The 138,377-nt window shown below is 36.6% G+C and overlaps 3 protein-coding genes and 1 long non-coding RNA gene across 10 annotated transcripts; 1 reads left to right on the plus strand and 3 right to left on the minus strand.

Moving 5' to 3' along the window:
• Positions 1-6,134: 6,134 nt before the first annotated feature.
• On the minus strand, positions 6,135-9,310 carry LOC131699038 (transmembrane protein 267-like). The gene is made up of 3 exons (XM_058994461.1): positions 9,216-9,310; positions 7,593-7,982; positions 6,135-7,164 (listed from the first exon to the last, which is right to left on the minus strand). The coding sequence occupies exons 2-3, from the start codon at positions 7,917-7,919 to the stop codon at positions 6,829-6,831; spliced, it is 663 nt and encodes a 220-aa protein (XP_058850444.1). The 5' UTR covers positions 7,920-7,982; positions 9,216-9,310; the 3' UTR covers positions 6,135-6,828.
• A 3,533-nt stretch (positions 9,311-12,843) lies between these two features.
• Positions 12,844-74,582, minus strand: LOC131696784 (ankycorbin-like). Of its 6 annotated transcripts, none has more exons than XM_058994484.1 (18): positions 74,359-74,582; positions 73,261-73,331; positions 41,345-41,475; positions 35,456-35,544; positions 34,742-34,806; positions 32,705-32,762; positions 30,521-30,588; positions 26,488-26,594; positions 24,830-25,017; positions 22,723-22,748; positions 21,807-21,893; positions 20,024-20,113; positions 19,533-19,646; positions 19,048-19,149; positions 17,233-18,846; positions 16,650-16,799; positions 15,629-15,694; positions 12,844-15,059 (listed from the first exon to the last, which is right to left on the minus strand). In XM_058994484.1, the coding sequence occupies exons 2-18, from the start codon at positions 73,294-73,296 to the stop codon at positions 14,982-14,984; spliced, it is 3,069 nt and encodes a 1,022-aa protein (XP_058850467.1). In that variant the 5' UTR covers positions 73,297-73,331; positions 74,359-74,582; the 3' UTR covers positions 12,844-14,981. The 6 variants fall into 6 exon arrangements, with proteins under 6 accessions (XP_058850467.1, XP_058850458.1, XP_058850453.1 ...); XM_058994475.1 differs by having other exon boundaries at positions 19,533-19,643; positions 30,521-30,591; XM_058994470.1 differs by having other exon boundaries at positions 30,521-30,591; positions 74,359-74,581.
• A 3,398-nt stretch (positions 74,583-77,980) lies between these two features.
• LOC131705098 (uncharacterized) lies at positions 77,981-79,802 on the minus strand. Its single transcript, XR_009310186.1, has 3 exons — positions 79,754-79,802; positions 79,564-79,614; positions 77,981-78,285 (listed from the first exon to the last, which is right to left on the minus strand). It is a non-coding gene; the product is annotated as an uncharacterized LOC131705098 (long non-coding RNA).
• Positions 79,803-105,953: 26,151 nt separating this feature from the next.
• LOC117972852 (complement C1q tumor necrosis factor-related protein 3-like) lies at positions 105,954-130,032 on the plus strand. 2 transcript variants are annotated; one of them, XM_058994517.1, is made up of 6 exons: positions 105,954-106,308; positions 107,805-107,916; positions 112,326-112,480; positions 121,380-121,509; positions 126,702-126,801; positions 129,104-130,032. In XM_058994517.1, the coding sequence occupies exons 1-6, from the start codon at positions 106,018-106,020 to the stop codon at positions 129,258-129,260; spliced, it is 945 nt and encodes a 314-aa protein (XP_058850500.1). In that variant the 5' UTR covers positions 105,954-106,017; the 3' UTR covers positions 129,261-130,032. The 2 variants fall into 2 exon arrangements, with proteins under 2 accessions (XP_058850500.1, XP_058850507.1); XM_058994524.1 differs by having other exon boundaries at positions 105,954-106,101.
• The last annotated feature ends 8,345 nt before the right edge of the window (positions 130,033-138,377 follow it).

The following is a 138,377-nucleotide window of genomic DNA, read 5'->3' on the forward strand; positions in this document are numbered from 1 at the left end:
TACTACCCAGGAACCAAAAAAAAAAAAAAAATCTGTTACACGGTGTTATTTACAATGTCTGACTGCTTACCTCAATTATTTTGACAGAGGCTGCCAAAAAGACTCTGGTTCTAGGAGTCGGGTGCCTGTACCTTTTAATGGTGTCAGAATAAGTGCCAAAGAAGGTATAGGAAGAAGGAGGAAAACACAACAATGGAAGCTCGTCTGAATCGCACCATTTTATTATGTATCTCTTTATAAATTCAGGAGCACGGGGCAGGCAGCTGCCCTTCAACAGTAGGTAACTTTGAAAACGAACAGCTAGCTCTGTGTTTTGTTCTCCAAGTCTGTGTCACAATCTTGCTAACCCGCCTTTACTTTCTATCTGAGTTGTGTCAACCCTAAGCAGCTACTTGGCTGGGATGAAGCAGCAGGTGGCAGTGCGTTGCGTCGACCTTTCAATTATTTCTCCTGATTCACATTCCCACAAATATTCAATGTGCCCTTCATTATCTCTCCCGTCTCCAATATAGACCTTGAATATGTTCTGGCCTATCTTGACTTGGCATGAAGTCAGTAACTCCTTCATTTTATAAAGAACAGATGCTGCCTCTCTTAAAAGTTCACAGATATTACCTGTATAAAAAGTTCAGTTCTCAGCAAGAAAGAGTTAAGCAATTAACATGATTATTATAAGTATATTATAATAGTAATTATTTGAGGGAAAGAATAGTGCAGAGATAGCCTTGTAACATCAAAGTAAATGATCAGAATCATTGTCTGCAAAGCTTAATAAAAGGCTAGTTTCCATTACCAAATGCAGTTGCAAAAAAAAAAAAAAGCAGCTTTCAGATTATTATTTTAAGAAGTTACATTGCTGAATGTAAAAAAAAAAAAACAACAACAGTACTCTTTAACTTTTACGCCACCAACTGGACAGATATTTATATAACACATTGTCTAGTTAACTACATTATGGATCTTGCTTGACATTGTTTTTTTCATTGCACTTTTATTTTCTGTTGTGTCCAAGAGATTTATCATTTAACACGTTAGTCCAAGGCACATTCTATCTGTAACAAGCTTTTTCTACAAAAATAAACTGCACAGTGAAAAACCCATTTTGGAAAACATGTTTTGGAATAAACACCTGAAAGGCATATATGTGCAACATAATTGCTTTAGGATCTTTATGGCTGAACTTTGCATTCCAAATTGTAAAGGTTTGATTTAACAAGAACACAGCAAGCCATTTTATGAACACAATAAGAAGCAGACACATTGATGCAGTCTGGGTAGTTATCTCAATGCTGAGCTCTTTTGAGAATGTCTGCATTTTCTCTGAGACAATGGAGCACTGCAGTGCATGAATGGACTTCCATTCACACTGCTGGTTTCAGATGAAAAAGCACCCATGCAAAATCGTGTGTATTATCAGTTTAATCATGATTTATTGGACTCCACTCCTGTTAATATTTTTGAGGAAATATACATTAGCATAGGGGGTGGAACATTTTTCAGAATACAGTTTGTGTAACTACAGAATAGGCAACATGGAAACTTCAGAAATAACCCATGGATACCCTACCAACCTTTGTTTATTTTAATGAGCTGATTCAGGGATTTTAAATTTACAATGCTGACAATTTTTTTTCTTCAAGAAATATTACAGTGAATGGCGGGATTAAACTTCCTATAAATGCCTAAATGTGTTCCCATCTCTCTTGGGCATGTTGGATGAAATGAGAGTTTACTGCAATTCTTTATTAGCAGCTGAATTAATTACAGTGCCTGCATTATGTGGAAACAGTTTCCAAAATAATTCAGAACTAAAATATATATATATATTTCCAGAGACACTATTAGACTTCAATTACGTGAAAATGAAGTTGCTTAATGTACCTGTACTGTATATATCTTAATTAAAGCAAACACACAGTATACTGTAGGTGTTTTAGCGATCTAATGCAGAGACACCATGGAGTGACAGTTTGGAAATATTTAATCAAAACGAAATTTAAACAGTCTGAAATCAGCCATTGAAGTCTGAACCTTATTATGATTGTAAAACAAAACTTTTTAGTAAACTGAGACTTAACATTATGTAGCTATTATTGTTAACTGTACATCTGATCATAAACCCTAATTTTATTGATAGAGATTATTAATTGATGATTGTTTGTATTCATTGGCGGTCTCTAGAGACAGCTTAGTTTGTAACTTTCTTTTTGTTCTACTGTTAGTAACAGAACTCTTGGATTCCCTGAATTAGTTTTACAAGCTATTTGAGAGCAGCTGATTATAGTGCTCTGAGGGCACTGTAGTGCAATAATGATTAAACCACTTGATGTATGTGGTTTAAGATGACAGAAGGAGTTTTAAGCAATTCATGCCAAGACTAGCATTCCAAAAATGACACACAGTTGGCAGTGACAGTTAGATAAATTAAATGATATGGCTATTTTTAAGTGTGGGATTTACATTGTTCAGTTATTTTACCATGGTACTGAGGAGAAACACACCAAAGCTGAAGAGTGTGCATAACATTTATAATTTAAACCTGAAAGAAAAAAAAAGATTGACCTCAATATAAAATAGAGTATAAAAAAAGGTGCGCTACCCGGCATCACAGCACTTGTGTGTGTGGTTGTATTGAGTCTGTTGTTTTTACAGGCTTTTAAAGGTTCCAATGCATAACAATCATTAACATACTCGTTCAGCTACACTGACAGTACCTTGGTTTATCGTTGCTGTACTTCAACTGATGCTGCGTCTCACTGGGTTTTAAAAGCAAGCAAAATTATTTAAAATAAATTATCAAGTGTGTCCCAACAGCACTGCATTTGTATATGTTTGAAGTGTTTGTGTTTTATGAAAGTGCCAGCATGTAGTTCTGGGGGCGAGGCTCAGTTTGCTATGCTGATCCTGTTGGCTCCTTAAAGTGTATTGTCCAGGCTCACCTTCCAATACTTGTTCTGCAAGTCTTTCTCCTCTACACCAACTCCTTTGCAACTGTATCTCCCTTCTGGGGGTCGGTGGTCCTCCATCACCCAGCCTTGGTGACCTCTGACTGACGTCAGAGATCGCACCTCAAAAGAGGGCGGTTCCTATTGATCCAGAAGGCGAGATCCTGGGCCACACAGTCAATCTTTATTTTTTTTAATTTAGTTGTTGCCAATTATTTTTATTATTTTCTCCCAATTTGGAATGGCCAATTATTATTATGCTGAGCTCACCGCTACCACCCCTGCGATGACTCGGGAGGGGCAAAGACGAACACACACTATCCTCCGAAGTGTGTGCCGTCAGCCGACCGCTTTTTTTCACACTGCGGACTCACCATGCAGCCACCCAAGAGCTACAGCGTCAGAGGACAACACAGCTCCCGGGCAGCTTACACTAAATTAATGCATCTGCTTGCAAGCCATGCTTTTAGGTATTCAAATATTTCCAAAATTAAATTGTCCCCCCCCCCCCCCCCTTGACACCTTCTTTCCTGTCACTAATCAACTACTGTAGCTACTTCCTATATTGACTAACATACTTTACAGCCAGAAACCTGTGTTGATCCTGTGTTGTTCCTTATGTATTTATAATTCTTGGGTTCATGAATAACTCCATGAGGAATGAAAGGAAAGTACTTATATTAACTTCTTAACACATACTAACATAAACTCTGGAAGCCACCTTTGAGTTCCCCCTATTCCAATCTAGGCCTGCTCTATAAACTCTCAGATACATTCAACATGTCAACAAGGTATTTCTACAAATGATCACATCATTAGAGATCCCAGAGACACTGCTCAGGTGAAATGACCTAGGAAGTGAAATAGTAACAGACTTCCTGAAAATAAGGCAATTACATTTATTTAACTTAGTAACAGATGTAATTCTCTAAAATTAAAATACAAATGCTATAACATTTCTTTCAAAACTGCATATTGTACCACCAATACAGGAAACAGGAACACTGAAAACAAATTAAGAATTGCAAAAAGCTAATACTTAACCGAATACTACTGTACATACAGACACCAGCTATGTAAACTTGAAGCCCTGGATTCTGTCCGAGGGTTTGAGAGATCCACTGTCAAACTAATGTCAGCAGGAGCATGAGGTGAATGCCAATACATATGATTTTCTTCATGCACCTTGTTTAGCAGGCTGGGCTTCAGGCCCTGAATGTGATCATGTTACTCTACATGGGTTTTCTCTGCATATGCAAAATAAATAAATAAATAAATAAATTGTAAAATTGTGTCTATAGGCTGCAACAAGGTTGCTAATGGGATCATTGAGCTGTTTCTTGTGTTCGAGGAACACTCCTAAACGTGGATTTTTACCTTGTTTAACTTTACTGCTGTGAGATGATGCTAACTAATTGGTTTTCAGTTGAGGTTTGAACCTTTTCGTTTCGTCGTAGCCTGTATGGTCTGCGGATTTTGTTGTTATCTGTAGAAATGTTCTTGTTCTCAGATGGCAATGCAAAGAAACGACAATATAATTGAAGCTCATCCGGGGTTTTAAAAGGTGCAATACCCCAAACCAATTCTAACACTGAAGCGCTTAAAAGGGCAAATTTGATATGGGTGTGAAATGTGTTTCTGTTATTGCATTCTGTTGACTTTTTTAAACATTGTAGTTTAACGCAGCCCTGTGGCCTCAATACAGCTCTCAAAATCATTTCTAATCTGCAGAACACTGCCTCTACTCCAGGGGTCTCCAACCCTGGTCCTGGAGAGCCCCTATCCTGCAGGTTTTCTAGGTGTCTTTACATCATCCGTGGCTAAAGATCTGGAACACCTGTTAATCGACTAATTAAGCCAATAATTGGTGCAATTAAGTAACTGAGAACTCAATTGAAATGAAAATCAGCAGACCCAGTAACTCTCCAGGAACGGGGTTGGAGACCCCTGCTCTAGTCTTATAAGTACATTTTGTTCTATGTAGTATGTCTTACTAATGTATTTCCTACAGTGTTGCGGGGGGATAGGTTAATGGTCACACTGCTGCACCAGATGTACTTGGAGACAACCTTTTATTTCACATATTGTTTCACAACCCTTTGTATAAGCAAGTGTATACTTGTATACACACGGTAAGGGTTTATTACAATTTAGTTTTGATCAGAATAAAACATAGTGTTGTATATCAATGCTTCGTTTAAATGGTGATCTGTATATTGTAGTATGGAACATTTGTGCCTTTCTATTATTTCACATTGTTTACATGACAGCTGAGGAATTTGAAAGGTGTCATTTTGTAATGTTCAGTGTTGTTTACTTACTGCCTTTTGTGCTCTTTTATACAGCGGCTCGTTGAGGTCATCAGAAAAATAAATAAAACATTATGTTGAGATCACAAGATCATTTATCCCAGGATCTCGAGAAAATGGAAGTCATTACTTCCGTCTTCCTGAGATAATTACATTTATCTCAGTCATGACCTCGACAAAATCACTTGTACTGTCAAAACCGTTTTCTCAAGATCTTGGGATGAATTATCTTGTGATCACGGGATGAAGGAATGGTAATATCAAGATCCTGAGATAAATGATCTCGTGATCACGGGATGAAGGAATGGTAATATCGAGATCCTGAGATAAATGATCTCATGATCACGGGATGAAGGAATGGTAATATCGAGATCCTGAGATAAATGATCTTGTGACCACGGGATGAAGGAATGGTAATACCGAGATCCTGAGATAAATGATCTCGTGATCACGGGATGAAGGAATGGTAATATCGACATCCTGAGATAAATGATCTTGTGATCACGGGGTGAAGGAATGGTAATATTGAGATCCTAAGATAAATGATCAAGTGATCTTGACAATGAAGATTGGTTCGTTTTTTAATGGCCTCAATGAGTCGCCGTACTGTTCTGCTAGTTTTTCTTTCCTAGATTTTTCTGCAAGAGGCTTAGATAATGCTATCTGATGCATTTCTGTTATTCACAACACAGTATTTGGTATTTTATATACGTTTAGAATATAATAAGCATATTCCTCCGTAATTAAATCAACTGTACAATGATAAACAGTGAATATCATTGAAAACATGGAACATCGGAATAGGTTTTTTACATACACCTAATATTCTAGAATAACTATAAAGAATAGTTCAGAATACAATCAGAATATTAAATACACATTTGCAAATTATTTTTGTATTCATGTTTTTATTACTCTGGTTGAATAAAAATCACATCAACATACTGTATAAATTAATAAGGAGGAACAGATTTACCCAAATAACTTCCTTTAGGTAGTTTATTCCTTCATTTTGACCTGTGTTATTATAGTTCTAATTACAGTGTTTGTGTCCATTGTGAACCTTGATGCAATCTATCTTCTAAACCCAGTGAAAAGAACTGTGCTTCACTTAGAATGTAATGAAATAACACACAAGGAGTCACAACACCAACAACTTGCTATATGATGACATTATGAAGATACTGAATTAATAGTGTTTGTTACACGGAATGTTTGTCTCAATCAAGAGGGGCTATTGCCGGAGTAGTGCACTGGTTTATGAAATTTAGACTACCCACTCTTGGGGTCACGACAAGGGAGGAGATAGGGGGGTAGTGGGCTGCAAAAGGAAAGGACAATAAAATGGGTTATATTTCTAAGTTACTGGTTAACTGGGAGCCTCCCAAACCTACATTTTAAAACATCTTTTTAAAAAAAAATCCCTCCAGTGAAACAATCTATTGTACAGTGCTGTAGCAATACACTCACAAACCAACCTTTACACACCAGCAATTGCAACACGACAGCTTACCAACACATTACTTTTTGACGGACAGGGAATAAACACTCAGAAAGTTCATAACCCAGAACATTCACACATCTATGGCAATGCCGTGCTTTGTGGAAATCATTTCCCTGGTGCCTGTCAGGTACATGAGTACTGAACAGAGGTGAGGTAATGATGCAGTGATTGCTACGTACAGCCAGTAGGGCACAGGAGCTGTACTTCCAAATGGACAGAACCAAAGTCCATGGCGGATACCGTCTCGCACGTGGTGAGAGGCCAAGGAAATAAAGAGCATCCAAGGAAGGAAACACCAGGAGTCCTTTAGCTTGCAAATCCACATGAGGAATTTTAGAGAGATGCATGCAGCTGGGATAAGCGTGGAGCAGTGAAGAGGGGGTCTTTGAGGAAGATGCAGAGCAGCCTAGGAAGAAAAAAAAAGATGCTTTATAAAAATTTAAAAAATAGAACTCACACACACATATTTGTATTTAATTTTTTGATTAATTTACTGTTATAGGTACATTTTCATTTGGCAACAGATTTTATGGCACTGCAGTATTGCATACAAAGAACTGCGCACTGAATCTGGTGCAAACAGATGTATTCCAATGTTATGGTCTTGTTCTTGCTAAACTTTGCTTTAATTGAAATATTCCCCACAAAGCAAACCACTGCTATTGTAATCCTCACATGGTACAGTAGTGTTGCCAGTCAATTTCCAATTGTTACACGGTAGTCATAACTCTCCTCAGTCTCTGTATCCATTTCAGTGTTGGCATAACACATTGTAACAGATACCCAATTTTAAAACATAATATAATAAAAGCAAATAAGGTGTTTATTACTTACTTTAAGTGAAAGAGAGCCAGCTAAATAGAAGTGGTCAAGATCGATGACAGAGGCAAGAAAACCGGCAAAAATTACTTCACAGAAGTCACTCTTCTTCCGTATTCCAATGACGATGGCCCAAGACCACAGGCCCACCACACCGTGAACCGCATTGTCCGAAAGAGCCCTGAGCCAATCATTGTGCTGGATGAAAGAAAACTCCAGAAACCTATCCGCAAAAAAACAGAACATCCCCAGTCCTGTGCTGGCTATGATGGAGGCAGTGCTGAAGGTCTGCAGGAGGGCACGGGCCTTTTCTGTCTCTGTAGCCATTGTAAGCGCAGCCATTTCCAACTTGTTGAATTTTCTATTAAATAGGCGTCATCCATGGCAATTTAGTATCGAATCATTCTGTAACACAAAAAGTGAAAGCTAGCCCAAATGTAATGGGAAACATGATGGCTGCTTCTGTGCTGCCAATCAAAAACTAGCAGCTAGGTTTTTCAGAGTAAAAAGATGTCAGCATTCTACTCCACCCAGTAAAAGAAACTGAAAACTCATTGTTGCCTAATTATAGTACTGTTTGCAGTTCCTGGCATTATTCTTTTTTAATAAAAACAAAAACAAAGACATGCACTATTCATTTTAATTCTGCGCTTTATTTATTTACTTATTTTTACTGAAGATGTCGCATGCATTTTATCATAACGTATTGTACTGTACTGTACTTCATCATTTATCAAAACGCCAAGTGTTGCTTTTTCTTGTGATGATATTGACGTTTGTGTCCGAAGCGCATTCAAAGTGTTCTGCTCACTGGCACTCAGCGGTACTACACCTCCCAGACTCCATTGGGTGGACACTGCAGGGGGTTCTAAGGGCACAGTGAAAGCTAGCGTGTCTATTATATCATGTTTCTGAGGTTCCAAGTAAACTTTGGGCTTCAGCTCTGTTATTTGTTATTATTAATAATACTTTTTCAGATAGTGAAAATAATCCCAACCGAATGTGACATAAGTGCGAACTAAAACACATTTGGTGTATCGAGTTTGAATTGAATGTATGGGATTCTTTATCCAACGCCGACTGAGATGATTAGACTAGAGACAAATCCAAATTATGTAACGTAGCTATTCCGTCTATTAAATATACTGTCATTCACAGAACTTCAATAAGTCAAAGACTGGCCTGGCTTTATTTATGCAGTCCAATGAATATTATTATTTTAAAAAATAACAGTTTTTTGACTGACCATTGACTGGTTGCTGCAGTCTGTCAGAAACGTGACATTTTTTATTATTCACCTATATTTATGATTATTATTATTATTATTATTATTATTATTATTTATTTATTTATTTATTTATTTATTTATTTATTAGCAGACGCCCTTATCCAGGGCGACTTACAATTGTCACAAGATATCACATTATACAGATATCACATTATTTTTACATACAATTACCCATTTATACAGTTGGGTCTGTGATCATTGGGAAAAAAAACGTATACCAATTGGCTGTTTGTTAACGAATGGTTGAAATATCTAACGACAATAAAGAATCAACAGGTTTCACGGTGGTCGGCAGTTTACAAACGCAAATTCTCGAATACAAAATAATATTAACAAAAGCCAATACCCACCTTACACGCTGCAGCTCAGCCAGTCTTCCTCTTCCACAAGACAAACAAAAAAGGGCAACCTCCTGTCGACAATTATTGGGCAGAAACATCTTAGTCTCACCTGATTGGTTACTGTTGTTGTCAATCAGAAATTTAGGCATCAAAGCAGGGAAGTGAAATTAGCAGTTGCTATGCGATGTAGTTTCTACTGCTGTATGGAATGCCCCATCTAGTGGTTGGTTGTGAGAACGCCTTAAAAACACAATTAAATTTAAGAGGTCGTCATAATATCAGCTCATGCTCATATGAAGTAATTAGGCCCTGTCGGTCGTTTTTTCTTAATTATAATGATATTCAAACTAATTCAGAAATTGAATGCATGACGTTTCTCTGAAAATGTGTAATATTTCATTCAATATACCTAAAGAGAAGCTGTGAAACATAGGATGTAAGTGGAACAGTGTGGTGCTGTTAGCTTTAGTCTGATGGGTCTATGGAAGAAACCTCATAGCCACCACATTACAACTGCATCTCCAGGAACTATCCATTACAACATGGATATACAGAAACATACTCTTGCTTCCTACTTTTCAATGGGAGTGGTGATGACGGGCTGGAAATATTATTATTATTATTATTATTATTTATTTCTTTCTTTCTTAGCAGACGCCCTTATCCAGGGCGACTTACAATCGTAAGCAAATACATTTCAAGTGTTACAATACAAGTAAGGAGGAGGGAAAAGAAAAGGAGGTCAGATTTAGAGAGGTTGAGTTTGAGGTGATGCGAGTGCATCCAGGAGGAAATAGCAGACAGACAGGTAGAGATACGGGAGGAGATGGTGGAGTACATTTAGCAGAGGAGAGAGTAGAGGAGAAGGAGGAGAGGAGAGTGCGGAAAGGTCTAGGGCAGCAGGGAGTTTGGTTCTCTTCCATTTCTTTTCAGCAGATCGCAGGGTGATTCTTGCCGAGCGGAGCGCAGAGGAGAGCCAGGGATGGGGAGGGGAGGGGCGAGCAGGTCGGGAGGTGAGGGGACAGAGGGAGTCGAGGGAGGAGGTGAGGGAGGAGAAGAGGGTGGAGGTAGCAGAGTCTACGGAGAGTTGTGAGAAGGAGTCGATAGGAGGGAAGTCAGAGAGAGCAGTGGAGGCAAGGACAGAGGGGGAGAGAGATCGGAGGTTCCGGCGAGAGGTGACAGTGGGGGTAGGAGGAGCAGGGAGAGGGGGGAGAGACAGAGAAAAAGAGATGAAATAGTGATCAGAGAGGTCCAGGGGGGTGACAGAGAGGGTGGAGGGGCAGCAGGCCCTGGAGAAGGTGAGGTCCAGTTGACGGCCAGCTTTGTGGGTAGGAGGGGATGGAGAGAGACAGAAGTCGAAGAAGTGAAGGAGAGGGAGGAATCCAGCAGAGTGGCTGGGGTTGGAGAGATGGATGTTGAAGTCACCCAGCAGGACAGTTGGGGTAGACAGAGAGGGGAGGGAGGAGAGTAGATAGTCGAGTTCATCCAGAAAGCGAGTGAGAGGCCCAGGGGGGCGGTACAGAACAATGAGCAGGAGTTGACAGGGAGAGGTTAGTTGGACTGCATGAAATTCAAAGGTATTAACAGAGTGAGGAGAGATCGGAGGGGACAGAAAAGAGTAAGGAGGGAGAGAGGAGAAGACCAGTCCCACCTCCCCGTCCAGTGAGACGCGGGGTATGGGACAGGACGTAGAGAGAGGACAGGGCAGCAGGAGTAACAGTGTTATCAGGGGACAGCCAGGTTTCAGTGAGAGCAAGGAAATTGAGAGAGAGGTGGGAGGCAAAGGCAGAGATGAAATCAGCTTTGTTAGCAGAAGAGTGACAGTTCCAGAGTGCACCAGAGAGTGTGCGGGAGGGGGGGAGAGGCAGAGAAATGAGGTTAGAGGGGTTGGAGGAGCAGCAGCAGAGGGAAGGCAGAGGATGAGGACGGGAGGACAGAACAGGGATGTGAGACAGGCACAGCAGGACAGGCAAGACGACAGGCACAGTAGGAGCAGTGGGGTGGCGGCTACAGACCTGACTCGTAGATGGCTTCTTCCAGAGCGCCGTTAGGTTCGGATATATGCGAACAGTGTCTCAGTGCAGGCCTCCCCTTGCTGGACTCCCACAGCTAGACTCCCGGCTCTTTTGTTGAGGCTCTTCGGTTTGCTGGCGCCGAAATAAGCTGCTTGATTAAATGTTACAACTGCTTGGCAAAAGAACCAACTAAACTGTGTGGAAACCAATCAAATAGCAAAATCAACTGCTAATCAATTTAGCCACTCACCTGGTAAATAAATCTTATACTTAAGCAAACAGAGTGAAGTTTATACTTAACAGAGGGACGTTTAATCTTATACTTAAACAAACAGAGTGAAGTTTACGCAGCTAATGATATGATGTTTATGTACCATCTGAAAAAAAGACGAGTTAGTGCAGCCTTTCATGCTGTTCATTCTAGAGGCCTCCAATTGTGTGGAGAAGCTTTTATGAAAAAAAAAAAGTGTATTGATAATCAGCTATAGCACAACCATATTTTAATGTTGCACGTTATGACATTCATGTCTAATTTTGATTAACAATTTTATTCTATTTTCTTTCGTACAGTTACTGTTTAAAACACATTGTTGCACAAAATGCTGCAGAGAACTGTTTTTCCATTTAGGGGTAGATTCAATCAAGAAGTGCTGCACTCAGTGCAATGGTGTTCCAGTCATAGGAGGTGTCAAATACCACCACATATGTTACATGTATAATGCACCTCTAGAACGTTTGACTGTAAGCTGGTGTATATAACAGCACACACATTATTAACTTGCAAAAAAAAATATAGCCACCACTCTGCCAGCAGGGAGCCATCATTTCAACACCCGAATTATGTTGACAGCTTTTGGAGCAGTCTTGTATGGTTCATCAACTGTAGGAGAAGCCCATTTCTTTCTTTCCTCTTCAAAACTGGTTATGTTTGCGTATAGGAGGCTGTATGGTCTGGTGGTTAAAGAAAAGGGATTGTAACCCGGTTCAAATCCCAGCTCACTGACTCACTGTGTGACCTTGAGCAAGTCACTTAACCTCCTTGTGCTCGGTCTTTTGGGTTGTAAGAGACATTGTTGTAAGTGACTCTGCAGCGGATGCATAGTTCGCACACCCTAGTCTCCTTGGATAAAGGCATCTGCTAAATAAACAAATGTTGTTAAATTGTTCTTTATGGATTAGGCTATAGTAACTAATCCAGAAATGGTATTTAGCATAAACAGAACTTGCCAATATATTTGTATTATAGGTACAAGTAAACTCTGTGATTTGTAGTTATTACCTATTGAAATTATTAACAAATTGTTTGCAATTCAGTAGAAAATACCTCTAAAAGGAAAGTCAGTTTAACTATAAAAAAGACAAAGCACAAAGCTACATTACCATTTTTTATTTAGATGATATTCATTTGTTTTAAATAGCATCTGTCAACAAAAAATCCTTTGTAAATTTCCGTGAAAAATACAAAACTGAAAACTTGATTTAGTTTGGATTTACTAGCCCTTTTTTTTTTTTTTTTTTTTTAAACATACAAGTGAAAAGTATTTGTACTTTCTAACCAAAACATAGGCTTTTTACCCATGGTACATGCATGTAAACAAAATGACTTTAAAAACAAACAAAAAAACAGTTTTTCTGTTTATTTGCAGCACAGCCTTCATTATTTCATAAACCATAAAATTTTGAGAAAGTGATGCATACAAATATTTTAAGGCAAAACATAATTGCAATTATAATATTATTGTTAAGGGGAGATTTACAACAAAAAAAAGTGTTAGTGTGTAATCTAAATGGACAGGACCCAATCAACTGTGCAAAGATATACTGTTAATAGTAATCCGTCACGTATCAGACTGCTGTGGGACCAGTCAGGGCGGATATGTAAAAAGGCAGATAAATAAATACTGTTTTAAATACCATTATACACAGCTGTAACAATTACTAGTCACACAATTATTGTTTTGAGATTCCGCTTTTATTAGGGAGCTCCCCTAAATCCCTTGTTTAGAAAGATACAGGGTATTAATGCTTGTGACGAGTAGCTGTCTGCCGTGTGGATGCATGCATTTGCTGCTGAGTGACAGACAGGAGATCAAAGAAGAGGCTGAAGTTGATCTGGCCGCAGGCGAACAGGCTTTATTTACATATCAACACACTGAACAGCTCATGTAACACTACCAGCAATGGCTGTGCACGGAGCACATATAACACAGTGTACAAAAACTTTGGTAGGATCTACAATCTCTGAACTAATCTTCTTTGTTCAATAATAAACTAAGGTAGCTGAAAAGATTGATCATGGCGGATAAACGGTTAGGACGGATACGCGACGGATTACTGTACTTGCATCAAGTGACTGATACTTGAGAAACAGTTCAGAATCTTGCTTGTATTCTTTAACCTAGGCACATGCAATACCCAGAAGTGTCCTTATTTAAACAGTTAATCTGAGAGTTTTTACAATTATTCTCATTATAGTTCTAACTATTATAACTCCCAAATAGTTAAGTCAGTACATGGTGTATTGTAAAAATTAACTAAACCTAGTGTTTTTATATCCTGCACTGTCAAATTAAATTCCACAATCGTAATTTCTTAAATGCGGAAATAATTAACAGCTACTGGTAATTCTTCAGCAAAGGGGTTGAATAACATTATAAAGTACGTACATACCCTTGACCATCATTGTCAAATACATTTACAGAGAGTTTGCTTTGCAGCTTGTTTTTTTTTTTTTTTTTTTTTCAATTCCCTCTCCTACAACAAAGACATTTAGAAATGTGGTTTCCTTGTATGAAAGACTGCATGTGCCTAAACCGTCCCACCCAAAACAGATCAAAGTACACTAGACATGTAGCGCAAGAAAAATGTATCCAATGCCCAGTCCTAAAATGTTTGCATCTATTAACTAAGTGTAGTGTATTAAAGTCAGAATAATCTGTAAAAATAGCACTCAAATGGACATATTCATCTATAATGTAACAATATGTTTAAGATGCAACACATTTCATCTACAAAGTCTGCAGTGTGCTTTGTAATTACCGTAGGTAGTTATTCAAGTACATGATATTTAATAAATATCTTTAGCTATATAGTTTTGTCCACTTCAAAGAGAGCCTTGTAAAATATCAATATGCCAATATCAAAACTGGCCTTGAAAGGTTTTATCAAAAGTGTAAAGCAATGCCATACACATACTTACAAAAACCTGTCAGTACTTCATGCATTTTCACAGCATGCCATAGCTACATAACTTTTTTTATTGACAAAGAAAGGCAAATGTCAACAATACATTTATTATTATTATTATTTACGAAAGGCTGAATATATAAACATGCATACTGCTAGAAAACATGCTTTGAAGAAAATACCAATAAACCTAAAGAAAATGGTCTAGCTTTTTCAACGCACAATATCTAAAAGTTGTTTTTTCTTTACAACCCAATGGGATGATAACTTATTTTAGCATTAAATACTGATTTTAGAGTTACTGCACATGCATTTATGTTTAAAACAACAACTTCTATTTTCTGAACTATCTTGTATCAGATAACACTCCCTGGAACATTAATACCATTGGGTCAAGAAGAAAAGTTATGTTTTGCAAGTATTAGAGACTTACAGCGCATGTACATTTTGGCAGACGGATTGAGAAATGTATATTTAATATGACAGGGCAATGAGACCACACTGCCACAGTTAATGAAATGAAAGTTTGTTCTTGAAATCCCGTTTTCGGTGTCCTTGCAGTGCTTCATGTTGTTCACTTTGCTTGTGTTGACATCTTGCACATCATTAATATCTGTTTGAGTGCATTCTGAACATCTTCATCCATTTGTCCCTGTAAAAGTTACAAAATAAAACAGAATTAGGTAGATCACTGGAGAGAATGCACAAGGAATTACCTCGGATATAATGGTTGTAATGTACTAAATATATGGCAGGAGGTTAAAAGAAATGGGTGTTTAAAAAGAAAAAATACAACTTTATTTGTCTGATATTAAATTCCCATGATGCCCAATTAACTGTATTGATAGCCTTTATAAAAATTTGCAAGAGGATCATAATACTGAACATAGGAAGTCTGTATTTTAAACAGTTAATGAGGTAGGAGATACTTAAAGTGGTGCCAAATATACAGTAAGAAGCAAGTCAGTCACATACACTCTGGTTGTAAATTCAGAATTACAGCTGAGGAGCGATGGCATATATCAACAGTATGTATAAAATAGTTTACAATAAGAAATGGCAATGGAATGTTTAATCACAATAATATTTTCTCTCGATATATGCAAACATGCAAGTGTGAGAGAGACAGACCCGGCCTATATTCCCAGAATCTGATAGTCTCAATAACTTTAGGGATTGTTAATTAATCAACTCCAGAAGAGAACTGGACAGTTTTCTTACCTGAACTGCATAAAGAAGGTGCATCCTATAAACAGACACTATCTCCTGGTGCTGCTTTTTCATCTCCTGTAGATCGAAAACAGAACAAAAAAAAAACAAACAATTTTAGGTTTCAAAGGCGACTGGCTCCAGGAAAATGACACAGTAATTTCTAACAATACAAAATAGTTTTAAAAAGTGTTAAAAGATGATACATGTGAAATCCAAATCAACTGCATCCACTTTTTATATTTGTAACATGTGTTTATAACCCCGCTTTATAAATATCCATTAGTTACAAAAAATCCAATTTGAAAAACATGTTTTTCGTAAATCTTCCCAATGTCTTGAAGAATTGATAATTCCAATCTTTGTGTTTTTATATCTTGAACGCTTTGTATAAATAGTGTTTGTGGGAATGTAAAGTTGGCAGGGATGGAGTTAATACTGTCCCTGCCAACAATCAACTGCCAACTTAATAGTTATTAAAAGAGGACAGAAACCATATCATAAAACACTGGGTGTAAACTTTGATTTGTACAACAGGTATGATTTCTATCTCCCCAACCCGCGCCCATCAATGAGAAACCTTGGCAGTTGCTAGGTTACAGTTAATCAAACTGTCTTTCAACAAAATAAACCAAATTAAACAGATGTTATATACAACACACTTGTGGTACAAATAGGAGCGGATCCAAGGCTACCAGGTACAGTATTTATCAAATTCTTTTTACCACCACTGGCATTCGCTTGCCATAAATATTTGCCCCACTGTCACTTATTTAATAATTATCGTACCTAATATCCTGGAATCAGCTACCCTTTACAGGTCTAGTTCATAAGAGCTTCCTATTGGCCCCAGCAGAGTTATGTGGTGTTGTGGTACACACAAAAATGACTACATTAGAAACCCATAATCAGTAATGTGGTTGACACCTCTTTTCTAGAGGGATACCACTGTTTGACACTATGGGGACCCCCTTTATGTAAATAAATATGCCACTGGCATGCTGGAATAGATTACACAATAATAAAAACTTACAGAAAGTTGGAACTGTAATTGTTTGACCTGTTGCTGAAGAGTATCGACCTGCTGGTTCTGTCTCTTTGGTGGGCCTGTAGTGTAGGACAGCTGAGAAAGGCTGTTAAGTGCAACTTTCAGCTTGCTCACTTCTTTAGTCAAATCCTCAATCTGATAAAAAAAAAACAAAAAAAAAACAAAACTGTGCTTCATTGGTTACGTGAATGAATTGCCAACCTATGCTCAGTTACAGTTTATTTATTTTATTTTTATAGTAGTTAGTAGTGTTTGGTTGACCGTTGAGTTCCTAACTGTTTTACTGTAGATCTACTTTATACTTTTCAGTGCCTTTATCAGTATACAGATACCATCATTACATACAGTTTTATTCAGTAAACTTATTAACACACTAGTGGAAAATTTTATCAACAAACACATTTCTTATAAAATTTTATTTTTCATTATTATATGTGGTTGTTTGTTGGATCCCCAATAAAATCTCTAAAATTGTTCCAACTGGTGGAACTCTAATCACTAAATACAAAGCAAAAAAATCAAATTTCAGTCTTTCTACTATGTAAGAACAACAAATCAAAGTGTGTACCTTTTTGTCCTTATCGTCTTCAAGTTTTGAGAAGTTTCTGAGTTGTTTTTTTAGGTCACTAATAAGGTCTTCAGATTCCTGGGATCTTTTTTTCAGCTTGCCATTTTCTTGATCTTTCGATGCAACTAGACTCTCAATCGTTTCTTTTTCATTTTTGACTTGCAACACTTCATGCCTTGCTTTGAAAATGTCCTGGGACATCTCATCTTGATTTTTCATGGCTTCTTTTAGTTCAGCGGTAAGCAAGCTGACTTCAGTCTCGAAGGATGCCTTGAGTTGTTCATGTGTAGTTCTGGTTATAGTATCTTCATGAATGCTGGCTTTTTCTGCAGACAAGCTTTCTTGTAACATGTTAACCTCCAGTTCCTTTTGATTAAGCTCTTCTTTCAGATCCACCACTTGGATTTCCAGGTCCTTGACAGCATTCCCCAGAGCAGACACCACTTGTGCGTGATCACAAACTAAAATAGAGTTTTGCTTCTGAATGTCAGATTCTGCCTGGAGTAAAGCTACTTGCTTTATTGCTTCATGATACTTCGCCTCCGTTTCTAAAAGTTTTTCTTTCATTTCTTCTATATTATGAGCAAAATCAAGGACAATTCTTTCATGGTGCTCTATAGTGACATAATCTTTATCTCTCTGTTCACTTGACACTGTTTCTTTCTCATATGTCGACAGTTTGTTTTTAACTATGGTCAGCTCGCTTTTTGCATCGCTATATGAATGCGACAGCTCTAACAAATGTTTTTGTAGCCCATCTATTGTTTGGTTCATTTCTGCCTTCATCTCTTCAAAGTCTGTTGCAGCAGCTTCTACAGGCACTGTTCCTTTCAGGGCTTCTTGCAACAACTTAATTTCTTCTTGTGCCTCCCTATATTTGTCTATTAGCAGGGCCTTTTCTTTGTTAATGTTCTCTACAAGCATGCTGCAAGAATTCTTAACATCTTCATATTCTTCGACAGGCACTCTGGTATCAAGTGAGTCAAGCTTTTGTTCAAGCTCCTTAATGATGTTCTTGTCTCTCTCCTGCTCTTCCAAAGACTTTGAAAGTTCACCTTTTAGTTCATTTATCTGTTCTTCGTATAAACATTTCAGCTCTTGAACATTGGATATTGAATTTTTTTCTGCTGAAGTGATTGATTCCAGCTTCATTTGGGCCCGAAGTGACAGAACTTCCTCTGTAGCTTCTTCATATTTCCTCTGGGTCTCTTTAAGCTTCTGCTCAAGGATATCAGAACAATTTTCAGACACCTCCTGGGAACATTGCTGCACATTTTCTGAAGTCATGGATAGAAGCTTATCTTGCAGGTTTTGTTTCTCTACCTCTGACTGCTGCAGTTGTATCTGGATGTTTTGCACGGCCACTTGTAACTGCTTAATCTCTTCTTCGCTTCCGACCACCATCTTCTCATCATCGTCTTGTTTTACTGAGGCGCTGTCATTCTTCAAGGAAGACTTTCTTGAGTTTCCTTTAGCTTCTGTCTCAGAGGCTTCATGTACTTCCAAGGACTGTTGAAAATCAGCCTTCGTGGAATGATAAGAAGCATTGGAGTCAAAGCTGCTGTGGCAAGAAGAATCATTGTTTTCCTCATCACTGTGGCGGGCCTGTGTTCTCTAGGAGAGCCAAACATTTAGATTGTTAATAATGATATTTTTTTCTTGCACTGTATACCACATAAGTTTGCACGTCCATTGTTTTAGACAATGCAACTGAAATGTAGCCACAAAAATTTTTAAAAAATAAATAAATAAATACAGGCCTATTTCTATTGCATTAGCTCACTTAGCATACAGTATTTTCACTAAAATATGTACCTTTAATTTATGTGTCAACTTCTTATTTTCCAAAGAAAGAGAAGTGATTTGTGCTTGCAATGTAGCAATTACATTTTGCTCTTCAGGTCCATTCTGCTCAGCCTAATAAAAATGTAGGTATAATAATATTTAGTTAATTAACCATATGGATGTCATCTCCCTCTCTTCTCACATTTTCAACATTCAACAGATTAAATATTCCCCTAAAAATGTCTGCAATGTCTCTTTATCCCTACTGCTTTTGGAATGGGCAGAAAGTAAGCAGTATTAGGTTAGAACTCTGACAAAATCTAAAAACATATACAGGTATTATACTTAAATATGGAATCTCATTTTATCAGTGTTTTTTGTTTCCTCTTCTATAATGCTTTTATTATTTCATGCAAACTCTCATTCTGAAATGAGGCAAAACTGATCAACTTTTTTTTATTTTTTTACTGTGCTTCCTTATTTAATATGGAATCAAATATTCTGGAAATACGTGCCTGCTGTTGGTTAAGAATTGTGTTTAAATCTTGTATAGTCTCCAATAGCAGAACCTTCTCTTTATGCAACTCCCCAATTTGTTCTTTAAGTGCAATACTTTTCTGCTCCTCCTCCTGTAATAAAATTAACACATACATACAATTAAATAAAAATAGAAAGCACATGACATATTGCCCACAAAGTATAAAAATAACTCCTAATAGGTGTCTGTTGACATACATTCACAGCTTGTGGAACAGAATCTCATAACAAATGCCTGTGCACACGCTCCTCAAACAGAGGGGAACACGCAAGACATATTTAAGGGCTTACTCAAACGTAGGAATTAATAAGAACTAAAACGGCCACTGCATTAAAACTATTTTACTGATTTTTTTCCTTGATGAGACTTATATCTATATTGCTAGAAAATAGCAGCCTTTGTCAGAGTCTTATTAGCAAATGCAGTTCAGACGATTAAAAAACAAAATATTACTGTAAATAAAATTACCTTAATATGAAATTCTGTGAATGACAGATCTCCCCCAGATGGTGGAGTTTGGGTTGGTGTCATAAAAGGCGGAGAAGAATAATCACAACTCTGTGTAATAATAATACAAATCAATATTGCATTATTTCCTATACAGGGATTATGCATCTATTTGTTACAATTTCATTAAAAAACTGCTTGCATCATGATACCCAGGTAGTCAATCCAGCCCTCTCTTTTGCAAAACTGTATAAAACATTAAATACATTGAGTATAACAGCACAGCAATCTCACATACATTTATCAGTTAATTTTACAACAAACAAAAAACAAATGTACTTGTTATATCCCTGCTAGGCCTCAACATTTATTGCTAAAACATTTTACATCTACAGAGACACATGCCTCCACTTTTGACTGTCTGGCCAATTTTCATCAACTGGCTTGAAGGCAGTTCTAAGGGAAACCTTCTGTTAAGGTCATTACTGCATCTTGATTATCTGCGTCAGACTATATAGACTCATCGTGACACTGAAGTTTTATTTTATGTCAGCCCTATGTTTCTAGAAAACAGTATACAGCTATGGCAAAGAGTTTTGCATCAGCCTATAAAATTAATTTTGCTTCATGAAGTTGAATGAAACCTGCTGAATAATGTTACGTTAACATATTGAATTACAAACCGCTTTGTAGTTTTCCATATACTTATAGAAAAACTGTCAACAATGTGATATTTCTAACATGAAACACTACTACTACTATGGCCTCCGATAGACTTTTGCAATATAATTTTGTAGTTTTTTTGATTACATGATGTTAAATAAAAGCTCTGAATATTATATATATATATATATATATATATATATATATATATATATATATATATATATATATATATATATATATATATATATATATATATACACACACACATATACACACACACACTGTATTTACTCAAATCTAAGTCGCACTTTTGTGGCCAAAATAAAAGTTCAAATTTGGGGGGAGTGACTTGGATTCGAGGTTTTTAGTTAGGGTACCAATTTACATTGGCGCATGTCCATTATTCTGGTGCTCTTGAACATGACCAACTGTACACAGTACTGCCCACTACAGATATTACTCTTGGTACAGTACCAGTATATTAAAATGGCTGCACAGCGAACTTCATGAACATTTTTTGATGCAGCTTTTAAAAGAAAAGTTATTTTTTTGCTGAAGAAAAGAGAAAGTGAGAGGTGTCATAAGATGGAGATCAACGCGGGTCCAGCTTCAAAATGAACAATCATTTATTTATATATCTTTCTCAACTCAAACCTAAAATAAACATTTCTGTCTTGCACTAAGTTTGCTTGCGAACGTGAGTTTGTAATATAGTAGGTGACGTACTCTGATGCTTTAATGCACAGTAATACAGTGTTCCCTGATGGCACTTAAATTAAAAAGTAATTTAACCGTTATTTATTTATTTATTTTTCCCCCAATAAGAGTTAAATGTAAGTTGCATTCAGGGTCTTTTTTTTTGGTGTCTGTACTTGGGGGTGCGACTTGAATTCAGGGGCGACTTAAATTCGAGTAAACACGGTATTTATATTTATATATATATATATATATATATATATATATATATATATATATATATATATATATATATATATATATATATATGAATTATGTCTAAATCCTAAAATTCTAGGTGATGCAAAACTTTTGGGCATATCTGTACACTAACAGGTCCGCACAGGTTTCCGAAACACAGACATGGTTAGATACAGAAAGTGACGGTTCAACATGCATTTACCTGGGGAGGGCTAATAGGTGGAGGTGGAGCTTTTCTTTTTTTAGGAGTTGTGCTTCTTTCCGCATTTAACCTAGAGACTTGGTCATGCTAAAAATTAATGAAAGCCAGAGAAATAAAAAAAGACCAAGGTTTGTTAGTTTTGTTAATGTAGATGAAACTTCAAAAGTTAGGAAAGGGTTCATGCACAACGTATATTAACCCCATATTTTGTAAAGTGTTTTTCTTTTTCATACCATATTATAGACATATATATTTTTAAACCATGCTCATGGAGTAAGTCTCCCTTTTATTGAAAATACCAGCATAGAAAGAATACTTGAGAATTGTAAATATGTCCATGCACAAAGAAAGTTTTAATAAACCATGTGGCCAGATGTGTTGGTTAGTTACAAGGTTCCTTTGTTGGTATGTGTACCTGTGATGAGAAGCAGTACCTACCTACCTTTTAAAAGGATTTACTCCAGTCTTTAATTAACTCATGCAACAGAGTACATAAGAGACCTCAAATTACATCACTTACGTGTTTGATACAAGTTTTATGAAGTCAATAGGTGTTTTTCTCTTTTAAAAAAAAAATAAAAATGATTTAATTAAAAGCTGGAGTAAACTCTTAGAAACATAGGTAGAAACATAGGACCATATTTCAAACTGACTACAAATGCTAGCATATGTTACTGGGGGATATTTTAAAAAAAAAACCAAAAAAACGTTTTACTAAATATTGTTATTTAAGTAACAAAAACTATAATACCCTATAAAAAGTATTCAAGACCCAATATAAATACTTTACATCTAGGGTGGAAATGAATTTATTTTTTATATTTTAAATGGACAGTAACTTAATTTAGTAGAGTAAGACATTTTATATCTGAGTGAATATCCCAATATAATAAGTACAATGTATGTATAAAATTACCTGATTTAGTTGTGTCGTCTTCGTATCTGTTTCATGAACAACATGAAAAAAAAATGGTTGAGAAATGAAAATTGGACTTCTTCAAAGCACATGCAGCAAATGTAACTTCCCGCACAGACACAAGCTGTATAGTGTCCTAGTGGGAAGACAATTGGGCAGCTACAGTACTCTAACTCTATACAATATGCTTATCCCTCATGTCTGCTATTACACTTGGTGCCATAGGGGGGCAGCAGAACTGTTTGAATTGATCTTAAAGCAGCACGACTCCCCATAAAATAATTGGAAGAATATGTTTTTACAGTCAGTCTTCTCCTTGGTGTGGGTATTTTGACTTTAAACTAAAAAAAAACACAGAATTTTTTTTTTTTTAACCTATGCACATTAAATAGAAAGCAAATTTGCTTCCATACGGCTTACTTGTAACACATTTAACAAAAATGTAACAGATAATCTATTTTAGAAGTATAATCACAGTTAACACACTCATTTAACACCACAGCGGTTGAATGTGTTGTACAAACGGGTGGTAAAATGTCAAGCCCATTGATTTGGTAGACACAGTACTTGGATAAAACATTTCCTTATCATTAAATTGCGTTACACACAAACTATAAATGAGCTTTAATTTATTATTTAAATGCTTTTCCTCCCTGGAGGTTCAATCATAATCCACAGGATGCAGATATTTGTTTAGTTAGTACTTAACAGAAATGCTGATTTCAAACTGTTTTCTGGAAAATGTCTTGCTGCACACTCAATCCTTTAATGAGAGGTGGAGGTCAGCTAATGTAAACAAATGACTGCAACAGCTTACCCCAATACTAGCAGAGCCTGCAGCAATTACTAGAATGCTGTCTACAGGGCACAGACTAACTTTGTGTAGATACAGATAGTTATTTAATAATGTATCATTATCAGGGCCACATATATACACACAGACACATACATACTATTGTGTAGCATAATAATATTCAATAAAACAAAATAAAATTAATTTAAGAAAAAAATTACAATTTAACCTAAACCCTAGAGTCAACATTCCTATATTAACAGCAATTCTGGAGCCCAGAGAGGTTTTTATGCTCAGACGAGACAAGTCTCGGTTATAAACTCCTATCTGTACAGTACAATACTAGCAATGGCAGATGACGTGGTCTGATTCCTGGTTTTAATTGGAGGAGCAACTCAAACCCTCCAGCCCCCTGCTGAAGCACTGCTAGAGTGTGCTTGATTATGAGTGACGTGTTGAATAATGGAAATTTGGTTTCGCATTAAATTTTCTGAAGATTTTTAAAAGTGACCAGAAAAAAACTTGACAAAGTTAAATACGAAGCCAGCATGTTGTTGACATGTGTAGATGACGGGAGTTGTAGTTTTTTGCTGCATTTCTTCTGATTGGAAACACCTTTCAGCATGTACCAGATAAACTACTATTCCCAGAAGACACTGCGCGACCGTATGCCTTTTGCATTGCGACACCGGTAGCATCAGTAAAGAAAGTTATATTTAAAAAGTTTCATATTATGATACTACTTCCTTTCTCTGGGAACAAGAACACTAGTTGTTGGTGTTGTTTTTTTCTCTCTTCGAGTTTGTTGGATGTTGTATTTATATTATTTTAGCCCTTCCCCAGCAGTGTTCAAATTAAGTCTATAGTATAAGATTTGTGTCTGCCTTTCTCCTGCCAGAACAACTTTGTTTAGATTTTTTTTTTTTTTGCAAAGTATGTTAGTGACGTGGTCTTGAAATTGAAATGGTATATCAATGTTGTACACAGTGCATTTTTAAACACACACTGGCATAGTAGTATTATTTGCACTTAATGTAAACTATACTGTATTTAAATGTTAATTTTGCATTGTGACCTTGACTGCCCTGTAACACTTGTAAGTCACCTTGCATGAAGAAGAACAAGAACAAGAACAAGAACAACATGTTGTCAGTCCGAAACTGAATGCAATATTTTTGTTTGGATAATTTGCCTAAACACAGGAAATGCAGTTATAAAAAGAACACAGGAGAAAGGGGAGGGTGATTGATGTTAATCTTGAGAAGGTTTATAAATTAAACATATTCTGCACACGAAAGATGGCTGGGCACGCACCAGATTCTAGTGAGAACTTGCCAAGTGCCGCCTGAAGGAGGTTTTTGATCTCTGCATTTCCGGATAGCTTTGAGTAGTGAAGCGCATCATGGCCCAATGTATCCACCAGCCTTAGGTCAGCCCCCTTCTGAATCAGGATCTCTGCTGTCTTCAAACTGCTGCTCTCACAGGCCATCATTACGGCAGTTCTGTGCATTGGGCGTTAACAGGAAGAAGGAAATTTAAACTACTGCAAGGCAGAATACAAGAGTTTAAGCAAATAAAATCTGTTTTCCTCTGAAGTTTGGACTAAAATCAGACTAGAAGTAAAAACCAGTACATAATACAGACAACACACTTTAAATGGGTTCATGGTTTTCTTTAAATATAGAAATTCCAATACAAACATGGTAAAAGAATTTTTAGGCTTTATTGTGTAAAACAAGATAAGGTAATTGGTGTAAATTCTGGACATGTCACCAGCCCAGCATTAATTAGATGTCTTGACTGATTATGATTTAATGCAGGCTTTAGTGTTTGACATCACTGCTTAAAAGAAGACTACTAGAATGGCAGTTTGCCTAAATCTTACTCATACATTATGGTGTCAGCAAGTGATAACTAAATCTGTACTCGTTGGAGAATTCATGGAGGCAATTGAATTTGTAATGAAAACATTTTTAAATACTATATATATATAAATAAATACTATATATATATATATATATATATATATATATATATATATAAATACTATATGTATATATATATATATATATATATATATATATATATATATATATATATATATATATATATATATATATATATATAAATAAATACTATATATATATATATATATATATATATATATATATAAATAGATAGATTGGGTTAAGAAAGCAGTCATTTCAAGAATTAAATGCTTTCGTAGTAAAAAGAAATCAGCACTAACCATATTGACTAGATGTCTATATGTTTTTTTTTTTATTATTATTATTTTGTTTTTTTGTATGACTTTGATTGAGTGTTCAAAGTTTTTTGAAGAATGAAATGTTACAACAATGATCAGTCCAGAATCTTACAGCAGAAGACTTGTAGGAAAAAACAGAAACATAAAACATAAAAATGCAACAAAATCACGTGTTAGAAAGGATCATAATTCCCCCATGCAATATATCTGAAATGAAAGCACGGATTAACAGTGTCCCCTAAATCTTTTCTACAGTACAGGGAATGCATTTGGCACAGGTTCTTTTGTGCATCATAAATAAGCCTAAATCCCTGATGATTCTGTTTGTATATTGTTTTCTGTTTTTGCCATCTGTTTCAGGGTCATACAATACTGCAGGTCATTTAAAATGCTGTAGAGTTTATAAAATTATGATGTCATCCACTGCCAATCAATATACACCATGTGCTGGCCAGACTCCCTCCTTAGCCAACTGGAAATCAAACATCTGTATTCCTGACAAGCTTGGAAACTGGATATAGCAATTGCAGAAGAAATGGCAGTAATTCCCCTCCCCCTCACATTAATAAAATATCAGAAAATATCTAATTCTCTCATATTCAGTAGTCGGTTCAGTACACTGTACATGTTTAAATACAATTACAAAACAGCAGTAAATCAAGTAATATCTGAATTATACCTCAATCAGATAATATCTGGATTATACCTTCCATTTTTGTCACATGCGTTGATGTCGGCTCCATGGTCTATCAGGCATCTACACACCTCCTCGTGGGTATTCTGGGAGCAAAGGAGAAGTGGGGTGCATCCTTCCTGTAACAAAAAAGGAAAAGAAAAATAAATAAATAAATAAATAAAATTAAAAACGCATAAGATTAAGATTCAGGCATCCTTTTCCCCCTATGCAAGTAAAGTGGAATATATTTTTCTGACTATTACTGACTAGTGTGCTATACAGTTCTACCAAGTAGCAAGTTAATCAAACCAGAATTGTTGAATTTCAATGGTCTCTCATGTTTTCTGAATTTCTGTATATTTACTGTATACACTGTAGAACCTCATATAAATGAAGCATTCAAAGCCATTTAGAAACATCTTGGAACAGATGCACATTTTAAAACTTGACAAAGCATATCCATTCTGCCTTGGAATCTAGTGATGGTGTGGTGAAGTGGAAAAGGTAACGGAGTACTCATAAAAAAATTCTGCCACACTTAATAAAAGTTTTATTAATGGTCCAAATCAGCATACATATTTTTGCTGTGGTAATTTCACAGCAAGGCCACATGTATTCGAGCACTGCTGCCTATTGCAACATTTGGAAACTGTTCAGCAGGTCGCTCGTCCCGGGGTAGGGGGGTGGGGGTCATACGCATCATACACATGGGAGGAGTCATACACAAAAAGCACTCATTATCATATAACAGATGTATCCCTCCCAACTCAACATGACACGACCATCATGACAGTAAAAATAGACATAATGAAACGTTCTTACTTTTGTATAAGTTAGTGATCAGCAGATGTGTCAGCCGCACAAAGAGCACAGCGTGTGGTTTTCACCAACTCTACTGTGCAGAATAAATGATTTTCTATGGGTAAATATCAGGACTTTCTTCCTGTGCATCGAGACACGGGACATTTGCTACGAAATCGGGACTGTTGGCATATATGCTATTGTGCGTTTGGACTTAAACATTTATAGATGCCTACTGCAAAAAGCAACTGTCTCTTTAAAAAAAAACACACACACACACACACACACACACACACACAATGTGTACCGGTACAGTGGTATTTAAACTGTTCGGTACTGTAGGTTGGGTGAAATAAACTTACCACTGCTAACTGGAATTGGAATGAGATAAGCAGGTATTAAAAGAAGAAAACAATAGTTTCTTTAATTTTTTAGTATTCTCCACTGACTATTACATATGCTGAGAGACATGTACTGTAGTATTCAATCATGGTATCATTCCACTATCACTCTTAGTGCCAACTAGATCTACCTCACCCTAGATGGTTGATTATTGCAAATTCTGAAGAACCTTGTGCCACACTAATTTGAAAACCTTCAAAATAAACACAGATAGTCCACTTCATAGCACTTTTTTTTTTTTTTTTTGATCAACGCTTTAGATTGATTAATGTGCAGAACTTGGCTCAAAGCTGCAGTGCTGCAACACTGGCACATCACAAAGCCACTTGAGTTGTGGTTTTGAAATGGTATAAACAGACATGAAACACTTTTAACTACTTTTTTTTTCAATGCACAAAATGTAGATGCTTTATTTATTTATTTATTGTAAATTCCCCACCACCACAGGATTGCAGTCTTAAATCTACTGTAGAAGCATTTCCAAATATAGCACACATTTTAACAGACAAAAATAATAAAAATAAAATAGCTCTTGGCAATCTGGATTTACCAAGTATTGCTGTGTATTTTTTCCAGGTTTCTCTGTGGCAAGAAGGGGCCATCAAGTATCAAACTTTTTTTTTCTTTTAAACATCATCTTAAAGCTTAAGATTAATTGATTTTTTTTATTTTATTATAAAAAATATACTTCTTGGTTTCTTTTAGTAGACTTCAAAAAATGATTATAAGCCAATGGTATGTCAACTTCTGGCAGATGGTACATGTTTCTTTCAACCCACTGTTCAATGCAGTCCAGATGTGCCTTTTGTTCTGTCATTACTAACTGATAGAATTGTTTAAATGCTGTACAGTGTATTAGTGAACTATTCAATATGTTCCACAAGACCTGGATTACAAACTAAACACAAAATGAGTCAATAAAACTAATAGCTATGTGAATACTGACAGCCTAATAGCTGAAAGTAATACATTAGACTACTCATTGGCTTTTAAGCCCCAAGAGCTATGCAACAAATTCAAAATTGACACCCATTCATTTTGAGATGGCGCCACTGCCAGCTAACTAGAACAAGTTAATCGTAATTAACAAAAAAAATGCAGTCTGTTTGGACAGGAAGTTTGAATAAACGTAATTTTAACCATCAGCACGACTATCTTGGGACTAGATTTATTATGTTATTGCATTTCCTTTGGTAAGAAGCAAAAATGAAGAAAGACTCCAACCAGCCCCATAACCACTTAAACGTTAAACTCCACTCAGCTTCATTTACTTGTCTTCAGCAAGGACACCAAGGTCTTAATTTCATTCACGACTTAAACCCAACATGATTCATATTCTGAAGTCACAGGAAAATGTTCATAGTTCTACTGGAGGAGTTCTGGGTCTGTTTTTAAACAACTGGATTTGGAGATCTAGTGAACATTTCTTTGGAAAAATTACAAAGAATCAGTACTATAATATTCTGGTCCAACATGCTTGTTCCAGTATTTTAGCACTACTTAGAATCTATTGATGTATGGTACTTGAAGTCTCAGGTGGACAAGGCAAAGCCAACAAATCAAACCATGCATGCTTAATCCATCAAGTTTGCTCAAGGAGTGAATTAGACTGCTTGTTACATCCTTTTTTGTACATAACAGTACTTCTAGTGCATATCCTAATTCGTTTGAAGCTATGCCACATTTCCAAATCCAAACAGTGAACTATGGATACCTCAAACTTTGAAAAGTTTCTATATGCTACCTACCCATGAGCAACCCTAATAGCACTGGCAGCTGGATATTTTCATTTGGAAGTGTATATGCAGTTGCCACTTTGAATTTAATACATTGTGCATGGAATTACTGTAAGTTTAAGGGGGGGGGGGGGGGGGGGATAGCTTTGATATTGAACGGCTGAAATGGCCAATAACCAATCATTATATAAATCAAAATATATACATGTATGTACCTTATATGAGGTAAGTGCTGAGGTTGACAATTGAAGTGTAATGTAGGGAGCTTTTGTCTTTGAACCGACATGTTTCAAGCAAGTCTGAGGTCTTAAGGGTAGTTTTATGGGAAAGTGTTTACTAGAGACACACAATTTAAAGTGTTGGTACCCATATGCAGCGATTGGTGTGGCAGAGTTAAGTGTTTTTACATTATTAACTCTGTTTTGCATATTTTTGTTCCAATTTGTGAGGGTCAGCTTGTATATGTAGAATTTCTGAGTCACAGCTTTAAATCACAGCATGATTTTTTCAAAGCATGTGAAGCCTCTTCTATAAATTATCTGCACTGTTCTTTTTTTCCTGCCAATGGTAACCAAACATTGGTTTTAAATTCCTGCCTCATACAGTACCTGTCAGAAGAATTGAAGTGAGACGGGTAGCCAGCCAAATGTAGCGGATCAATACACCTGACTTTGATGACATTCCAAATAGTTCCTGCATAGTTGGGAGGCATGTTTCAAATTGCTGAATCCATGACCATACATCAACTTAAGTGACAAGGAATTTAAATAATAATCCTCTTTGAGCCCAGTTGCATTAATCTTGCAGAGATTTGCAACACTTACAATAAAACCCACATCAAGACATTAACTCTACCACGGCTGTGGGAACGATGCACTGCTTCAGCTTCCTTTCACCAGCCAGGATGCAAAGAAGATTACCAGCACATGCATCACAGGAACTCCCTGACATCTGGACAGTAGCTGATTGGTTCGGGAATCAACCTATAGCAGCCAACAATCTAAAGCATACCACCTCTCTCTAAAGGAACAGATTGGAAAAGCATGTTGCATTAAAAACCATGCTTAACCAGTTAAACAAAGTGTGACAATGTGTAAAAGAAACCCAAATAAGGAACTACATACCGCATCTTTGACATTCACAGGACAGTTTTGCTCACACAGCAGCTGAACAATTGGAGCACTGCTACATGCTGCTGAAAGTTAAAATAAAATCAATTAATGCACCACAGAAAAACATTACTGCTCAATTATTAATCATTTTCTTTATTAAAGTCATCAGTGCTGGTACATCTCAAAATCTTCCAAATACAGTAAGTGGCTTTAACACCAGACAAACTCAGGTTTAATATCTAGAAACATGCATCAGAGCAGTACTCATAGCACCTTGACTGACCAAGAACTTATTCACTTATAATTACAAATCACAGACTGTCAGACCCTTCAAATAATCAGGATTCCCAAGATTGCTTTCCGAAAGTTTCTCAGTTAAACTCTGGAGGGATTACCCTTTAAGACTGACTAAATATTAGAAACCATACCATTTACAGTAAGCCATGGGTGACAATATTATCAGTTATTTGTGTTGGTGTTTTAAGAAACAGGAACTTTTTTCCTCCCTTTCACCCTGAATAGTTATCAAACAAACATTATTTTTGCTTACTTGCTGAATGGTGGAAACAAATTACAGGTAGCATGGAAATATAAAGCTCAGTTTACCTTTGATAATCACGGAGATCATGGTATATTTTATATTTAAGATTTTGTCTTCTTTTTCTACTGTTGTAACCTGAACAATTTGGCAGGGCTGTGGGACTATTGGGTCTTGTACCAGATGATAAACCAGTTGAAGATTTGGCAGTTATTACTATTATTATTATTATTATTATTATTATTATCATTATTATTATTATTATTATTAGTTTATTTAGCAAATGCCTTTATCCAAGGCGACTTACGGAGACTAGGGTGTGTGAACTATGCATCAGCCGCAGAGTCACTTACAACTACGTCTCACCCGAAAGACTGAGCACAAGGAGGTTAAGTGACTTGCTCAGGGTCACACAATGAGTCAGTGGCTGAGGTGGGATTTGAACCGGGGACCTCCTGGTTACAAGCCCTTTTCTTTAACCACTGGACCACACAGCCTCATATACCTCAAGGCCCTCATCCATTTTACAGCTGTGTAGTTTTTTTGGACAGATGCTTGCTGTGGGTGGTTTAGAAACATGAAAACCACCAAACAAACTGGTTTTCATTTCAATTAAGCCCGTTCAAACATAATCAAAAAGCAAAGATCTAAGCCAGCTATTGTTGCTAGGGAAGTTAGCACCATAAATCATGTGTTCTTTGCTTGTTATGTCTACTTTCTTGAATTAAAAGGCTGCAACGAATGTAACTGAAGACTTTTCTGTGTTTTAATGTGGTTTCACTTAATTATAATGTAAACCATGTGTTTGAAACTGTAAAGAGACAATTTAGGGCTAAAATTATCTAAAATTGGAACTTGCAATAGGTGCTTATCCATCACAAAAATTGGTGCCATGCAATCAAAATAAATGTGGTGTGACTGCTATAGATGTTATTTACATTTTAGTGTATCTTCCAATAATGATACCTACTTAAATTAAATAGTGTGTATTCTTCCAGCTGGCTTTACCATATACCCCCCAGCTTATTTTCCTCTAAACAAGCTGTCAAAGTCACTTACGAGCACAGGCTGCACATGCCCCACACAGATATACATATTATGCCAAACACATGATTTTGTGGCCAAATTCAGTAATTATTAATTTAAAAAAAGATCTGCCAAAATTTGAAGATTTCCTGATTAAAATCCAAATATTCTGTATGTCTTATTTTCTCATTTGAACAATTTACACTCAATTAAGACCCATTTTTTCCCTTTGAGATTAATACAAATTCCATAAGTCAGTGATTTTCTGTTTTTCACACAGTATATGAAGGTTGACTGAGTTCCAACAAAATCTGTTTTTCCATTCTGGGCACTTTTATTATCTACACACAAAATGTAATGTTTAAGCTGTGTCTTGTAAGAGCCATTAACTTAAGCAAACATAGATAATGTTAATCGCAAACAGTAAAGTTTTATTGGTCATTTAATGAAGTGTAAACTAAAATGTACACAGTGAGGGGATTTAGTTGGCCTACTTTGCTATTCAAAAAACACTGTGCACTGTACTCCAAACTATGACCTTAAAGAATGTATGATTGTTTCGTCTACATGAGAATTAAATAAGAATTTATTATTTTCAGTTATGAAATTTCCTCCATCTACATTCAAATTACCTGCATAGTGTAATGCTGTTTTTCCTGAGCTGTCACCGCCTTCAATTGTGCATTTGCTCTGTTGGGGGGAAAAAATAAATAAATAAATAAATATACTGTGTGTATGTGTACGTGTGTGTATATATATATATATATATATATATATATATATATATATATATATATATATATATTTCATTTCTGTTACTCATTAGTTTTGAATTAAAATTTTAAAACAAAAACATGCTAAACATATAGCTTAATATACAGGTAGTGGACAAAAAAATGGAAACACCTGGGTAAATGAGGGACTCCAAGTATACTGAAAGCAAGGGCTTCCATACAGGTGTGGCTTAGGTGTGAGCAGCCAGTTTCATCAAAAACGGTCCGCCGAGAACTCCACAGAGCGGGATACCATAGTGGCCCAACGCCATATTAAGTGACTTTACATTGGTGTTCCCATTTTTTGTCCACTACCTGTACATCCTGAGATTTACTCTGTGTGTGCATTCAGTCAACCTCGGTTAACTCGACACCCAACAAGGACATCCAAGGTGTCGAGTTAACCACGGGTGCAATGAGCCATGGCATTAATGTGCATAGAAGTAATAGAACTCCCACGTTTACAGTATTACAGTATTTACAAGTTTATTTTTTAGTGAAATGTCCTTATGAAAACAGTTGAAAGAACTGCAGTGAATGAATCAATTACAGTATACAGTACAAACCTGGTACAACTCGTATAGTTCGATTGAAATAACAATTAATAAAATAACTACAACGTTACTTTTACAAAAATAATCCAACCACAAACTGTTGACTATACTTTTAGGTATTAGCTTGTACTGTCTAAATTGACAGTTTAAATAGGAAAAGTTAACAAATGTACATTATACAGAATTAACTCGGTGAACAAAGACAATAATAAACAACTTACAGTTTCACACAGAAATCAAACATTGGGGATTGTTTCGCATGCAAACGTGCGCTTTGAAAGTTCTGCTGACAAGCTTGTTATCACAAATAACCTGAGCTTTAAAGCCAATTGAACGAGAACGCATTTTTCGCTTCTCACTCATTATGAACTGACACTAACCAGCTGCACTTGGTTATTGCGAATGAATGAACAATCCGTTTCCAGTCAGAGGTCAGTCACGTGAAATGATAGCGTCAAGTTATCCACTAGTCTTTTTAATAGTTTTTATGCCTTCAGTACCAGGAATAAGTGTCGAGTTACAAGTAAAGTGTGGGTGTCAAATAAAAAAAAATTAAAAAGAGGCAGGGTGTATACATTTTACATGGAGAAAATTCAAGACCAAGACTGTCTGTCAAATTAAGCGAAGGTGTCGAGTTATCCACCAGTCGAGTTAACCGAGGTTGACTGTATGTACGTATGTACGTACGTATAGTCTGAGTCCTTGAAACAAACTCAAATCAAATTTTCATTCAACTAGTGGTAGTAGTGGGGGAACAGTTTACCTAACGAACATTGTCTGATATCCCTCAGGAAAAATACACAAATCATTTTAAAAAATAAATAAAAATAAAAAGATTTTCAATTTATTTTTTCTAGCTAGATTATTCTATTATTTGCATGCCTTTTTCAACTTGTCTGTCACTACCTTCTTTTCTTTTGGTCTTTGGATTTGGAGGTGCGATTTGAATTCAGGGACGACTTCAATTTGAGTAAACACGATATTTGTTATATAAACTCATACCTTACACATCTGATAACTAAAAGATATAAAGTAATTTTGAATTTTGACCTTGTGTTCCCACTTTTGGTACTAAGTATTGGAGACTGACCCATATGCAGTATCCTATACACACATAGAAAATTAAGTCACTCTATTCAATTAAAAAAATTAAATCCTGTTGCTTTTAACTTACAGGCCAAATTGTGACATGCTGTATCTAGGGAAACATTATGGAATAATTACACAATTTCTGAAAGTGGCCGCCACTCTTGCTCCACTTGAGCAGGAATGAACCAAATACAAATTCCCATAGCTTGATATACAATTATTCATATTACTGCCATACTGTATGTACATTTACCTGAATAAGCTTTTTGGCACATTCTTGGTGGTTGTTTTTCGCCGCAAGGTGTAAAGCAGTACAACCTATATAAAAAGATAAGACGTCATTAGGTTTCAGAACACAAACAGCATTAGTCATGCAGTACATGCGGCAGAAAGCATACATCAGATTACAACTATGAATGCCAGCAAGAATCATGCCAACTCTAGTCTCTGCAACATGCCCAAGCTTGACACATCAAAAAGATTAGGAATTACAAAGTGATTAATTTATAGAATTCATAGAATAAGCAAATGTTTACCTATTCAAAATGTAGAATGGCTAGGTAATAAAAAATAAGAGTATGATAATAAACATCTGAAAACCTGTAAACAACTATGCTGTATCACATGGCTCTAAACCCAGTTCCTAGGATGTGGACAGAATTCAGTTCATGTTAACTTAATTCAGTATTAAATGTAAACTTGCTGAGCCCAAACTACAGATGTATCGTGCTATTACTATAGATATAGTGATATACAGTAGATGTGCACTTAAAACCTAAATTAAAGTATTGCGAGTTAAATATTGGTTGGGAAAAAAGTCAAGATGATCAGAATTTGCAGCTTGGTCTTGCAGAAAGTATCCTTCTATTTAATTTACATATTCAAATGTAAGGGACATGTAATATGAACAACAAAAACAAAATGTATAAAATACACTTTGCAGTATCCAGGAAACAAGAAAATGTACCTGATACATCCAGTACAGTCACATCGACTCCATGTGAAAGAATCACTCCCAGGCACTCGGCTTGCCCTTTTGCTGCAGCCAAGTGAAGGCTGAAAGAACAGTAGAAAATACAATGTTATTTTAATTGTTACAGTCAGAATATGAAATAAAGTTTAACACTGTTAAAGTACACAGGTGAAGCTTTTAAAGGGCAATAAGAACCTTGAATGTATTGACCAACTGCCTCATCTAGTGTCATTGTGTTTGCCATGGTTTGTTTAGTACAAGAATCTTCATGCACACAACACTGCAAGCACTGACAACTATAAAATAGATTAATTACCACATATGTCTTCTAAAACCAATAGTGCAATGAAAAAATACCATCAAGCTTGCTGTACATCAAACATATGAAATCTAGGAGACTCAGAAGTATGAAGATCATTTGCCTGAAATAACAATCCTGCCCCCTAATATACATTGTGGTTAATTTACTGTATATGCTACCGTAGGATGTCCACAGGATTCCTGATTAGCTCTGTCTTCAAATGTTAAGATGATCAAATCTAAAATTGCCAGGATTCAAGTACAACTATAGTCAATTGGAAAATCATCACCACAGTTGTTGGCACAACTGGCACAACTTGTTTTATTTGCCATACTACAATAACATACTGTATAACAGCATATAATAGCAGTACAAGTAAATAAGAAATGCTGTTGTGGTTTTACTTTATTTAAACATTAAAATATACAAATCAAGGAAGAATTCAAAACCTGTGTCGCAGATTATTTTATTAATATATCCCTGACTTTATACTGATTACAGATTAGTATGTTTAAAAAAACAAGGTCTCGGGGCTACCGAGTGGTGCATCCGGTAAAGGCGCTCCGCATGGAGTGCAGGATGCACCCTATAGACTGCCGGTCCGGGTTCGGGGGGTGGGCAGGGTGTCCTCTGTTCACCATGCACCAACAATCCCTGTAGACTGTCTGGGTACCTACGGGCTTGCCTTTAAGCTGCCCAGAGCTACGTTGTCCTCCGACGCTGAAGCTCTGGGTTGGCTGCATGGCGGGCCTGCAGAGTGAAAAAAAGCTGTCGGCTGACAGCACACGCTTCGGAGGACAGCGTGTGTTCGTCTTCGCCGCTCCCAAGTCAGCGCAGGGGTGGTAGCGGTGAGCTGAGCTTAAAATACAATTGGATATGTCAAACGGGAGAAAAGCAGGGTAAAATTAATTTGCGACATGTGAATAACCAAAGGACTCTTAGCACAATAAAATGGGATTAGTAAAATTGTTAATAAAGTCACTAAGAGTTTAGAAAACAGATTTGAAATTGTATTGGTTAGCAGTCTTTTAAAGGTTTGTCTCATTAACAAAGAATTTCATTCCTTTTTACTCGGATCCTATGAACATGCTTATGCATCTTCCTTCCAAACCTCTTTCTAAAACACCTATTCATTGGAGTCTAGCAATTTTTTTTGTACAGCATCAGGGACCATGAACAGCAAACTGGACTTCTGATCATTAAATATAGAATGAACATCAAACAAAGAAATGTGCAAGTGCACTAGCAACGCCTAACAATCCTGTAATACAAAATTAACAGCCGTTTCTTTCTTTTTTTATTTTTCTTTTACTTAAAAAGGTATCTGGTCGTCCATTAATCACCTGCCACTTCTGTTCCACTGTTAACGCTGCTTAAAAACATATTGCAAAAAACAAAATTATACCACAACTTTTGTGGTCAATGTGCAGACCAATAGTAGCTATGCAGGAAGAAACAACCACAGTTAAGAGCGTTGTAAGCCTTGCTGGATATTAACGCAGTATTGCAGAAGAATATGCCCCATATCAATTCGGGTCAAGTGCTTTAGAAAAACTACACTTCTGATTTTTATCACTGAATGCATGCAAGGATGTGTCACAAAGTACATTGCTGCCATTACTTGGAAGTTGGACATTTTACAATGGTTGCCTTTACTGCAGGCTACCAATGCAAGTTGAATGTGAACATATTGTTCACATGATAAAGGCCCAATAGTGATTCAAACAATACCAATATTTATCTTACCAGAATATTTAGTTAGAGACAGCTATGGTTTCATTCTTAGGTTTACATAGGCCACCTCTAAATCCTCTTTTGGTCATTCACTTTTTTGTAATGCATGTTTAATGATTTACATTTTAATGTAAATATCTGAAATATTTGTATCCCATCAGTCCTTTGTACATCAAAGTAAAAAGGAAATAAAACCAGCTGGCAGCCTTCATCAGGAATTTTCAACATGTTGCAGATACATTCTAAGGCTTAAAGTTATTACAAATTGCTAGCATGAGAGCTACAGTTTCTTATAGCCATTATTTAAGGCACTTTTCACATTACAAATCAAAACTTAGGCAGCAAAAATAGTTTCAAATGTTTCATTTATCAAATGCATCCATCAAAAGGTCAAATACAAAATGTTAATGGTCAAAGTCTCTCTAGACCAGGGGTGGGCAATTCTGGTCCTGGAGGGGATTCTTGGTGATACATCTCCCTTCTGACCTGCGAGGGCGCTGTGTAAAGGGAACAGAGTACCCTGGATGGGATGGCCAGACATTCATTCCCAGGGTTAGGTGGAAGTTGGTCATCTAGAAAGGGGGTGGAGCTCCGGTACACTAAATCATCGACCCGGAAGGGAAACTATGTGGCAACCGTGGATTGGAGGAGCTGTTGCACTTGTTAACCAAGGAGTCATGATAGATGGTACAAAAGGGGACAGAGCGATGTGATCTGTTCTTTTTGTAACAGTTAATGCTGTTGCCAAAGGCCAGCACTAAACCCGGACAACATTGCACTATATCATGGAGAACTGTAAATACACCACGAGCACTTTATCACTCACTGTGGACTTGTATTTGTGTTTTGTGTTACGTGTGGGTGTTTAAGAACGGGACTGTTTATTTTGGGGCCAAACCTGAGGATTACAATAAAGCAATACACGCCACTGTATTGCTTCTCATTATCATTGTTTATTCTTTACTGTTGTACTTGGGTCATCAGACCAATTGGATTGTAAAAATAAAACATCATTACACCTGGATTATCATTTCTGTCTGTTCATTAATCACTGCAGCATTACATGCACACAGTTAACCACTTTGCCACACTGATTAGAAGGCCTTCTTTGTTGTTCTCCAGGTTGCTGCAGTGACATTGTCGATGCTATAACGAGTTACTGTAAATGAGATACTGTGTTAGCAGACAGATTTCATTAAGTAAACATTTATTTGAATGTTTTTGGAATTAAAAGTATAAATGCAAAACCGTGTCACATTTTTTTTTTGTGAATGTGCTAAGTCAGCGGTTCTCAATCTTCGTGGCACTGCGACCCCCTTCTACCAATAAAAATTACTTCATGACCCCACTGCCCTGTATTACTGCAGAATAGTTAGTATTGTTAAGTAAAATATGCATTACAAGGCAATATCATCAAAACTAAAATACAGCCATTGCTTATTTTTACAGCCAACAGTATAAAAAATAATAATACTTTTTTAAAAAATTACATTGCTTACCTAATGGGAGGGGTGAGCTTGCATGGATGAACACTAAAGCTCTGTGTGGCTGAGGTAAAGGCAAAGGTCATCTTCAACAGTGAGACAGGGCATGTACTTGTTTTTTAGTAAAGTGAGTGCAGAAAAACCTGATTCACAAAGGTAGGTAGACAGGAAAGGCATGAGCACTTTCAAAGCTGCAGATGATAGCTCTGGATATTCTTGTCGCACAGAAATCCAAAAGTTAGCAAGAGGCTGCTGAGAAAATCTGAGCTGCAGTGTCTCGTCACAAGAAAGGTCCATCAATGTTTCTTCTGCTGTAAGTGGTAAATTAGCACTTGCAGTCACTTCAGTAATAAAGGGGTTTCTAATCCGCCCCTCTGCTTTCCGATCCTTTTCAGGGAAGTACTCTCGAAAGTGTAGCTGAAGGCTTTCCAGGTGGCTGGTGAGAATGGATTGTAAGTCACTGAAAAGGGGCTCTCATCAAAAAAGTTATCTAATAAAATAAAATGCTGCCAGACTGCCACGACTTACACGATCATACTGCAAGGCCAGCTTCTTGATCCAGCTTTCATCATCTTCAAATTTAATGTAGGTCAGCATCTGACACATCAGTTGTTTTATCCAATTGAATAGCAAATAAATAAATAGATAAATAAATAAATAAATAAATACTTTGCTTTACCTTGACGATTGCTTGGCACCAGTGTCATTAGACAGGGGAAGCGAATCAAGCTGGCTGGCAGCACTTTGTCCCATCATAATCAAAACCACCTGTTTGGCACATGGTATAAAAAAAAGCTTCTCCAATATTGTGGGGTTTACGGGTTTTGGCTATCCAGTGTGACACAGCAAAAGATGCACAGAGAGCCTTCTCGTTAGTTGTAGCCACCAACCTGAGTACTTTTGTCTGGCCACTTAGCTCTGTTAACTTTCGATGAAAGAAATCGCTAGGTTTCCCTTGAAGAGAACCGTGCTTTGTCTGCAAGTGTCGCAACATTTTCAATGGTTTTAAACTCTCCTTAGCCAGCACTTCACCACCCACCACGCACTGTGGCCATGGCTCCTCTTCAGAACCAAACCAGGTAAAACCGTATTACAAATATTGATCATACTTTCGGGTTTTTGGTTTTTTGCTGTGGATCGGATCCTTGTTGTCAGCACTTCTTTTGCCTGTAGTGCCGCTTGACTCCCTTTCATTACTAACGTTTATAATACTCTTCAGAAAACGCTCCATTTTAAAATACTGTAGCAAAATATTACTGCTGGAAAAGAAGGAACACGGACAGATACTGGGTAGGGAGGGATAGAAAATAAAAGGAGGTGTGCACCAAAACCATAAAACAAAATAAAAAGGGTAAAACAAAACAAAAAGTCTCGTACACTACACTTTCTTTATCGTTTTCCAGTCGGACAAAAGCTCCCACCAATCTCTAAACTAGCTCGTGGAGCACAGATTTCACCCAATATTTATACCCCAAGTCCCATGTGCACCTTTCCCGTACTGGCGAGGTGTCAGTCCCAGTGCAGAACATGCAGAACATGCAAACATGCAAACTATAGGGAACTATAGGCTGTCAGCCCGTGTGTCATGCATCCAGCAATGTACTGCTAGTTCTTTGTAACAGGGTGATGTGTTACGTGTGTGGGTAGTACTGACACACTGACAGACACAGAGCACTGGTGTTGATACGCCGCTCTGGCAAGCAGATTTAATTTTCAACACAGAACTGACACTAGGGTACCAGCAATGATTTGCCTTTGTTCCTAAGCAGTTCCTAATTGTGCTGGATATTGTAACGGCTTGGAACACTGAAGGACCAGTCAGCATGCAGCACTCTAACACTCCTTCCCAAGGTATTCGTAACTCCGACGGTCTACTCTACCTTACTAGCTGGTAGCCTGTATTTAAATCCATTTTCATGTATTATTGACAAGCAGAAAAATTAAGGAGGCTTTCTTTATGGCGCTGATGTGAAAAAAATAAAAACAAAAACAAAGCAATAATTATACCTGGCCGATGGAACCACAAAAATAGGCAATAGGATTCCTGGACTGCTTTTAAGCAAAAAGCTGTAGCAGGCACCTATAATTGCTTTTGCATTTACGGCTCTAAATTAATCTCACAGTGGGCTTCCAACCTTCTTACTCAGTGAATTGTTTTTTCTACAGTAGAGAAGCTTTTTAGTTGCTTTTTATTAGGAAACACATGCACAGCACAATGCCTAGGATTTTCTATGAATTTTACACATTAACACAGTCATTTTCATCTGCGAATTTTACATTAATACAATCATTCTCATTGTTATGGAATATCAGCAAACAGCTGCATTCTTAACTACATAGAATTTTAGCATGTAAAAGACTTACGCTGATTTGCCCTCGCTGTCCAGTTTGACTGCATTGACTCCCTTTTTGGCCAGGAGCGAGGTCACTTTATCCACTTCGCCATGCTCCACAGCCTGCAGCAGTCGGTCATCATTCTTACTCCACTCGTGGGCCTGAAGAGAAGAACAAGAAACGAGCATTAAGAATGCAATTTGAAATTTTTAGAGCATTCCAAGGCAATTCTTAGAAGACTTTTGTTCACAAGGACATTCTTTCTAAATGCAGTATTACAAAGTCTCACTGTCTGTCATTTTGGACTACGAGTATTCTTGTATATATTAACAGTTTCCAAAGCACAAAAGAAAAATCCTCTTGTTTAAAGATTTGGTTTGTTATTTTCTTGCAAAATAATTAAAGAAAACATAGATGTTTAATGTTTCTCCTTGAGCAGACAGTGTTAAGATTTTATCTGCGTAGGTTTGCAGCACAAATCCTAAAGCATGCTCAAAACCAGACATGTTGTTGCAGCTACTGCTGCTGTGCAATGAATCCTGCACCATGTAGGAAAAAAAAGGAATGCATCATTACTGCAGCATTCTCCATTATTACATAACCTTCATAACTAAATATAAGCAAGCATTATGTTGCTGCTGCTGCTGCTGATGATAATAATAATAATAATAATAATAATAGTAGTAATAATAATAATAGCAGTAATAATACTAATAATAATAATAATGCAAAAAGACCTTACAACTGATACACAGTTCTATGAGCAGTTTCAGTTCCTGCAGCACCAGATCCATTGTATAATTTTTCAGCAGTGATGGTCAGTCTCATATGTTTTTGTTGGCTGAGCTGCTGGATAAAACCACTGAAAACAGCTGACTGCAGCATCTAGTAACACAACTGTACAGGTTGTCTAAAAGACTCCATTGAGAATGCTAGTCTCTGCATTAATGTGGCAAGTTGTGGCTTGAGCAGTCCATAATCTTTTTTGTGAAAAAAGAAATAAATATAAAAGGCACTTTTTCATATTAAAAGCAGCTATGTTTTAACACTGTTTCCATATGAGAGTTTCAGAACAGTCAATTCCCATTTAAGCTTATTATTATTATTATTTATTTGTTTATTTAGCAGATGTCTTTATCCAAGGCGACTTACAGAGACTAGGGTGTGTGGACTATGCATCAGCTGCAGAGTCACTTACAATTACATCTCACCCGAAAGACGGAGCACAAGGAGCTTAAGTGACTTGCTCAGGGTCATACAATGAGTCAGTGGCTGTGGACCTCCTGGTTACAAGCCCTTTTCTTTAACCACTGGACCACACAGCCTCCTATAGATAAGCATTATTAGATAAGCATTATTATCCTCCTGTGGATACGAATGTATTGTTGTATGTTTATGTTTTGAAAAAGAATGGGTTATTATTATTATTAATGTATTATTTTAGGTTAAAGCCCCATCCCTTTAAACGCGTCAAGAATGTGGTCATCTCCAGATTTATTAATTTATCACAGATCTGGAGATGGCCACCTGTAGCTCTGGCGGAACAGAGTGGAAAACATGAGAGAGACACAGGCGGTAAAGATTTTAAATAAAACAATTGCTACTCGTGCTGGAAGGACTAGCATGATGCTTGTTTTGGCATCAATGTTTTTGTGTTCAAACTTTTATTTTGCTCTGTGAGCTGTGTTGTTTTTTTGTTTGTCCATTTTATTTATTTTTGAATAAATATGTGCACCAGCACTTCAACTCGCAGTACCTGTGTGTGTGTGTGAACTTCCTGGTCTGGTGACATCACCACAAAGCTGTCCTGCCACACGATGGAAGCAGTGGGATACAGCGCCTCAACGCACCCAGGCCAAAACAGGTACTGTGGGTAATATTGTTTTTGAAGAAGTGTTTTTTTTTTTGGAATGAAGAGTGGGGCTCTGGTGAAGGTCCTTTCCAGAAGGGAAATGAAGGGCCACCTGCCCAAGCATCCATCACCCAAAAGGGGGAGCCTGTGTCTCTAGCACCCAAGAGGAGGAGGCCGAGCGTCCGAAGCCCAAGAGGGGGGAGGGCAAGTCTCCACCGCAGGAGGAAGACTACCTACTGCCCCACCTCCACCGCCAGAGGAGGACTACCCGCTGCTTCCACCACCACCACCATAGGAAGACTACCCACTGCTCCCGCCTCCACTGCCAGAGGGAGATTACCCGCATTGCCCGGATATGCCTGTTCGTCACTGCCCCGGGATTTGTTATTGCCACTGGAAGCATTGTCGCTGCCAGCGTTGCCCCTGCCAGTGGAGCCAGCCTGTTCGTTGTCATTAGAGAAGGGCCTCACACCGTGGCCGCCACCCGTAGACCCATAGTTGCCTCTGTTCCTGGGCAAGGACTTTTGGGACTTTAAAGGTGGAGGTGGCCATTGGGGCCATGTGAGCTGCGTACGGGGGGGGTATGTGGCACGTAAATAGGAGGCAGGGCAAAGCCCTGCTTATAAATGTATTGTTGTATGTTTATGATTTGAAAAATAATGGGTTATTGTTACTATTAATGTATTATTTTGGGTTTATTTAAATGAATGGTTTGTGTGTTGTATTGGTTGATTTAAATGTATTGGTTTGTGTTAATTTAAAATAGTGTTTTGTTTGTTGTTTGGCAGCGTGGATGGGGTTAAAGCCCCATCCCACTAAAATGCATGCAGAATGTGGTCGTCTCCAGGTTGATTAATTTATTACTAAACTGGAGTTGGCCACCACCTGTATAAAAACTTGCAGCTTTGGCTGAACATGGTGGGTGTTCAGAGTGGAGAATGTGAGTGAGAGAGACAGACAGGAGGGAAAGATTTAAAATAAAAAACAATTGGTACTCGTGCTGGAAGGACCAGCACGGTACTTGGTTTTGTGTCAGTGTTTTCGAGATTTGTTTTTGTTCAAACTTATTTTGCTCTGTGAGCTGTGTTGTTGTTTTGTCCTTTTTATTTATTTTTTAATAAATATGCGCACCAGCACTTCAACTCACAGTACCTGTGTGTGTGTGTGTGTGTGTGTGTGTGTGTGTGTGTGTGTCAACTTCCTGATCTGGGGACGTCACCACAAAGCCATCCTGCCACACCTCCCCTTTAAGAAACCTGTAGGACTGTTATGCACTTATACCTAGACGTGATCACACAGAATAGCTCAGTGAAGTGCATCTGCTATGTGTGGTACAAAGACAACAGTTGATTTACAAGATAATGCTGATTTATAAAAATCAATAAAATTATTAGTTTGTTCAAAAATCATTCATTTTACATTTTCAACCAAATGTGGGGAATGAAAAAAAGTAACTTAATTGAACTGTTCTTATTGATGCTATTTTTATTTCCAGATAAATACATTTTCTTAAAACGATTAGTTTAGCACATGAATACATTTAACATTGCAGTGTCATCTGCATGCCTACTGATCAAATCATCCTTGTACCCATACCTTATGGGGTCCTATTCTGTTGTTTTGAAATATATGGATATTTATTCATTCTAGTACATTTAAATATAAAGTGTTAGCATGCATTCCACAGGGTGGAAAAACACACACACACACAACTAAAACAATGTTTATTCACAGCGGTCAGGCTTCACAGACACTTGGAGCCATTAATAATCCTGTAATATTGCTGTCAAGATAAAGAATTACCTCACTGGGAGGTTAGGCCTATATAAAGTAGTCTATCACATTTGTACATTCCTCTGCTTCATTTACAAACTCCCAACTATACAAAAAAAACCACACTGGGGTCATAATAGACAAAGTTTGGAGATTAAGAGCAATGGAGAAAAGATAGGATTTACAAATTGTTTATGAAATAGGTTTACAATGTGAACAGAGAGGGTTCACTAGCAACACTGACTGTGGCACGGTATCTACCAACAACGCATGTACAATATGCTGTCCCGTAAAATCCACCCTCTACAGGGATAACAGACTAATGAAGTACCACAAAATACCAGATCACACACATCATCACTCTTTGGAAAATAAAGTGAAACACTACAGGATGATAAGAACTCCAGTTGTATGAAGGCCATAGAGTCAACCAGTTTCTCATAAGTTGCTGATACAATAACTTTAAAATGCAGCATGAATCAAAGTCGTTTTTACAAAACAGACCAACCCTTTCACCAGAGATGCATGCGTGTGGCACTCAGACTTGCTGGTCTCTAAACTGACCAAATGTTGTTTCAGTCAACTGGCTAAATTTTACATTATGCCTTAAAATGCATCAACTTGCCATGGATTCATGATATCATTGTATTCATATGCAGCTTAATGGATATGACAAGGGATTGGATGTTCTGACAAAATGTGAGAATGCCAAGAAGGGTGGGTAAATTGCCTTTTGCCATATTCAACAGTATGCGAAATATCCTTGACATGATTTGCACAATAATGATGCAGAAGGGTTCTGACTTTTAATCCCTTTCATCATGCACTGAGCACAAGGTAAATTGGTGGAGTTCACACAGAGGGCAGAGCAAATTAAGAATACCACAGGTGTCCAACAGTTCTATGCTATTCTTGGAATGGAACTGGAAAAAGATATGTACTGGCCTTTAACCAAAACTATTTTTGTATCAAGGCACTCTTGTCTTCTTTCTTTAGTAATCTGCTGGTATAGAGTAACTGAAGAAAAAACAAACTCTCTTACTGGTCAGCTTTACAGGACACACTTCTGTGTCTCATGTGTTATTTGGTCATCTTCAGTCATGTACTCAATAAATGTATGAGAATCGCTGCTAGAAATGTATTTTAATATTTAATATCTACAGTTCACGTAACATTCCACAAGCAAGCTTCCATGTTATTACTAATGACTATTATACATATGGAGTTTGTACAAAAAAAGATTTCTTCACTTACCTAAAAAAAGTTATATACTGTAAATTACGAGAATAAGTAGGCTATCCCACTGCAGTCGCTTGTCCCTGCTATTGAGGCATTTAAAACTTTTATTCTGTATTGAATAAAAAGCTGTTCATATGAAAATGGAATTTCCCTTCAAATTGTTCATACGGTAGGTATTTTGAAGAAAACCCTTTCTCTTGCTTTGTACTGTAATTGACCTCATATTGAATTAGTTTCCTGTATGCTAGACAGCCTTGCTTATAGGGTTTGGCACATCACCTAAGATTTTGTTTGACAAAATATCTCATGCAAAGCATATGGATGCAATTTTCAAAATGTATTGGACATAGTTGCAGTTCTATTATATATTGTAACTTGGCAATTTTCACATTCGTTTGCCTGGATAAGAGGTTGTGAAATATATAATTATGTATAAATACATTAAGATGCAATCAATGTAATAATTTTAAAAATACATTGCTCCCATTTACTCAATCCAATGTGTCAAACAAAAGAAAAAATGAAAATCAAAAACATGCCTAAGCAGATTAATTCAGACATTGAAATGACAACAGATGAGGTAAGAACCTGATCTACTCAGGATTTAAGACATTGGTACATATGTTGATTGCACTAAATAAAATAAAACCACATGCAGTAAATCCTCAGCTTAAACATTCAATAAAACATACAAATCAAGTTCGTCAGACTGATAAGAACCCTTAGCCAAGACAATATTATAATATAAAGTAAACACACATTACTTTCATATCCCCCAAAATCCAATGTATGGTGCCTAGATAAGGGATGCTGATAGAGAGTTATGGAAAGTCTGGTTATATCGGCATGCCCTGAATTGCACAGCGGAGTTATTTATAGTTAGGGTCCTGCATTTTATGCAACCTGCTTTCTTAGGCTACTTCATTCCTCCCACCGAAAGGTGGTCATGTAGTCTGCTTAATTAAACCACTTGATGATTAATAATCTCCCAGTTCCTTTATTCATCTCAATTAGTCATTCTATTAACGCGCATTGGCGCGTTGATTAGGCGGCAGCAGCAGCTACAGATATTTATTTAGTCATGCATCCCTTTTATTACGAATACATCTTATTCAATATTATTTCTTAGAATGTGTAAATAAATAATTTAAATGTTTCAGTTTATTAGTAGGAATTTGTCAACAAAATATTTAAAAAAACAGCACGGATTCCCGGAACAATTGATATAAAATACTGAAACCATAACATCAATGCTGTAATATATTTTACAAATATAACATCATAATCATAATGCAAGGTTGTTTGCAAGCAGCACATAAAGTGTCACTTACAGTTTCATGAAAGAAAATGTCCAATGCATTAAATGTTGCTAATAAACTTAAGCACAGTCAGTTGGTTAACCCTGCCTTCTTTCACTGATTGATGTTGTTCTGTAAAAACTTGGCCATAAGAAGAAACACTTCTTTCAGCATCTACAGAATTGGTAACAACTGACAAATATATTTTAGCCTTTCATGTTAAATTGGGAAATAATTCTTCAGCTTTAATCCAAAATGTATTCAAAGTCATTCTCCTGCCGTTTTCTTTTGCATATGGGAGGTATTTGTCCATTTCTGATTTACAGTCAGCATCAAGTCCTGGAATAGAATGTAATGGGAGGGCTTCCAGATCCAAACTACACACTTCTTGTGGGTCGAATATCCTTACTGCCATCAGAAAGTTATGAAATGATTTAAAAAAAAAAAAAAAAAAAAAGTGGTTTCTTTTTGCATTGATCCGGGTTGTAATAATTAGTCAGTTTTTCAGAAACATCATGGAAGGTTTTTACACATAATTTGTTTATTGTGGTGTCTGTGTTGTGTACCTCTTGTGCCATTGCTCAGTATGTATTTATTAATTCTGCAACTTTATTATATGTTTGATGGACTCTCACTTCACGGCTTTCAAACCACTGAATCAGATCCACCAGTCCCTTGGCATGCTTCGCAATTAGGGAGAGTTGAGATTTTAAACTTTGCACATCTCTAAGCAATTTCAGGAGGTGCTTTAACACTGCAGTGTTTGGTGAAATTTCCTTTTCCACGAAGCCTGCGTAAAAAGGGATGCATTTGGAATGATATTCAGCAGCAGAATACCAAGTGCCCCATCGTGTTATGCATGGCTCAGGTGGAAACTGTATGGGTACAGTACAACCTTCTTGTTAGATGGCTTCTGTCAGGTGGTCTTTAAAACATAGTTTTCTGCTTGGGCAATGTTTAAACAATTTTTTTTAACGGTTGCAAACAGCTTGTCCGCTTTCAGAAAATTATTTGCCCAGATATTGCTGGCAAGGGCTATTATGTGTGCATTACAAGTCAAATGTACTGAATTTGGCAGTAAACCTCAAAGAATGTCATTGTATGCCTTGATAATGTAACTGGCATTACACTATGTAAGACAATTTTTGTTCCTGGGTAGTAAGTGTTATTTCCTAATTGCTTATGCCTCAAAAGTATAGAAAATGGCTATTATTCCCCACAAACTTTGCTTTTGTGACCAGGACAGTGATATTTTGAAATTTACCTATTTCCAATGAGAAAACGGGCGAATTTTTGTCTTTTCGTTCATATAAAGTCAGAAAAAAACAACATATGAATCCAAATTATCATGTATTTATACTAAAGTAATACAAAAATGACTACAAAAGATTTAGAAGTGAGTAGTTTTTCGAGATTTACGATTATACTGTAAATCACTTTCATGAATCAGCCCCCAAATGTAGTCTCCCATCATGTTCTCGTTATACTGTCCTTGGTAGCGGCGTTCAAAGTCCAGTATATCCTGGTGGAAGCGCTCGGCTTGCTCCTCTGAGTACGCTCCCATGTTCTCCTTGAATTTATCAAGATGAGCATCAAGGATATGGACTTTGAGGGACATCCTACAGCCCATTGTGCCGTAGTTCTTCACCAGAGTCTCAACCAGCTCCACATAGTTTTCGGCCTTGTGATTGCCCAGGAAGCCCCGAACCACTGCGACAAAGCTGTTCCAAGCCGCTTTCTCCTTACTAGTGAGCTTCTTGGGGAATTCATTGCACTCCAGGATCTTCTTTATCTGTGGTCCGACGAAGACACCGGCTTTGACTTTTGCCTCAGACAGCTTAGGGAAGAAGTCTTGAAGGTACTCGAAGGCTGCCGACTCCTTATCTAGAGCTCTGACAAATTGTTTCATAAGGCCCAATTTGATGTGCAGTGGTGGCATCAGCACCTTCCGGGGGTCCACCAGTGGCTCCCACTTGACGTTGTTCCTGCCCACAGAGAACTTGGTCCGCTTGGAAGGGTCCACCATGCAGAAGTAGCAGTTGCTTGAGTGGTCAGTGGGTCCCCGCCAAATTCTTGGGATAGCGAACTTCATGGCTCTCTTTTCCCCTCTGTACCATCCTACAAAAATACATTTATTTCACCCATGACTAATGTGTAAGAGAATCTCGCAACATTTTTCATATATATTTTTTCAATAACATTGAAAATTGTAAAACATTTTAAAATTAAAAACTTTTACAATTTTAAAAATGTTAACAAATTTTATAACATATAATTGTCCATCTTACCTTCCAGATTTTTTTTGCAGTGCTCGCAGGTGAAATGAGGTGCCCAGGGTTTGTCTTGATCCCCGACAGGCATGCCGAAATATGCCTTGTAGGCCTCACTCATCTTAGCAAATGCTTCCACGGAGTACTTTTTCGCTCTTGTCTTGATAAATTGGCCGCAGACATAGCAAAATGCGTCTGCCGGATGCTTGCAGCCTCTTGATGCCATCTCAGAAAAATGCAGATATGTATCCACTTAGGCAGCTGGAACTAAACTGAACTGGTGGGCTTAAGGCCCCTGTATTTATACTACTATTTATATTACTGGAAAGTTCTAGAAGTTACTCCAAGTTTACTCAGCACTGAATCTATCTGGAATGTTCTGGAAAATAGGTAAATTTCAAAATATCACTGTCCTGGTCACAAAAGCAAAGTTTGTGGGGAATAATAGCCATTTTCTATACTTTTGAGGCATAAGCAATTAGGAAATAACACTTACTACCCAGGAACCAAAAAAAAAAAAAAAAAATTGTTACACGGTGTTATCGGAGACAAATCCAGTCACATTATTAAAATTAACTTCAAAAACTATGTTTGGTGTCTATTTAAGCTTGTGTGTCTTAGACAGAGTTAAAATCAATCCTGTTAGTTTCCATCGGCAGCAGATCATTATCGATTCAAACAACTCAGTGAGATTGAAAACAAAACAAAACAAAAATAGCAGGAGTACAGTGTACGTGGTTTTATTTTCAAAATGTAATAGAACTGCACACTGTCTTCGTTTGACACAGTACATGTCTTTGCTTTTGGGCAATCCAAGTTCATATCAGAGATAGTTGGTCATGGGAGCTTTGCTGTACATTGACATTGAGGCCTGGATGTCTGCCAATTTTCTTAAGTTCAACACCAACAAACCTGAACTACTTCTAGTAGGATCGAAAACTCAACTCAAGAATCTTAATATTGCTGCCTTGAACCTAAGAAACTGTCTGCTGTTGCCTTCCCCCACTGTACAAAGCCTTGGTGTACTTCTGGATAGTAACCTCTCCTTTGATGCCCAAATCTCCTCTGTAGTCAAATCCTCCTTCTACCACCTTCAATACATCTCAAAGGTCTGTCCCTACCTTTCCCTCCCAGATGCAGAGATACTCTGTCATGCATTCATCTCCTCTCGAATAGACTACTGCAGCTCTCTCTATAGTGGTCTTCCGTCACGCGCCATAAACCGACTGCAGCTGGTTCAAAAAGCCGCTGCTAGGATCCTTACCAGATGTAAAAAAACAATCACATTACCCCATCTTGCACAGCTGCACTGGCTACCTGTTAAGTTCAGGATTACTTTCAAAATTCTCCTGCTTGCCTACAAGTCCCTCCAAGAGTGCTCTTTTAGCTTCATGGCCTGACTCTCTGGAACTCTCTCCCAGCTTGCGTGCAGCTCCAACAATCGCTTTCTTCAAATCAACTCTCAAGACTCACTTGTTCTCTCTTGCTTTTAATACACTAAGTCTGGTATCTTATTAGATGCTGTCTACATTGCTATTTCAGTTTTTTTACTCCATCTTATCTGTATGATTCTGCTTGGCAATATTATGCCTATATTTAATGTGTTTGCATTGCTTTTAATGTTGTATTTAACGTACTATGTCCTGTATTTCACTGTATTTAATGTATTCTGCATTGTTCCTCACTATCTTGTAAAGCGCTTTGTGATGGTGGTCCACTATGAAAGGCGCTATATAAAATAAATATTGATTGCTTGTCATTAAGGACTGTAGGGTTTCCTAACCAGAGAAACATGATCAGTGTGGGAGGAAAGCTAAAGCAAACATTTAATTCATATTAATGGTCATTTTGTCTACTCCTAAACTGCCAAAATGAATTCCCACAGGGTACGTAGAACAGCAGAAAAGAAAGTTATTCGAAGTACGTTTTCCTGTTGTCTTTGGGGAGGCTCCATGTTGTTCTTTTACAATACTCTCCTTGACTGAAAAATGTGGTTCTGCTAACATTTGCTTATTTTAAAAATCAGACAACTGCCTTATCAGTTTCCTGCAATTGAAAGCCATGTGCTCCTTGGTGGTACATTTGATCAATTTGCCTCAGCCTTGCAGTAACTGCCAAAAATACTTAAACATTAAGCACCAACCCTCAAAATTGCTGTCAGCCACTGATAAAATCAGCAATTAAGAAAATATATGAGGTGAAAGTGAATTACAATGCATAGGAAATGTCTGGACTTCAGATTTGATGCTGTTATGGCGAGACTAAGGCATAGAATAGCCACATTTCATTATTTTCTTTAAAAACAATGGAGACATATTTAATAGGTATTTACGTGAGTGGTATTTAAATAATTGTTTTCCCCTTCAAAAAATAAATAAGTTACTGTGACAGAAATAAATCTCCCTCCCGATCTGTGAGGGCGCTAAGCAGCGAGGACAGAGTTCTTTTGACGGGCTGGACTGACAGTTCTTTCCCGGGTCGGGGAGTCGGCCAGTCTGGAAGAAGGCAAGACTCTGTTGCAAGAACGTATTGACCTGGAAGGTAAACAATGTAGCAGCAGCTGATTGTTAAGGGAGCTGCATTCGTTTACCAAGTGGTCATGCGTGACAGCATAAAAAGGGGACAGAGATTTGTAATCAGTTCCTTCGTTTGGTTTTTATTGAGCGACTGGACGGACCGTGTGAGACGCAGAGAAAGCGTACGGGAAAATGTTCGTGAGTGTTTTGTTTGTTTGTTCGTGTCTGTTTAAACTGTCCGTGTTTTTGTTATATAGCACAAGACAGCTAACACGTTCCGGAGCTGTCGCCAGAGGCCAGCACAAACCCGGAACAGCACTGCACTCGTATCACTATAAACTGTATTTTACACCACTAGCACTAATTCACGCACTAACAGACTTGTGTATGTGTTTTGTGTTTTGTGTGGGTGTATAATAAAAACAGCACTATTATTTGCGGGGCAAACCCGGGGATTATAAATTAAGTAATACACGCCGCTGTATTACTTACCTTCATTATTGTTTACTGTTTGTTTTGCCATCAGGCACTGGACAAAAACAAATAAAACAAACCTTTTCACCTGGATTACAATTGTCTGTCTGTTCTTCAATCACCTGCACCTGCACACTATTAACCATTTTGCAACAGTTACAAATAAAATAAAAAAAAGTGTACATATATGTCTTGAATTAACATGAATGACCAATTTATAGTTTGGCAACACTGCAATATTTTTATTCCACCTAAAACAGTCAGTGACAAACATCCCCCAGAACCAAATGCAAACACAAAATTAGACCAATCACGAACATGAAAAAGTAGATCACCATGACCTACATCCACTGTACGCACACACAGACATAAATGCTTTAAATTATATAACCAGAGGTTCACATAACGTTTATCATTAGGTTATCATGATTACCAGCACAAATGGTTTGGTACTCACCAGATTATTGGTCATTATCCAAGTCGCTGTCTAGCTCCACCTCCTTCCAACAATTCAAACAATTGGGATATCAAGGATCAGAGGTGCAAATTTGGAGCTAGATTCCTTGCGTCACGGTACCTCGTATAGTGTGAGCGACATTAAATTCTGGCGCCAGTAGACATGTTTAATTTATTGCTATTATTTTGTATTTGTTAGCAACCATAGATGATAGTTTCTCATTGGGTCTGGACTACTCAAATGACCCACCCACACTCATCCACATACACAGGAGAGAAGGTTTGTGTCGTGTGAGAAGTTGTGGGGGGGGGGGGCTTGATTAGGGCAGTATTTAATAATTTAGCACCAGTAGGCTCTGGTGCTAAATTTTCAAAACAGTTTAGCACCAATTTTCAAAACAATTTGCACCCCTGTCAAGGATGCTTGGTTCAGGATCAAAGGTTTCAGTGGTCATTTTACACACATGAATATGCATCAGGGCAGAAATGCGTGGGGCTGATTAAAATGTTGACATGTGTAAACCCACGCTCACAAGCAGCACTGCTTAATGGCAGTGTCAGAGACAACAACAATAGTTTATGAATGTTTAAGTAGGAGTCCGGATTGCTGGTTATTACAATGTTTAACAAATCATCAGACATTCGCTGTTTATTTCAATAGCCTACCACCAAATTCCAGGCCTGGGGATTCAAAAGCAAAAAACAAAACACTTCTTCACTTTATTAGTATTGATGAACACGTTAGCTTGACCGCACAATGGTATTTATAGAAGGATATACGTAAAATATTATTTTAAAGTAAAATGCTTAAGAAATTAATATATTTAAGCTCATGTTTAAACATAATGGCTCTCAAACAGACACCTCCTCTCATCCGTGCTTGGGAAGCGAAGAGTCAGCGAGCTTCCACAAAGCCAATCCCCGTAACTACATCCCTCTTCTCTGAATGGACAGCTAAATTGAGATCCTGCTATCATTGGTTGTTTCAAGTGTCCATTGAAAGGAAAATGACTGATGTTATGGATTATGAACTGGAGTAATTTCACCTATTGCTCTCCTTTTTTAAATTTATTTTTTTAAAACCTTGAAGCAGCCAATGACAGCGCTAGCAGGGATGGACTTTTTATTGAATTGGAACCTTCCCGCCTTGAAATATGGGGACTAGTATTTAATTATATAATAAACTCAGTTACTTCGAGATCCTTGACAGATCCCAGAGATCTTGAGACAGTAGAAAATCTGGAGGTTAGGCAGGTATGGGTCACAGCCAGATAATATGCTTGACCTTGTAAGCGTGAACACCCTTGCTGCCTACATTAAAAAAAAGCTTTCCTGTTAATGTTCTGACGGTACGCATTTGCGTGTAAAAACAATATGGAAGTCTGCATTAGTTTTTTTATTGGTGCGCATGCATACCAGTTATGTGAACCCCTGTATATAACGTACCCCTAGATTCTAATACACAACATACTTTGTGCAAAAAATTAGCCACTTTGATCACAATTGGATAAGTGGTTCTCCAGACACATGCAGCACTTGAGTAAATATTTATTTCTGACGGAGTGTGTGGCCACAGTCTTATATAATGGTAATACAGGCTGACTGTGGTAGTGCCAAGTCTGTGCTAGTGCCATGTACTGCATATAACAAACATATTATTTACAAGTTGAAATGTATAATTATTGTATACGGTTTCATTAAAGAAGCACGCCCACGAATGTCTGGAGCCATTCAAATATGCATGTGGGCATTTCAAAACCCAAATGCATCAACTGGGGGGTAATTGGTTATTTGACCCTCAATTGTGTTTTAGTGACAGCCTCAGACACGAGAGGTTCTGGGACACGCACACAGCAGAGACTAAGAAAGCAGGAGTGCTGCAGGAAGGTCATGCTTTCACAGCAATCTCTTTTTTGTTTTTTGTTTTACTACTTTTCCATTCTACTTTTAGTATCTAGTTCCTTTCCATCAGCAGATATGATAAAGAAGCGATATGATAAAACGTCCATAAGAAAACCATGTACAGCGAGACATTTTGAAATATATGTTAACAATTATTGTTTGCTTGTATTTGTGAAGCAAGCTGATGAACCATTCCATGAAAATGTAAAAGGATTGAATTATCTGCTTAAAAAATCTTGGGCATTTCTTGGAATGGGCCGATGGTAAAAAAAAACACAGAAAGACACTAGCTGTATCACTATGATAACACAGAAATAAAACTGACATATCATCTTTAACTTCGATCGATCCTGTGACAAACTTTTTGTAAGACGCAAGTTTCAGTTGTTTCAATTGGCAAATTGAGTCAAAGCATTACACTGCAACATCAAGTGTACTTTGAGTAACCACTGGAGTTTAAACATCAAGGCTTGGTTTTGAAAATACAGATACTGTGTAGCAATTGAAAACATTTTTTTTACTAATTTGGGAAAAAAAGGATTACTTTTTTGCTCAAAATCGGTATGAACAATGGCATAATGTGTTTTTTTTTTAACCTTCAAAAAAGATTCTGAAAGATTGCAACTTATTTCTAAGAAAAAGCACAAAAATACTATCATTTATTGCTAGCGTGACCCTAAAGGTTAATGAATATATGAATTGAAAATGCAGATGAAGGACGTACATATTATAGCACTTGAGTCTAAGTTCTGAAAAGTCAGTCATAAACTCATTAATTGGGTAAAACAAGATAACAATGGCACCAGCAGAAACAGAACACTTTCAAATTTGAAGACTAACCCAGATCTGCTGTGCACTTCAGTGACATCAAAATGAGAAACAATACCTAAAACTGTTTATGTATATACAACTATATAAAAATATAAACATTTACTTACAGAAGGCTTTGTACACTTGTAGCAACACCTGCTTCACAAATGATGTTTAGTGCCCCAAGCGGAAGGATAAATACTGGGAACTTTGTATTGATAAATCTGCTCATGTTATATTAGACTGTTTTGAAAAAGAGGTGGGGGGGGGGGGGGGAGAAAATGTCAGCTCAGACACTAATCCTATAAGTCAATTAATAGATTTTCACATCAGTAATACAACAAGCAAATACATTTTTTAAAGTTAAATTACTTTATTCGTCTTGCTTTTATTTATTTTTTAATACATTTATAACTTAAATCTCTCACTTTTCCATGTATTTTTAAATTATCATCATATAAATTAGCATTGCTCTTTTGCTCCAGGTTTGAGGCCCAGCACACTTCATCCCAGATTTGAGATAAAGTCTGCAACAGGAGGAGGAATTGGCAAAGACAAACGAGCTGGGTTGATTGGAAGCATTCACATAAAGCTTCAGTTGATCTGAACCACTCCCGATCGTGGATCGTTTGCTGTAATTGCTCAGGGGTATAAAAGGTGATTGATGCAAGGCATGGCAGGACAAGGTTATTATAATGTAAGCTTTTATCCAACTTTAAAACGTGAATATTCTACCTGCAACAATTTAATGCAGCACTTGAACTTAATGAAAAATTCACATACTACAGACCTTTATGTAATCAGTTAAATCGAAGGATTCAGGAGATGACCCTTGAAAGTAACAAATACAAAATTATAAATTGTATTTTATTACTTCCCTACCAGTGCCTAATTGCTTTAAAGAATCCTAACCTACAGTATTGAAATATTTTGCTTGGAAGTGTAACATAATTGAAAGTGAGACTCTCAAATTCCACACAGACAGCTGGGGTAATGAAGCAGACGTTAATAGACCTTTATAAAAAACAGTATTCCTGACATTTATCAGGCAAGTGCTTATTACTGTTCATCTTTGTGTTGTTGTTAAAAGCGATTGGTACAGTTTAAGCAAGAATAAGAATTCGTAATTTAAAATGGGCTTTTTAGACTTAGTAATGGCTCCTTATTGTCATTCCAGAAATATCTGACCTCAATATGCAATACTTAGTTTTCTTCATAAGGCTTTCTTTTTTAAACCTGTTTCAGCTAATCCCGGTCATACTTCACACTTACTTAAATAGCTTTTTTTATGCACTGGCACTAGTTTCCTCAGAGAACTTCATGTTTAGTAAATTTGTAACAAATGTTGAAAGTATGTATTGGCAAAGAAACAACATAACTATTTTTAAAAATACCATAGTTTATTTTTCATGCTGTATAAATCTAATTAAGTCACCAGCTTATATCTTGTGGTAAAACATAGCAGCAGCGTAGCACTTCTGAAACTCTGTCACTGTTTTCTATCATTCTCACTCCCGTTGCTTAGCAAAATGTCACCCAATATAACCTGGTGGCTTTGAATCAGTTGACACCAAGCGGTCCACGAAAAACACATCAAGACCTCAGAAGTCATTACATCTGCAAAATTAAAGATATGACATGTATAGATTTGACTTGACACTATAGCCTGAATTGAAATGTTGGTCACTCAAACTTTCAAAAGATAATATAATGCACCCATTATAACTCTGATATTTTTTTTCATTTTTGTAGGTTCTCTCCATTTCTCTGACTAGTACACATTCACTCTCTGTAACCCTTTTTTTCCAAAAAAGCTCTATACAGTATATTGTTTGTTTTCAATACAATTTGAGTTGTGGCTCTATAACATTATATACTAGTATGAGAGAACTTTTATCTATATGAAATCGTATTTAAACATGTTATATGACTGGTCTGTGCATGCATAGGCCTACAAATGAATGAATGCAATTGACGGCACCTTGTATCACAAAGGCATGCTATGAATAAGGCTGGGACGATGCCATGCCGCACCCCACCCCCACCCCCCTTTTTTTTTTTTTTACCATCCATGTATTGTTTTCCAAAAACAGATGATGCATCAATGTCCTTAAAAAAAGTCATCAAAACTAACAGAAGTAATACGTATACATAATGTACTGAATAGCTTATGCTACTAAATTATTGAAAACGATTACATCAGCTTATGCACAGCTCCTCTAAAAAAATGTCTTACCTTACTTTTTGTCTTGATTAGTGCCAAGTGGTGGTAGAAGCACAAATATAACCTATTGAATAATTAAACAAGTAAATCTAAGTAATGGATGGTTAATCTTTGGCAACAATAACAACTTATTTACAAAAAAAATTGTTCTGTAAAGTGTCAATTTCTTATATACTTAAAAGAGGAAAGCCACTTGTTTACCATCTGCCCAATCTTGCTGAAAACCCAGTCGCTGAGGATGCTTCTGGCCAAGCAGGCTACTTTTGGAAATCGATCATTATTTTTTCCACCATTCATCTATCTGGTTGCTTTTGAGAGGCTGATGGCCTCTGGGATGGTGGGCTACCCAACTGGGCCCCAACTTAAAATCAGAGAAGCTCAGGTAGGCTATCAAACAATGACACACGAGGCCGCCTTAGACTATGACCTGGTTAAGCAGGCTATCCTCCAGCAGCTAGATATTACGGAGGAGACGCATTGTCGCTGGTTCAGGGAATACCAGCGATCCCCAAGAGTCAGGACCTGCGTGGTGGCGCAACAACTGGTGGATTAGATGGCCCGGTGGCTCTGCCCCAGCACCCGAACGCCCGAGCAGATGCTGGAGCCAATTGCCATTGAGCAATTTGGGCAAGTGTTGGGAACAGAGATCCAAGTTTGGGTCAGCCGACACCTGCCCACCACGCTGGAGGAAGCAGTCCGCTTGGCTGAAGCCTTCGAGGACTCCCTGCATGCCTCCCCTCATCTCTCTCTCCATCCAACCCAGGACTTTGGCTCACTTGCAGCTTCACCCAGAGTAGAGTGCTATTGGTTTCACATTGCACTTTCCAAACACACTCGGCTCTGTTGCTGATTACTACTAGAGCAGAAGTTCTCCCTGGAAAAACCATTTTCCACCATGCTCAACATGGAGAATACATTACATGCTGTGGCTGTGTCAAGTAATTGTTGGAAAAACACTGTTCTTTTGGAGGAAATACTAGAGACAATCATGATTGTGAAAAAGATGTACTTGTACATTCAACCAACTGCAATTTAGATATTATTATTATTATTATTATTATTATTATTATTATTATTATTATTATTATTATTATTATTATTATTATTATTATTAATAATAATAATAATAATAATAATAATAATAGCTTGTTGTAAATGTTGTACGCATGACAGTGTGGTGAGATACAGACGCAACAAAAGTTGGTTTACTAAAATCAGACTGAGCAGTGCAAATGCATCAGACTAATGTCTGTACAGACTATACCACTTTGTCTTGGCACAATTTTTCCCTGCGAGTGTATATTGCACAATTATAATAAACCCAGATGTAATACATGTGCTAAATCATTATTCAATTGTCATTTGATGCTTTACTTTGTTTGTGACAGTTTTGCTATTATACTTAAAGAACACGCTTGCTGCAATAGTAATTAAATCTCAAACACTATTGCGCCAGTTAGTAAATCAGCCCCATAGTATTATTTTTTGTGCTGTTGTGTACATGACATTATGGTGTTACTGTCTGCCGTGTATGTGTGTTTTTTGACAATCCTTGCATTGCCTATGTGCGACAAGGAGAGACACTTTCCTTGGTGCTGCTGAAATACAACACTTCCACGATTTGCTTTGCTGTTTGGAGCGATTTGTTTCCAAGTGAACGGGAATACGTTTTGTTTCACATTGCAAAATGTTGAAATGGAGCAGTGGCAATCGTACCGAGTCTCGTTCCAAGCGAACCGCGACCACTATTTCAAGTGATCTTGGTTCAATGCGCATCCCACACTTCAATCCACATCAATCAATCAATCAGTGAAAGTGCTCCAAGTACAGTACAAAATAACATCACCTTATGAATTACTACAAAGGCAAGTTGCTGAACGTTAACATTTATTCAAGAAGTTCTGGCAGGTCTCACCATCAAATGAACTGCTTACACATCTCGAACAATTAAAAGTTAAAATACATGAACATGACATACAGAGTTCTTATTTTAAATACAGGCTCCTTTAGCAGCACAGGCGCTGCAGAAAGGCCTTATGTGACGGAAGGGCTGTTCCACAGTGGGTCTGATTGGGGTCAGCAAAACATTACGCCAGACTAAGAAACATTGCACAGCCATGTTTGATGGAGATATTTTGTTTACATTTTTTTGAGGAGAGACGCTTAAAATAAATTGTCATGGTAAAATTGCACACAGTAATGGGAATATTAAACAAAACAAAGATAAGCTCTGTTTTGTTAAACTTCCACACTTGTAATTATTCACTTTAAACTGATCTGGAAAATCCAGGAAAGACGTGTCGGGACTGAACAGCCTTGTTCCATTAAAATCATGTGACAATGTGACCTTTCAACTCTCCAGCCCCACCTAATCTAATACAAATTACTGATACCTCCATCCCTTACTGTTTTCTCTTTGTACCAGGATCTTGGCTTCCTCTGCTGTTTCATAACCTGTGATTCTGGAAAGCAATCAATCTTCACAGTCAATTTCACATGAGCAGAAAGGAGATCAAAATCAAAACCAAAATGAATAAGGCATGGAATTCCAAACATAAGGTTAATTGGGGTAAAGGTAGAAAAGTAGACTATTCTCTTTACACACGGTCGTAAAAACTATTGTTTGTATGAAAGAGAACACTAAACAGTGGTGCTTACAGAAATTGCTTGTAACACTACCTAACTAGACCAAAAGAATGTGGAATCTGTCAAATTTAATAAATGCATTTATCAAAGAAACAAAAATCCCTACTCATAACAGGATTCTTGTCAAGATGGGTGTCTATACTATGCAAACTGTATTGATACATACATACATACATTGGTGCATTACATTATTAATTATGGCCATCTGAAATTGGCTTTTAACAGTAGTTTTAAAACAGTTTTTTATTTGGAATGAGCAATATCACAGAAAAGGAAGCCCACATATTGCCATATATCCCAAAGCATTTTTTAGGTGAAAGATAAGCATTGAGTTTAGCTACAGTACTTATTGTTAGCAATCTGTCAACTTTTTTCAGTTTCCTGTTTAGTCTTTAGCAGCAGGGAGGAATGAAGACCCACACAGTGAATGGGGAGCAATATACATAGCTAGAAATTTAGTTAGGGACTGAATATCAGAAGTTTTGCAATTTTTTTTTTAATTAAGTGGGAAGTCTGGCAGTATAATGGGTGCACATAAATTTAACTAGGGCAGCAAGCCCAGTGAAAACACTGGTATCAATTTTTTTTTTAGCAAGAATGCTTTAAATTATCCAGATTCTGTTACCAAAAGACATTTGATGTTTATCATTTTTGCCTCTTAATGGAAAACAGCAATGTGTTTAATGCACAAACAAACAGAAGATGTCCATGATCTTCACTGTTTTCTGTATTAGTTTTAACACAAGCGGGAGAGAAGTATGCTCTGCTTTATAAGGAATCACACAGGAACAATCATCCACTGTCATTCCAAGAACTATAATAATGGAAACCTTTGGAAAGAATTGTATTAATTCTGAAACTTTCAAGTTATTGATTCAAGATTCAGGGTATGTAAAACAGGCTAATTGCACTGACTGATTTACTGCCGCACTAGTACCTGGAGTGATGGTTTTCAGTTTGTTATTACAAAAGGCTATCAGTTTCAAAAAGTACATCCTGGTTCTTTGTCCTTTTGTTCCCTTTCTGACAGTTTAAGAAAAGCAAGACCTGACACTATCCAGTACTAACCGGACCATTCCATGTCAAACACCCAAATGAGTGTGGTGGACATGTTCCAAAAAAAATAAAATAAATAAAATAAAACCAATGGTTAATGTCTCTAGGTCAATTAAAATCACAAAATATGACGTTATGAAAATGTAGGTCCACCCAGCTGGGTTTATATAATGGTAGTGGCAAGTCTGCCACAGTTAAGAATTTAAAAGAGACAAACAATGCACACTGGAAACCTCCACATGTGAAGAATATACCATTTATGTGCCGTTTCTTTATATTCATTAGTATTTTTTTATTTGTTTAATACGTCAAATATTACAACTTTTGTGACAAAATTTACTCTTGTAGAAAACAAAAAAAACTGTCACATATGAGTACGCTATAAGATGAACAGCTTCTTCCCATTAACCCTACAATATATAAATGACAGAAACTCTAATTTACTGATTATGGTGACTTTTGACCTTAAATTACTAAGGAATTGACAAATTAATAACTATCTTGTGGATAGCGAAAATCTCATACTTGTGCCTCACTCAAACCCTAAGTTGGTCCACAGTTTCATAAAACATGTTGACAAGGCAGCAGTGTGGAGTAGTGGTTAGGGCTCTGGACTCTTAACCGGAGGGTTATGGGTTCAATCCCAACTGGGGGGCACTGCTGCTATACCCTTGAGCAAGGTACTTTATCTAGATTGCTCCAGTAAAAACCCAACTGTACAAATGGGTAATTGTATGTAAAAATAATGTGATATCTTGTAATAATTTTAAGTCACCCTGGATAAGGGCATCTGCTAAGAAATAAATAAGAATAAAAGACAAAGAACCAGTCAAGCTTGATTAACTTCAAAGGTCAACATTTAACAAGGTTATAGCTTAATACCTAACTGACCTAAGCAACTGCCTTAAAAGACTAGCTTGTTTCTTATGAACCACATTAAACTTGAATGTTTGCAGCTATAACTTGTCTTAAATCAGGGATTTTGAAATTGAATCACCTTGGTTTTGGTTACAAAACATTGTAACTTTTGGTATTCTTGCTGCCCAGTATTTGCAAAAAAAGTAATGAGTCAAATGGCATTTTGACAAATGCCAGTCCAATTCTAGGCTGATACCCAGTACAAAATGCCTAAAATAGAATCAGAAGTTATTTTTTCATGATTACTTCTGTTGAAAAGCAGCCCTAATGTTGCAATTCACCAGCTGCCTAAAGAATCTCCATAATGTTACATGAGCTAAAATTGGTGCATATTTGAAATATGAGGTTGGCAAAGAAAACAAGGACGACAAATTATAAAATTAGACAGAGACATTCTAGCAATTCTTCAGATGCCTTCCTGTTTAAAAACCTCCACGGCCTGCTGTGGCTTGAACATCACTGCGAACCACCCTTTCTTGTTAGGAAACATTATGGATGCAATTAAAAGGCATGTCAGTATGAATTCTTGTAAACTGAAACTGAGACTGCGCTTGCCCAGTTTCCTTACTGACTCACTGATGAGTCTTTTTTTTCTTCATTCTTTTAAGAATGATTCCATCCCTTTGGAAAAGAGGTCGTAGACTGGGCCACTTCCCGTCTACTCCAAGCCCCTGTTCACAGACACAACCCTCTGGAATACACATAATGTTGGTACAAATTAGGACATAGGTGAATATGGCTTTTAATAGATCACATTTTTTATAAGAAACAGTTAGTCTTCTTTTGTCAAATGTGATGGTGCTGAAAATAGAGGTTTAGGCTTTTGTACAATTGAAAGCAATGCACATTCTTTTAAAATTATCTTTTTCTTTCAACAGGAAACCTCTTATGTTTGACACTAGCTGGGAAATACACCTGGATATTAAGATAAAAATCAATAAAACTTACTAAGATCATTGCTTCAAGTTTCTGCAAATTTACTCTGCCTCAATATGGTACACCCACAATGTACTACTCTTTATTCATAACAGCATTAACCTATATCATTTATTTTTTGGTTTAATGCTACCATTTGAGTTTTCATTAAAATATACAGCTTTTTATGCCCATTACACACCCCAAATAAATTGCAAGCAACCACAGTAAACTCACCTATATTAAAAGGACCAAATTGCCAGCTTAAGTGGCCTTTTCAATGTCAGTTCAGCGCCTGCTCATTAGTGTAACTTGTTGCAATAAGTTACAATCTAATCTAATACATATCATGGCATTGCAGTTTTGCACAAAGGCTGCAGATTTTAATTGTGTAATGTTTGTCAAATAATCATAGTAATCATACTAGATGGTTTAGTTTGAAACTTCAGGCAGCAAAATGTGGTATATGGAAAAGGATAATATGGTACACAACAACCGTGATTAAAGACAATTAGAAACAGGATGTTTTTTACTCTGAAAAGCCATCTTATCTACTTTACGCGTCTGTAAAACTGCTTGCCATCTTCTACTTACACAGCTTGTCTAAAGTGAAAAATGTCACAACTTTGAAGGTTTGTCATGTCCCATCACGGTTCAAGTACAATTACTTTACTAACCGTTTGGACAGCATTTAGTTAAATGAATTGTCACATATAAAGTATTCCCCAGTATTGTACAACACAGACTTAATGACCACTCCGGAGACATTCACCAATTGTGTATAAATAATCTTGTTTGACCCAAATACAATCATTTTGTTAAAAGAACAGTATCATCTGTATACTATTGCACAAACTCAAAGACAGAATTTGTTGTTAGATTTTTTTGCCAAAATGCCTTGTCAGTCGGAGAGACTCTCTAGGCTACTGGTATGCTGAGAGGTGGCATCAGTGCTTGTCAAGCGGCTAAATTGCAGAGCTCCACATTGGTTAGGATCCAACCTTCAACAATGGGAAGCAGAGACCAGTTGTGTAGGAGCAACTAACCCAGGGGCGTGGAAAGCTAAATCTTATAGAGAAGTGAAAGATATCACCACTGCACACATTCTCAAGTCATAGTAAATCCCAAACTATAAATATGCACAGCAACAAGTGGGATTTCTGGCACCCTAGGCTACATTTTGTAATAATATACAGTTAAATAATATTCAAAAACAATATTGCTAATCTTAATGCGACAATTTCTCTCCGACAGGAATACATTTAGGCTGGATCACATCAACATCAGGGTCTGCTATATATTGTTTTTCTATATTTGGCGATATAGAATTGCTAGTCAAATTGGCTTTTTACAGTACCTTAAATGAAATTATTTTACTTTAATGTTTCTTTTAGTTTGGAGAATGCCTGTGATGCTCATGAAACACTGCCCTAGTCTGCATTTTCACCTGATTTAAAGCCTACTAAGTATAGCATGAGTAGGACAGAGACTTCAAGTCATCAAAGACAATCGAAAAAGCAAACAGAACATTCCACAAAGGTAGAACAATGTATTGGTTCTAAGATGTGTTGTGTCCGCGACATCTTTAAAGTTTTGTCTTTGTGGAATTTAAGAAGGTTGGGGTGCATTAACAATAGGACATGAAGATGAAAGGGAAATGTACTGTAGTATATCAACTGAAGTAAACTAAACTGGTAATCGTATACACATAATGATTGGAGCCAAACTGACAAAGAAGCACACATCTAGGGACCAACTCAGAGAATTAAAATATATTTACCAAACAAATTTAGTCTGTGAAATTCTTTAAGTAAGGTTAAGTGCAGGCATTAGTAGTATTGGCAGTACTTGGGCTTCCATTCCTCAATTTTACAGAGCTAAAAAAAAATTATGTATTTAGTCTGATCACGCACCAAAGAATATTTTATTTTAAAAATAGAAGGCTGATGAATTATCCCATCTACCTACAATAAATAAACACATATTTCCAAGCAACAACACAGGAAACAAGTCACTGATCTTTCAGAGTGTAATAAATTATTGCACTTACAGTCGAGACTTAGGTCTCTAAAAACATTTCAAGGAAGTGATTGCGAATACCAGGAATTACATTAAACGTAGGCTAACCGATTTCACTTGTCTCTCTGAAATATGATGCAATCGCTTTCTTGGAGAAGCATAATGCATTTTGGCAAAATTATTAAAAGAACTTTAAAAAAAAAAAAAGTTTTAAAACTCGTACTCTATTCTTAAATTATACGTTTGCCAAATCTGCAGGTTAGTGAAGGGAAGCCCAGTTCTTCTAATGTCTATGGTACACTTGACTCATAAAAACAGGCCTTAGACATCAGGTAAGTATTTGTTTTTATCTTTCAATTGTACAACAGTAAAATCATTGCCAATACACTTTCTTCAGAGTAAATATGGATTTAATGTTGAACAAATGCCAAGTAAAAGTAGAAATTAAATCAAAAAAAGTTTTTATTGTTCAGAAATCAGAACACTCAAGAGTGGATAGCAATTAATGACTGGGGGGGGGGGGAAGCAAACATTTCTAATTAATACCAAAAGTTGTTTGATACAACTATTCAGATCAAGTCTTGTTTTTTCTCTGCAATTAAGCTGTGAACAATGAGGTTCTCTGTAGGTGGATTTACAAAATTGCACAACTGGTTTATAATGCATCTGTCTGAACAGCCAGATCCCTTAAATTATCCACACCTCAGTCAAAATATTGTGAGAGAAACATGTTTCCCATAAACTTATTGAAAATAAATGAAACAGCCTCCTCTTCTGTCATGTGCAGTCAATGCCATGTTATGTTTAATATAACATGGGCATGGCAGAACTTAAAAGCTTCCATTACCTTTTCTATTTTGTGCTCCTTTTCAGTTTTTTGATACTGCAGTTCTCTTTTCAGACAAAGGCAGACTTAACAAAACAATTCTATTAACATGCTTTTACTGTAAACATTTTATTTTTTAAATATTAGGCGATTCAGTTTTTCAGCACAGAGAATCCGCAATGAATGAATAATTTATTGATTGCAATTGCAGATGATTTAATGAACTGTGATGGACGCTCAGGGGCCGATGACTGTGATGAGCGCTCGAGTGAAAGATAAATTTGGCCGGAGGCCTCATCCGTGGGTGCTCGACAGCTACCTGCGCGAGGCTGGCTGGAAAGACATGAACAGTTGCATGCATCCCAGTGCCGCAGACAGGAAGTGGCTATGGCCCACCTCCCCCCAAAAAGACGAGGCCGCCAAACCATGAATGAAAAATAATAATAAATGATTAATGCACCTGTAACAGGGCCAGGAGCCCTGTACATGAAAAGAGGGCAGGGCAAAGCCCTGGTGTTTAAAATATATTGTTTATTTATTTTTAGAACGGGGTCTCCCCCTTCGCCCCTGTGTTATTTTATATTTTTGTATTATGATTTATTATTGATTTAAATGACGTGTTATGGTTTATTTATAAATGACAGAGGAGCCATGTTTGTTATTGTTTTGTTTTTATTTAAAACGTGTTCTGGCAGAGGCAAGGTTGGTAGCTTGTCCTCTGCCAGGAGTAATTAAAAACCTTGTGCAGAAGGTGGCCATCTCCCAAATTAAGTGATTAATTTGTTGCTAAACTGGGAGATGGTCACCTGCATGTAAACCTGCAGCGCTCTCGGTTCCAGGTGGGTGTTCGAGAGTGTACGAGAGCGAGCAAGGAGAGAGAGAAATTTAAAACGAGAACGTATAGGATCGGTGAAGGCGATTGCCCAGCCTGACCTAGGTTTGGTTATTATTTTGAGTTCGTGACTTTGTTTCGTTTAAATATTTATTTTGCTCTGTGAGCACTGTTTTCTTTGTTAAAATATTTATTTTATTTTTGTATTATTTAAATAAACGGCACACGCCGCGTCTTTTGCCTGCAGTACTGCCTTTGTTTGTTTTTGTTCCAGCAACTGGCTTGACGTCACCACTACGTCCATCCTGTCACAGCACCCCATAGTGGCGCACTGCCACCTACCCCCCCAAATAATGAAAAATTTATGAGAATGAGCAGCTGAGACACGGCCCGTCCCCCAGAGCATGACTGCGCTGGGGGAGAGAGCCCAGCCTCTCCAACCCGACCACACACCCAGCAGAACTAAATAAGAACCGCTCAGCACTCAGGTAAGGAAAAAACTCCTACTCACGTATTTAATTTTTTGATGTAGGGGGAAACCTCAGGGAGTCGGTGGCTGAGGGTAGCCCTTCCTCGAGGCTCTAAGCGGTTGACTCCCGTTTCGGCTTCCCAGCATGTGACCGAGGGGCCGAAACAAAAGAAGCGACATGGGAGAATAACACACAGAACCTTTATGTGCTTGCTGATGACGTGTTGGTTAGGGGCAGATTCTCCTTCCAGAAAAGTAACCAAGTTTACAAATCTTTTTAATAAACCTTTCTTTTACTGAAAATGTGACTTCTTACTAAAGGATATGTAACTTATATACACAGCAAGTAGAAAGAACCCTGGACCAATCCCATTGTTTGCCACTTGAATACGGGGAATGGTATTTTAATGTTACGCAATAGACAAGTTAATTTTACTTAGAAAGGCTGGATTACAACTATTTAAAAGAATGCCAACATATCTTTTTTGAAAGACCTCTACAATCTCTTGGATTGGCAAATTAAATTGTAAGACCTTGTTGCTACTTTTATTTATTATTAGTTGAATAGCTCATACAAATTTCCAAATTTCTGACAATGGCTTGTCCAGTTTAAACAAAACTGTACGCAAGAACTCAAAATGAGTATTTAATGAAAAAAGCAAACAAAACCAGGCAACATCTGCCCCTCTTCTAACGCCTCTTACTCCTGACTTGTGAAGTTTATTAATATGAGTCATTTGAGTGGGAACAGGAGTCACTTCCTATGGTTGTATCAACAATTCTAATGAAAAAAGCAAAAGTGGAAATTATTTTTTACAGTATTTATATAATGAAATATCCAGAACGATCCTTGAATGAACAAGATTTTTAAAGGTTCTTGGACTGTTATACAATAATGTACAGTATACAAAATTCAAACTTTTAAAATCCAAAAGGAACACATTGAGCAACAAACCTCTCATTCAACATATTCTTTAGTAAGCTGAATTGGTGGTCACTATAAACAAGGTATGTGATTAACATACCACCAAGAATATAAATGACACAAACAGGTGTCAGTACAGTAGGTACCATAAACAAATTTGATCACCATGACCTTCATCCACACATGCAATAGAATTTCAGAACACAAGCACAGTTCATCAATGTATACTGTACATATAAAGGTGGGCTCATCTCTGAAGAGTGAAGCAAAAGTTCAAGACATAATTCCCTTATGAATTTGTGAGAAGAAACAATGCGTTGCAGATTTGTGTCAAACCCAAATCATTTTTACAGCACTTCAAAAGTTGCCTATGTAGAATGACATGGTCCACTTCACATATTCTAAACACATGGGCCTCTCTATTTTAACTTTTTCAACATAAGCAAAGTCATCCTTAATATACTGTACGTGTATATAGAAATAAAAAAATATATATACCCAAGACTGGGATTAAAAAATAAATAAAAATTTAAAAAATCAAAGAGTCGATAAGACTAGATTAAACACTAAATAATAATATAATAATAATAATTTTATAGAGCATTAATTCATTTAATAATACACTTCAGTTTATAGATAAAGCTATAGATCTAACCACAAGGAGTTAATATTGTTAACAGGAAAAAAAGACCACACACTTGGCTGTACACTCCCAACTTTTAAATTGTTCTTGAATTGTTTGTATGCCGTCTAGTAGGTAGGAAGTTACTGGACTGATTACTGCTGGCAACTCTCCTTATCTTGTCAATGTTTGACAACTTAATGTTCAACATGAAAAAGTGAAAAATAAAACATATGTAATTGTTTCAGTCTATATATTTTGCATTCTTTCTAGATATTTTCAGGAGTTAATTAATACTACTAAGAGCACTACGTGCAAATCTTACCTCCAATTGCTGCCTTTCATATATAGTAGGTCAGCAATATATGTTCAACCACCAAGTTGCTTGTAATACATTTGTTTAAACAGAGGGCAGACAGAAATTTAGCACTCCAGTGCTTGGGGGGGGGGGCAAGCTGGGTCAACTTCTACAACTTACTCTTAAAGTAAAATCTTTCATCTTCCAAAACCTCAAAATAGAGCTTTCAGTGTACAGTAGTATGCAGAGGTTACTTTGCCCTTATGTTAGTCATGCACATACTATACCCCGAGGACATGTAGGTCAAGAGATAATTCTGACCCTTTGAAGCAATCAATTGGGGGGGCATTGGGTTGTTACTCTTTCCAAACACATCAGCTCATTTAGAAGATAAGTTAAAATATTAAAAAAAAATTAGCTAGAGTTGCATTTTTGACCTGATATTTTAGTACCCGAGACCAGTGGCGTAGTGGAGCCGGTGCGGGGCGGAGCGGTGCTCCGCCACTTTTTCAGTCCCGTGTTTCTCAATTGCAAATATTAAAAAATTATTAAATGTGTTTAAAATATTTCCTTGTTAGAATTTTTGTCTGAAACAATATGATGATAATAATTAATAAAGGCCGCTTATTAACGTTTGTTAACGTAACAATTTACACAAGTATTTACATATAGCACTTCTGTCAAACAGTGTGTCCACGCAATGAAGCACACAATCACTGTGTGAGATGAACCGTCTTGGAAACTTCACAGACTCCTGCGAAAAGCGGTTCACGGTTATGATTGGATTATTCCATATTAAGTAAAGGCCTTTTAGCCAATTAGAATATAAACTCTGCTTTGTCAGGTAGCAATGTCTGTGAAAGCCGTTCCTTGGTATCTGCTGACTGAAATACACAGTGATTATGTGAGGTGATAGTTACAGTAAAATAAATCAATAAAAACAACTTTCACAAATCTAAAATGTCCAGAAGTAGTGGGAAACGAACTCGCCAGGAATCTTTGATGGAATATTTTGGAAACAGCAGTAACAAAAAAACAGAAGATTGATGATATTTTGTGTAGTTCGACATCAAGCGCTATTGAGGGAGATTGTGAAGAGACAACAACACTGCTAATGGAAGGCACTGCAGACGGTAGTGTTACGGTAAAACTGACAGCAGAGGAAGACAGACACGGAAAAACAGGACACTTCAGAAAGTCCATGGCCAAACATCTGGAGTTCTGCGGTATGGGAAGAAAAGAAAAAACTTTACACTTTCCTTGACTGTGCGGATGGTAATCTGGGGTGTAGTGTTTGTAGACATGTTTCTACTTTGTCAATTTTGAAAAGTCAGGGTGTTTTCTCTGTCTGCTGAGTGGAAAAATTAGTGTTGGGTATAATGGAAAGACTCAAGAGCAACAGCTAAGATCTTTGCAAAAAAAGATAGTTGAACACAAGAAATCCAGCACCCATAACAAGGCCACTGCACTTTTACAGCAGAACACAGAGGATCTTATTGGGAAATGTGTTGACAATGCAAAAAGGCATGATCATGAAAATACCTGTAAAATATTTTGTACTGCTTACTACCTTGCAAAACAAAATCAACACTATTCTGATCACCAGGCCTTACTTGAACTGCAAGAAATACATGGTGTTAATGTGGGAACCGGTCTTAATTCCAGATACAGTGCCACTTAACTTATCAACCACATTTCTGATGAAATGGTCAAAAAAGCCTGTGAGAGAAAAATACACATTGATGGCAAAATTGCTGTATTAATTGATGAATCAACAGCTCTGAACGGTTCCCCAGCACTTACTGTGCATCTCGAATGCGAGACAGACAAGACACGTGACTCTCACTTCATGTTTTTAGTGTTAATTGAACTTTTTGATCAGTCAGCAGAGTCGATAGTGTTAGCGCTTACTAAACGTCTTCAGAAACACGGGTTTGACTATGCATACTTACAGAAGAATATGATCCACGCCATTGGCCTGCAGAACTACCCCAGAGTTATGGCGAAAAAATAGTCGAAAGACTGTGTCAGCGCTTTGTTAAAGTAACGCATTGTCAAAAATTACATTTCGAGATTTTAAGGACGAAAATTGAAGAATACCAGATGATTTAGTTCCACTTATTAACTGTACATGTGTGATACTGTGCAGAAATGGGATTAATACAAATGAACTTGATTGTAACCGATTAGCATTCCAGAATTTTAATCAAACATGCCTCAGCCCTAATGTTTATCAAGCTTCGTGGACCCCCTTTGAGACAGTGGAATCCAAGCCCTTATGTGACCACTTGGCTGCAACACAATCATCAGGCCGCGGGTGACAGCCATACACGGGTAGCATAATTCTTGTATGCATTATTATATTAATAATAATAATAATAATAATAATAATAATAATAATAATCCCCCTTCAAAAGGTATTAAAAAATACATAACAGCTTTAATGTTTTAAATTAAACAACAAGTTGTTGATGTATTATTATTCTTTTAAATTTTATTTAAAAAAAATCCAGTTAGTGGAAACGGCACTGCTAAAGACAGTTTGATCGAGTTTTACCTTTTCACATGGTGTCGAACAGTCACACCTTGTGTGGTCGTATTGTGAAAAGTTAAATGCACTCGTGCAGGCTGTGTGCTTTAATTCTCTGGTTTTGACATTAATATAACTTCCATCGGCATTGAACTTGCCTTTAAAAATGTAATCATTGTCAAGGAAGTGAACGCTGCGTACGCGGGCATGTTGTAAGTCTGGGACAGTTTTCCTTTGTATTGCCTGCAGCCACTTTAACAGGTTATCGCTGTTACTTGGGAGACGGTGGTAATGCACATTTGAATCTTTGTGCAACCAGGGGCAACACAATGTACACCTGACGGTGTTTCTTTAATGACGCGTTGCTCGCCATTGTTGATATTCGTTTACTTCACACACAATTCTCCTGCTGCCTTCTCCAACCGGTGACGTCACAGGAGGGATTTCCAGCAATGGCGGATTACAGTCTGATAGGCCGCAGAATTTAAACAAACCCGAGATTACACTGCTTTCCATTCTATTTTATCACTTACAAACAAACCGAAAAGTGTTTCTTATCACCGTATATAATTATATACTGAATAAAATTCATACTAACCCTACTTCATTGTGTTAGTCTTTCATTCAATCAGTTTTAAACAATCTTATATCTGTTGGCCATTATTTCCCCTTCTTAAAACAATAAAAATCTAAAATTGCCGAAAACGTTAAAAACCACGTGCAAATTACAGCAGACCAGGACCACCTGCTCTTGTTCTTTCCTGCACCATGGGAGGTCCTTGCATGCCAAAACACTGATCAAGCTGGCTTTCCCCCTTCTCTGAAACCACTCCATTTGACTTGCATGTTTGTGTATTACCTGTGTATTGCATAGCTCGTGCAATAAATGCTGGACTTTATGTGTCAAGCAATGACATTCAACATGCCTTGAAATGGCTGCTTAGCACACAGTAAAGTTCACACTGAATTATTGTGCCACTTTTGAACAGTCGCACGAGTCAAGGCCAGCTTTCACAGCCCTGCCTGTCAACATTTACTAATCTGCCAGATACATTGCTCACATTTACTGTACTTACATCACTCTTCCTGAACTTTGCTTTTAGGCTCTTCATTTTATTCCATGCAATTTCCTAGACGTCAATAAAGCCTGTAAAAAAAAAAAAAAAATTAAAAAATCATCAAGTGTCTAGATAGAATGTTCCAACACATCAACATGATGCGGGTGCAGCATTCCCTTTCATTTTCAAACATCAAGGATAATCTGTATAGTAACTCCATTTAAAATAATAAAGTATAAACACTTTGTGCAATACTGTTGCACTAGCAGAATCACTATTGGTAAGCGTCACTTCAGTAAAAGGGTACGACTAGTTCTGCTTAATAGAAAGTGTGGGGTGTGATTCCAACCCTTTGATTTACCAGCAGTATTATATTTTCACAACTTACTATTATTTGTATGCTCAACAAAACTAATTAAGCGTGCAGTGCATGAACTGTTACATCATTTACCACTATTCAGTAATGCAATATACAGTATCATCTCTCATTGTATTTTAATTTAAGTAGCATAAACAGCAGTCTCAAACCCGCATATATAGCGGCCCCTAGTCGAACATGTTTTGTACTTGGGATACATTATTGCAACGATGCAAATTTTATATATATATATATATATTCAAAGAGTTTAGTATACAGTGAAAATGTATACAGAAAATACACATTCACCACAATGTACAGTTATAGCATATCTTGTTCGATTGTACTTTTCTCTCCGCTGACATGCACTAAATTCTTCAAATGGAGAGGTCTGGTGTACCACAAACTCAAGACGCTGTCTGGTTCGAGTCAGCACATTGCAAATTCAGCCTGAGTTAACCCCATTTTATTTATTTTTTTACTGTAATTGTTTCTCCTTCGATCAGTAGCATTTGTTTTATTAATAATTGTGACTCAAACTATGTTAGGAACTTTTGTTTTATCGGGTTATTTATTTATTTTCGCGAAAGACTTTCCACAAACGCCTGTCCAGGAGTGTCCAACACCACAAAACAATAACCCTATTCATTCCAGTACAGCCTTGCAAGCAAAGCACAGCACAGCACTACTCCTTTCATTTCACTACTGAACTAAAAAAAAAAAAAAAGAATGTTAAAAAAAACGGTTTTCAAACTTACCCCATAGAGTTTAGCAGCGGCAAAAAAAGTGTCTTGGTAAACCTGTTGAGAAGTTTGTAAGTTTCCCAGACAAGAACCTTTAGTTTCAGTCACAAATAATGAGCCGTGTTGAATATGTTAACTCTGCAGAGCCATTCTGTGCCCTGTGAGCTTGGGCGCTCTGATTGTTTTGCCAAACTCAGAGAATGACGTCAGCCCTGCCCTCGTGACGTTGAGTTACAATGTTGCACCGGGAGCTGTTTGTGTCATGTAAGACATGGGCGAAAACAACATAAAAGCAAATTGTGGTTAGGGCATTTGGTCACATCACACATACGTGTCCTGTGTCTGTGAGAGCACAGGGATCTATTGGAAATCAATCAGTTTTGGCGTAACAACAGGACGTTAGAAAAGTTTGATTTGACTACAATGGTACTAGTTTTGCCGGCTACTGGCTTTCATTCATTTGAAAATGTGCCAGTTACAGTATGTGTTCGTTAACAGCATTGTATAAGGGTCTCCTCCCTTTGTTTTGTCAGCACTTGTATATTTTGTTGTTATGGAAACGATATTATTTTTGGCAGTGTCTTAAGATGTGTGCCTTATGGGAAGTTTGTGTGAAAAAAAAGATATACTGTATTTCATGTAGATGGAGACCTGTGTTGAATATTAAAGAGGTGTAACCAGCATGTAAGATTTCTTCTAGGGAAAACCCAGTCAGACAGCTATGATAGACCCTTAATCATCAGTGAGTAAGGTGTACTTTTGTTTGTGTTTATTTTGCTGAAGGTTAGGCTTGATCCAGTTGCACAACACGTCTGCTACAATTGAGACACCAGGATTAAAACAATAACAAAGTCTACGACTGCTCGTACACCAAGAGATCAAAGATTAAGAAAATACCTATTAGTAACATACATCACCAATAAAGCTGATCATGGTCATCGCCTTTTTTGTTGTACTGAGAGCTCTAATTTTGAATTTATGGCCATAGTGGGTGAGAAGCCCTATGTAAAACTATCCATAGGCAGGCAATGGCTTCCCTTCAATTGCTAATCATTTTCCCTATTTAATCCTCACGACACCTCACCCTTTTTGTGTGGGTTGCGTAATTGCTCCTCCCCCACCTCTGCTATTGTGTCCCATCCTCCCCAGTTAGAAATATCACATGGAACACATTTACTATTTTTTACACACACAAGGAGTTTTGCTGCAGGACAAGTTCAAGGCTCCACTCTGATGTACCTGATAATCTTTGAGGTTAGCTCTGTATTGAGACCACAGGGGTGCTTTCATTTTTAAAAAGTCACCAGGGTGTGATGACTGAAACACAAAACAATACTAAGTAAAGCGACAAGAAGTCAACATTACTTCAGATGCATTTGATATGTCATAGCCGTACCAAGTTGCTCTTTATTGGTTTGTTTGTTAAACCATAAAGTTAGAACAGCAATAGTCAGGTTTCAATTTGATTTTTTTTTTCTAGGTCATTCATTTTGCAAGGCTGTAAATGTGCCTTTTGTTGATATTGGCTATTTTCTTCTTCTATGTTTTAGGTAATACTGCCCCCTTTAGTTTAATTTGCTTAATGAACATTGCATTGTGTTCCTTCATTTTATACTTCTACTTTTTTCTATCCACCTGATTTTCAAATCTTGATAAGTGTATTTTTGCTTTACTTTTATATTTAAATTTGTTATGTTGTATCTGTGCAGGGCCCTAGGTGGTGATGACTAAGTGCTGGGTCCAGAACATCAAGTGAATGCTTCAGTAGCAACCGTATCTTAAAGTTAGTATATAGACGCATCATGTAATCATATGCACCTACATATACTAACATTAAGATACTGTAAATAATAATGATATTAAAATGTTAACGAATACTTGTTTCAGTTTCTTTGTTAGACTTTATAATTATTTAATTCACAACTCCAAAGCACTCAATATTCCAGTCTACTTCAAACATATCACATATTAACTTTTTCTAAGATGACCATGCCCCAGTAGGCCTATTGAAAAATACTGTAATGCCCGACTATAAGTGGTTTTTGACAGGTTGGCAGCGAGAATAACCAGGCAGAAATAAATATATAAATAATAATAACAAAACAATCCCTCTTTGACACTCTGTCTGCAATGCCACTTTGCCCCCCTCCAATTACTTTTTAGTGGTTTGTGTTACAGTAAATATTTTTTACCAAAATGTACCCGTCACAAAGACGGCCGGAGTGGGTGGCGTCAGACCAGAAGCAGGAAATAAACAGACAGAGATGTGTGGTTTGGTGAAGCTGAGCGAATGCTTTCGCTCAGCATTTAATAAACAGAACAGAAAATAAAAGGTTTGAAACAACAAAACACAGCACACGGCACTTGAGGCCAAAATAAATAGACGAACAAAACGGACTAGACAGTGCACAGACAGACGAACAAAACATGGTGAGCAGATTTTAACTATTATTCTTTACACAAATACCTCCGTCTCCAATCCCGTTCTCCACTCACCGAACACCCAACCCCGAGTGAAAGAAACGTGCATCTATATATACTGTTGTGCTGGGATTCAATTACTAATTAATTATTCACTTGAATCCTAGCACGTGAATTAGTTAAGTGTACTCCCGTGACCACATATTACATTTAACCAGCACGTGAAGTGATTTGTGCTCTCCTCGTGCCTAAATACAAATCTACACTTTTTAAATATACGTGAAACACAGACCCGTTTATATCCCGTGTACCAATGACTATACACCAACATTAACACATGCACGCAACATACAACACATAACACACAAATGCACACGGGCGGGGCGCATTGCCACAACCCCATATCTAATCACAAACCATATTTTGTAAAAAGGAAATTCTCTCATCTCTCTCATCCATGGCAAGACTCACAGCAGCCTGTAATATTATTTTAATTTTAATTATTTTTTGGAAGAAAAATAATTTGTAAACAAACATGTCCATAAAAAGAGGGTATTTTAGATGTGGGTAGATGTAGTTTAATTGTCATTTTATTATTATTATTATTATTATTATTATTCCATTCAGGGTAAAAAATATAATGAACGGCATTAGAAACAATCGTGCTATATATATATATATATATAGTGAGAAATGGGGCATTCTTTCTTCAAGAAAGGCAGGTGGCATTAAAAATACAATTCCCAGGGTGCTTAGGGGGAGGATGAAACAGGGTTTGTGTACTGTGGTTGCAGAAAACAAAGAAAAGGGAAAAGACAAATTTGTTTAAAGAGATTACCAGCAAAAGGTTATGTGTTGGTTTACATTCAAACTATGGAAGTTTGTCTCAATAGTAATACTTTTGCCAGTAATAATAGTTTAATAGTCTGTAATTGTGCAGTGGGTGAGTAAAATCACTGCCAGCATAGCGAACCCAAAAGTGCTTGTGGACACTCCAAAGAAATACATGCTGTGTGTTAATGGGTTGAAGTACAAAATATTTTTTTGTAGAACCTTTGTTTAGGACTGTTTGCTACGGTGTGGGGAAATTGACACATTACGTGCGAATCAAACCCCTTTTGTGTCTTGTTGGAACAAACCACAAAGGACAACAAAAGAAGATTTTTGAACTGTGTTTTATTGTGTTTCTTGAACAAACAACAAAGGACTGTCGGTCTGTACTTTCTTGCGGTTTTCCTAGATCCTGGGCGGGGCAGGAGCTTTGTCTGTGGAAGTCCTTTATACTTACCAGCCACATCCAGCAGAGGGGGACAACAGCATTTGAGATAGCTGCATACTTACCTGCTCCTCCTACCGTCTCCAGCAGAGGGAGACAACGGACCTCAGGACTGTTAATACTTACCTGTTACACCTGCAGTCTCCAGCAGAGGGAGACACCAGACCGTTGAGCTGTGCACATTTACCTGTTTTGCCTGTTATCTCCAGTAGAGGGCGACAAGGACCGGGAACAGGTGTAGCCACCTGTGGAAACAAACAAACTGTTTAACACAGTGGTGGCCAATACACCAAACACTGCGATCCATTTTGGTGGATCTCAACGGGCTCCGTGATCCACCAGTAAGTTATGACCAACAATTATTAGCGGGACTTATAATAGTGTCCAGTATGTAATAGCAATAATAAAACAAAACAACCACAACAAAAATGTAACAAAACGCTCTACGCTAACCTTTTTAGGCACATGTGAGCCTAAGTTTTAAAAAAAAAAAATTAGCAGCACACACAAAAAAAATAGTTTTTGCTCAAATGTATTGTTGAATATCGACAGATTTTTTTCCTTTCTTTCATAACACTTGTGCAGTTGAATACTTTTGCATCAACAAATAAAAAGGGACAACTTTTTATTTATTTTATTTTTTAACTGCCTGGCAGCATGTTCCTCAGAATGTGCTGCTTGCCTGTTATGGTAGCGGGATGGTCTGCCTCTCCGCACTTTGCGTGCCGTTTTGAAGCACTGTGTTTAATATATTTTCATGTTAGAACTTCTGGCTCCCTGTTAAAAATGCAGTCTTGCCTGCCATCAGTTCCCCTGCATCTTGATAAAACGTGCAAAACATGGATTTTTTTAACATTGTCAAACTTAAGCCAGGGGTAATCTTTTAGCCACTGTTGGTTGAACTTGTATTTTACAACTATGAACACGCTGTAACTAACTTCTGACATACCTGTACTGCTCATTTCGTGTAAAAACACCGACATATATGAATTTGTTATTTTCCTCATCTTAGTTTGACAAACTGTCTAAAAACCAATAGCCATCGCACTGATAAATCAGTGAAATTTGCGGGGTATGGGATTTGTAGTTTTTAATGTGTGATTAACTGTGGGCAGTGGACACCAATAAACTACATTCCCAGAGTACATTACGATTGAGCTATGAGTTTAGATCCAACCGTGAGTTTTTTTTTCTTTTGTTTTATACTTTTCAGCTGAAAACATAAATCATGTTTATTGTTTATAGTCAACCTTTAGGAATTTCTCGTCGCAGACGTGCGCCTAAATTAAAATGTACGTTCACACAAGCTTTCTGTTAGTCTCATATGCAGAAACTGTTGGGATATTTTCATCTGTGCTACTGGATGACACAGAAGGCTCTGCCCATCAGCCAAAACAAAAACTGTTGCATGCTTACATGCTAGTGCTTGCTCTGATTTGTCCCGAGATCCACCGAAAATCTTTTTAACAGATAAGAAGAAATTAAGACACAGATGAACTGTCAAAGACTGTGTGTTGACTTACCTGTGGGACATTCTCATATTTGTTTTGTTCATTCAGATTAGCTTTTTCAGTCTAGAGAGGGACAGAAAAGTGAGATAGTTAATACCCAGTTAAGGGTTAGTTTTTTGATTGGTATGTTTTCATATCATTTGTTTTGTGAAAAGAACATTTTTATTTATTTGAGTAATAAAAAAAATGTACTTGTACATACGGCTTACTGAATACTGTCTCCGGGTCACGTCTGTCCAGAAGAGTCAAAGATCCTCAAAAAAAAAGCCAAAATAAAAGGTTCAAATAAAAAAGAATAACTACTTGTAGCCTCGCGCCTCCCCCAAACAAAGGATTTTGCTTCCTTCTATGGCCACACCTGTGATTGCTGGCAGGGATATATTTAACCCCGTCCCTGCCAAACTTACATTCCCACACACACTATATATATGAAGGGCTTTGGCCCTGCCACAGATGGTCTTAAATGATTTTACACCCTGGAATTTCACAATATTATTATTATTATTATTATTATTATTATTATTATTATTATTATTATTATTATTATTATTATTATTATTATTATTAATTAATTAATAATAATAATAAAGCACCTAATAAAACATTTTAGAACAGAAGTTCATAGAAAACAGGGGATCTTTTTTTCACCAATAAAGTGTATGACCTTACCTTGACAAAAAAAATAGATTACTATAGAAAAGCTATTGGATTTATGCACTTTTTCTACAGATATCAAACCTGGTTCTATAGATATCTATAGATGCATATAATACATATCTGTAAAACTGGCAATACATGTCTTTTCTGTAGCTTTTTTAATAACAGGGTGCAGATAATATATCTACTAAGCCTGAGGTGGAGACCAGATGTCATCCAAACTGAACTGGTATTACCAGTGTTTGCTTTCTAATCATCTAAGATGGCTTTTCTTACTCTGAGGGCAAACTTAAATGCTTGGTAAATATGTCCTACTGGGGCTAAGCTACCTTAAGGTATTAATGTCTTTTAGAGTGTCAGTGTAGTTAACCTTTCTTCATGCCTTGAGATACTGAAAACTCATTTTAGTTTATGAACATGTTCAGTTATTAAAGGATATAATTTCCTACACCAGAATACATTATTATAAAAATATAAATTTAACAAGCAGATGCCCAGATCATATTCAATAGGGCACATGTTGCCCCCAATAAATACAAAAATGTACAAGTCACTAAAGAGACTAATATTGTGCGAAACAACATGCTCTCACTCTCTCTCTCTCTCTCTCTCTCTCTCTACACACACACACACATATATATATATTGTGACAACTCTAGAAATGTTTAATAAGGTCCAGAAGAAGTGATGTTTGATCACTTCTTCCAGACCTTTTACACGGTCCTCTAGCATGATATAAATTCAGACTTCCAGGAATGCAGTTTAAACTGTGTGGTACCTGTGTGTTTATTATTTACAGTGATTCAAAAAAAAAACCCCATCCAAAACAAACAAACAAAATCCTAACTCCTTAACAGATTACAAGTAAGTTTCCCTAACTAACAGTCCAGGCAGCTAAGCTGCTTACCGGCTCCAAAACACCAGGACTTCTGAGTCCTACCTTGCACAATGACTCCGTTCTTACCACCATCACTGAGCTCACAGCTCCTCTCCAACTCTCTCTCCACCAACAGGTTGACCCTGCCCGTTTTAAAAGGCTCCCGATTGTTTAATTGAAGGCAGCTGTTGAATCAATTACACAATCACCTACTTTACAATTATGCCATCTAAAATGTCTGCCCTATATGTACAATAATTACAGGTTTTCAAAAACAGGACTTCTTAAATGTGTTCAAAATAATATCCTGTGTCATTTTTTTTTTTAATCTGGATAATATAATTTGTACAATATCCACAAGAGGGAGCCATCTGCTGATAAAATTCTGAAAAAAGTGTAAACGATGTTGGTTTGAAAAAAAAAAAAAATGCAGTAGACATTTAGCATTTTGATATTGTTTTGTTTTAAAAAAATAAAATATTAGTCGTAATTTTAAAATATATATTATGTTATGAATGTGGGGAATGGGGGCTGTAATCTCAGTCGTTTCTTTTTGGTTATTTATAATATGCAGTAAAAGCAAACTGCACTTTGATGTAATGCTGTGTTCTTAACAAGGGAATCTAGTTAGAAAGTGCTGCTCAGTTTTCTTTCCAATTATGTCTTGTCTAAAACTGGCCATTTGCAACTCATCTTTATTGAGCAAACTGTATTATTAACTTGGAGCACTTTGCAGATATTTCTGCTTTTGTAAATACTACAGCTTTGACTTGTATCTGACCAAAGCCCTGTAGTACTAAAACCAAGTTCAACCTGATATATGCTGCTTCTTCTCTTTGACTAAAATTTGAATATTCATAATTATTTTATATTCACTTTGCTAAAACATGGCCAAGGAGTTGTGTGTTGTGTGTGTTGCAAAAAAAGAGGGGTGGGGGGTTAACATACGAATATTGCAGTTGATAACGTCAAGGAACTGTTTTATGCCATTTATTCCTTTGAACAAAAAAGTTGCACTGCATGAGCCTTTTTTGTGACTCAATAATGTATGTCCCTGGATATACCGTTTAATCTTGGTGAAATGTGTACACTGACTACTGTTTTATGTTGATCATTTTAAATGTATGTATGTATTTATGCCTCCTGCTGCGCCTTACCAGTGTTCACACCATGAGAACTGAAACCAATTAAAATCAACCTGTTTCACTAAATGTTTTATTGACTATGCAAAATCCTTAGTTTCAGTTTGGAAATTCTAATAAACAAATGGAAAAGTTTGGTTTTAGATCTCAGTGTAATTAGAAGTACTGTATATTGCCTCTGCATATGAATTTAAAACGTTTGTATTCCTTCTGGTGACAGTAAAGCAAAAATGGCTACAAAGAGCCATTACTCCAATGTCCTCTGATCTCCTGATTTTCTAGATAATGAAAGGAAAATGGCATTGCTTTGTCATGTTACGAGGTAATAATGGAACTCCTGACTTCCCTGTATTACTGTGACTCACTATCATACAGCTCACTAACACAGCACTGACTAGCAGGTAAGGTTTTTTGTTTTATATGCCGTCCATAGAAATGCCTCGGCTGGGGTCCCCGAGGTAAAAGCACGGCCACGTGGTGTACAGGGTGAGTCATTCAGTCATAGAAGCGCAGGATTGTATCCTGGCTGTGCGAAGTCACTGGTCTTCGCTGGCGCTCTGGCACTCCTGCAGGTTAAGAGCAAAACTGGCAGTGATTGTTTCTCCTCATCGTGCTACAGCGGACCCTACCAGCCAGGCGCCCAGTGAGGTCAGGTGGACACCTAGAGGTCTGACCATTGTCTTGCTTGATTGCCACTCTCGATTTCCTGGGTGCAAAAGAGGAAACTGGCTAGGTAGGTGGATTGGAGGATGCCCACTTGAGCTGTGTGGGGAATTGCTGCGGTAAGGGGAAAAAATAATGGAACATTCTAAATTGGGGATAAAGTCAGGGGTAAAATAATGTGGCACTCTAAATCTAATAAATAAATAGAAAGTAATCTAGTAGCATCTGTCATTTTTTCAGTGTTACATCAAAGCCATCTTCTTGCTGGATGTGGAAAAATCTTTTGACAGAGGACAACCTGGTCCCAATTTTTTTTTTTACATGGAGTTACTATACTGTGTAGTATCAAATTCTGTTACCTATTCTATATTTTCTCTTTCAAGAGTCAGTAGATGAGGCTGCCTTTATCTCCATATTTTCACTGGACATTGAACCATTTGCAGAAAAGATTAGATACCACCCTAGCATAAAGGGCATTCCCATGGGGAATTTAAATGTAATATCTCTTTATGCTGATACTGTTTTGCCCTTTCTCACAGACCCACAGGTGAAACTGACTCCTTACCAAAAAGGAATCGGCTGCAGCTCCTAAAAGTAGCTGCAGCTGATAATTCTAAATAATAACGTCAAGGACTCATTCTAAAATCTATTTAATTTTGATAAATTCATCAACGCTCCAAATTATTATTTTTAAACAGATTTTGTACTCGTTAAATGTGAAAATGTTTAGCTTTCGAGTCTTTCCTTTTTTGTTTCTTAAAAAATCCATAAGTGTCAATTCATCCCCACACACGTGTGTATTTAACTGTATACAAACATATTGTTAGATTTTTTTTTATTTGTATTTGTATACTTTATTCTCCACAGTTGCTTTCACATAAACAAAAACTAAAAAAAACATTCACATCTTAGTCACACTGATCTCCTCTGAATGCTGTTGCTGTGCTTAGTGTGCATGTCTGTCATAGGATAGGTCGGTTCAGGTTCTCCTGCCTCATTTCTTAATGTTGATGAGTATTTGTACTCAGCAACCACATATGACATTCTCAACGGTAGAGGTAAAATTGTCCTGACATTTCTGCTGCAACATTACTTGATAAGCTGACTGTGTTGTAAGCTTTAGCTCCTCTTCTTTGTTCTGCAGATCTCCTCTCTTGTCTGCTCTCTCTTATTCATGATTCATCAGCCCTCTGGAATGTTCTGTTCCACCACATGGTTTCCTTGAGACCAACATGGTGTGACTGCTCTGAATCTTATTGCAGTTTACAACATATCAGTTTAGCTCAATATTTTACAATGAGATTAGGATCTAGAGAGTGGTAAAATAAATGTATTGTATTTCAAAACTTGACAGAGTAATTAATACTCATGGGTCTACATATGTGTGATTAGCTCATATATAAAAAAAAAAGTTTTTACAGTAATTCTTATTATCTGAGCCAAATGCATACTGAAAATCAATTATAGTACAATGAAACATACAGTTGTAAGTTAACATTTAAAAAGTATAAATTGCAAATGAACTGCACTTGAAATCTGCATGTTCCAGCTGCTGTGCTAATTTCTCAGCTTTGTGTCTTAGAATGGTCCCAGATACAGGCACATTGTGATCAATGGCTGTGGCAAAGTGGTAATTAGTAGCAGGTGTATAGCAGGTGTGGTGCAGATGAAGTAATTCCAAATAACAAACAGACAACAAAGTACGGGTGAAATAAGGGTTTTAATGATTAAAAATCCAATTGTCTGATGACCAGCCAGAAAACAATAATGAGCTGAGTAATGAAAAAAAGGTTGCAGTCCCACAAACAATAAACACGGTACAAAACACACACAATTAGACACACACGATCACAGGTCCAAAGTGAGTGCTCTCAGTGCTTGTGGTGAAGTACAATATATTACGTGCTATTGGTGAAAAACAAGTGCTGTGGAGATCCAGCTTTGTGCTGACCCCTGGCGACAGCTCTGGATTTGTTTAGCTGTCTAGTGCTATTTAACAAAACAAACCCAGACAGTTACTAAACAGAAAATACCAACAAAACACTCACAAACTCTCTATTTCAGTTTGGGTATATCTCCCAGTCCTTCCAGTCTCCTCGTAACTCTGAAACCCAAGCGAAGGAAAAGATTTACAATTCTCCGGCCCCTTTTATGCGTTTATGACCCCTTGGTAAACGATTTCAGCTGACTCCATTGCCTGCAGCTGCTACCTCGTTTACTTTCCAGGTCAATACATTCCCGCATCGGAGTCTCATCTTTTTCCAGGCTGACTGACCTCCCGACCCAGAGAATAAACTGTCAGACCAACCTGTCCAAAGCCTTTCCCTTTCGCTACTTAGTGTCCTCACAGGTCGAGAGGGAGATTTACAACCAGAACTCATTATATTTCCGTCACAATGGCATATTTAAACCACAAAAGTAAAGCGTCCTCAACATCAGGTATTGAGCAAATTGGAAACGCTGACGACTTGCATCCACAGTTTGCTGTTCATAGGCCTGTATTATTGTATCCCAGTTATTCAGAATGACTAACAGTGTTCACAGGAGTGTAGAAATCTGCAGCAACATATTTCTTTTTCTTGTACAGCGGGTATTAGCCACCACTTTCAATACATCCACTTTTGTCTGCAAATATAATGCATGTTTTTTGTGCTGGTCACTCATTTCAATATGGGAATGGCATTACCTCGGAAACTGTGTCTATGGCAACTTGAATTTCAACATAGGATCAGCAGTCCCAAAACAGTACAGAGGTGCTAATCTGGATGCGTAAATACATTTCCTAATATCCTATTCAGTCAGTTGTTCTAATCATGACAATTCGTTTAATTAATTTTTTCCCCCCTGGGGGGCTCCAAAATAATTCCCACTAACAGGAAATTCATGTTAAATGAATTTGTATTATAAGAAGTAATTTATAATAAGCGACTGCTAAATATGACTACATATCTTAGAAAAATGCAACTTACTTTCTAAAGTTCTTTTTTTACATGGGGTAAAACTGTTCTCTGAAGTCTCAGGTAGTAATAAATGTAGGTATTTTCTCTTTCGGGGTTCAGTAGACAAGTTGTCAGTAGAGGCTGCCTTTATTTTCCCTGGACATTGAGCCCGTGGGCAGTAAAGATTAGATGCCACCTTAGCATACAGGGCATTTCCATAAGGCAATCTAAATATATAATATAGCTTTCTGATGACATTTTGTCCTTTCTCACAAACCCACAAGTGATACAGGTTTCTAAACCAAATATGATAAGCAGCTTTAATATGATAAGCAGCTCTGGTAATAAAAAAAAAACACAAGAGCTTAAAAAGATTAAGCTATTTTATTTTAAAACTGGCCACTGTGAAGCACTGAGACCCTTTAGGCATGAAACAAAAGCTCTTGACTTACTGTGCACTGTTCTGGGAGTTTAGATTCATTCATTCATTTTGGACCCATGCAAGGGCATTGAAAGGAATATTGCAAACCTGCCATTGTTCTTTTTATAATTTGAATTCTTCTCCCAATTATAGTACTCATTAAATTAATTGCAAAGGCCAATTTTCATTTTCAGAGAAGATTAAAAAATAATACTAGAAGGAGAAATGTACACCCAATTTTACAGAACCTTATATTTACAGTAGTATGTGCTTCATTTGTTATGATTTGTTCTAATTAGTTATAAACAATTTTATGAATTTGACATTACATTTCATTGTTGAAAATTTTTTGTTTTAATGTCTACTTCCATAAATCAAAATAGTATAAAATCTGGACATCATTTTGACCTGCTGATTTGCCAGTTGCATTGTGCAGCTGTTCTGGGGGAAAGTCAACAAAGACAGTTGTGTATATTTATTACTGGGTGGCAGTCTTATTATCTTATAGGGGCTGCACTACCATTGTAAATAATGTAGTTTATAATGATGTGAACAGTTACTACTAATTATACATTTTACAAACTAGCAAACATACTGACACATTACAGTTATACTTCCTTGAACCAGGGAGAAAGTTATGTGCGTGTGAGGAGTGAAAACACTACAGTACCTAATAAATACTGTGACAGAATAAATACAATAAAACATTTTTAAAAATCGCTAAATGTTCATTGAATTGGACCCCTAGTTTACCAATGTGCAATTAATCATCTCCAAGAGCTCAAAGCTAAATTGAACTAACAAAGAACTGGAGTGGGGTATTCAGGCAGCTGTATTTTGTATCAGCTGCAGCCTATCCTCCGAAAGGCTACCCAACAGAGAATTACAACAGTCAACACCTGATGTGCTGACAAAGGCATAATAGTTACCTCAGTGTCTGCCTGAAGCAACACTTTCAGTCTTGAAATGATCCTCGAATTGACAAAATCTTAGAAACTGAGTGCAGGAGGTCTTAGAAAGATGCAAAATAACTTGTGCTAGTTTTGTAATATTAACTTTCCTCTTTCCTCTGAAAACTTGCTTTTAACTTGGCATTTGCTTCCAAATAGGGCCCGTATTGTCAATTGAATAATCTGTATAGTTATTTATAAGGCAAGTTTCAGGTTTGACACTATTTGAAATGGGTAAGTATATTTTATCAACAAGGCAACAGGCAGTAATGCTTAATAAAGAAACTACAGCTTGAAAGAGTGAACGTTGCTCTTTACTCAATTTAATCTAAAAGTCAAATATAAAACGAAAGTATACATATTGAAATGTAGGGTTTTATCTGGATGTTTTTGGTTCCAATGTGTATTCATATGAATGGTGTGTGTCATGCTTTTACTGTATATTGCATCTCTACGAGATCATTGTTAGCAAAGATATGTCTCAAGGGTTGAGTAAACAGGAAAACAATGGCCAGTAATGTGTTGGTTTGAAGTTATAAGAAATAGGATACATCAATCTGAAACCGATGGCTCCCAAAACTCAAAGGAGATTTCATTCTTAGTTTTGACATCAGGTTCCCAGAAGAGGGCAATAGTATGCTTTCTAATTCCTTGTTTGTTTACATTAGATGAAAGACTGACCACCTGCCTCTTACAAAATTGTAATAACTATGAGTAATGAAGACAAGAAGCAGAAAGAGGTGAGCTATACGGAGGCTACTCTGGTTTAGAGCCCAGCACGGTTTAAATGGTTTTATATTAAAACGAAGAGGCTAGAGACAATAATTGTAATCATACTGCATTCTTTTCATAATGGAAAGTGTCTGCTATAGTTTGAAGGGTCCCCAAAGTACTTCATCAGGCCACCATTGAGTAAGAGATTCATATTTAAATATACTGTAATAGCAGCCTTTGAAGAAAAATGAAGCTGTGTAAATTGAGAGAGGATGTAACTACATCGGGGTGGGTATCAAGATTTACTGCACAAATCTTTAAATGTCAATTAGATAAATATGAATATGCTACTTAAACCCGCTCTATATTTTCCACAGCCTGTGATTGGTATATTACATATAGAATAATAGATGCTTCAGTGAGTTACAGGAAAATAATTCCATCTAGGGTTTCTGTGGCATCATAAATTACGAGACCTCTCCTCTCCAGTTTCTCTGAGATATGAATGCACCAGCTTACATCATTTTTTTAAAACATATTCTCATGAATTATCACTTTTTGACGTCACTACTGTGGTATTATGCCTTTTTTTAATGGCTCAGGATTCAAATATAGCCTTCATCCATGTATTATATATTTTTATTATTGCATGAGAGTAGCTGTTATTTATTTCATGGTTATTATTTCGCCAAGATAAAATGAGATAACCGAGAAAGACAACCAAAACATGGTTGTGCAGAAATATATGAACTTTCAGCACTTTTCCTCCAGGTAATGTGGATTTCCTATTGCACCGGTGGTTATGCGTGAAGCGTAATGCTGGCTACCAGGACCAGCCTATTTGCAGCCTCGCTGACGCCTCAGCACACACAACGGCGCTGATCCTGGCTTCAGGGATGTGGTGTCTCAGTATGGCAAGCGTCTGGAATGGGCTGAGTGGGACACTTCGCAGGGGTCATCAGGTGACAAAACATTCTTATAAGCAGTTGGGCTCAACTTCATTTTGTGTTAAAAATGATTATTGAAACATGTAATTGTTTAGTGCTTGAGATTTTGAGATTTATTTGCCAAATTCATAACAAATGTGAATATGTTTTTTTTAACTCTGGCTCACCCCTCATTGGCACCATACCCTGAGGGCAGAAGGGGCACTTGGCCCCCCTACATGTATATTATAAATTTGGTTTTGCCTTTAAACGGTTTAAAAAAATGAAATTCAAATGTAGAAAGGGATTCTGCGGATGCCAGAAGGGCTGCACTGATAGAAAAGAACAAAACGTACCCTAAAAGAACATGCTTGCACCTGTTTTTATCCCTTTTGTGAATTGTGGTATTGCTTAGCATGTCGAAAAATACAGGTGTCTAATCAGCATTTCCAGTCTGTCTAAGCTGACACTGTTTGTTAGAATGGAGCTAAATAACGAAACGATGAAACTGAAAAAACGTCTCTTCAAATTTCTCAGTAAGCTAATCACGCTTTTCTTTGAAAATGGCTGTCTGTATGTCATGGATGATTCAAGATCGTGCAATAACGTTTTTGTTCGTCTTTTTCACATTCCTGTTTGTCTACTCACTATAGTCGAATTTAAGACGCAGGCCATTTTTGAGAAGAAAAACATGGTTTAAAAAGTGTCTGAAATTTGAAGGAATACAGTAATTAAAAGCGTTTGCTAACACACACATTATTTCTCCATCATCTGTGCACTGACAGGCCTGCAGCCATGCCAATAATAATGAGCCCGATTATGAAGTGCTAAGCTTGCCACAATAGTTAAAGTAAAAAAAAAATGTAATTAAGTATAATAAAGCTAGCAAGAAATAACTTATGGCCCATTTTCACAGCCTGGTGCTCCCGGCTATGGTTGCCCACGGCAACAAATCAGGGTGTTTCCACTGCTCATCCTAGTCATGTTTTGTATCTCATACTCGATGTAGCCAAACTGGATACAAAGAAAGTGTGTCATCACGTAGCCAGGAGGTTTCTTTAAAACAAAACACAATACAATCCCACAATCCCCCAGTGAGCTTTGACGCACGCCAAGAATTTCAGAGGTTAGCCAGGTTTGGAAAGAAAGCTCTGAAGCGCTTTTGATTTCTGTGGCTAACCGTGGGCAGTAGAAACAAGGCATTACTTGCAAGTAGGAGCAGTTAAATAATTGTTTTCAGAAAAAAAGGCAAAGATACATTCCTGCAACTAACTTCATACTGTTCACTGTATTTTAATTGAGGCTGGGCTATGCTAAATAGTTTAATGTTTAATGTAATTAAAGTTACAATACACTTAGGACTTACAGTATCGTAAAATAAATATGAAATAAACCTACTGTTAACCATAGAGCAAAACAAAATAGCACAGCACGGTCTTTAACAAAACCAAGGGAAGCCCATTATAACGATTCAGTTCAACAGAGTGATGTGTGTATGTATTCTGTATTTAGCACATACTGTTTTTGTCTATGAGGCATATCTACTCGCTACTGAAGTCTTCTTTGAAATCTTTTGCTTTTAATATGTTTGTAGGCTGTAGCATACCCCATAGTACTTCGCTGTAATCCTGAACACTCAACAACTAGTTTATAAAGATACTTTTTTTTACCACTGTATCACCTGTTTTCTTTTAAGAATGCTCACAGTACTACCTATTGCAAAAGTCAACATCACAAAGGTCTGCTTTGGAGGAAGATTGCAGGGGAGATATCATCATTAGTCTGTGTGGGCTTTTATTAAATAGATTGTAGATATACAGTATTGGCATAAGTGTGAAAGAGTTCCACAAAAAAATACAACATTCAATATCAATATCCACACTATACCTTTAACCCGTATTAGTTGTCTTTAAACCTGCTTCAAAGTGCTAAATACGGTTTGCTTCTACACTATGCAGCATGTGGAACAAGGGTTTTGTTATAGCCAACTTTGTAATGTTTTCATTTTGACAGTGTGTCATGTTTCATAGTCTGTGACTTGTGTGTTTAAACCCAATTTGAAATAATGCAAGCTGATATTTTTTGGCATATCTAAAGTGCTGAAAGATTATTGCTTGTCATCTGTCTCATGCTGTTGTGTACTGTGCCTGTCATTTCTTGGTATATTTAATTTTGTTGGCTAATTTTGGTATTGCTTTTGTATCAGTGTGTCAAGCTGGCTCGTGTGGTGACGCCAGGCCAGGAAGAGAATGGACACAGCATGTTTAGTGAGTGAGTGTGCAGTTGCGCTGGTTTATTGTAAATTAACAAAATAAAAGGTTTGAACAAAACAAACACTTCACACAGAAAACAAACGGCATGTTGGCCAATATATATATATATATATATATATATATATATATATATATATATATATATATATATATATATATATATATATATATATATATATATAATGAAACCTCAAATGCAATGAAGAAACAGGAAAAGGTATCTCTATGCTAAAAAATAAATTAAAAAAATGTCAAAAAAAATGTTCCACAGGCAGCTGAGCTGATGACATTGTTTTATATCATACCAGACACACAGGAATAGATACCATTTAACTGGTGGCCCAGCAAAGGTAACTCATATTGACAAGACCATTGCTAGAATTAGTTGAGACGCTGTCAAAGTAAATCACAATGACATACTGTATGTTGTCTTGTAATAAATTAAAACATTTTTTTCTGCAAAACAAAATATATGAGGAACTGGTGGGCTTGTGTGTTTAAACCCAATTTGAAATAATGCAAGCTGAACTTGAACTGCCTGTCTTATTTCTTGGTATATTTAATTTTGTTGGCTAATCTTGGTATTGCTTTTGTATCAGTGTGTCAAGCTGGCTCGTCAGGCCAGGAAGAGAATGGACACAGCATGTTTAGTGAGTGAGTGCGCTGTTGCTCTGGTTTATTGTAAATGAACAAAATAAAAGATTTAAACAAAACAAACACTTCACACACAAAATAAATGGCAGGTTGGCCAAAATAAACAGACAAAACAAACACTGGAGAAATATTGAATAAAACAAGTGTCGCACTGGTGTAAAACCAGAACGAATAGCAATTGTAGTATTTTGCTTTTAACGCTTACTCCTGACTTTCTCTCCCGTTTTCTCCACACTGAACACCCAACCCCGAGAGAGTGATTGATGCATCTATACATACAGCTGTGCCAGGATTCAATTGCTAATTAATCATTCACTTGATTCCCAGCAAGTGAACTAATTTGTGCCACCCCTAAATACGAATATACAGTTACATCACTTGTGCTACATATTCCACATTATATCCAGTGCACCAATATATATACACCAACAATAACACACCACATACAACAATAAACACAAAATCAGCACAAGGGCGGGGCACCCTGCCACAATCAGATTATATAGTGAATTTATTTTTGGAAACCTTTCAAAACAGATCTGGCCAATATGTTTGAGACCTAGATTAACCTGAGAGAACGGGTTTAGGACCTGGCTGTGTTTGGAACCCAGAATAGAACGTTCTTTTTATAGAATTACGAAGACATCATACTATACTTTTCTAGATTTTTGAAATGCTGGTTCCTAGCTTGATACACCTTGCCAGTGCCAGTCTTGCTTGTTTAATAACTGCACCTTGGGTCAAAATCCATCAGATTCCAGGGACAAACTGGAGAATCTTCATCTTACTGAGACAAACATACACATTCTGATATTCTGTAATTCTCACATTGCAAATCTTGCGATATAATGAAAATATGCACACTTCATTACTGTCCCTAGGGTGAGAACAGCGCCCTCTGCGGGCTAAAGGAAAAACTTCAAAAATAATATACCTGGGCACCAGTGCAGTGTTTTCAAATAAAACTTCTGTCTCCTGTGTGTGTCAGTGAATTGCCCACCACCCTTCCACAGTCATGTTAATTTTCAGTTTTAAAGGTTGTTCAATTGCATTGAATTAACTGAACTACTGGTGACAGACTGACAGTTAAGGTTGCCACCTGTCTGAGTTTGACCCGGACAGTCCGGGAATTGGCATCTGTGTCTGGGTGGTAGGAATTAACAAGCCCAGATGCCCTAATGTCTGTTTTTTTTTTAAGTGAAATGGATGAGAAACACCATCCTTCCTATAATATTTTCTCTGTTTGGTAAAATGAAATGTGTTTGCCTTTAGGCAGCACACACAACTCATGAAAATAACTGATACAAATAAAAAAAACAAAACAAAAAAAAACACAGAAAGCACAATTAAAAGCTGAATTATGATTTGTTTCACACACACTTAACTTTGGAAGTGGTGCCTATGTATAATGCAGTCCTACTAGTACCGTACTATTAAATCAGACACCTGATCTAAAATAAATAAAGCAATACAAAAAAACCCACAAAAAGATCTCTCTAATACAATTATATTATTGTAACATTCACTGTGTTATGCTGTTGCTCTGGCTTGCTGTGATGTGATTGGCCAATAGCATGTGTGTGAGGTTCTGCACCCTCATTTGCATATACGGGGGCGGGACCGAGGGAATAAAAAAGTGACTGTGCTTATATATATATATATATATATATATATATATATATATATATATATATATATATATATAATTTCCAGTGCAGTTGGTCAATGTCCCTGCTTCCTGACAATTGAAGTGTGGAAGTACTGTCATTATGACTGAAAAAAAACGAAAGTAACCGAAAACAATAATTTCATACAGTATATAAAAAGCGGTAGAAAAAATTACATATAACTTGAAAACAGCTAAAAATAAGCACCGCAAAATGAAATTAATAAAAAAAGAAAAACAGAAACCCTAATTATAATATCAAACAATACTACTCACACAGGTTAGATTGCGTTTACATTTCAGAATAATAATAGGTAAAAAAAACAAAAAAACAAAAACAAAGATGAATAACATCTTTAGTTTTTTTTCTTTTGTTTTATTTTTGGAAGGGATGTATGTTTGCAAATAAATTTTGTCTACTGCAGGTTCGAATTGTTTTTGTAACTGTGGCAAGGTGGTTGCAGTGTGCAGATGTAGAGGTGATGCAGTGCTCAAGAGAATGACAACAACAATGGTATGGGTGAAATTATGGTTTATTGTTGTAATCCAAAGTCACTTGACAACAGTAAATAATAATGTTAACTGGCAATACAATAACCATAACAAAGGAACAGATCACCTCGCTACGTCCCCTTTTGTACCATCAATCACGCCCCCCTTGGTTAACAATTGCAACCGCTCGTCCAGTCCGTGGCGGCCACATCGTTTCCCTTCCAGGTCGATGATTTAGTGTACCGTAGCTCCGCCCTCTTTCTAGATGGCCAACTTCCTTCTAACCCTGGGAATGAATTGTCTGGCCATCCAGTCCAGTGTACTCTGTTCCCTTTACACTGCATCCTCACAGGTTGGGACATATGTGTAGTTACGCAATATACGTGATTAGAAACTTAGAAAAGAAAAAGCATGTCACATGAAGCCAGATTGTACAGTCAGATTTAAATTGGTTGTAAAGGGACAAGACACAAATCATGCTAGATTGTATTAGTCAGGTTCCGGATTGCAGAGGGTATCACACCATTAATTTCAATAAGGATTCGGTCAAGAACCTACAATGATGTAGATGCAGAATGTCGATATGTAGAGAGGCAGGTTTAGACAGGCTTTACTGTGTATTTTGTTACTGTTTCTTCAAATAATTAAAACGCAATACATAGTACAAAAATGTATGTATTTTCCTAAAAGTTTTGCATCATTTAAACTTGCATAGTCTATAGTGTGTTTGGTGTACTTTGGTATGATATATATATGCCCATTTTATATTAAATTTACTGTATATGTTGTGTTACTGATTTTTAAATGGGAATCTTCAAGCACACTTTCTTTAAAAAGGGACTTGCGTTACCTCATGTGGGTTGTATAATACCTAATACCCCTTTAAACTACCACCAGATAGCTGTATGTGTGGAATTTTTTCATAAAAAAACCCCAAAACCCGTAAGAGAATTATAAGTGTAATTGCTACCTAATCAGTAGGTTTTCATGGGGACGTGACTTATTCTCTTTAGCCATTCACAATCAACAAAGAGTATGCTAGCTTTTCAGAAAACCACATCAACTTAAAATAAATGTATCATGTGCAAGAATCACTATATTCTACAAGTCAATACTGCTTCCTGTAGTTTTCAATTGACAATTATTGACTTGACTACAGTTGTAATAGACACGTTAGGTATGGAGCTTTTTCTGCATGAAAAAGTACTGTTAGTTATGAACTTTCACAGTAAATTAACTGCTGGACTTGTTTCTTTTCACACCTGAAACAATCAGACATGGCACCCTCATTTAACATCACAGATGCACATTCACATACTACAAATAGATCAAAAATACTTTAATATTGACAGGTAACCATATGCACAATTCACGGTTTGTCTGAAATCATTATAGTGGCTGAAATTTTGCACTTTTTGGGAGATTTTTTACAGTGACCCTAGCCTTAACCCTAACCTACCCTTAACAATAATCACACTTGCTATGCACAAGAAATCATCATTGCTTTTCTACAGGTTGTTATTGACAAAAATGGAGGACATATAGAATAATAACTGTAGGAGCATGAACTGGAGGTTGATTTTTTATAGGATTGTTTCCTATGTATTTATGTTGCTGGACAATGAAATCACATTTTGTACAGTGATTACTGAGACATACCACATCAAACCGAGTATAGTATATACTATACAACTATTCCAAACACCAACACTTGTTTTGAAGAAAATAATTGTGATTTGACAACAATAACCTATATAGGGTATGGCCAATTTACTAATCCATGTTCATTTCCATATACAATCTCCCCAATAAACTATTTAAAATCCCTACCATCGCTCAAAGGGTCTAACATGCTCTCTGACATTGAGGTTAAACTGGCCCTTATTCCAAGCGCTTCAACTGAAATCTGACAAATGTATGAAGCCTTTGTAAAGTAATACCCAGCACTGCATGAAGAAATAAAAACACTTGGCTGCTGGTTAGGCATATAACAGACAAAGAAAGTAAAGTTCCATGAATGTGATGGTAAATATCAGGAGCCTGCAGAGACTGATATAATTCATCTGATAGTAAAGTGTGGTGGCAGAGGAATGTACCTGCTGTAAATCATGGTCTGTGTGACCCGGGTTGAGCATATCAAGTTGTTTGGTAAATGTTTTAAGTTCTGGTGCACAGTTCTGGTCTGAAGCCCTCCTACTCTTTTTTTCCCACCTGTAGCCTAAATGACCGAATTGTACCAATTTAATCTCCTAATAGACCACATTCGTGCACCCGGACTGTTAAAAAGTGTTTTTTTTTTCTTTTTAGCTGACCTATCTGTACTGTACAGAAGGATTATAATTTGCCTTATCCCAGATATTGGCACTTTCCTCTATTTTGTATGTATTCAAAGGTTTAATAAAAGTAAAAACAAATGAATAAAGCAGAACATTTTAGAATAACACAGTTAATAAATGCTCATTGAAATAGTATCTGTGTTGTATAGATGTATTTTGTTTTTCAATTGTTCCACTTCATGAATAAATAGCAAGTTTGCACTATGGTAGCAACTGGTTTTGGATTAATGTAAAGGTTTTGGGTAAAATTGTGATTTACAGTGATGTAACCAGTGTACTATGTTCTGTTCATTTTGCTTGGTACTTCCTGGTACTGTACTTAATCAGTATTGCAGGTCTGATTAACTGCTGTGGGAAGAGAAGAACCTAAAACTCTTCAGCACAACAGAAACAACCATTGACAGTGTTGTTAATACTAACAAGAGGTAAGAAAATTGATTGTAAAGACAGAACTTAATCTAAAGTACAATTTCAATTTCCATTGGGTCCTTTAGCACTAAATAACTTTGACAGCCACTTTACAGTCAAAGTGTAACTTTAAATGTAAAGCCCCTTTCACACTGGCGCTCCTACCCGGGTTCTGGCTACCTGGGTCACAATCCCTGTAGTGTGAAACCACACACCAGGGTCTTACCCGGGTTGATGTGGGTCTATACATTTTGACCTGGGTCGAGTAAGACAAAATGCATGGTAGACGCTTGTAAGCGGAGGAAGTAACAAACAGCCATGCCTGCATGAAGGAACATTTCTGTTTATTCTGTTTAGCCATATTTTTGTTGATTGACACATAACATGAACCAGATTGCAGCAGAGATTAAGAAACATTTGCTCAAATCAACATTTGGGCCAACGATTCAATCCAAATTGCGTAGCCGACCCGCATGACACCGGGTCGCGACCCAGGTAGGATACGCCAGTGTGAAAGGGGCTTAAGATCTTTTGTGGCAATCAGAAAGCAGTATTGACAAAATCTTATAATTAGTACTTACAATTTTATTCATACTGTTCTCATGAGTATATAGTTAATGAATAAAACATACCAACATGACACAAGGAGGAGAATGACCAGGAAGCAGTAACTTGTAATGCATTTTGATGGGATGCGGTTTAAGAACGTAAAAAAAATATATTTAAAAGTTAAAATATTTTTTGAATAGCTTGCAATGGAAGGAATCTTTCTGAGAAACAATCAATATATTGAGATTGGACCTTAACCACAGGATTGCAATTTCATTAGCCAACCAGAATGCAGAAAATGTCCAAGCTATTTTATAATAATATGCAGTGTTTCAGTGGTGTTTATGGCAGACTTATAATACAGAGTATCATCACTTTCTTGTTTTTCACTTTAACACAGTTATAGAAACCACAAGAACATGTATTATCCTACAGAAGAATGCTTCATAAAAATGTGTTTTGCAGAAAAAAGAATACACTTGATATCCTAAAGGGCTGTTTCACTGTCCACTCGTCATGTATCCATTTGAGATCTGTCATCTTGAGAATGACTTCCAGTGAAAAATCAATGCCCAGTGACCGAGAAAATCAATCAGCCCTTTCAGAGAAAGGCATACATCAATTCTCCTTGGTAAGCCATGCTAACCTTTGTCTAAAGGAGTCTGAGAAGGAATGCATATCGACTCAGGGCTTTAAATTATTTACCATAGCTTTCACTATTTGGAAAAAGTTGAATAGACCTAGGTTTACATTTTTTATATGTGATTTTTACTATCCAGCCATTGATATGGTTTTAGGAGGCATAATAATCTGTGCACAGTTTTGTATTTAAAACAAAGTATTGCAGTATTACAGAATTATATTACAGAGTATATAAACTCATCTGAAGATCTTGCTGCAATTGTCAGTGCGGTATCTATAATTATCTTCTGTGCTTTCTACATTCACCATCAAAACAGGATTCACACAGACACAGGCAGATGTACTTAATTACCTTAGTGCCAGGTGATTCTGGCTCAATAAAACAATGATCAATTAAACCATTAACTCTTAATCGATTAAACATGTGGCTGTGTTAAAACAGCTACAAAACACACATTCCCCAGAGTGCAGGGCCTCTGCCCTGCCACAATATACATTTAAAATCCTGGTTTGGCAATGGAATGTGAAACAAGCAATGTGATTGGTCGTGTTTCCAGGTGTCCATATATTGGATGGATATGTGCATCTGTGTCACATATTCAAAATCACTGTACTGCCGCACAGAATTTAAAGTACAAGTAGCCATCTTGTTTACAGTTACAGATGTGCAGTAACTATAAAACTGAGTGACCAATTACCAGAAAATAAATCCCCAAACTATTAAGCAGACATGCCGATTTGGATGAAGAACAATTAAATGAACTGGAAGACAGCAAAATGGAAAAAATACCAAAAAACACTTCTGTCTTTCAGGACTGGCTGAAACAAACAAAAACAAAAAACTAATTGTCTCAACTGTCGAAAATGCACATCGTAAGAAAATCTTTATAAAATACTAAGGAACTTCTATAGAAATATAAGAAATGACCAAGGAGAAAAATATAAAATTTCAAGCTTTATTAGTCTCTGAGCTGGAATAAACCGCTGTCTAAATGGAAACAAAACTGGGGAATCTTTCAATACACATTCACCCCGACAAATAGTGTCTTTTTAGCAGATTCTAAACACGTCTGCACATTAGCCACCCCTCTCCGACACAGACCTTAAAAAATGATTGAAATCCGAGACGGCGTTGAATTTATTTTTATTCCCTCCTTTTGTTCTGCTCAAACAGTGTCTTGCACTGAGAGGAAAAAAAATAACTCACTCAACTCCGCCCCCTGGTGTATCTTTTCAATGACAATGTACACAATATCAGAAATTAAGATTTACTTACTTTTGCATGTTTCAATTAAATTTAATTTACTCAGCTGAATTTAGTGTGTAGGTCAAAGTTATACATTGGACTACTTTATTGGTGTAAGGATATTTAATAAAAAGCAAATACTTTTTTGACCTAAACATGATTTATGCTTTTTTCTTTTTTATCCATGGTTTTACCTGGATTATAAATACATATATATATATATATATATATATATATATATATATATATATATATATATATATATATAATTTTTTTTTCTGAGCCCACTTTAATGACTTGATGTAAAAAACATTGGGATCAGAAAAAACAAAATGTGGTAAGGTAGTATTGGCGGACTGTCAATCAAAACACAAATTCCCGAATCACAGCTGACAGATTGTCTGTCTGGAGGCGGGACGCAGAGTGGCAATAGGTCAGTGTTCAGGTCATGTGATTGCTCTCTACAGAAGAACAATATCTACCGGAAGCCATAACAGTGTACAGTTGGAGGCATGTTGGATTTCAAAATGTCACATTTTTAAATTGTTTTCAGTTTTTCGTTAAGTATGGAAAATTGCAAAGCGGTATGTGATTCAGTATGTTAGAGTAGCATTATCACAGACACTTCATTCGGCTCTGTAAAGCAAAATGATTTAAAAATATATGGGGAGGTAAAAAACTTTTGGACATAACTGTATTGCTAATTCACTGTATTCTAATAGATAAATTACAACTGTACATGCAAACATTACTAATGATAAATTACAACTGTACCACTTCACAGTCTTGCACCAGGGCTCAGTAAATCCTAGCGTCAGCACTGGATGGGAGGTGGGGCTAAAAAAGATTGCTAAACACTTTGTGTGAATAGGTGAAGAAAAACTAATTATGTGTATTATATATAAACCTGTGTATGTGTTTAATCAAGTTTACAAATATAGACAGTTTTACTTTTTGTGCTCTATAATAAAATATACAGGCTTTCTAGCTATAAATATATTCTCAAAAAGGAAGGAAATTCTTTGCAAAAAAACTTTCTTAATGGATCAGTTAGGGTTGATATTAAAACGACAAAAGTAGGGAAATGCGATGTTAGGATTTTTAACCCTAACTCTGCATTCCCTTCCACTCCCTTACGAGCAGTGGAAGAGGCAAGGCAACACAAGCAACCACAGACAGAAAAGGATATTTCAGATACTTAAAAAGGTAAAATAATTGATTACAAATCGATTATCAGGATGTTTCGGACTACAAGTCCTTCATCGGCTGAATACACAAAAACAAAAAAACAGTGCTTTAAGAAGTTGATAAAAAAAAAAAAAAGTATATATATATAAATTTAAACAAAAAAAATGGTTGTAATAAATATTTTTCGATTTTAACTTATGTGAAGTTAATTTGTGGCAATAGCGTTAAGCAGTTAAACTCACCATTAGCCTGTGGCTGTAAATTAGTAAATTCCCTTCTCTGAAATGTAGTTGCTATTATTATCATGAACTTAGCATATTGTAAGGTGCAGATGGGTAGACAGGAATATAAGTCCAACCAAAATAATGTATACATATTTATTTGCTACAAGCAGCTGCTTCAAATTAAAACTCATAAACCACAGCAATATAAATGTCTTGTATTTTTATTAATTGTGCCTTGAAGGTACCGTTCAGGTGAAATTTAAAGAACAGATTCACTTTTTTCTTTTTGTATTCCTCTTGGGTCTTTAAAAGGAAACATGTTTCAACCTAAAGTGGATAAAAAAAAGTTAATTCCCCACGTACTTGGTTTAGCTGGCTAAAAACTAAGAAAAAAAACAAAAAACGTAACAGTGAGTTTGTATTACTTTGAAATACAAATATCTTTATAGTAAATATTGTCATCCTATTTTACTTTTCACAGTTTAGGTTTTTCTGTCTTTTAAGTGCAGTTTATTCTGTAAATACATATTTAAATGTATGTTATATATTGTTTCTAAAAAATAATCAGGTATTTCTTCACATGTTCATTAACAATCTTGGCAAATGTATTAGAAACAGTTAATCTATGATCTAGAATGGATATATGGAGACACTTGATGATGAGGTTAGGTAAAAAACCTGGTTTGTGTATGAAATATGACAGTTAGCACATTAATAGTTTCACTCTGGTCTACCACATAAGACATGTGAGAGCTCTATTGACACAAGTAAACAACTCTGGTGTACCAGCTGTGTTTAGAGATAAGGCATGTTACTAAGAGCTTTATTAAGGCAACGTGGGTGCATTTAACTTCTGAGGTTGAGCAAAAATATTATAAACAACAAAAAGCATACATTAGTCAAGATTACTGTGATACAATACCCATACCAATTTCTTCTTTAAGCAGGGTTTTTATTAACCAGGGAGTTGTTTTTTTTCAATGATACTAGGTAATAGAAAACAGGCACCCACTGAACTCATCAGAAATGATGAAGAACCGTGGGGCTCAGACTGAGGTCTTGGACCTTATGGCCGCTGGGGACCGATGGATTCAATCAGTGTCACACAGCTAAGTGATCTAGCAAGCCTGAAGATTGTTAAAGAATCTGTCAAGGTCATGGGGCTTTTGAAAGGAGCCATACATCTTCTTGCATTAAGCATGGTATGACCACTAGGCTTGTGTAATAATTATTGATACACAATACGTGGGTTCAAAAGTCTCTATTGGAAGAGTACACAGTATGAGGATGTGTCCAGATCAAAAGGTACTGCAGCTGTTTAGTCTTGCTTACAAGTCTCACTCACATTTCTCTTTCATTCTCACTTCCTGTATCCCCAACATAGGTCAGCCCCCAATTAGAAAATGGATTTCACACATCTGTGAAACTAATTTTGTTTTCAATCAATCAAAATCTTTGTTAAATAAACATTACATTACTGCTTGGTCACTTTCTGGATGAAAATCAGGGTCAGAGATGCATTTTACTAGCACTTGTGGTTTTAGCCCCGCCCACTTCCAATGACATCATCTGAGTACGAGTATTGGTTTCCGAGTACTAGTACGATTATGAGTGTGAGTAATGGGTTCTCTGCACACCCCTTACAATAAACACAATAATGTCTCAGCAAAGTTTAAACATGACAAAGCCTCAACAAATGGTAATGGTTAAAACAGCACATTAAACCATTAAAGACTTCACTTGTTCGTAAGGTATCTGCATGTGGGATTCAGGCGTTTTTTGCTGGCATTCCAGTTATCTCCAAGTTGCTTTTAAGTAGGCTATTTTTTTTCTTTTCAGAATGTCTGAATCGGTTTGCCTTGCGATTTTTTTTTTATTTTTCACTTCTCATTTTGCGTTGGTTTTGGTAAACATGAAGCTTTTTTTTGATAAGTACAACTTTTCTTTCAAGAGATAGTTAATTGTTTGAACTTTAGACATTTATTTGCTGTTCAACACAGTAAGATTGTAGTTCGATTTTACATAGATTTTTGGCAGAAGAGACTTAGGTCCTGTTTTTTTTTCAATGTATATTAAATAAAGTGCTTTATGTACACTTGTGTTTGTAGTACATTACTATGAATAATGGGTCGCAAGCAGTGATAGGTTACAACAAAATAAGAATGTGAAAACTGAAAGGTTAAACTCATTCATATCGTTGGATAAAAAACAAAGTTGTGACATGAATTAAGTCATTTTTCACAGCCTGAGTATTTATTTCTTTTAACCCCGATTTTCTCCCCAATTTAAAATGTCCAATTATTTTTCTCATCACCGCAGCAATCCCCCACATAACACAGGAGAACCGAAGGGTCAGTGCGCATTCTCCGATCTCACGACCAAGCCAGCTTCTTCTTTTACACTCAGGAACTGGAGAGCGGATGTCAGCGAGGACAAAGGCCAACCCTGTAGGTGTCCATTTGAGCTCACTGGGTGACTACCTAGCAGGGTCTTCTGTAGCGTGATGAGGAGAAATAATCCCTGTCGGCTTTTCCTTCGTACTTGTAGGAGTGCTACAGCCAATGCGATGCTCCCTCCAGAATCCCTAGTGAAGACTGGTGACTTCGCACAGCCAGGACGCGAGTCCTAGCAGTAGGTTTTAATTAACACTTTGTACATTGGATCAGTACTTTGCTTAAATCAATGCGCATACTTTTAGTAACAGAAAAAGTATTTGAATCCCTTAACAACCTTATCTTCCACTTCTATTTTACTTTACAATTCTCGACTTTGGCTGGAGCTTATCATTAAAAAGGGGCACTTTTGTAATGTAAAGTGAATTTAATCATTGCTGTTGACCTGTTAGCAGGTAGGAGGTGCCTACAGGCCCATTCAGATGGGATTACATTACTTGATAATGCTCCATTAATTGGGTTGATTATAATCAGAGTGGCTTCCTTTCAGAAATTCTGCTTTATCTAGCACCACTACAGTTTTCTTATTTTAATTATGCAGTTTCTTTTTCAAGCTGAACAGAACAATAAGCAATACACTTGTCATTGCTTCTCTATTAGTTTCTGTCAATATTTTATTTTCAGTGTACAATCAGTGCTTCAGATAAGCTGCGTACTGGGTGTTTTACACATTGAAAAAATATTAATTACGTATGATATTTAAATGGAATGTGTAAATATTCCGCATAGCAATTTTGCTGCACAGCTCGAATTCGTATGTTATCAAGCTTCTTGTACTTTCAGCTTTTCACAAAAGATTTGGGTCCCTCGTAAAAGAGACTTTGGGGTTAAAGATGTTTTATTGCCGTTGCTCCTGCTGTCCGTTCTTCAGTCTGCCTGCCGCCACTGGACCCACCCCCTGCGCAGCTGTGTGATCTGATGCTGAACATTTATAAATTCATCTTGACAATTCCTGCCATACCTTTTAAATGTGTCCAGGTACGATGGTATCCGCTAGTCTTGGACTACCTAATTTTACTTTAGGTAAGGTAGTCCAAGATTAGTGCTAATCAAGGTCTGTGAAACCAGTCCAGGCATTTGTATCTGCTGAGCTGTTTTTAAAACAGCTGAGAAGTCTCAGCTTTATTGGTTTAAGCCATATATAAAAGCACTGGAGTCGTGTTGACAGGCAGGTTCAGATGAGACACATGGACCTGAGGTGAGTGGTGAAAAAGGGTTAAAATGCACACTAAGGAGAACCTTTTTTTTTAAAACCCCAGTAAGGTTTGATTTTATTCTTTGTTCTGAACAAAGGCCTGAGAATAAATATACAATTCATGAAGCTCAATTTTCCACTTCCAATCCTGACAAACTACTGAAAGCAGCTGACAATTACAAATATAATACAGCATTCGTTAATGCTTTTTTTTTTGTTCCATCTATTATCCTTTATTACTTATTTGTTAATATTTCAGTTACAACACTCCCCATTATCTGTACTCTCAGTTTGCTGCCATCACATACAGACATCTACCTGGCGGAAAAGCATTTAGCCATTAGGTCTACTTTTGATATACTACATTCTGTCTTAAAGAAATGGTCAAATGGGATGTAATCTCTTATATCAGGAGGTGGTCCATTTATTAATGCGCAATACATTTTGAGGAAAAGAGCCTCACGCAGCAGGCCAAAAATGCACTGCAAAAACTGAAATGGTTTACATTTGTTCAATGGCATTTTAAAGACAACTGTACTTTCTAACTGTTTATAAATATGTTAGCATATATTATAAACCTGACGGCTTGACACTGCCTCAGCCAATCAGGGTGCAGGATTGCACCTATGTAACTCATAAGTGAATAACGGAACGGTCTGAAAAATAAACACATTGCTATGATGTAATGCATTAGTCTGCGACAACTCTAATTTCAAATATAAAACAGTGATATTTTATTCACGTTACTTTTTAAAACCCACAGTGGTCATTAACATTTATTTACCCGATCATTAGAAAAAAATGAACAAGAACTAGCCAGGGTCTATGAAATCTGCCATTTAAGCATTTTTTCGGTTTATTTGCTGAATAGGGTTTTTGTTTCAGTCATTTCAAGTTCTAGTGAGGATCATTGTCGTGCTTGCTTCATTTTGGATAGCTTGTCACTACAACATGTATCTCACCTACTTATTGCAACATTAATAAAGGCACTGAAAACGAGTTCCACTTATCAACGTTATTAATTTTGATGGCCGCTCAGTTAGTCAGCTACATGGCTAGAAATGGCGTTTATTTAAACCACTATACTGACAATTTGAACAATCTATTTTATTTATATTTTCATTGTCTCTTTTCTTATTCCATCTACACATTGTTTTTAAATGCCCAGCAATAATATCAACAGTATAAAGATCTTGGCAGGATTGAGCAGGGATCGGATGAATGTGCATTTTGCATCTGTGAGTCTGCTTTGAATTATCCACGCTATACTGTACTTCCAAAAACAAAAGTCTCTTTCACCACCGGATTGTTTATGTGATTGACAGATAGAGGTGAAGAAAGAGAGATTTTTATTTAATGAGGATTGTAACTGAGTATAAACAAATATTTCTGTTGTACATTTCATTTTTATTATTATTATATTTTTTAAACCAAGCACATTACAGACATAAGGCTTTTTTTTTTTTTTTTTTTTGGCTTATGACGTATTTAATCGATACCATTTCCCAGAACGGACAGCATATTGTTTTTGAACATCTCAATCAACACTGTGCCAAAGTATGTATTAGTCACTACATTTATTTTTCACAGTTAAGTAAAAACACAGTGAATAAAGATCCTTAACTAATCATGTGTGTTAAAATATGACGACATATGACACACAGGGTAATCATTCTGTGAAAACTGATTTCACTGTTGTTACACTAATGTCTTATGGTATAACCAATGCACCCTGAGTCTCCAGGGTACTGGGGCCAAACAGAAGATGAGATATAAAAACATGCAGATGAAAAATACTCAAACTTCCTTAAGAAGAACAAGCAGTGGGGATACAGCTGCTGATGACTGAACATGGCACCAAGGAGATACACTGGTTGGCAGCTGTTGTTTTTCATCTTGTTGCAGTTTTGCTTGAGCCAAGAGGAAACCACGGAGGTGAGAAAGGGATATGCTAGAGCCAAAGCCGAAGTAGTTCAGAGTCGGCAGCAGACTGATGATAATGGTTCCAGGAGGGCGGTTAAAAGAGGGCAGAGTGAGACTTTTAATGGAACAGATGGCATTGGTACTTCTTCAAGTCAAACAGAGGGACAACCAGGGAAAGTTACACAGGTACTAGAACAGCCAACGGGAAACAGAGACCAGGTACTTAGAGCCACTTGCAGATCAAGTCTTAGTTTTATTACCGGAAGATTTTCATCTGACTTATTTGTTTTAAAATGCATGCTTATTATTGTCTGCTTAAAATGGACGTAAGTGTTCGAAATGGGTATGGGATCTCAAGCTATTCTTCCACTGATTAAAATAGTTTAATTACTTTTAGAAAATGGCTTGGATAAATTAAGTGCTATGATTGGCTGAACAAGATCACATGACTGTGCGATAATAATTACCGCATGGCTATGACATCGCAGACCAACTTACTTACCTGATCTATTAATGTTACCACGCCTTAATAGTAACAATTATCTAAACATTTCTGTAGTTAAAAATGTCAACATACAACTGAAACAGCATTTAAATCACTCAACAATCTTTTTTTTTTCTTTCATCTCTGTCACTAAGAATTACAGAGAAATTGGCAAATATAGCTCCATTTATATTTAATTAAGTATCTACAAAAGGAAGTGCTTGTTTATTTTAACATTCAAACCATTTCTTTTTCTAGATGTCAATCAGAAATATTGTGTTTAATGCAAAATAATACAAATAAATAAATAAATTAACCTGAAAGCAATATGTACATTTTGTACATTTATATACACACATCATTTGGTCGTAAAAAAGCTGTGGAATAAAACCAAAACAAATGTTGAACTTTTAAAATCATTGTTTTAACCTAACAAATATACCTGAAACTATTTAATATGCCTGTTGTGTCGGGTCTTATTGCTTATGATTAAGTCTTCTTATTTTAAACACTCTTGATGAGATGTGTTTTTTTCTGTTTTATCGCATATTTTGTTGCAATACATATAATAAAGGACACAGCAATGGTAAAGTAATAGTTTCATGTTTAGTAAACACTGCAGTTATGTAACCCTGTAAAATCTCAGTTAAAGTTGCTTTTTACTGCCAAAAAAGAATGCAGTTGTTTCAATGGTTTAATAAGCTACTGATGAGATGGGGGATGGCTTGTGGGATGCAATGCTCTTGTCATTGAGTGCATTAATAAGGTCTTCACAAATCCGTGTTTGAGGGTTTCTGTTGGAAAGGTCAGTGTGGTCTCTTCATAACAAAAAATGGGTTGACTATCAAGCTTTGAATTTTGGGTCAATAGCATCAACAAAATGTCTCACAAGGGGACGATATACATTCCAACGGGTCCCTGGGCTCACATGGCTGCTGGTATAAAATATCTAATTTCAACAATTTTGTGGCATTCTGACCCTGGCATATTTAAAATACCAATTACTCGCTAGTATATATGATTTAAAAAAAAAAAATGCTCTGACATAGTAGAAAATGTTAGAGTTAATTCCTTCATCAATGTTGTCTCTTATCTATTCGCCTATTGTCACCTATCCTAGGTCACTTATAGGTCTGGACAGCATGTTCAATCCCTGATAATTTTGCTTTACACATATTATGTAATCATTTGGATTGTCAGTCTGAGATGCACTATGTTTTCTTGTCTAAAGGAATCATATGCTCCACCACACTTACCGGATTGCACACAGTGCTGCAGGGGGGATTTTGGACAGCGTGGATATCTTGGACCACCTGGCCCTCCTGGTCCTATTGGACTGCCAGGTAAATATATTGTTTTATCGCTTAAGGCACTTATAGCAATTCATTTATGCATGCAAAGTTGATGCATGTAAATACTGGACTGCACAATTTAAAAATATAAAAACTGTTTTAAAAAGCCCAGCCCAAAAGAAAATAAAAGCACACATTTGATCTTGTACCCATTCACCAGCAGATGTTCTTAGCACTGCATTTAGGACTGACATGTGACAGGAAATGTGGGCGAGTTTAACTAGAGGAGGTACAGCCAGTGTAATAATACATGGCTGAACATTATTTGTTAAAATATCTTGTACAACAGTGGCACACTATATTGAAACCCCCCGCCCATATTTTTTTTATAAATGCAATATATGTACTCTAATTGCCTGAAAGATATAATAGAAAATATATGAATTTGTGTGTCTAATTTAGTATGGAAGTTATTTTTGTTTTACTAATGGAAAAAGCAATTAATGGCATGAGCCCTTAAAAAAAAAAAAAAAAAAAAAAAACAGCCTGACATTAAAAAGTGTATGACAGTACTGTATGACAGTCGTCAGCCAAGCCCTTGTTTTTTTCACTATAGTACAATGAAAGCAATTGTGTTACCATGGATATAAGTTTCTATCAAACCTACTCTAAGAAAAAAAAGTCTAAACTTTACTAAAATCCTTAATGAAGTTTATTTAAGAAAGTGAAGCATTTGAATTCAAATGTCTATAAACACTAAGATTAAGAACGTTTACAGTATACAGTAATAATAATAATAATAATAATAATAATAATAATAATAATAATAATAATAATAATAATAATAATAATAATAATAAAAACCATTTCACAACTTACTAGCTTAGTATAACCTTACCTTTATAGCCCAATTCCTTCCTCTCAATAAAGCACTAAAATATGTCCCACTACGACACACACCATATTGTGATAATACAATGTAATTTAAACCAACTACTCCCATAGCCCGCTGAAATGAATATCAGGATGATCCTTGACATTGTATAATCATTATCATTCAAATTATTATTTTTTTTCTTCAGAATTTAAAATATAAATTACTTCAGTGACTTCTAATTTATATTTTTTTGGAAACCTGCTACTTACTCTTTAATGCATGGTGGTGTGTACATTGAGAAAAGCTCTAACCAACCTGTGATAAGTAAGTCAAGTTCAGATAAAGAATATTACATGTCAGCCTTCTCAATGTAGCCCAGTAGAAGAATAATCATTCCTTTGATGAGATGCTTTCTATCCTCGGAGAAGAGGCAGACTTAAGAGTGCTAAACCTTAAGCTGACATCATTGTAATTAACACCTTGATGACAGATGTATAACAAGCTAGGATGAAGAAATTTAAACTACCTACATCCTTCCTCACCTGCTAGTTATGGTGCCTTGGTGTATTCTGCTACCAAAACATGCAATACAATTAATTGTATAGTCATATGTATAAAACCATTGATCTGAATTTGCACTCATTTGATGTATCTATTTTTTGCTCCTGCCTGACACTCGTCCTTTTAAAGCCAGCCCACACTCAGTCACTCAGGTCCCGAGTACCTCCTCAACCTGCTGACCCGCTGTGTCCCTGCCCGCAAGCTGAGGTCCTCTGGCCTGCTTGTTATCCCCAAGCAAAAGTGCACCACACTTGGAGAATGCTCGTTTAGCTTCATGGCTCCGACTCTCTGGAACTCTTTCCCAGCTTTGGTGCGTGATGCTCCCACCGTCGCTCGCTTTAAATCAACTCTCAAGACCCACCTGTTCTCTCTTGCTTTCCATGCTCTTTAAGCCTGATATCTGCTATTAGCGGCTGTGTTGTTGCTACTATTTCATGTATTATGCATTGGGTTTTTTTGTTTGTTTTTTCCTGTATAGCATGTATTATGCATTTCTCTGTATTTAAAGTATTATGGACTCTCTTGTTGTTACTGCATCTTGTAAAGCGCTTTGTGATGGTGGTCCACTATGAAAGGCGCTATATAAAATAAAGATTGATTGATTGATTGATTGATTGATACAACATGTGGTGAACAGTAGCAGCAGGTGAGCAAGGTAGCACAGTTGTTGTCTGGAACTATTATTTTTAGGACTTATCAGCCACACCTTGGGATGCTAAAGGTGGTAGAGAGGCAAAGGTTGCATGATCTCAGAGCGTGAAACTTTTTTCCAAAGGGTGTCAATGCTGAAGGTGGAGGGTGAGATGACAAAAACAGGAGGACAGTTTTAAACTGAGCTGTCTGGTACCATTAAACCAAATTCAGTTGTTTCAGGACAAACCCCCTTTACACAGAATATGAGTTTGGACGAGGCAGGAGATCCCCCCATAGTGATTGTAATTAGGATCAGTTCCTGGCAGAGATGGGGAGGTGGAGGGATGTGAATGAATTAAATGTGAGAGAGGGTGAGTTACTTGGGTATTTATATATTTCAATAGGTTATAATTAGATGACGTAATGCGTGGGGGCCGTCCCTCCTCCCGAACTTCAGTTTTATGAAACTTCATTAAAGATACTGTATCAATATTCACTTCTACTGAACCAACAAAAAAATAGTAATGAACTTCTATTGATGGATCTTGCAATGTCCACCATCTATGACTTTACTCCTATTCTTGTAATTACATTGCCTGTTCATAGAAACAAATATAATTCGGTCAAGTTCAACGTGTTGCTACTTTAGCCTCTCGGTGCAAATGTGTATTAAACAGAGTGGCTGTGGAAAGTCAAAGTAATTCAGTTTGTGGATGTAGAGAAGGAAGTGCATATTTGTATGTGGATTACATAACACACTGTCTAAATAAAATATCTGTAACGAGACCCAACTGGTAAAGATGTAACCCTAAGTTGTTGTGACACAGATGGGCAGGTGTACTGTTGTTGTGACACAGATGGGCAGGTGTGTTGTGTCACCTATTTTTCCTCAGATGGTTGCATGCTCACAGGAATGGTATAAACAAGATCATATTTAGTTATATAAAAAACAGGAGTGTTTAGATCTGCCTCCGTTTAGTTTAATTGATTAGACGGCAGTGTCTTTACAGTTGGTAAACAGCTGTTTTCCATTAATCTTTTAGTCAAGTTCCATTACCGGTGTTGTCCAGTGAAAACGAGCCATTTTACTGAGGCACTATCTATTTTCTACTGTGTTGTAATGATAAGGCATGACTTATTATCCCCTGCAAATTGGGATACAGTGGAGACAGTAATAGGTACATCCTTACAGAAGTCAGTTCAAACGTATGTCACACTTTGCATTTGTGCATATATCTGGAGAACTAAGTATCCAATTAACCAATTAGCATTATTGAGGATATCAGACTCTGGGTATCTATAGTGGTGTCTCTCCATACATCCATTCATCTGTATGTGACACTTCAGTGTTTTCATATATCTGGAGAACTGCTTATCCAATTGGCAGGACACTTGGTATTAACATGACTTAGTTTAGGTTATTGATTGGCAGATTTGGGGGTTACAATGGGGAGGTCTGTCTGTCTGTACATCCCCCCATCTGTACATCACACTTACATTTTTACATATATCTGAAGAATCACTCATCAAATTGTTATGAAACTTGGTAACTCTTATTCTGTATAAATCTGTACATCCTGTTGATACCATACTAATCATAGTGATAAGATAACTGCATTAGCAGAAATGGTGAGGTTTTATGTTTTAAATTGCAACTAACTCATCTTCCTAAGACAAACAAACCAAAAAAAAAAGCATTCCAGTTGTATTGGATTTGGATTGGATGCTAAGAGTTTTGTCACATACAACTTATCTTCAATATGTTCCTTGGTTTAGAATCTCTCATATTGCTGACATTGATTTTCTCCTTTCTTGGTTCTAATAAAAAGATCTACAATAAACATGCCATCATTGTTTAACTTGTAAAGGTCTACCACTTACAGTGAATTAAATGTGACAAGATAAAATATATCATCAGTGAAAGGATTAATTAAGAAAGTCTTTCTGCATAACTGATATTATTTCAACATACGATATCAAGGAATAAAACTTAATTATCATTTTAGCCTGACAAAATACTGTTCTACAATGATTTAAATTACAATAAATGTAAAAGTAACAAAACAGCTTCCCTACTGGGTATTGTTAGTCACTTTCTCATAAAAGATGCCAATTTCACATGAAAATGTTAATTAACTTAAGTTATTTCCAGCACAAATGTCGTATGGAAAGACATCAATTGTCAGATACTTCAAATCAGCAGCAAGTAAGTACATTTTTGTTAGGGACGTCAGAAACAGAAAATGATCTGTCTGGGAATAGGATAAAACATGTACTTCTAAGAAATGTAATAATATTTATTTATTCAGAAAGAAGTATTGGAAAACCTGAATTTTATCTATGCTTCACTTAAATGTTTTTTTTTACTGAATTTCATGCATTTTTTCAGGAAACTATGGAAACAATGGGAACAATGGAGTACCTGGCCGTGATGGGCCAAAAGGTGAAAATGGAGACAAAGGCGAGATAGGACCCCGAGGAGAGCGTGGAGTTCAAGGTCTAAAAGGAGAAAAAGGATCACATGGAATTCCATCCGAGCTTCAGGTAGATGTATATATCAGCATTGTATTACCATGATCTGACATCCATAACAACATGATTTCCCTCCCCAAAGCAACCTGACCTATTTAGAGTACTACCCAAGGTTTTAACATTAATTTGTTACCTCTTACTAGCATTAGCAGCATTATCACTGGCACCCCTTTTTGTGTTGAAGATATTTTGGTTCTTTGCAAGTCAGAATACACATATTTTCCAAATACAACAATTTATAACTAAATAAATAAATGAATAACTAAATAAATGGTTTCTTCCTGGTATCTATTGCAATCACTTTTTATTCTGCAGTTTATCTTTTTTTGTCCAGGTAAGCACACATCTACCATATAAGAGTCACTGATTTCCTATTGGAAATCCTAGCAATGACCAGACCAATCCTGGGAAGAGCTGGTAATTTGCTGTTATTTTAACTGGTCATGCAGAATCAAGAGATTTTATGCTGGTTATGTTTTGGTAAATAAAAAATATATGTAAGGTATAAATAGTGTTCCAAAGTTTGTGGTTTATTCTGAATTTTATAAAAAAATTACAGGATTGTTTTTTACCTTGACGTCGGTTTTTACTGATTTGTACCCAATTTTTGTCTATTATTCAATATTTTCCCAGTACTATTTTCTAGGAAATACACAATATTTTGATTAAAATGCTGTTTTTTGACATTGTAATAAGCAGCTGTATCCTAGGATACAGCAGGCATACCTTCTGTAGATATTATTTCCGTCAGCACAGCGATTGCCTAAACGTTTGCAAAGTACCAACTAACTTGGGAAAACGTGGCTTCGACTTGCACAGATTCTGCTCAACAGGCTGTTAAATCAGGAGGGCATTTTGACAAATGTTTTTTAAAGCTCTGCACCTGACAACTGGGATCTCAGTGTTAAAAAACTGGAGACTTGAATACTGGTTGCCAGTTGAACTTCTTGCACTGGCCTCAGAATGTTGTTGAGGTTCTGGACTTATTTCCTTAAAATGAATGCCCATATTTTTTTCTTCAAATACATTCTTCAAAGACAATATTTTTGTCTTTAAATACATTAACAGCCCACGTTGTAGCCTTTTTAGTATTTTTTCATCTTTTGTTTTCTTCCATTTCATTTGCCTGTGCCTCATGTAATCTTATGTGTCTACTGTTGACAGGTTCTGTAGCACAATGTTTTTCTCTTTTTTCCATGTGGATTACTGTCTTCACTAGGAAAGCTGGTGCTGTATCAGTTCTCTGGATTTTCATCCCCAAATATATTACATAAAATGGGTGGAATAAAGGCAGACTCATTTGTGCTGTCATGATGAAAATAGGCAGTAATATTTTAGTTTAAAATGCAATGAACAAACCACAAGAACAAATTACAAGTATAACAAATCAAATACAGAACAAATGCACTTTAAAAAAAGAATACTGCTGGAACTGTCTTTTGTTCAGTACAGAAAAGGTGATATGGAACAGCACTGGCTACGGCAATCTAGGAATCTAGTCTAATGAAGTCAGCACAAAAACAAGAGCATTCCCAAAGTCACTTGTGAGCCTCTGTAACACTCAAAACCTTTGGACAAACCCGGATTGATGTTCAACTGGATGAGCAGAAGTGTAGGGATACAATACATCACAATGAGCAAGTAAGAAACAATCATGAGGTTCTTAAACACTTGATTGATTCTGTTGTTTACCTTGGCAAACAAGAACCGGCATTCAAGGGGCACAAAGGCACCAATTCCTCAAATACAGGTAATTATGTGGAATTACTTTCTTTGATTTCTGACTATGACAGAATCTTGAGCAATCACTTGTCAATAGCCACAGTATTCTCGGGTACCTCTAACAAGATTCAGAACGAATAAAAGCAGAACTACAGAAAGCCAAGTATGTAGCTGTAATTGTAGACTAAACTTCCGACAATGGAAACGCAGCTCAGCTGTCTTGTGTTTTCAGGTTTGTGACTGACAGTGACCCGAAAGAACGGTTGTTCTGTGAAAATGTGTTACATTTACTAAAATAATAATAATAAATGCTTTTAAAATGACCAAATTCCAATTGAGCTTTTTTTTATTTTTTTAGATTATATAAGACAGACGCTATAAGATTGTTACCTTTATTAAACATGTGCATGGATGAATCTACCAATTAATCTACAGATTAATCAATTAATGCCCATAAATTAACCGATTTAAATCGAGTGACAGCCCTAATATATATAAAATGCAAGAAAAAAAATGACATTTTAACCAAAACCCAAGATTCAACATTCCTATATTAACAGCAGTACTGGCTCCACAGAGGAGGCAAGTCTCCATTATAAACTCCTATCTACTATTAACCACAGTACTAGCAATAGCAGATCACATGATCTGAGCACCGGTTTTAATTGCAGGATTCCAGAGAGTTTTTTTCATCAGAGGAGACAAGCCTTCGTTATAAACCCCTATCTCTATAACCACAGTACTGGCAATGACAGATGATGTAGATTAGAGCTCTGGTTTTAATTGGAGGAGCAGCTCATACCCTCCCGCCCCCTGCTGAAGCACTGCTGCGTGCTCGATTAAGAGTGAAGTGTTGAGTAATGGAAATTGCATAATTTGGTTTTTCGTATTCAGTTTTCTGAAGGCGATTTTTAAAAGTGATGGAGAAAAAAAGAAATCAATCATAACGGTAGGACAAATTTAAAAACTTGACAATTCTGCTAATTGGAAAAACCTTTTAGCGTATGCCAGACAAACTACTATTCCCAGAAGACTGTGCGCCCATATGCCTGTTGCATTGTGACACTGAGAGCGTCAGTAAAGTAAGATATACGGTATTTAGGGCTTTTCTTCACATTCCTACATTTCTAATGGAGACTTAGCTTGTGAAATTTAAAACAAGATTACAATCCAGAATGGTGGCTTGGTAGCAGGATTTAAAGGTGTATTACATACAGTTAAGATACAGAAGATTTTAAGCAGAATTGTGGCAAAATGTAAAAAAAAAAAAAAAAAAAAAAAAAAAAAAAAAAGCCTAAACACAGAAACCCAAGAAGAATGTGCCCGTGACCATAGGGATTTCGTTGTGGAAGACAGCAAAGTAAGAAGGTACAATTTAAGTATGCAAGTACTGTTGAGTTACTATACATATTTTGACAGGAAAAAAACCAAACAAAACGCTCAAGCATTTTGGAAAGTAACTGAAAACACTAATTTCATACAGTATATCAAAAACGAAAGCCCCGAAAAAAACGATTTACATAAAACTCGAAAATAGCTAAAAAAAAAATTAAGCACCGAAAAATACAATTAATAAAAACCGAAAAACAGAAGCCCTAGATATAGCTTCAAAGTTTCATATTATGATACCACTTTCTCTGGGAACAAATCGAGTTGGTGCTGTTTTTTTCTCTGTTCGTGTTTGCCAACTGGCCCCATAATTCCGGGACACTGAGACAGATCAGGTTTTTTTTTTTTTTTAAAACACAAATCAGTTGATTTTAAATCAACAAGATTTCCATTACACGAGAGTAGATGTTAAAACTTGCTGATTTGAACTCTGCTCTCGCCAAGATAAGCACTAAATAAGACATAGCTTTACAGTAAACTAATGTGATCCATCTGTGTCTTCATCCATTTGCGTTTCCTTCCATATGACGATGTAGATATCCTTCTGCCTGGTGTTGATGGCTGAAGTGTAATGCTGGCTCCAGGGATCAGCTTATTTGCCTCCCTAGCGCATCAGCACACACAACGGCTGCGATGCTGGCTCCGGGGATCAACCACAGTGCAGTCTCCCCATTGCATCAGCATGACAACCGTCCGGATTGAGCTAAGTAGGGTACATCTCTGGGGTCTTCAAGGGGGCACCTTCCATCCTCGAAGTTTCGTCGACTAGCCCACGACACCTCAAGAGGGCTCGATGGTGATTATGGCATCCCAGCATCACCCCCCTCCGTCCCCCACTCAACTCAGCCCAGCTTACTTACCCATACATTAGCGTTTCTTTCTTTCTATTGTACTTGAGATCCCCAACCAGAATCTTTCCGTCTCAACCACAGCCAGTTGCTGCTCCTCTCTGCTGCTTCAGATAAGTTCTTCACTGTGCGACGCAACTCTTGGCCACTGAATCCGACGTCTCTGAGAAACCAGGTTGTAGAGTGTGCCACAAATCCTCGACAACCCACCTCCACTGGGTAAACTCGGACTCTCCATCCTCGCTGTTCTGCTTCAGTGGCTAGTTGAGCATACCGCAGTTTCTTCTTCTCATACGCCTCATCTGCAGCATCCTCCTATGGCACTGTTAACTCTACCAGGTGAACAAGGTGTGCTGATCCAGACCACAAGACAATATCTGGTCGAAGGTTAGTGGTGGCAGTCTCCAGTGGAAAAATAAGCCATTGACCAACATCTGCCAGCATTTTCTAGCAGCATCCAGTTGTCCTGGGTGAGGCTTGGTTTTAACACCTTTTCTTGGTGGTTCTGGTGATGGGAGAACATCATATGTTGACCTGATGAGGAAACTGATCCTGCTCTGTTCCATTGACCATAGGTCTTGCCAGCCAATCTTCTGTTGTTCCACACTCTCCCATCTCATCCAGTCTCCCTGCTTGGCCTGGGAAACGGCCTTTATGCACCTCATCCTCTCCTCCTGCTTTTTCACCTCGTTAACTACCAGCTTCCTCTGTTGAGCTGGGGCTGCCTTGTGCCATGTAGGAGGAGCTGAAGTGAGACCAAGAACTCCTCTTCCATGCTGAACTTGCCCCATGATATCACCAATTCGAAGGGCAGCCTTTGCATCTTCCACAGCTTTCTTTGCCACCCACTATCTTCCAGTTTTCAACACAGGTGCTGCCTCCCTTATGCATTTGTCACGTGACTCTACTAATGTAATTTCCAGTCAGACCTTGGCGCACTTAAACTCCTCGGTTAGAGCAGAGACTGGTAGCTGCAGTATTCCTTTACCATAAAGTCCAACTCTGCTGAGGCAGCGTGGAACTCCCAACCATTTCCTGATGTACGAACTGATTAAAACTTCCAGCTTCTCTACTGTTGTCAAAGAAACCTCGTACACAGTCAGTGGCCACAGCATCCTCGGCAGTAAACTGAAAGCACCAAAGTTTTAGTTTGCCTTGTAAAGCGCTGCTGTCTATGCTCTTCAACCCTTCCACTGCTTGTTGTCTAACTTCTCCCACACGAACAAGTAAAGTGAGCGTGAATTGCGTGAGCAGCTTCAATAAATGTGTTGCCGTGGCGATTCTATCCAGAGATATCATAACGTATTAAAATTGTATTGCTTGAAATTTTATATGGTAAACAACATCTGTCAAAATAGTGCAATGCCATCAGTGTAGAGAATTATACAATCACTTTTTTCCTGTTTAACCTTGTGGTTAAGTTTATATTTATTTAATATTTTTGTGTGTAATGTTTAGACTACACTTGTAGATCTCTTGATCTACCTCTCCTATGCACTTCCCTGATCTATGCACCACGTTACTGGATCCTTAGCTAATCCTTGCACTATTGCACTACTATTATGTAATTGTAGATATAATCTCTTTTTTAATCCTAACTTGTTGCATCATATTTCATATTGTATTTTAATAGTATTCTTTGTACTTTCTGTAAACTATACTGTATTTAAATATTAATCTTGCATTGTAACCCTAGTACTGTTTTCACCATGCAACAGACATTGTTTCCAGGCTTCCAAAAGCCAGGATTATTCAATTCTACTGTACCTACATCAATGTTTGTAATTCTAATGGAAACAACCAAAATTGATGGTTTGTAGATAGTTTACAGAATGATCAGGTGCTCATTGCAAACAAAAAAATGGCCCCAGCTCACTTACAATTGATTTTCCTCTTCATAAAATCAGTTCCAGAAGTAATCTGATCTAATTAGAAATGGTGTGTAATGCACCAGACAGGTAAAAAGCACAGGGAGATTTAATCCAAAGTGACATCTAGAGGCAGGTGAAAAATATGAAAGGGCATCACGGAAATTGTGAAAATGTCAAAACAAATGTCATTTATTAATTATTTAGGCTGACTCTGATTAATCTTGAAAGGAGCTTTGTGTACAAAGAAACTTCAGAGAAGGGCTGTGTTTCACCAGAGCAGCATTATATGGGTCAATGGAGACGGGTACCATAGACATGGAAGTAATGGCAAGGGTAGCATACAGTACCACAGTTTACATAGGCCTTCAATCATCACAGTTCTAGGAAGTGCAGCCTAATTAATTTGAGACAGGAATTGCTACAGTTTACGAAACCAGATACACTTTCTATTGGTTGTTTCACAAAAGTTTTGAAAAAACAGTTGATAGGATTAACCACAGGGTTTTATTATATCACTGTTGCAAGTAACTAAGTACCAAGTAACAAAGCAAACAACAACAAAGAGAACTGTTTTCTTTTTATTGAGTGTTAGTAATAAATAAATGCACACATCAAATCATAGTTTTGTTATTTAGTACTGTTTCAATGATTATATAATGATAGCAGTATCCTGCTTAAAAGTTAATAAAAAGGGTCACTTTTCTAAAAACACAATGGTACTATTACCAATTAAACAGTGTCCTATATGGGGAAAAAAGCCATAGGGAATACCCAAGTCGTGGCACAGTTTACTGGTCTGCTATGTGGAGTGGATTTTTTTTCTAGGCTTCTAGAGGTTTAAATCTTTGAAATATGAAAACACATATTATTTCTGCTCAATCCCGATAGCCTGTTCATGCTTATCCAGTCATCACTCTGGAATTGTATGCCAGTTTCTTTAGTTCACAACATAACCAGTGATATTCCCACAGATAATTACACTTTAACCCCTCTCCCCGACCCCCTACATACAGTACTCAACAAAGCTCAAGGACCGATGACTCAAGCATGAACTGAATAGTCAACATCATGCACTCACTCAAATATGTTCTCAATTGCCTTGGTGCAGATGTGGCATTTCTTTTATAAGTATTTTGTTTTGCTTATACTGACTCAGGCAGGGGCGAAATTACAGGCCCCTGCAGAGGATTATTGCAGAGGATATTTTTAACTTTAGGTAGATAGATTAAAGGGTACATCAGCACTACATGAAAGATAAAACATAAACTATCCCACCTTGCTGTTCCAAATGTATTTGTTCATTGTATAATAATCAGTATGCACCCAGACATCTGCATAATGCCACACTGCTATGTCCAGAAGAGATGCTCGAGAACAGTGATTTTGGACATAGCAGTGTGGCATTATGCAGATGTTTGGGCGCATACAGATTATTATACAATGAACAAATACATTCGGAACAGCAAGGTGGGATCGTTTATGTTTTATCTTTCATGTAGTGCTGATGTACCCTTTAAGTTTACAATTAGGCATACTTAAAATTCAAAAGGTAGAGCACAGCACACAGTCACGATAAAGAATCAAGAATCACAGTTAACATATTTAATGACTGGTGAAATACAACTGTTTTGTCATTTCAAATCTTTCACAAAACAAACCTTAAACTTTAAAGCTGCAGTGTCCTGTCCAGTACAAAACCACACCATGAAAAAACACATTTGTAGGTGACAAATGCTAAAATAAAAGTCACTACATTTAAAATATAGACACGTGACATTTTCTGTCCACTAAAATAAAGGGCTTTATGTAATCTCTGCAAGTAAGAAATTGCAGTGTCCAGTGTGAAAACACAATACAAAATAATAAATGAACAGCCAATGTAGCATTATAGCATTAAAATGTTGAATACAAAAAAATGCTGCCTCAGTTACAAGCTCTTGCAGTATCTAAAAAAAAAACCAATCAAAAATATGGATTGCACAGAGCAACTACAGCACTTCTAGGCAGTTTTCATGTGAGCTGCGATATTTCCCTTCAGGCATTGTTTGGTTATTAAAACCCAGAAATTAATGGTGAAAATTTGACTTTCAGCTAAAAGTTGGGGTGGGGTGATCGTTCAAACTGGGGTGTTGACTTGGCAGAATCTGGTATATCTATGAACACTAACACTAATATATGAAATATACTTGTTGCTCCAATAATGATTATAATTGCATTCATTTTTCTCTGTATCAGAACCCATCAGTGCATGTAGAGTAGTCCTAGCTGTTGTGACCTCCTGCTGGTCTACAGTAATAAGTATGAAGAAGGTGGGGCCTTCAGAGTTGAAAGGTCACTGCATCACGTGATTTCTTTGGAATCAAGTCTCAAGAACAGGCAACTAGCACAGTAGTAGTTTTTGTTTTTATTTATTTGTATAATTTTGATTAAAAAAAATAAATAATAATAATAATAATTATAGCACTTGGGAAATGACTTTTCCATAAATGGTGATTTTAAAAACTGAGAATATTATTAATGTGTTTTTCCTTTGTAATTCTCTTTCTTTTGAGAAATTAAGGAGCTGCCATACAGTAGATCTCTTCAGAAGGTGCTTATTTGTGTATTTTGTGGTCCCGACAGTAAAGCAAGAACTGATTTACAAATAAGTCATTCCAGTTCTGGACTGTGGTGTATAAAAATCAATCATATGTGAAATTGAAAGCACCATAGAATACCGGTCAGCTTTAAACAACACAAAAAGGTTGAGGACAGTTTAATAACCTGGCCTTTTGAACGTGCCCTGTCTTTAATATTCTTTATCTAACCTTTAAAGCTCTCCGGATAGAACAAGGCGCAAGGAACATCATTGTTCTGAATTTCATTTTAGTGATTTACTCTGTGACTGAAGAAAGTCCCTTCAGCTTTGTATGCTTAGTTATTCTAACTTTGTTTTAAGTTCAACATGACTATAAACCAGTGGCATGGCATGTAGGGAAGATGCATGCATTAAAAGTAGTCAAAAAATATTTGTGGGGATTCAACTGCTGTAGTGATGGTGAACTGTCTTCATTTTGTAAATTACTTTTTTTCTTTCCTTAGATTGCATTTATGGCATCCTTGGCCACTCACTTTACCAATGAAAACAGTGGAATCATTTTTAGCAGTGTGGAAACTAATATTGGAAACTTTTTTGATGTTATGACTGGAAGATTCCATGCACCTGTAACAGGTAAGTGTAACAGTTGTAGACACTATTTTTGTTTGTGGTTAATTTGGGAGGGTTAAAACAACACTTTATTGTAGTGGTGCAACAATTAATCAATGCATTGATTATTGATCATCTGTCTTAAATTTCACAAGCTTCGATTACATATTGGTGAATCGATGCATCAAATTCGAACCCAGTGTGAAGTCTCCTGTTGACGGTTTGCATTAAAACATTGGGTGCGCTTCGTTTACTGATATTATGGTAGATAAACAACGACAGCGCGTTGCTAGGATACACACTTTAGGCCTCTACATTTGCGTTGGATATACCACGTGTAAAATGAGTTCAGTTGCTTCACTGGTGAGTTTGTGCATTTGTTTGCACTAAAAAGTGACAAGAACACAACATATGTTATGCGTAAGAATGCCAATATTAAGTCTACCGATTTACCACCTTTTGTTTCAAAGCATATTGTATTTGGATTATATGGCAATATTATATAAAAAATATGCTAAATTAGTACGGTAGTTAAATTAGTCAGGATTTGTGAGATTAATTAAAATGTTTTGCTTTGGACATAACATGTTAACAGTAATGAACAACCATAGTTCAGATAGAAATGACTTCTGTTAAAATACAGTATCTTTTTATTACTATTACAATGTTAAAGGGGCATCTGATGCAGATGCACACATATTCTTTTCAGTTGTTAAAAACTCAAGTCCGTTTTAGTTCTTTTTTTATAATCGGAAGTGTTCTAACTTGAATGTAAGTTGTGCCTTTGTTTAACTATTATGCACAACAGTGTTTTTAGTTATTGGATCTTCTACTAAAAAAAGCAAATGTTTGTTCTTTATTTGAAAAATAAAACGTCAATGCATCGATTACACCGTGTAACAATTTTTTTTTTTTTTTTGTTCCTGGGTAGTAAGTGTTATTTCCTAATTGCTTATGCCTCAAAAGTATAGAAAATGTCTATTATTCCCCACAAACTTTGCTTTTGTGACCAGGACAGTGATATTTTGAAATTTACCTATTTTCCAGAACATTCCAGATAGATTCAGTGCTGAGTAAACTTGGAGTAACTTCTAGAACTTTCTAGAACTTTCCAGTAATATAAATAGTAGTATAAATACAGGGGCCTTAAGCCCACCAGTTCGTTTAGTTCCAGCTGCCTAAGTGGATACATATCTGCATTTTTCTGAGATGGCATCAAGAAGCTGCAAGCATCCGGCAGACGCATTTTGCTATGTCTGCGGCCAATTTATCAAGACAAGAGCGAAAAAGTACTCCGTGGAAGCATCTGCTAAGATGTGTGAGGCCTACAAGACATATTTCGGCATGCCTGTCGGGGATCAAGACAAACCCTGGGCACCTCATTTCACCTGCGAGCACTGCAAGATGGACAATTGTTGCTCGGAATTTTATGTTATAAAATTTGTTAAAATTTTTAAAATTGTAAAAGTTTTTAATTTTAAAATGTTTTACAATTTTCAATGTTATTGAAAAAATATATCATATATGAAAAATGTTGCGAGAATCTCTTACACATTAGTCATGGGTGAAATAAATGTATTTTCGCTATCCCAAGAATTTGGCGGGAACCCACTGACCACTCAAGCAACTGCTACTTCTGCATGGTGGACCCTTCCAAACGTCGGACTGGCAAGAATGCACCTGCTATCACGTATCCGGACCTTCCTTCATCCATCGCCCCGGTGCCACACTGCCATGAGCTCCCCGTACCCACTCCTCCGTAGAGAGAGCAGTCATCTTTAGAAGAGAGCAGCAAGTCAGAGAGCGAAGAAGACGTTGTAGATCCAGATGACAATTTCAGAGGTGGAGCTGAGGAGAGAAACCCATACTACCCCAACCAAAAAGACTACTCACTTCTAAATCTTTTGTAGTCATTTTTGTATTACTTTAGTATAAATACATGTTAATTTGGATTCATATGTTGTTTTTTTCTGACTTTATGTGAACGAAAAGACACAAATTCGCCTGTTTTCTCATTGGAAATAGGTACATTTCAAAATATCACTGTCCTGGTCACAAAAGCAAAGTTTGTGGGGAATAATAGCCATTTTCTATACTTTTGAGGCATAAGCAATAAGGAAATAACACTTACTACCCAGGAACAAAAATTGTTTTACATAGTGTTATCATTGTTAAATGCCAATACGATAATCGAATAAGAAATTAGGTTGCCGACTGCATCACTAATTTATCATAATGGTCATTTTTTTTTGTCTGCCTAAACAGGTAAATACTGTGTTATTTTGCACTGAGGGCAATAAAACTTCTCTACCCCACTGTGTGCAAATGATAGGTACTGTAGTTGTGCTGTTTACGAAATGGTAAACCTTTCCATATAACTGGGTAGCAAAATGGATCAAACAGATGATGAGACTCAGTAGTTAAATGGAAATTAAGCTGTTCTGTGATTGTTGAGTGAGGGGGTTGAATCAGATTATATTACTTACTGTTCTGATATAGGGGGGAACCTATTTTCTCCTCCTTTCCCTCCAAGAAACCTACTGTATTTCTGCTCTAATCTTATCACCCATAAAACCATTTAAATTCTGGGGACTGGCATTCATCTGTTTCATAATGGCTCCCCAAAGAAGTTGCTGCTAACTTATATATCATTTGTTATTTTAAAATAAGATTGGGAATGTTATGGACTGTTTCAATACATCTTCCTCCTCCGTTCAAGCACATTACAGCTCAAATATGTGTTGAACAGGGTGTACTGAGCCAGCTCACTAGAAATGACAAAGATTTCTAAGGTAAATACAAAAGTCTAAAATAAAATAAAAATTAATCTAAAATTGTTTTTATCTCTTTAAATCTCTAGTTTGATTAAGAGGTATTAGTTTTGAGTAAAGGTATATTTTTTAGCTCAATTTAAGTAATAGCTTTCTTCAAATCGATGAGATTCTTTTATACAGCAAAAGCTCTGAAAGCAACAATGCCAGATGTAACCCATGTCAGCTTTTTTCCTACAGAAAGCAAAGCCCTCTTTGTTGCACTGTAAATGCTAGCTTTGTCTAATATGCAGCAACAATACAGGATGTTTCTAATTTCACTTTTATCAGAAACTAATCATAATTTGCAATGACAGAAAGGCAGTACAGTGCTTAGGGGGTCAGCAAGAGATGTCACAATTCAGTAAACCTTTATTGGTGCAGACTGATGTTACAGAAAAATAACATGATGGAAATGCCATTAAGAAATGTCATTTTAATCAATACAAAAAGACAAACCTATTTTGAGTGGGAAAGCAAGACCACAACACAACCAGGTTAAGGAACTGTGACACTTGCCTGGATTTTCCACTTACATATATATATATATATATATATATATATATATATATATATATATATATATATATATATATATATATATAATCACAGTTTAAGGGATAGTCAATATAAAAAACAAATTTAATTTAGGAGTAAAATAAAAATGTCAAACAATTACAGTACAGCCACGGAAAATGTGATTTATAGCATTATGTTTACCTAACTAAATTGAACAAGAAGATTGCAGGCACAACAGGTAGGAGAATCGTCCCAGCAGCTAAAAATCCAAGATTAACAGCCAAAGACTTAAAGAAAGATTTAGAAGCATCAGGCATAATAGTGTGCAAAATAACTGTACAAAGGCACTTGAACACAGAAGAGTCGTATGCATATAGACCTCTCTGCAAACCACTTTTAAAGAAAATTCATAAAACACACTGTCTAAAATTTGCCAAGAAATATAAACAGCAATCAAGCATTCAACAAAATGTTCTGGTCCAATGAGACTAAGATAGAACTTCTCCCCAAAAATGGACCACAGAAAAAAAGGGAATGTCTTCAATGAAGAAGACCTTGTACCTACATTTAAACATGGAGGTGGTTTGATCATGCGGGTGTTTCAAAACATTCATGTGATTTGAAGATCAAATTAAGCAGCCATGTATCAAAACATTCTAAACAGTACACTGATACCATCTACTATTAGGCCGATCGGCACAGTTTATCTTCCAATAGGATAACAACCCAAAGCATATGGCTTAATCAGCTCTGGAATATAATTGCTTTGGACTGATCTGAAAAAAGCTGAAGCCAAGCATTTTGTATTCAATCTATCTGAGCTGAAGGAAATATTCAAGACACAATAGTCCCAGATTTCACCAACAAGATGCAACGTACTAGTTAAGCATTATCATAAACGTCTGAAATCAGGTGGTGGGATACTTGTCACATGTACAGTACTTACTAAATTTCACTCACAATCAAGTTAGCCTCAGTGAGTATTGAGTAAAATGTAAGGCAGTAAAATAATTGACAAACCCCTTACTGGAAACAGAAGGTCAAAATTAAATGGAGGAACAGAGAATTAAAGATAGTAGTCAAAGTAGCATACTAGAATTGACTCAACATCCTGAAAAGACCCGTTTTTATTTAATTAATACAACTTTGTCAATAATACAAATAATTTTGAAAACAAGAAATGTATAAGGAAGTTCATCTTTACGGTTCCGCTTTTATGTTATTAGGCACTGGACTTTTGTCCCTGGAAACAACTTGAATTCATGAAATGCCGTTTGCTCAGCAGCTCCCCAAGACTTGAAATTTTTACTAATGATGAAACAGGCCTTTTCATTTTTGACATATGTCGACCAAACCAAGACGTTTCTCTAGTTTTACTCAGATTTTATGTTTTAGTGCTTAAGTCATGAAGAGGATTAATACTTGCTCGTACAATTGTTGTTTACTGATTTTTATTAGGCATTGTATTGATTTTAGATTTGCTAAAGATGTGGTCTGCAGCAGTGTTAACACTTGAATTTACAGATGAATATAAATTGAATGTAGCCTTCATTGCATGAAATCATACCCTGGGCACACTTCTCTGGATATAATGTGAAGTGATGATGGACCCTGGCTCCAGCATACACCAGATGCCAACTTTGGCGGTACTACTGTAAACAGAGAGCCAAAATCATCTGAACGTGCTACTGGAAAAATGATACATTGCACAAAGATAATAACACAGATAAACCGTGCTGCCATATCAACCATGTCCACAGGCTTAACCTTTTAAAATAAAAAAATTAAAAAAGCATTAAGAAAAAAATAAATAAGAAGGTTAAATGTTGTTAATACATTGTATATAATCTATAACTTGTAGTTTTCTATTTTTTAATTTTTTTTTAGGTGCTTATTTTTTCACCTTCAGTATGATGAAGCATGAAGATGTTGATCAAGTGCATGTTTACTTAATGCACAATGGGAACACAGTTATCACAATGTACAGGTAAGTGGAACGGCAGTTACATATACAGTACACTGATGCTGTAGGTAGGAGTCATAGTGTGAAATGGGTCAAGGATGTTGAGTGATTCACAAATGGGAGTTGTCCGAGCATATAAATGATCTAAGCGGTTGACACAGTTTCATGAATGGGTGCTGACTCTTTAAATAAAGAACTTAATTAAACAAAGATAAATCCACGGGTTACAAGTCATTACTTGTGCTGTTGCTTGTTGCTCTTTGTTCTTTCATTCATTGAGCATTTGGGTTGCATATAAAACTGATATGCATGTGCGCAACATGAAATCGTGGTAGGGTTGGTTAAAATGTAATGAGACTGGAGTGAGTCTGCACTCCCAGGGTTTTCAGTCATATTTATGTTGGGCAAATCTGATGGCTAATTGCTATTCACCAATATATTGAGCTGTACATTTTTTTTCCAACAAATAATGCAAACACAGTTGGTGGTTTGGCATTCAAACTTACGTTTTAGTCTGTAGTTAAATTCAGTGGTTGTGCTTTTGATGGCTGTGGTAATATTGACCTGGGAGCAGGTCGCACAATAAAGTCGGAGGCTGGTGCTCATTCCAGTTTTCTCACTTTGTTTCATTCTTTTGATCAGAGTTGTGTGCCAATGTTTTCCTGCTGTAGTTTCAGGCCCTTGCTAGAGCAAACTATGGCTCCTACATTTGTTCCAATGTGTGTTTGCAAAAATATAATAACATTTTGAAAGCACTGCATTGCTTATCAGCGATACTTTTAATATATTAATAAAGCATACCTTGTGTTATAAAAATGAGTGTGTTGTCACAGAACTACCTTTCCCATCATCCTCCTGCTCACTGGTAAATCCATCTCAGTTACATATGTGAGCAAGAGGATGATGGGAAATGTAGTTCTGAGAGGTCCATGCAGGTACATGTGAAGCCATCTTGAGGCAGGGAATGCAATATAAAAGTTTGAAAATGGTTTTAAAACGATACACACACCTTACATAAAACAGTTGTAGCAACACATGGGAAAATGTAACACAATAAAATAAAAGGTCCTTATGTACCCTTTAACATCATCAATAAAATAGAGCCATCCTGACGCAGTGCGTTAAAGAAAGAAAAATGCCAAAACGTAAGTGTATTTATTATTATTATAAATAATAATAATAATAATAATAATAATAATAATAATAATAATAATAATAATAATAATAATAGTAAACAACTCAATAAAAAGTAACAATATGTATATAACACAATATGGCAAGTTAAACTAATTAGCCACAAGTGATACACCCAGGAGTGAGAGGATGGCTATTTAAATAACAATTAAATAGCCTATGTTTAAATGGTTTAATTAGTCTCAATCACTGACTCATTTTAGCTGAAGTGTGTAATGTTGAACTGATAAAATATACTTGAGATTTTTTTTTTTAAATGCCTCAGCAGCTCTAGATTAATTATGAATACCTGTACAGGAGTAATATTCAAGACATGCACAAAATTATTTAACAGAATGGTGAAGCATCTCATCAGAACGGAAAACACAAAATTGCTCGGCGACTTGTGTCTGATTCAGGTTTTTCTCAAGAGCTTCAACAATTTACAACATTTTGTACAAAAGAAACAGCGGCGTGTTTCATCATTTGTTTACATGCCATTTTGTAGCGATGAGGTGCACTCGAGGAAATCAGAATACAAAATGAGGCAATGATATGACAGCAGTTCTGGAAAGATTGAATAAACCAATCAGTGTGCCTCAAAGTCACATTTGAAAAGATTGATAAACCATTTGAATTTAAGTTTGATGATGATGAGTTCTCAGATTACAAAACAGTGCTGTATCAGTTGTGAACGAATCGCTAGCGGTGCCAAAAAGGTGTTCTTTTAAGTGAAGTTCAGTTTCACCACAAGGGTAAAGTGTTCTCTTAGGATGTGGTCCTATACACGGAGACTACTGTATCTGTATTTCTAGAATATCACACAATAGTTTCGAATATCACACAAGTAATTACTTACATGTATTAGATGTTTTCGTAGTCATTTGAAGTCGAATATAGAAATATAAACTTTTGTTTCGTTTGATAAAAAATAAAAATATCTGTGCAACTTTTTTTCGTGTGCAGCTATACATTTAATGCCAATGAAAAGGGGTTTTAAATAAAATATGCATTATTCATGTACTGTATGTATAATTGAGTGTAAATGTGGTAGAAAAACCTGATAACCCACAAACATTTCAGTTTTGAATTCAGTTGGTAAAACAAAGCAAAGATAGGTTATTGAAAGAAAATGTTTTCCTCTATTTTACAGCTACGAGGCCAAAGGCAAACATGACACAGCAGGAAACAGTGCCGTGCTGAAGCTAGTGAAGGACGACGAGGTTTGGGTGAGAATGGGAACAGGGGCACTTCATGGAGACCACCAGCGCTTCTGTACCTTCTCTGGCTTCCTGCTCTTTGAGAACTAACCATACAACAAACTGACCATACCGTTAGAGTAGTGTGCTGAAGAGCCCATACAGTTAGTGTAGTGTGCTGAACAGCCCATACAGTTAGTGTAGTGTGCTGAAGAGCCCATACAGTTAGTGTAGTGTGCTGAAGAGCCCATACCGTTAGTGTAGTGTGCTGAAGAGCCCATACAGTTATGACCTATTAACCCAGAAGACCATATTCACAAAACCTGTTTTTCAAGAGAAGTTTTTAGACATAACTTTAAACACTAATACAATGTAAGTACATTTATTTTTTTACTGTGTGTTGATTATACCAATACATCTTTTTTCAAGATCCTGAGTTTTTTTTTTTTTTTTGTTTTTTAAATACAAGTCTTGCAAGGTTCTAAAATTCACTTGTAAGTCCTTAAATTCCTTCTCCCCTTCAACGCCATGCAACGGGCAGCGGGATCATGTTCCTGGGGGGTGTTGGGTCAGTTCCACTTCCCCTTCCTTTTATCCCAAAGACCCACATTTGTTGGCATGGGGCTCCAGGTGGTGGTGGTCCGAAGGCTCCAAAGGTTTTGGAACTGATGCCAAAGTTACTTCGCTTCTATCAATTGTCTTCCAGTTGGGCTTGTTTGCAACTTTTATTTGGTCTTAGATCCAAGCTTCCAATTCAATTTAATTCTCAACATGGTTTAATTGGCAAGCATACAACTTATAATTTCTGTCACATTCTCTATTTGTGTTTCATTTTCAGATTCACTAAAACTTTTAATCCTAACTTTTTATCCCAGTGCTTTTTTTTTAAAAAACATGAGAATACATTCTAACGGATATTCAATAACTGTCTGTCCATCTGACTGTCTGTATATCACACTTACATTGCATTTATCTATTGACGCGCCTGCCTAATTATTATGAAAATTGAAAAACACATTCTTTTTGCACATGTTTTTTTGTAAGAGTATCAAAATCAGGCGAACATTGTCTGTTTCCCCATCCGTATGTCACCCGTTTTAGTCAATTCTCATGGTATTTTCTGAAGGTTTCTAGAAGGGCTGAGAAGCTCAGATTGACTGATAAATGTACTCAGTTTGTCTTTATAGCAAGACACGTTTATTAATTTGCAGTCTTGCACAATGGTTGTAGTTGTTTTGATACATCTTCTGAACTATAATGGAGTGGTCGTGTTTTACATATCTATGAGTAGATTATGTTGAAATGCATGCAAAACGTGTTGCTGTTAACACATTGGAAGCAGAATACAAACTGCTTAAATGAGGATTGTATTGAAATCCAAATGCCACGTGGGGATACAACACAAGAATGTAAAACAAATGTATGTCTAACGTTGCTCTATGTAAACAAACAATGTATGGTTTAGAATTAGAAAGTAGCTCCTTAGAAAGTAACAATGTATTGAATTATTCATGCAATGGAATTACAAGTTAAAAGTAGGCCTACTGGAAATGCCCAAATGTCCCATCATAACTCACAAAAGAAAAAATAAATAAATAAAATTGCTTTAAAAAACAAAAGAAAGCCTTTGATTCATTTTCATAGGTTTTTTCAAAGACACAATTTCTCAATGTTGATTAGTATTGAAACAAGTATGTATCATTTTGTACTTCGGGATATATAATATACTGGGTTTTGTTTTCGTATTTTGTTATTTTATCAGAATATATTTGTACATATCTTATGTTGGAATTGTTCACTGATTCTATTCACAGTTTTAAATATTCCCTTCTTGTTCATATTATATATAGTTTATGGTGGCGTTAGAAGGAAAAAACAGTTGAGATTGCAAGGTAAATTACGTCAGGATCTCAACATTTTAAACTGGTATGCTGTGATCATACGTAGGGCCTGTAGAAATCCATAGGGGAATTTGCACAAGCTGACTAACCTAGAATTCAATCCTCAAAATGTTTGTATAGCAACTTAATCAGCTGATCTAAAGAATAATTAAGTAATAATCAATCACTGGCTGATTTAAAAAAAAAAAATACCAATTCACTAAATGATGGATGTATATAAGTAATGGGATCATGCTCATTACTTTATGTTGAGTGAGCAGCAGTCAAATGGAATTTAAAAATAATGGGAATATCTAGTGTGTGTATAATTTGTAAACTACATTTAAAATTGTGCATTTTGTCATCCAGAATGTACATTTATTTAGAAAACTTCAAATATAAAATGCTGATTTATGATTATCTGGCATGTGGGTAAAAATCGGAAGGCACAGAATAAAAAATAAAAATAATAATAAACCCCACCAGTCATTTAACCTCATTTGGGGGGGATATTTTGCCACAGCTTACTATATACAACTCTTTTAATGTGCATTTGGTTAAACCAAAAAAATAAAATTATATATATATATATATATATATATATATATATATATATATATATATATATAATTTGGATGGGACGGGGGTTAAGCCATCTATATTGGTTGGAATTTATTTTCTTATGTTGGCATCTACTTTTGTATGTATTTTAGTATGTACGATTGTAGGCTATAAATGTTTGAAGTGCCATTTGTGTTTGTAGTTGTTAGTTATTATACATGTATACTATGTACGTAACACCTCAAGATTTTCTTCAGCATTGTTGCTTAGAGATTGTCAACTTACCTATTGAAGAACTGCTTCATTGACACTTCAGTACAGAAAGGTGGTATTTCCCAGGATGCTTAGAGCACATCAGTGTGATCTGGCAGCAAATTCAAACAGATAAAAAGGAGAGGAAGGAGCTCCATGTGACATTCCTGGATTTAGCTAATGCATACAGTTCAGTACCACATGAGCTTCTTTGGGCAGCATTTTGTTTTTTTCAGTGTACCGAGGAACAACAAACTTAGTGAAAGCCTACTTCGGAGATTTGCAATTTTGTTTTTCACCACTACATGGCAAGCCTGTGAAAAGCCTTGAAAGATGGTATGATGAGGACCTAAAGGACACAGTTTGTGTGGGAGAAGTGAGACAACAAGCAGTGCAAGGGTTGAAGAGCATAGACAGCAGTGCTTTACCGGGCAAACTTAAACTCTGGGGCTTAACTTGCAATTGGAATTGTACCTAGTTTCTCCAACTTCATGATTTTTTTGTATTGTGTTTTGCTCGCAGATCCTATGTACAACCCTCCTTTGTTTATTTTTTTCACCACTTACACACTTCCTATTCCTTCTATAATCCATTCAGCAATTTTCAGTGGACTTATATTAGTTAAATCCCTGCCTTTTATTGTTGATCTGACTCGTACTCCTATTTTCTCCATTCCCCGTTTCCTCCAGCCCTATTTGTTTCTGCTAATTTCATTATTTTATCCATTAGTTCTGTTCTTTCCTCATTTTTTCCCCCATCTACACCGCTCTTCCTTTTCCCCTTTCTGTCATCAATTCCCGTAGTCTCCATTTCCTCTCCAACATCACCACCTCTCTCCATATCCCTCTGTGCCACAACACCATACTTTTCTCTGCCGTCTGCTTCTCCTCTGTATCTCTCTCCCACTCTGATCAAAATTATTACCCACAACTCCCAGGGCGCTCATCCGCTCCACCGACCGCTTCCCCGCTTCACAGACTGTTCTCCCCACCGCCAAGTGGTTTGAACTTCAGCGTACCAACGAGTTTGCTTAACTTCATCCAGCCCCAAACTCTGTTACAAACAGCCTTTAAATAGCACACCTAGGCTATATAATTATAGTCAAATTAGCTAAAGCTGTTATCAGTGAAGCATTAAGGCATGACAGGGGATGGGTTGACATGATATAACTGCACACTTAAGGCGTTACAAGGCATGATGCAAAAGCTATTATAATTACTTACTTTTTAAATTAACACAGCAAATTAAAAAAAAATATATATCTTTCCAATAACAATAAATATCACTATGCACAAGAAAATAGTTCCAGTGAAAAGTAAACAGCATTTGTTTAAAAGTGCTTTATTTTAATAAATAAACATCAGTTTATTCACATATATGATTAGTTATTAAAATGTGTATTAAGTAAATAACTTATGTATATCAATTATATAACCTAGTACATGCTAATATACTATTTAATTACTGGACAGTCATATTTAAAACTAGTAAATAAATCTGATAACATTTTTATTAACTTTAATTATAGATCTTTTATAGATTTTTGAATACAGGTAAATTAAATGTAAGAGGTTTACCTTTTTCTTGGAGCCAGTTTTGAAGCCTTGATTGTGTGTTGTATTTTTTGTTTGTTTTGGTCAAGTTTGAGTTGATTGAGTTCTGTTTCCTGTAGAAAGGTTTTCTGGGATTAACCTATGGCTGGTAGAACACAGCTAACCAATAAGAGCAGGATTTTTCCAATCAGATTTATAATTGCAATTACAACTGGCTCACTCTTCACTCTTCCCACACACACACACACCCTGCGGACCAATCTCCAGTGGTCTACACATGCTAGTACTGCAGCCCAAATATGCTTCATACCGGTCCTGAATAACAAAGCATTGCTGTTTTTAACCAAAGATTAATATATTTTCCTTCCCTCACTCTTCCACACACTTTACTACACAACCCTGTCCCCAGCTCAAAACCGGAGGGATGAGCAACCTTAGCCGAGAGGCAGTGTACCCTGGATAACCCATCTGCAGTAAAGTAATTTTTGATAGGACTTTAGTTTCCCAACCTGGTCTGACTAGCCTAAAGGATATAATGTAGGCTTTGTAGTGAAATCCAGAATATCAGAGAAATATATCCTGGTCATCTTTTTATTATTATTATTTTATAATGTGTCAGCCCTTGGGCTTTTAAAAGGTAGAATGCAATAGTGTCAAATTTTAACAAAGAAAATATTCCTATTTAAATATCCGTAATACATTGCATTTTGGTGCATGTTCTTTCATTTTTTTAGGTAAATTCCTCTTTTAAAGATTCAACTTCAAATTACACATACCTTACCTCAGGATGTGTAATTTGTGCTACCTTAAGGTGAAAGCTTTGATCTAAGGCATATCTAATCTCAAAACCAGACTTCTGAGCTGATAACATCCAAGACAAAGTCAACCCTGTTTAAAATAAAAAAAAATAAGTCAGTGCCTCTTCCTCTCTGAGACTGACTTCAAACGAACCACTTACTCAGCTCATCAGCAGGCTGCTGTTGCTTTGCTATCATTAGATTTAAAGTTTGTTTATCCAAACTCAACCATATTGTTTAATTGCAGGATACAATTATTTAGGAATCTGAATGAAAGCGAAGAGATTCCTGTTTTGATATAATAACTTTTTGTAAATGAAATTTAAAATGCTACATTAAAAGCTGTCTCCTTCAACCTGAGTAGACAGTCTGCGCAACACCAGTCCCCACTGAACTCGTTACACAGAAACCGCAGAAATGGAAGGAACCGTAAATGCATTTGGCTCGTGATTACAAATGCTGGCCACGTGTAAATATCCCCTCAGAAACCAGGCTCTGCTACTTGATTATTCATGTTATATACAGACCCAGTACAGAATATCACAAAGGTTTTTACATTAGAAATCCATAAAGAAACAAAGCCACAGACGGCTATGGGGTGTAATGACGCAAACAAACGCTGGTAACAATTTTTATTATAAAATATAGAATAGAATATTGTTCTCACTCATATTGCATGTCTGAGTATGTTATATCTGCATCACACCAATGTATGGTAACATACCTAACACGTATTTGCTGTAAGTGGAACCTGTACAGGATCACACAGGCATTCTGGAAAATGTATGAAATCATGTTGCAAGCTACAACCACTTTAAACAGCCCTGTCACTTGCTCATATCGTGACTCAAAAGTTTTCTTTGTCTCCAAACAAACAAATACAATATTTTGCATTAACAATTAAAATAATCATCTTGTTCTAACTCCTTTGATTATTTTAGGTCAAAACATTAGTTTTATTTATGCTTCATTTGTTACAACTTGTTATTTTAATTAGTTCCTACAGAAGCTGAAAAATACTACAAAAGCATTTTGTCCCCAAGTATTCATTAACATTAATTGTCTTAGCTGGAGGATTAAATATGCATTGTTACATGCTCTTCATTAAAATACCAAAATCCCATTCACTAATTATTTCTATTATTAAATAATCATTTCTACTGTAGCAGGATAGCATCAAGAATGAGACTCAAAGACAGAAAACTGCAGTTTAAGCATGTATGCACACATTTATAAGCACAAATAGAACAATAAATAATCAGAGGCACAGTAGCCAAAATGAAAGGTTCAAACAAAATAAAGCAGGTCATAAACAGTCTGGGCTCTTGCCTCCACTAAACACTTCAATAAACCCACAGGTTACATTGTAAGGTTTTATATAAAGAGGAATACATTTCTATGCCCCTCTAAATGGTAAAGAAGGGTCTCTGAACATTCTGTAATTTCCCTGTGTTTGATGTAAGGTTTTTCTTTTGAATCTACTGCTTAGCGCTGCCCTGTCCTTGTAGTTAAGTACATTTGCACCCAGCTAGAGGTGTCTCCATGTTTGAGAATCATGATAAGAAACTGTTTTTTCATGACTCAAAGAGCAGTTGTGACCTCAGGCGGACGGCCCTTGTTTATTCTATGGTTTGAATGAAGAGTTGTTTCTACTTAAAATGCTGATTTTAAATCATAGGTGCGAACCACAATCAACCCACCCAACTAAAGCTGGTTCTAATACACAAACTTCTGGTAGGAGTGGCGCGCTGTGCCTCTGGTGCCGTGTCTCAGAGCACGTGCTGGCGCACCTCCAGTGAAGGGGTGGGGGGGCAACTCTGTTAATTGGTGAAAGCAGGAGATTTCCACTGCCTGTGGGATGTAACCTGCCCTGTATATTAATGTCTATAACTTCGTTGCTCGAATACTACCTATCACAATCCCAGGTGGTGGACACTGCTGCTGTACCCTTGAGCAAGGTACTTTACCTAGATTGTAATTTGTAATTTAGATTGTATGTAAAAATAATGTCATATCTTGTAACAATTGTAAGTCGCCTTGGATAAGGGTGTCTGCTAAGAAATAAATAATAATAATCGAGACCTGTAGGTTGACCAGCAGCTTCTGTCTTTGGATTTGCAGGGCAGCTGTATGGAGTAGTGATTAGGGCTCTGGACTCTTGACCGGAGGGTTGCGGGTTCAATTCCAGGTGGGGGACACTGCTGCTGTACCCTTGAGCAAGGTACTTTACCTAGATTGCTTCAGTAAAAACCCAACTATATAATGGGTAATTGTATGTAAAAAATAATGTGATATCTTGTAACAATTGTAAGTCGCCTTGGATAAGGGCGTTGGCTAAGAAATAAATAAATAATAATAATTTGCTTTGTTCCAGAATTAAAACTCCTTTGATTAAAAAAGACTGACTTATTATTTTTAAGAAGAAAACAAACCTTACAACACACCCAAACTCCCTTCACCACACAAAGCATGTAGTCTTTCTTATATACAGGTGGCCATTCCTCAAGTAGCACTCAATAACCTACTTGGAGAATGGCCACACCTGTGATTGTTGGCAGGAACAGGTTTAACCCCATCCCTGCCAATCCTACACTTATTTACACTGGTAAGGCTTCCACCCTGCCACACCATTGCTTTTTGGAATCCACAGTTATAAACCAGCCACATAATATTCCTCTACAGTGCTGAAAAAAGTTAAAAGGACATACTGTGTTTTGATGAACAGTGGAGAGAGCAACACTGACAGCGTTTAAGTATTAAATTAGGGCCAAACCTGTCATTTTACATACTTCTAAATACAAAAAAAGATATACTTAAGAGACGCCGAAACTTTTAGATGTTGAATTTGTTAAAGACCCCTTTCTAAACTACAGAGGTATTTAGATCCATCATTCATTAGACCAATGAATAGACACCACTGAGTTATGTTTTTTATAAACCAAAACAACTGAAGTTCAGAAATGTTACATTTAGTGCCAGAAGATACAGATATTTTTTGTATTTGTATAAAAATTAAATTCAGTTATTTTTTTGTGATAATTTTCTTTGTCAATACTTCTTCATTGCCAAAGTCATTTTTGTGTCTTTGACTATAAGCATTACATGTTAATAATTTCAAGGATGAGTAATAAAACTGAATATTTAAAGGCAGAAGGATAATAGGGCTGTATGGTGCCAGAATGTGAAAATAATTGGACTAAGACCTGCATAATGGGTGGTCAAATATGATTAGTGAAATGTAGACACGGTATCAGGAACAAAATGTAACATCTGGTTAACTTGGCTGAGCAATCATAAACGGAATTAGTAATGTAGAAATATGTTGAACAGGTGTCCTCTGAAAAAGAGATTAGAGGAGAAGTGATGATGAAAAATTGTTTCAACAAATTGGGTAAAACATTAAAGAAACTGTCTGGTATTAAAATATTCCTAAGAAAAAAGAAAAAACTATGAGAACGGAAAACATTTTAGTCTGAAATATTCATCACTATGAAGTATAGACCACAAAATTGTTGTAATGCAGTGAAAATTCTTTGACAATAACCCCCAAATGTGCACAGAAACAGTCAGACAGTTGTGGCGGAGTTTAATGTTTTTGCTGGTGTAATAATTATCAGTATAATAAAACACTACCTTTAAATGGCATTGTTTTTGTCCTCAATAAATCTGTTTTACACAAAACATGATATCATCTAAGAGAAGACACTTAAGTGAAGTGATAAAAACACCATCTGAAAGCATGGCTTGCAAACAGAGATTTCTTTAACCTAGTGTTGTACCACATATCATGTTTTTAAAATTAAAACAAAAATTACAATAATTACATCAAAACTGCACATTTGAGACCTATATAAAGAATGGAAGTGCTCAACGGGTAAGATTTATGCTGTAGAATTGTTTTGTTAGCTACAAATCACTTTAAGATGACTCTCATATTACTCAAGATTGTTATTGGAGCATTCAATCATAGATTCCATTGCTCCCTGCTCTCCATACATTTTAAGATTGCATTGCTGTTAATGAGTTTTCTGTATTTTTACGTTCACCTCTGTAGTTTATCTGGCTTCTTGTTACAAATCTGCAATATTTATTCATATACACATTTGATATGCTTTTCATGATCCCAGTTGTCAAAAGTGTGGAAGAAGAATGTGTAGTCTTGTGAACACAGAATTCCAAAGGATA

This window comes from Acipenser ruthenus, chromosome 2, assembly GCF_902713425.1.
Source record: "Acipenser ruthenus chromosome 2, fAciRut3.2 maternal haplotype, whole genome shotgun sequence".
NCBI classification, from domain to species: domain Eukaryota; kingdom Metazoa; phylum Chordata; class Actinopteri; order Acipenseriformes; family Acipenseridae; genus Acipenser; species Acipenser ruthenus.

Bases quoted from the DNA above. Each gene is read 5' to 3' on its own strand.
- LOC117972852 (XM_058994517.1), top strand. From the start codon at position 106,018: ATGGCACCAAGGAGATACACTGGTTGGCAGCTGTTGTTTTTCATCTTG. The intron at 121,510-126,701 runs GTAAGTGTAACA...ATTTTTTTTTAG, and splicing joins ATTCCATGCACCTGTAACAG to GTGCTTATTTTTTCACCTTC. The intron at 126,802-129,103 runs GTAAGTGGAACG...TCTATTTTACAG, and splicing joins ACAGTTATCACAATGTACAG to CTACGAGGCCAAAGGCAAAC.
- LOC131699038 (XM_058994461.1), bottom strand. From the start codon at position 7,919: ATGGCTGCGCTTACAATGGCTACAGAGACAGAAAAGGCCCGTGCCCTC. The intron at 7,165-7,592 runs GTAAGTAATAAA...TTTTCTTCCTAG, and splicing joins CTGGCTCTCTTTCACTTAAA to GCTGCTCTGCATCTTCCTCA.
- LOC131696784 (XM_058994470.1), bottom strand. From the start codon at position 73,296: ATGAAGAGCCTAAAAGCAAAGTTCAGGAAGAGTGAT. The intron at 25,018-26,487 runs GTATAATCCAGA...CCCAATGCACAG, and splicing joins GCATGTGACAAAAATGGAAG to AACTGCCGTAATGATGGCCT. The intron at 22,749-24,829 runs GTGCGTGCCCAG...TTCATGAAACAG, and splicing joins CAAGTTCTCACTAGAATCTG to ATACGAAGACGACACAACTA.